Source organism: Ambystoma mexicanum, chromosome 6q, assembly GCF_040938575.1.
Source record: "Ambystoma mexicanum isolate Mex_15411 chromosome 6q, UKY_AmexF1_1, whole genome shotgun sequence".
In the NCBI taxonomy this organism is placed as follows: domain Eukaryota; kingdom Metazoa; phylum Chordata; class Amphibia; order Caudata; family Ambystomatidae; genus Ambystoma; species Ambystoma mexicanum.
The window spans coordinates 1,591,487,754-1,591,624,556 of record NC_090937.1 but is presented as its reverse complement, the minus strand read 5'-3'; the positions used below and the strand labels follow the sequence as shown (position 1 = coordinate 1,591,624,556).

Sequence of the window (136,803 nt, the reverse complement as noted above, 5' to 3'; positions counted from 1 at the left end):
GGCCCACCATGCCCACAACACCGGCCCTGATTGGCGCTCTCCTTAACACAGCTGGGCCTACTGACCCGCGCTTCTGGCGCCCCCCCACTGCCTGCCTGCCTGCCTGGTGAATATCGTAGCGTTTAATTACGTTAAAGTGTTCCAGGCTCTGTGTGCCTACAAACTTCATGGCATCCCCCTCCCTAGTTCCCCCGCCTCCCACCCCGCCCACTGCAACTGATTGGTTGTTTACCCTGGTCTTAACTGACCTCCCAGGGCAGCCCCTGCAGCTAAGGGCCCAGAGGCAAAGGGTGGCTCCAACAATGGCGGCTCCAAGACATGTCTGCAGGTGTCCACAGGGGAAGCCAGCAGCCAACAGACACCAACAAAAACTGTAAGTGTGGCATGGGTGGGGTGTAGAGCAATCACTCTACTCCAGAAAGCCCCTGCCACTCTACCTTACCCTCCATAACGTAGACTGCCATAGACTTACACCATGCATACTTAGAGAGATTTGTGACCAGCAGCATCAATCTATTCATGGCTGAACTGTAACTGTTGCATTGCATTACACACTAACTTACTTGCCAATGTTAACTAGTGCCACACCTTGAGAGAACTGTGAAGATTGCCCTACGTGACATCTAGATAGGATTGTGAATGTTAGCATGTGCCAGACTTAGATTGAATTAGATGGAATGCTCATCTTTAGCCTGCTTCACATCTAGATGGGTATTTTGAGGATTAGCAAGTGCCACACTCGGATGGAATAGTGAATGATAGCGGGCATCACACCTAGACATAACTGCAAGGACAGCAATGCTGATTAACTGATCCACTAACAATTTCACCCCTCTGCATACACCTCTCAAACTCTAACCAAACACAACCACAAGCCTACAAAACAACAATCCGCACAAACTTCACTACACTGCAATAACAAAACAAACCACACATAGACTTGCACAACTGCACATGAGGACTACCGACCGTAAAACACCCAAGCCCAGTCAACAGACCCACCGGGCTGAGGCTACCAACAGCACATCACTGCTCTCTTGTTGTTTTCCAGCTCATTCCCACTAACTCGCCCCCCCTTCCCTTTTTCAAAGCTCCAGGGGACCACTCCGGTGGTGATAGTGCGCGGTACAAATATCCTTTAACATTAACATTAACACTAACGTTACATTGAAAGAGGCCCAGCAGTAGACTTTCTTAGTTACAATTACAGGTGGTTGAATGAGTTCATACATAGGTAGTTACAACATTGGCATACAATACAATATCAGGTAGGTTTTATGCTACTAACATCCGGCCACATAAGGCGAGATGTAGGTATGGGAGCAGGTACAAGTGTACAGAATCATACAAATAGCCTTCCGCAAAGCTAGGTTATGTGAGAGTCAATCCTAATGTGAGTGGGTAAGAGGTTCCAATGTAATATGGCCATAGTGGGGAAACTGGTACCGCCTACCCGAACTCTCCGGGTCTTGGGAATGGAAATCCTGTTGGCATAGGCCATTCTAATGGGCCCGGATGAGGTTGGCTTAGCTATTCTTTGGACCAAGTAGTGGGGGGGGGGAAATCATGGACGCATTTAGGTGTAAGGGCGAGGGTTTTAAGGACAATTCTCTCTTAAAACAGGAAGCCAATGAACCTGCCTCCTCACCTATTCTAGGCCGAATGAGTGCAGACTTCTGCTGACTTCGGTCGAGTGATAATTGGACATAAAACGCTATATAAACAGCAAATTATGATAGTATGTTATTAGTATTTATACTGGTGCCATTTGCTTTGTTTCCAGGTGCTCAGGGCACTCTGAAATAGGGCGTTCTCCCCCTTATCATATTGCTGGAAAAAAACATTCACCCAATACATTTGCACTATACGGGGCTAAAATTGTGAATATGGCCAACTCTCCACTAACAGTTTATAATTTTCCAACAAAATGTACGCGGATGACACATAAAATCAGACCACAGTCACAGCCTGAAAAGATGTTTTGAGGCTCTAACAAGATATTCACGCATAAACCATCTAAGAATTAACCTTAAAAATGAACCATAAAATGATGTACTTTGGACCTACGAGGCTCAAACACCACATGTGTTAGCAGATTGAAGGAGCATACATAGAACAAGTGGGTACATGTATAATCAGGGGGTACTAGTCTGTGACAGACGTGGTATGATATTTTATTTGTATCGTGCTCGTACACAAGTGTTTCAAGCGCGACAAGGCAAGGGAGGGGAACAGGCGAGAACAAAAAAACGATTTTACTAGGTCCAGTGACATTGACAACGTGCGGGGAAGGGGAAAAGTGCGTTGAAGGGGGAGAGTGGAAAGTGCGGAGCAGAAGAGAACAGATAAATAATAAATAGATACAAATAAATAGATAATAGAGGCAGTAAACAGTAGTAGTGCAGCCAGCAAGTGGCAAGTGCTGTGTTAATGGCAGCAGAACTGGGTAAGTGTGATAGGTGCAGAAAAAGAAGAAGAAAATGGGCGGGGAGACTGTATGGGTACAGATAAAGTCCCCAAGTGCAAGAGGTGGCCAAGAGGCAGTGCAGGAGGGTGGCAGAGTGAGCAGGTACCTGGGCCCATGGGAACAGAGTGTGGCCTGTGCCAAAAGAGAGAAGATCAGCAGGGGAGAAGGAGAAGGGGAGCAAAGGCAGAAGCAAGGAGGAAGGTCTTGTGGTGCTTCCGGAACCGGAGGTGTTTCTCCTCAATTTTTAGAGTGGCAGTGAAGGCTGTTCCAGAGGGAGGCCCCAGCCGAAGATAGAGATCTACCCCCAGCTCGTTTCTTTAAAAAACGACTAACCTTGAGGGAGTTAGAGGGAGAGGATAGAAGAGCTTGAGAGGGGAGGGATTTGCAGAGGGACAGCTGAAGGTATTTTGGTCCCTGGCCCCAGAAAGCCTTATGGACAATGCAGAAGGTTTTGAATTTAATCCTTCCATCCACTGGGGGTCAATGGAGAGATTTCAGAGCTGGAGAGATACGATCCCAGGGCTTGAGGCCAAGGACAAGCCTTGCAGTCTTGTTCTGGATTATTTGCAGAAGGCGGAGAGTAGAGGCAGGTAGATTAAGAAAGAGGCTGTTACAATAGTCCAACCTAGAGAGAACTAGAGCTTGGAACACAGTGAGTATCTGGGGGAAGGAGAGGAAAGGTAGAGTACCTCTAAGGAGGTGCAGTAGGAAGTTTGACCTTTTAGTGACCTCAGAGATGTGGGCGGAGAAGGAAAGTGTGGAGTCAAAGATGACCCTGAAGTTCTTAGCCTCGCAGGTGGGGGTAGGAGGAGGGCCAAGAGAGGCCGGCCAGAGAGTGAGGGGAAAGGATGGTAAAGGTGAGCCAATGAGGAGGATCTCAGTCTTGCTGGCATTCAGACAAAGATCATTGGCGGCACACCAATCTTGAATGGCAGTTAGGCAATCAGAGATGAGAGAGGGAGAGGAGGTGGCAGAGGGTAGCCTGAAAATGAGTTGAGCGTCATCAGTGTAGCACTGGAAATTTGAGCAGAAAATGGCAATGCAGTGGGTGAGAGTTGCCAGGTATTGGTTAAAAAGCCAGGGCGAGAGGTTAGACCCCCGGGGAACACTACAGGTAGAGAGGAAGATAGATGATGGGTAGGAAGGACCCCAGTGGGACCTGGAAGGGTCGATCAGAGAGGAAAGAAGTCAGCCAGGCCAGCGCCTGATCAGTGATACCCAGGTTATCACAGAGACGGTTGAGCAGGATGGTATGGTTGACCGCATCGAAGGCAGAAGAGAGATCGAGTAGGATGAGGACAGAGGGAATGTTAGCATCTAGGTTGGAGAGAAGATCTTCACGGATGTTCAGGAGAGCAATTTCCATGCTTCTCGCCGCTCTGAAACCAGACTGGTGGTCATGGAGACAGCCAACAGAGTCAGCATGAAGGTTAAGCTGAGAGATGGCCTGCTTTTCCAGGAGTTTGCCCAGAAACGGAGTAATGGAGATTGGGTGATAGTTAGCCGGACAGGAAGGATCAGCTGTGGGTTTCTTGAGAATAGGATGCACAATGGAGTGCTTCAGAGGGGAGGGGAAGGATCCTAAGGCAAAGGAATGGTTGCAAAAAATGGCAAGGGCCGGAACGAGGGTGTCAATGTGGTCCTTGATGGTTTTAGAGGAACAGAGATGGACCTGTTCTGATGAGGTTTTCATGCAGCAGACCTGTCTAGCAACCTCATTTTGGGAGAAAAGAGGAAAGGAAGAGAAGGAGGGTGGGGGAGTGGTTAAAGGGGGGTAGACTGAGGCAGAATAGGAGGGAGGAGAGGGTGGACAGGAAGTCCTGGGATTTGAGATAAAGTGAGAGGTAAGGGAATTTCAGAGAGCCTGGGATACAAGAGGAGGGGAAGAGACGTGTCCCTTATTAAAAGATTCAGTAGGAAATCGGCCAGAAGAATTAATGAAAGTGTACAGACAAAGCCTCGTATCTGCCATAGAGTAGGGCCTTCAGGCGGTCCTTGAACCACAGCAGATGGCTGCCAACTGGGGGAGAATCTGAGAACCTTAATGAGTGGCTACAGGCAATGGAAAAACCCAAGAACCTTAAGGGGCGGCTATGCCCTCTTAGGGAACTGAAGAGGATTAAGGGATGGTGGCTGTGCCCTGTGGAAGATGTTGAGAATCTTAATGGATCACTGCACAATGTGTGCGAGCTTGAGAACTTTTGCCAAGTTGTGTAATTATCAAAAGAAAACACAAGGATTGAAAATGTTTCCTGTACAATAGACGATGGCATGTTTAAGACAGCAAATTGCCAGGGCCTCTCAGTCACTACTATAGCCATCAGTTTCCCAACCAAATGCACCACAAAACCACTCTGCTCCACCTTTCAGTGTCTGACATGCACCAGGCAACAAATCATTCTCATCATCTAACTGGTGTATTGACTATTGGTAGATTGTATTCCAGAGTCGTCTGCAATGAGGCGACTGTTCATTTCATATAAGTCAACAGTTCAACATGAGACACTGCCAGGCTGCTCCTGTGGTTAGAGACAATAGTCCAGATCGCACCAACAACTCTCTTAGACTGCACACTTGTGAGGGGTGCAGCATTTTAATTTAACAGCACGTTACACAAGTGCTGCTGACCAGATGTGCCTTTTGCATGTACCAGTACTTTAATGTGACATAATTCCTTCCCGCAGGTGGAGAGTCCAATAAATAGGCTTCAAGCATCTCTACGGTCTGTTCCTGGTGATGATCTATCTGTCTTCAAGATGCACGAGTCACTGAAGAGAGTGTCCCACATGCTGCACCTATTCTGCTCACAAAGCTTTTACGAGTGGTCCACGATATACTTGGCAATGATGGTGCTACTCTTGAGCTTAGCATTCCCGGTGTCTACAGCAGCATGTGGGCCAGTTGCTGTGCGTCCTGCTGCCTGCATTCTTTCCCCAATATTATTATTATTATTATTTTATTATTATTATTATTAGGGTATTTATTTAGCACTTTACAATCATAGGGGGAAGAATAAGATTAGGGAGAATAGAAACAATGGAGTTGGGATCTAACTACAGGAGAGAAAGAACAATAGTCAGAAATGGAGCCACAAGTTACCTGGAGAGGAAACAATGGGGATTAGATCAACGAGTCTCGGGTAAGGTGAAGAGTGGACAATGTAGGGACCTAGATGTTAAAGAGGAGCCATTCCTTGAAGAGGAGGGTCTTGAGTTCCTTCCTGAACTGTAGAAGCGAGGGGGAAGAGTCAGTTGTTGATGTGGAGGAGCTTCCAGAGTCTTGGGGCATTAACAGAGAAGGCCTGTTGTAAAGACTGGAGGCGGGTATCTGTACTTCTGCCCTTTATTTGGTTAGGGTAGAGGCACAGAGCACCCCAGCCAAGATTCTCTATATGGTAGCTTGGATGAGCAATCGAGGCTTGAGCTCTCAGTAGGTGATGTAGGTTGGTTCTTAATTACAGTGTGTCGACAAGCCCCACAAAGGAATCTCCACACAGTATGTTAGGTGATAATACAGCTTCTTTATATAAAATAAAGCTCAGATAAATATATGCACTTAAATAATACACTTTGTACTCAGACAATTTTATTCAAATAATGGCAAAAATATATATACTCTATGTGGTACCACACAATACTTAAATTCATTAATAATGCACCAACTGCTGTCAGTTTTTAAAAAGTATAGCAATCGTAAGCAAGGAGTAACTACATCGAGCAAGGAAGAAAGGTAGGTTTGTTTCATAACATTGGCAGGATACTTTCTTAAGACTTAAATAGTGATACTGTGTGAGGATCCCCCACCTGGGCAACCTGAAAAAGAAAAGTCATGGGGTGCTTTATCTTGTCTATTGCAGCCCAGTGAAAATAAGTACAATAACACTCTGCTTTTCTTTTTCTACGTTCCACTACCTCAAAGTACCTGAGGTGCCACAGGAGAACAAGATTCAAGACCACTCTGGACACCTTGATGATTCCTGAGGCTGGAAGACGCTCTTCCTCGTCACAATACCTTTGGTGCCTTGGCAGACGAAGAAGTGGAGGTTCTTGGTTTCACTTTACGGGACCCCCTTGAGGATGGACCCCCTTTGCAAGAAGGAGTTGCTGGGATGCCGAGGCCAAGAGAAAAAGAGGAACCAGAGTAGTGTCGTAAATTCAGCACTTTCGGTTTTCGTGGTGTTCTCCGTTGGCAGCCCGTTACTCCGGCTGTGGATGTTCCGCAAAGGTGAAACTTGCGGTGGACTCTGAAGGCCTGGCTGAAGAGGACAAGACCATTGGGGACCTTGGATGCCTTTCAGGGACGAAGGGTGCAGTGGCAGAAGTAGGTGTCGGGCTTCAGGATTTTGCTGTTTACCAACCTTTGGATCTTTGGTGCTTGCAGCACAGATTTCTGGATGGCTTCTGATGACCTGGACTTGACCACTGGACTGGACTATGAACCCTCACCAAGCCTGGACCATCGCCATGTCTTCTTCAGATTTTGGTGGCGGGAAACCCACCGGCAGATCTTCCTCTGCACACAGCAAACTGGAATCTTTGTTGGTGGGAAAAAGTAGTCAGATGTCATGTCAGGGATGTCCCTTGAAACATTCTTTGATCAGATGGAATCTTTGCAGCTCCAGATGTCAAGCAGCACTATGCCAGGGTATCCCCTCTTCTGGGTGATACGTAGCAATTGTGGCTTCAAGCAGTCATGAACACTCCTCTGGATCTGGGCATCAAAATATTTTGGATTGAGATGTCCACGCACTTCTCTTCTGGACTCACGAAGACCCCTTCTCCGGATGGCAAGCACACAGGACTGTCTTCCCTGTACTTCTGATGAAGAGGAGTAGGTGCACGATAGTCCCTCATAGATCGAGAAGAGGCTGCCTTATTAGGTTCTCTCTTGATTCTGTCCTTGGGTCTGCTCAGCAGTCTTCGGATTCTTTGAAGACATGCAGCTGCAGACTCCTTTCTCCAACTGGACACAGGATTCAAGCTTCAGGTTTCAGCTTCAGAACAAATTGGTGAGTGACGAGTCCTTAGTTATACACATTTGTCACCCATTCCCTCAGGCCGAGCCAGGATCAGTCAGCCAATCATTCACAAGTGCACTCATGCAGGCAGGTAGCCAATGAGTCTCACAGGCATTCAGGCCATTCACCCAAACCAGACTACCATAATACATAATGTGGATTTGAGTAAGCACACTGCCTTTCAGAACACTACACTGCATTCACTCCGGTTTCAGTCAGGGCTTGCGCAGGCATCGTGTCACACAAACAAGAACCAGACACCCACAACACAGAATGTGAGTTGACATCAGACTCCATTCATACAGGTCCCAGCCCAAGGGCGTACCCACAACACACAGCCCCTGGGAAGGCTCTAGTCAGTTTGACAGAAGGTAGCCCCAGAGTCGTATATGGTCTTTCCACCCAGCAGCCAGTCAGGAAAAAAGGACAGATTCAGGGCTTCCCAGGACTTTGGGAAACAAGGTGTTTAGGCAATACTAACCAAGAGGCTACAGTGGCCATCTTGCCTTTGTCCAGGAATCTACTGATTTGTATGGCAGGGCCTGAGTGTCCCAAAAATGGAGGAGACTCAGAGCCACTGTCAAGTTAGCATGTAGCTGCCACCAGCCCATACCCTGCTCTATGAGCAACACATAGGTGCCCCAAAACGCACATAAGGGGTACACTGGTGAATCCCCACCGAGGGGTGCCATAAGGGTATCCCCTGCGTGTTGTTCACCAAAATGAAAACTGAAAACCTGCACTGCCAGAGGTCCAGGCTGGACCCTCATGGCAGATAACATACAGAAAACATGCACAGAGAAATGGTAGGACAACGACTAGAAGGCCCTGTTCTTCCAAAAGACTTTTCAAGCATCACACCCATCTAATGGTTTTTTCCTTCCTGCACCTGCCGAGTTCAAGTCTGCACATATCTTTACTTCTGATGGATCGTAGGCCTCCGGAGATGCTGAGTTTCTCAGTGATGTAGCTTGGCGAACTCAGGATGACAGCCTTGCAGATGATACGGCTTGCAGCAGGAGCCAGTGCAGTTTGAGGAGGGTTAGGGTGATGTGGTCAAATTAGCTGAGTCCTATGACGAGTCATGCTGCAACATGAAGGACACATCTCAGGGGAGCCAGGGTAGTTTCTAGGTATACAGTATACCATATTTCAAGGAGTTCTGTAATCAGATAATTCTTAATGAGATTAAATTCTGAAAAATTCTGAAATGAAGCATCATTTTTAAATATTACTTTTTTAATCAACAAAAAAATAAAACAATTAAGATTCAGAGCTCGACGCATTTCGGGCAAAGCCCTTCCTCAGGAGCAAGTATCTCTTGCGATAGGTATTTCTTCACTTTCTATGTGATATCGAAAGGATAAGTACAAACATTCAAGTCAATAAATCTGGTCTATTATACATTTGTCATGTTTAAACAATATTAGTAGAGCACACTCATTGTCGAGGATTGCCCCCTTTAATCATCTGGTTGAAATGTTAGAAGAAAGTTCAATCTGTTCTGGTCTTATAAACGGTGATATTCTTGAACATTCAGAACTGTGCCTGGTAAGAATAGTCAAAAGGTGACTGCTGTACATGGCTAAAGTGCAACAGCAGCGTGTAAAAAATCTATAATGAAAAACCCAGTTAACTACCTGGTCTCCTAGTGCAGACTAACTCTCTATTTCCGAGTGTGACAGTTAAAGTTATATGTGAAGGTGATGAGGATCAATTAGTTCCTTCAAAGTAAAAGAACTGGAATAGTGGACGGGCCACTAATGTCGTAATATTTACCTGTGTAGTCTTTGTACTGGTAATTGGATGCAGAAAAGTCGAGGTCGTCTTATCAGGTTAGCATCTATAAAGTTAAGTGTTAGGAAGTTGTGAGGCGGACTGCTTCAATGTGTATCCCAGAAAGTGATAAAAACAAACGGTGTTCAGTCTTAACCTGCCATAGTCGCAATTGTGTTCACTCGCAGAACATGAGTGTTCCAAAATGGCCGCTTCTTGTTATCTGTCACGGGCGCGTGACGTCAGAGCGCCATCACGTCACTGTAACATGGGTAAACATACGATCTAAACGTACAGTCAGTCATTCTATTGTGGTTGGGGTATCTACTCGAAATAATGAAACCGTTCAATGCGTAACAGTGTTGAATCAATGTGATAGCCTAATAGGAATTGTCTAAAAAGAATCTATGGAATAAAATATATAGGTACAAATGATAGATAATAGGTATAAGTGGTAAAAAAGTTATGTGCTTGGTATTCACCCAGATGTTAAAACAAGGCATATCCAAGGCAATGGGCCTCATTACGGGTCCGGTAGTAATCCTGCCGGTGCTACCGGTGGGTTGCCGCCGCACCCGTGAATATTTACTGGCGCCTGACTTCCTGGTGCCACCGGGAGATTACAACCCCACCAGCCTGGGAAGTCAGGCGCCGGTAAAATGTAAGTCCTCAATGCAAATTGCGGCACCGTAATTAGCACCAAGGTCCCTTTGCAGGTCCCTACTTTAACGGCTGGTCTACACCAGCCGTTAAGGTCGGGTCCCGCAAAGGGACCTCGTAATTAGGTGCTAATAGGTTAACGGCGCTGCAGCCTTTTACGGCGCTGCTAATCCATTACCGTCTGGGTCGTAATGAGGCCCACTGACTCAAGGTTTTTGGTTAAAAAGTAAAACTACATTTATTTTTAGACCATTTGTACCAAAACACTTCCCTTCTATTAAATTAAAAGCACACGTAAAATACACTACACACAACCAATTCCCCTTGTGCAGAACAATTCAATGTAAGTACCTTTGGTTTTGACAGACCGGTGTTATAAACAAAAGATGTTACCGGGGGTACATATGCGATCACTTTTTGACAGTAATGACAGTTCGGTCTTACTAAAGATAAGCGTACCTGCGGGAATAAATGTTACTGGAGTTAGAACACACTTAGCACATGAATTAACACAAGAGGGTTGGGGTCAAAAATCATAGGCAATACTTTTGTCAGGGCAGATAGAATCAGGAGGCACTTTCTAACACTAAGATAAAAGTCAATAGGCCTGCGCCAGTGTCAATGGGACATGGGTCCTGTTGTCGAGGATCAGAAGGTTAGCTCGGTTCAAGATTCGAGGTTGCCAGGAGTACTTGGATATTGTCAAAAAGATAAGCAAAAGTTATAAGAGGGAAGGAAGACACGGGCAAGCCTTGGTTGAGGAGAAAAGGGTTCATCCCTATTCCTCGGATCGAACACAGTACCTTATTTGGTTGAAGCAAGCTGGTGCCACAGCAGTTGTTCCTGGTAGTTCCTGCAGACTCACGGTTCCTGGAGCTTCAGTCCAGGTGACAAGAAGGCGGACGTCTGGAGCGATCTGCACTAACCAGGGATGAAGCCAGCAGCAGCGATACAACAGCGAATAAAAGATGTACTCCTTTAAATCAGGTGAGGCTCTTCAGATGGCTATCCAGACCACTACATCAGGGTGCAGTGATTTCGACCAAGAAGAGGAGCCTCTGGCTGATGAAGGTGAGCTGGTTGATCCTACCAGGCTCAAGGGAAGAAGACTCCGGACTGGATCTTCTCTTGTTGTTGAAGGGTAGATAGCTCAAGACTGCAGCAGGGCTTCACCGGGACTCGGTAGTTGCAGCAGCCATCTTCTTCTCCACTTCTCTTCAGTTCCTTGCCGTTCCAGTGGCAACTCTGACTTCCAGCCCAAGAGTCCTGCCTTTAAAGCGAAAATCCCCCATTCTCACAGCCTGGCTGTCAATCACACAGCAGGGGGTTGTCCAGCCCGTACACCCCCTCCAGCCAATGGACACAAAGTGCGACTTGGGTCTCCAAGGAGACCCTGTGCAGGGGGTGACTACACCCCTCCCTCACATTCAGCCCACCTAGACACCCAGGCGCTAAAAGGAGGGCTTCTTCAGAGAAGCCCGCCAAAAGACAGTGAACAAAGAAGGCAAACCTGGTTTGCCGCGCAAAGTAAAACACAAGAAAGAAATGTCAACTAAACCCGACCGGAGCCAAATTAAAAAGTATTTGGTCAAGCGGGTATATGTTCGAGGATAATATAATAGCCTAAAACAGTACCACGTTTATATAGTATAATCGCGGTAGATAAGTTATGGTACATACCACTGCCACCAGCCAAGTCTAAATGTTAAGAGAGCAAAACTAAGCTCAAAGAGGCACAGACAAAAATGAGTAGGAATTAACCCCTTCCAATAATCCATGTAAGATGGGGTGTATTGGGTCTGCTGTTTAAATTACTATATAAAGTTAATGGCAACTTTACCTGTTTCTGGGGAACAGTAGTCAGCCCCAGAAAAATGGAGTCATTGGGAAGTCTAAGAGACAACCCTGTGTTACTGTACTGAAGGTGCTGTGTAACACACACAACAAGTTGGGCTCATGGAGTGCTGTGCTCCAGAGCCCAAGATCACACAACAAGTAGAAATACACATGGCAAAACACATGTAAGAGGGGGAAAAAGATTCACACTCTTACCAAATGGAAAAAATAAATTCCAGAAATCCAGCAAAGCTGCTGGGGGACTCACTAGGTAAGGGAAATTAGCCATGGAATGAGAATTCTCCCTAACACAATTAATTGATGCAGTGTATTTCTGGTATGGTAAACCCAGCTAAAAGGAGGGCAAAGTTTGAGGGTTTGTTTGTTTGTTTTATTCACTTATAATGCGCAACAGACCCGAAGGTAGCTGGGCGCAGCAGTACAGAAAATGCGAAGCTTAAGTTACAGGGTAGGGTTATGGGTTGCATACAGAGTACAAAATACAAAATACAATATATCACAGTTAGGCATCAATTGCAATTTACACACAAAATACACGCAAAATGAGTACAAAGTACACTAAGGACAGTATATACACAGGCACTAGATGGACGTTAGTTCATCGGCCAGGTGGGCAGAGTGAGGAGGTCCATAAGATCAAGGAGAACAGGATAGTGATGTGTATGTGCTAGGGTTGCGTGAGGATAAGTGGGAGCTAATGGGTTAATCATTGGCAGACCTCAGCAGATTAATGTCAGATTAGGGTCACAGTGACCACTTCTTTCACACCCTTACAATTGCTGATGAGGCATGGGACCATGGGGTCAAGGAAATCTGTAAGCAGGAAATGTGTATTGTCTTGACAATTATCAGTGCTTAATTTGTAAAGAAACAAGTGCCGAGGCCAATTCTTAGGAGGGCTTTTGTGCTGTGCCATCACTACTAAAATCCTCCCAGCCCCCTCGGCAACAGTCCTGAATTGATTGTGATTTGTTTGACTTGGAATTTTGTGAGCATATGACAATATGTTATCTATTTGTGATAGTCTGAGTGTGAACCAGGGTACCCATTAGCTCCTCCCACACGGATAAAAGGCGGAACATGGAGACACACTGAGCAAGTTGAAACATGAGAAGGAGCAGATCTTCCGGGGTGAAGGTGAACCCACTGGAGCCGGACGACCAATCGAGGGATCAGAGCGAAGGGTAGGGAAACCCTGAAGATTCCTGCAGGAGATCATTGCCTCAGGGAAACTGGGAACGATACACAGATAAAGCCAAATCCCAGGCAAGAAGAAGCCTGCATTGGGTGTGTTTCAAGGATACAAGAGACCCTCATGGCTGGACGGCATAGTTGGGGAGCCAAGGCCAAGCCTATCGTATTAACCTTGACTCGTGAATCAAAGCCTCAGAGACAAGAAAGGAATGCACACAACCGGTGAGTTCGCGAAACACATGAAAGATTGGTTTGTGTCAGGGAAAGATTGAAGCCGCAACAGTGTATCTCACGATTGAAGATTGAGCGTGTGCTGAAGAAACGCAAAAGAAAGCAAATTAACTTTATCATTACTGATAACTGTGAAGCAAGTGATACAGAGTAGCGGAGTGGTCCGGCGAAAGGAAATAGCCCACTCGAAAGGCTCCACAAAATATTTGATGTCTTGTTATAAAGCGACGAAGTGAATGAACTCTGGAATGCAGAATGGTCAAGATTAATCCTGTCGAAAGGGGAAGTTAAAAGGTGATTGCTTTAGGAGAAACATGTCTTTGAACTTTTCTGATTGTGTTATGGAACTACCAAAGACCAAGAGACACTGGGTCAAATAACATACGTCAGAGCTGAAGTGGAAGTCGAAGTGGTCTTGCGGCAGTCTATGGAAAAGGCCTTACACATTCAAAAGTTTTCAACATCACTGAAAGGTCCGAGCCCGACTGAGAGAGAATGGAAACAGGAAATAAGTTAGGGGAAGGGAACCCCTAACGAATGTGAATGAAGCTTGGGGGAAGGAAACCCCTGTAAGTACTGTGATTGCGTGGTCTGAGCCTGGCTGAGGGAGATCTATGTTGAATCAGGTACTTTATGTTGAGCGGTCCAAGCCAGACTGAGGGAGACCTATGTGAAATGTTGATGTCTTGAGAGGTCGGAGCCCGACAGAACGAGACATACTTGAACTTTTGATGAACTGTGAAAGATGCATGGCGAACTGGAAATAAGTGACTTTAACGTGGAAGGCCAAGTGGGCCTCGACCTACGTTTTGAATGTACTTTTTTACATATACTGAGCCAGAGCATGTCACCCTTTCTATGGCGGCCGCCTTACTCCGTAATGTCCAACGTGGGGAGGAGAGCTGACTCAGCCACCTTGATCCTTTATGTTATAGCCATGGCTTTCCTTTGCATACACATTCCCCTTTTATCAGTTCAGTATAAGAGACAGGGCAGGCATTCGGTTTTGTTAGTAGAGGCCATTTTGTTTTAACATAGACTGACTAGGACTGTGTTTTCTTTATTATTTGATGGTAGAGACTACTCTCATCATAGCTATAGGGCAAAGTAGGAGTTGTTCCAAACCCCAAGAATTTAATATAGGTTTTGAAACTTGTAGCTCTTGTGTCAGTGTCATACTTGTGATACCATGCCTCCCTTACAGTGGCAAATCCTTGGGCAGAGGCTACAGGGGCTTCTCTTCATCCTTCTATCTCTGCTTCACTCACTGTGTCCTTCCCCTATGACTTATAAAGCACTCTTGTTTCCCAAAGCTAGAACTGCACTCAATAAATACCTTAAGAATAATAATAATAATATTATTGAAGATTACTGGGATTCGCAATTGAGAGCCGAATAAAGGAGGGACACCTAAAAGCTACTGGTGCAAAAGGAGGAAGATATAAGAGCATGGGTAAGACTAGGAAAGTAGCAATGCACGTGGCAGCAGTGCACACCAACTTTTCTGACTGCTAGGCACCTATTTAGCCCTTGCCTCTTATACTGGCCTTCAGGTGCTGGGGAATCGGGCATAGTAACTACCTGGGGTTGTCATTGCTCCCAGTAACGGATGACCGGCCTAGCGTCAGTATGTTGCAAGAGAGAACATGCAAATAAAGGTGCAGGATGAGGGTCGGGAGATTGAAAATGAGGGATCGCAAATGTGATTGAAATACATTCAGGTAGGGAGAAAGACAAAAGCCTCACTTCCCGGAAGTGAAAGTGAGAGACGGGTGCCTTCAGAATGAAATGACCTCAGTGGGAGCAAAACTCATTTCCATTAGAGATAGGGATGCCAGTGAAACGTCCACACATGCCGAGTGAGGCAGAAACTGAATGAAAACAAGCATTGCCAAAGCCAATAGTTTTGACATTTGTTAATTGCATTTTACATTTATGTCAACCACGAGTGCCCAGCGCATAATAGGCAATACTATTGTGGGGAAGAAGCAGTTAGGGTATACAGCAAGTTTTCTCTTTCAATCTGACAGCATGAGTTGTGAAACAAGAAAAGGACTACAAAATGACAATGCCTATAGCAGTGACAACTCCCACTTGCAACTTCTTCAGCACCGGCGTCCCCCGGTAATATAGCCAGCACTAAAGCACAAGAATATACATCATACATATACACAAACACACAATACATATCCACCTAAGCTTCTTATACCCATACTTACCCATGCCAACTCGACAGCTTGCAAATGAAGGAACACGATGTTCACGATGTAGGAAAGAGGATGTGCAGATATATATGTATATATGTCGAATTTTGTCGCACTTAGGTGGGGAAAATAACCTTGCATTTTTTAAAGTCTCTGATGCTAATCCTTGAAGAGAACTGTATATGAAAAACAAGGTACATCCTGACCAACTGAACTTGTGTTTTCTTTTAAGCTTAAGAGGGGACTGAGCTTGGGGACGGGAACCCTGAGTGGCCTATCAAAGTGGAATCTTGACTGTTTTGTGTTACTGAAGGAACTGAAGCTTGGGGAAGGGAACACCAATGCATTAAAGACACTGGGCCTCATTACGAGAACGGAGGCAGCCATGGAGCTATTAGCGCCATGGCTGCCTTTGTTCTGGGCTCCATTACCGTTTCCTGCAATGGGGACTTAGCGGGTTACTCCGAGATAGGAGGACCCGGTAAGTCCTCCATTCAGGAACCCATCCCCATTCCGATTTGAGCCCCCACAGGGACCCGTAAGGGGACCCGTAAGGTACGTTTGGACAGTAACGGGACCCTTAAGGTACGTTTGGTCAGACTAAACGTACCTTACAGGTCCCGTTAGGGGACCAGGGCGCAAATAACGGGCTTGCCATTCGCGAGCCCGTTATTTGCGCCCTCCCCATTTCCATTGAGCCCTATGGGGGCTCAAATGGGAATGGGGAATGGCATTTTCAATGGGGACTTACCGGTCCCGCAAAGGTCGGACTACACCGGTAAGTCCACATTGAACTACACCGGTGCCGGACTCGTTATTGGTGGCAGTCATGGCGCAAATAGTGCCACGACTACCACCAATCTCGGATGAGGCCATTTGTCAAAGAATGAGGGCAAGCATAGGTTTAGACACAGATGGACTTTTATTTTGGACTTCTAGACTTCGACGGCCCTCAGAAACATCAGTTAAGGGAATCATCCCTTTAGATAGATAGATAAGTTGGCTTTATAAATACGTAGTGCGTGCTCAACTGGATGCCCATCCACTCTACTGCCATAACGCAGTATAGAGCCATTAACCTGGGTGAATTTACTGGCCTGAGACTCAATATGCATACGCCACTCAAGGCCTTTTGAAAATGTCACACCCAAGTATGAAAAAGAGCTAACCCATTGCATGACATGTCCTTCGGCCATCTCTTTAGTGTTAGGGCCAGATAGGCATTACATCAACCCAGAAACTTAAACAAATAAAGTTTTATTTTGAGTCTGTGCTTCTCATGATACCATGCCAGTTTCACACTATGCAGCATCATTTGACACAGTGTTATTGATTGGACAGACCCCATGTGTTTTTCTGCTGAATTCAGATCTATAGTCTATGGCCAAGGAGCTGAGTTTTTACAAGCTAAGTTCCTTCGCTACTCTCCTGGACGTGATCTACGCTCTTCCTCTACCAACATTGTCACTGTTCCTAGCTTTAACCGCGAGAGGGTTGGCGGCAGGGCTTTTTCCATTGCCGCTGCAAAACTCTGGAATAGTCTGCCTCCATCACTTAGAAGTACCCCTAACCATCTGGGGTTCAGAAGAGCTCTTAAGATCTTATTCTGGCTTCCTTGTTTCTTATGTACTGGTTGTTTCCTCTGTAAGCCGCTTTCCCTCGCCAGCGCCATGATGCCCTTGGGCGAACGTACGCTATACAAATTCAATCAACATAACATAACATATAGTCCGTTTTCTGTTCAGACAAATGGTTCAGAAATCGTAACTAATAGTTTCATTATTGTAACTAATAATTTATTTCCGTTTTTTCACTTTGAATATATAAATGTAAAGTTGCTTTCATTCTGTATATTTTAGATGAATTGCGTGTGTGTGACGTGACCTTTTATCAACAGAAACCATACATTTTGAGAAAAGCATCCTGTTGAATAAAGGATCATTTTATTATGCAGCCTAATGGAACATGCAGGGGTCTTGGTGGAACATAATCCTCTGCAACATTACGGGTCCATGAAATTGCATTTACTTGTGACCAGGCACTCAATTGCAGGGTGGTCTTACAGCTTTGATTAATAAAAAATAGAAAAACAAGATCTGTGGATATGATTTTCCTTGGCAACATGCTTGTATTTAAATGTATTTCTTGTAGTTTAGAAACAGGGCCTATTGTCTTTTTTAAAGATGGATGCTCTGCTCATATTCATGATGTAAGTAGCATATTAATGGGTCTGGAAAGCCGGCTTTACAAACAGCTTAACTGGTACTTGTTTCTGCATCATTTGTACATGTTCACTCATTTAAAGTTCACGATAGATTGATTGTGAAGTGTAAAAGTAAAATATTCTATATGAGATAGTTTTACTTGTAATAGCAATCAAACAATCTGTTCGTCTGTCCGTAGATACAATTATGCCGCAGTTTCGAGTACACATTCTAAAGTTGAACATAACTTTGCATTCAATCCTTGTTCTTATCTTATAGGCCACTACCTTTGCCAAAACACATCTTAGATTTGCCTAGGCATAGGATAAAACATGTACTGTTACATTAGCTTCAATCTAATACAATCTAATCTGTGTTAGATTATGAGGGAGACCCTTCCCCCATTCATTTCTGTGTACTAGTACTACCTCCCTTAAGAACAGGGATGCAGGGGAATCATGTCCCCCCTTTGTTTACCTTAAGTGAATTGTACGCATAGCAATGTTTACCAGGAAGGCTGGTTGCAGGGATACCTGCGTTTTTGCATTCTTATCTGCAATCCTGTGCACTTTAACCCTATTTTTACCCCATGGTAGACAGTTTGTTCTTTTTTTATTTTATATTTTGTTTAAGCAATCCCTTTACATTTTATTCCTTCTGAAATAACACAACACATATAATTTCCATCTACACATAAATATCACTTATAGTACCACCCTAATACATTTATTTTCATATCTATCCAATTACAATTCAATTCATGACTATACCAACAGTAATACATAATCTCACCACAATTCCTTCCTAGTGATCAGATATAGTCAATTGGAAAATAATTGTATGCTCTATATATCTATATACTCAAACCAAACCACATCCATGAGTATTTATTTCCACAAACTCAGCCATAGTCTCCCAGCCTAATACATTGCATTTACTGTTGGGAAAATAATTTAAAAAACCACACACTCTGCAGTTCTTCACATTGTACCACAAGATGAAACAAGCTCTCCAAGTGATGACCATTATTGAAAACCTAACATGTTCACTTCTCACACACTATTTTCTTCCAGGCGCCCGTGATTTCAAATGTATTTATCGGATCATATTGCCTCCACAAATGTGTTTATCTTTTCCCTGCACCGGGGAAGATTTCGGTATATTTGGAGGTAGACATGATTCCACAGACTGACATTTAGATAAAGCTACCAGCAAATCAGCAATATTTAAGCTGAATGGCAGAGGAACTAAAACACAGCCTTGCTTTCAGGTAGGGCTTTCCTGCTCCAAATACCATTACTCTTCCAAAAGGGCGGATTGCAAATCTGAATCTCGTTACTAATTGTCTGGTGGTAGACTCCGAGAAAAAGCAGGTAGCCTTGCATCTGACCATAAGATGTAATTGTTGCAATACACGAGATTTGTCATCCAATTCAATTCAGAACCTTTCCTAATGTCCTGAAGTATTGCCATGAGGCTGGTACAGACCTTTTTTCTAAGTCTGTCTCTGGTTTTAAGAACAAGGAGGGACAATGATCCAAGGACTAGGGACGTTATTCTCAGATACAACACTTAATGAGCCGAATGATCAAGCTCTTGAGAGAGCAACATATAGTTGCCTGTGCCCGAATGCAGGTTTCGGGAGGTATAGGCAGATTCTGTCAAATGTCTGCCACTGTGACTTATTAATGCTAAAAGGTCTAGGAAAGTGTCTTCTTTTGAATTTGAAAGAAATCATTTGTATCAGATGTATCAGATGGAGTGAGAGGTATGCACGGTATAAGAATTGTATCTAAATGTAATCCATCGGTTAAACTGGCCTGTTTGATGTGTCTTTGGTGACGCGCAATTATCAACCTCGTTCCGTTGCAGAGTCCCTGTGATGGCAGAGGATTTTTTTTAGGATTTTTCTTTCTGAAGTTGCACATTTTTATCTTAGTATACATTTAGTTTAAAATTCAACACACTCATTCTATTCACAGAATTCATCAAAGTGTAACACCCCTGCAATCCCTAATCCTGAAGTGCACATATAGGCTTATGTGTAATGTGAGATAAGCACAATAGAAGCATTTAAAGCAGACAACAATTTCAATTAATGAACCGCAGAAACCCAAAAGGTAAACGATTATATATTATATAATTTGAAGGTTGCTTTACTGAAATGAAGATATTGCCAAAATAAAAATACCAAATACCAACATTTTAAATAAAACATCCTTTTTCTTACAGGGGAAATCAATCAAAATCAAATACAACAACAAATGGTTATTAAGGATATAGAAATTGAGAAACCACTAAGTTGAGTACAACTAGATCGAATAGTAAGTATAATGTAAGAATATGGCCTCGGGGCTCCAGCAAAGTGCCACATCAGGGTCGCCGAGCCACTCGATCCCAATCCTACTATCTGTTCCTCTCCTCCGGATCCCATGGCATGGAGCGGATGGCCGGTGTTGGGGGCCCGCCCTGGATCACCGGGCGGGCCTCTGCATGTGTCGAGAGCACCCACACAGACCAGCAGTGCTGCGCTCACGCAGCAAACAAAGGATCAGGGATCAGCCTGTTCATCCCCGGGCACCGGAGCCATCCCCGTGGCTGGGGTCATCCAGCTCACGGCAGCCCCGGCTCTGGGGGCACCCAGGCCGGGGTTGCCTCATTCAGCCATGGTCGCATGGCCAGACCAGTTGGAGGGCGGCGTTGCTGCTTGCAGGGGTGCCATCCTCGTGCAGGGCCCCGTCCGTGGGCCTACTGCATGCGGTGCTGCATCAGCAGGGTGCACCAAGGAACAACACCAGAGTCAGGTTTGCATCGACTGACGAGCCGGAAATGGCCCGTCCCTTTTATTTGTTTGGTCACATGGTTCCCACATGTGACCAGGACAACAACACTGGGAGATACCATGTCTCCCAACAGGGGTGACATGCAACACTCCTCCTTTTTTATAACAACAAAATAAATGGAACGCCACAGCATAATACACAAACTAACACTACAAACCATAAATCCCACACACCCACACCCTTTATTAACCTGGGTGAGTGGGTCCCATAACCCTGAACGGCACTAATGAGGGCTCCTGGAACCACATAATGCATTCCACCTATGCAGACATACACTTCTTTACATTGCCCACTGACAGGGCCATTTTAAGTAAGTCCAAGTCTGCCGGCTCCCAGCCTTCATGGCAATGTCTACGGTGTCCATCTTGAGCACCCATGGAGTAGCAGGAAACCAGTTTGCATCCTCACCAATGTTCATTTAGGACAGTCAGACCACAGTCAAAAAGGCCGGCAAAGTCTCACCTGGGAGGCCCAGGGGCCACATCGGCAGAGTCCACAATCTGGGGGGGGGCAACTGTGATGGAGTTCTGGCACCATGGCGGTAGGCCACTCATTACACTTCCTCTCCCTCATGGGGGCGGGTAACGGGAAGACACCGGTGGCAAGGTGCCTGAGCTGCAGGCCTAGGAGAACGCACAAAACACCAACAAGAGCTGCCACACATCCCTTTCCATTCTCAATGCACTGTGGGCTGCTGGCAAGATGACAGAGGTTCAGTGCTATTAACCTGGCCTTCTTTCTTGTTGCGTGAGGCCACAGGGCATTCTGCCTTCCTTCTTCAGGGTACACACTGCTTGCCTGCCCACATGTTCATTTGGATGCCTCACCACCCCACTTGATGTTGGCCTCGCTTTCTCATGATGGCAGATGGAGGAGGTGCTGCAGGCATTCATGTTCCCATTACCCTCACCCACCATGATAATACGGGCTGGGTATCTGCAGTACTACTGTGAGGCAGGGTAATCCTCGTGCCCCCTTTCTTTGTTGCTTGGGGGGCTGCATCCCACTATTGTCCAATGTGTTTTTTTTTCCACCGCCACGGGCCGGGATTGCCTAGGCCATGCCCCCTTCTCTTCACGGCAGAGGCACCGTGTCACACAGCTTATTGCAGCGACCGCCGCCTCCTTTGATTCTTTGTGTGGCAGATGGGCACACACGGCACACACACCTTTCTCCCCCACTATGGCCCGCCGTGGGCCACAGTGACCCTGTTCTTCCTCCATTTTATTGTTTTCTGTTAACTGGATTTTTATCTTCCCCCTGCTCCGGTCCGGAGCACACTTCTTTTCACCACCAGGCCTGGGATCATAGTGGGGGGGCTCCGGCAGTTATCTCTCTGCTCCAGCTGGAGCACTGTAGCCACGCTCCCGACTGGAGCACTTCTCATGTCACCGCCGGGCCCAGGATATCTTGAGGGCTCAGGCGGTGGCACCACTCGGGACAGTGTTGCCACTTGTAGTTGCAGGCCCTCACCTCCTTCACCCCGGAACGCAGCAACGGGCCTTTGACCATGCGGTAGAGAGCCGTTCAGGATCTTCTTTGTCCTTCCCGCCACGGGGCTGGAGCACCGCTCTCTATGATGCAGCTCCTTGAAGTTGGCAGGCATGCAGGGTGGGGGCTGAGCACCGGCTCCCCATATCGCGGCCGAATCCGCTTATGGATCGGGGCCGCTTCAGCTGTTCGGCGGCTCCCCATTTGCATGTGCGTCCACTGCCCTCTCCTCAGAGCAGGCTCCCCTTCATAGGCTGAGTAGTGTGGGTTCCTCTTCGCTCAGATTCCCTAACCCTGGTGCCAAAATACTGCAGTAATAAACAGACAGAGTTTTTAGTTGATGGAAAAATTATGGCCGTAGGCTTATTTTATTTTCTACAAAACAATAGTACCAATAATATCATGACAAGTAATAAATGACGCCACTCGTTTTTGGGCCCATCGTATACCGGATGTGTAGATGCCCCTCCCACTTCTTGGCTCTTCTTTGTCCTTCCCGCCACGGGGCTGGAGCACCACTCTATATTATGCAGCTCCTTGAAGTTGGCGGGCATGCAGGGTGGGGGCTCAGCACCGCCTCCCCATATCGCGGCCGACTCTGCTCATGGATCGGGGGCGCTTCAGCTGTTCGGCGGCTCCCCATTTGCATGTGCGTCCACTGCCCGCTCCTCGGAGCAGGCTCCCCTTCACAGGACGGGCCTCTTGGTATTGTGGGCCTCCGCTCCCTTTCCCTCGCGCCCGACACCGCGCACCATCATGTGGTCACCAGGCAGCCCACGCCAACAGGACACGGGCCCTGGGCCACCCACATCTCCGCGCAGAGACAGGCCTCCAACCGCCCGCATGACACCCGCGGGTCCAGGCGATATTCGTCGCCATTGTTGGGGGCCCGCCCCGGATCACCGGGCGGGCCTCTGCATGAGTCAGGAGCACCCGACATGGACCAGCAGTGCTGCGCTCATGCAGCAAACAAAGGAGCAGGGATCACCCTGCTCGCCAGGGGCCACCGGAGCCATCCAAATGGCTGGGGTCACCCAGCTCACGGCAGCCCCGGTTCTGGGGACATCCAGGCCGGGATTCAGCCATGGTCACATGGCTATACCAGTTGGAGGGTGGCATTGCCGTTTGCAGGGGCGCCGTCCTTGTGCAGGGTCCTGTCCTTGGGCCTACTGCACGCGGTGCTGCACCAGCAGGCTGCACCAAGGAACGACATGGGAGTCAGGTTCGCATCGACTGACGAGCCAGAATTGGCCCGTCCCTTTTATTTGCTTGGTCACATGTTCCCCCCTGTGACCAGGACAACAACACTGGGAGATACCATGTCTCCCAACAGGGGTGACATGCAACAGCGGTGGGCATAAAGGACCAAAGCAGGCACACGGGTCCGTCCCACCACCAGCCCACCAACCCAGCCTCAGGTGTTAGAAGAGTGGGACGTGGAAGCTGGGCAGTGTGTGCAATGTGGTCCGGGTCGTTGTGTGACGGGTCTCGGTGCCGCCGGTAGCGCGAAATGCTGAGTGTCAAAGCAGCTGGTATCATGGGTGGGGCCTCCCGGTGGCCAGCAGGGAGCCGCAAGGGTCCACGCAACTCCGCAGTCGTGCCCGCACAACCCCACCGGAGCACCTCGGGTCGGGTCAGCAAGGGGGGGCAAGTTTCAGCGTCGGCTGTTCATGAAGCCGTGAAGATTGAAAGCCCTTCGGTGTCCTCCAGGGCCAGGGTTCAGCAGACCAGGGAAGGCCGCGAGGGCCGGCGCCCCCTTCTCTCCCAATGCGGGTGCAGTAGTCAGGTGTTCAGCTATGCGGGCATCCCAGGGACCGCACAGCGGACAGGTGACTGCTTCCAGCTTCCGCAGCCCAGATGTGTTTCAGCCCAGAGCAAGCTGTGGAAACGCCACCTTTACAGGATAGTTTTCTGCATAGTGCGGAGCTCTAAGGCTAAGCAGCCATTTTCTCTGGCTGCTCAGGAGCGCCCCGATGTGATCAGTACTTTACAATGATCTCCTCTCCTCCTTAGTCTAAGACTTGCTGGACATTACCAGGGAGTGCATTGGGTAGACTTGGTGGAAACCCTACAGGTCCACTAACGTCGGTCTCCCAGAACACTATGCCAATAGCGGTTTCCTTTTAAACTAATCGTATTGCAAGCGTGTTCATGTACCGCCATCATGGCCTGCAGCACTCTTCTCATGTCTTCACATTATGTAGTCCGCTCATTGTACCTCCTTTCCTTGGTTGTCCATGAATTGATCGAATAAGAAATGTCTGAGGGAGAAAATGACTTTCGTTTTTTTTTCTCCCACTGACATTTATGGCAACCCAAATCCGCCCCCCCCAACCACTTACTTACCTTTTGGCTGCACACTTTGCTGTGTGCTACCTCCGACGCCTCCATCCCTCTGCAGCGCCAGTTCCCTTCACTTAGGTGCAAGGTCCTTTTAAAAAAAAAAAACGTTATTATTTAGGTCACGGAGGATATTCCTGCATTCCCGGAGGCGAGGCGGCGGACATCCCCGCGACCCCCATTGCCCTTGTTCACTATAATCACACCGTGTGGTATATTTGTTTGACATTTTTGGCTATGTGTAATTTTCATACAGCTAAAATTCGAAGAAATCTACCATTAATTTTTTTATTATTTATTTTCAGTGTTTTTTATAGATTCCCTTTTTATCATTGCTGATGCATTTTCTCACTTATTATGTTTCTTTGTCAATCCAATATTTTCCTTTTCAGATTTCTTTGCCATTTTATGTACAGGTTTGGCACAACGGGTTAATACAGTGAATAGAGCTTTAAAGCTTCTCCATGGTTTTGTGCACTGAATGTTCTTCACATCCCTCTTCCTCCTCCCAGCATTCATTAGACCCAGCCTTCAAAAATGAAAATTGCATTTTTATATGACCCGCCCCTTTACATCCAGGGTATTAATTTATTTTTTTATTGCTTTTTTTTCTTAATGCCATACCGGAATTCGGTTTCTAAGCGCAGATCCGGGATCCGAACCTCTGTGTGGTCTTGCTTTGAAGACCAGCACGTTGCCCCTGTGCTATCTCCAAGTCCTCCTGTACAGTATTATCAGACCATCAGAGTGGGAGAGGTGGATTTCTATCTGTTGCGCGTGTGCTCTGGGCCAGGCGCGTTGCGCAGTAATAAATCCACGGACACGGAGTGTTGGCAGTATGCTTGCAACTTTATTCAACGCCCAACATGAACTACTTGTCTCCTCGCCCTCCCACGTCACTTCCCTTTCCTTTGCCCTCCCTTTCCCTCCCGCCCCTGTTGTCCTGGGAATGTCAACATGACATCTCCCCCCTTTTTAAACAGTTACCAAACTCTTCGCAACAGGCGGCGGTCTGGTGAGCCTCTAGTCCATTTCCTCGATCCATCGACAAGGTCTGTTCCGGGCTCGCTGCGGTCCTGCCGGTCCTGGTCTCGGTGATGCTCCACCTTCGGCATCTCCTTGCTCTCCGTCTAGCTCAGATTCGTCCGGGTCCCACAGGTCGCCTGCGCATGGGTCATCGGACTCATATTCCTGGGGAACTTACACCCTTCCACTCAGACGTCTCATCTTGGTTGGTGGAAGTTCTTTGAAGTGAGACGAATTACGAGTGACAGATCTGGCGGGCCCTTGTGCCGTTATCATTGACCCTTTCCTTTGTGTGATGAGAAGGGGCTCTTCTCTGAAGGCTGCTGTGTGTTTGTGTGTCATCGGTTGATGAACTGCTACCACATCACCTACTTCGATTTGGGATTGTTGCGCTCGCCGTCGGCTATCTGCGTACTCTTTCATCCGGGCCTTGGCTGCCCCATCTCGCTCATGGACCTCCAGGTCTAGCGCTGTTCGTGGGCTGAGCACTTCGGCTTGGGGAATGCGTGTTTGAGTGTTTCGCCCGAACATGAGTTTGGCAGGGGTCTTTCCCGTTGTACTATGAGGCGTTCCTCGGTAGTCCCTCAACAGTTGATTCAGAACCTGCTCATATGGCTGTTCTGTTAGACGAGCAACTTGCAGGGCTCGCTTGAGATTGGCCATAAACCGTTCAATCATTCCATTGGCTTGGGGCCACAAAGGAGTAATCTTCCTGTGATGAAACCCTAGATACGCCGCAAATTGGGCGAATTGATGTCTCCAGAATGGGGCCCCATTGTCAGTCTTGAGCACTTTAGGGACTCCATACGCCGAGAACATGTGGTCCAGTGCTGGGATCACGTGATGGGCAGCCGTGGAAGAGATCAGCCGCACGTCGGGATAGCGTGAGTATTCGTCCATCACGGCTAACACATATTTACCCCCTTCAATGGGTCCAAAGAAGTCAGCTGTGACTGCTTCCCAAATGTTCTGCGGAAGCTCTGACATGCGTAGCGGTTCTGGGTGTCGGTTTGGTGTGATGAGGCAGCATGTCGGACACACCTTGAGGGCGGCCTCTACCCGGGCGTCCATGTTCGGAAACCATACCTTTTGGCGGAGCATGCGCTTGGTTGAGACTATGCCTCTGTGAGTCTCATGTGCTAATTTGATGACTTTCGCTCTCATGGTTTCAGTGATCACTAGTTTGCAGTCTTTGAGTAGTAGATGATCGTCTGACACTGCCAGCTCTTCCTTCACTAGCAGGAACCGCTCTACGTCTTCCCATACTTGGCCTCCCGCCGCTTTCCCTCTTTCTCTGGCTGTTCGCCACTGTCCACACTCTAGTCCTTCACAGATGATGCGGCAGGCCGGGTCATTTTCCGTTTCTCTGGCGAGTTCCTCTGAGTTGACACCCTCCGGTGTGGTCCGATGGACTAGATACCTTAAATATTGGTCCGCCACTGATGGGTCTGGTGTGCTCTCTCCCTTTGGTCTTCTCGGTAGGAAGTCGGCCGGGTTGTCGCCTTTTCCCGGCCTGTGGATAATGTCGAATGCGTAGTCTTGAATTCTTAGCCCCCATCGGGCAATCCGCGGAGACATTTTGGCTTGCGGGTTGCCATACAGAAATAGTAGAGCCTGATGGTCTGTGACGACTTGGAATGGTTTCCCGTACAGAAACAGATAGAAATGCTTGCACGCCCATACAACGGCTAGTCCCTCCTTCTCTGCTTGGGAGTACGCCTGCTCGGTGGTGGACAGGCTGCGGCTGGCATAGGCCACTATGTGCTTCTGCGAGGGGTCTCGTGGATCGAATTGTGCAAGGATGGCTCTCAGCCCTACGGGGCTAGCGTCAACTGTTAATTCCGTCTTCCTGTAGGGGTCGTAATACGCCATGTTCTCTGCCTTCGCGACCCTCTCTCTTATTGTTTGACAGTCACTGGACCACTCAAACTTTTCATCCTGATGGGTTAGTTTCCGTAACGGCTCGCTGACTGAAGCAGTCCCGGATATATTGGTTGCAGTAACTGGCGACGCCCAGAAAGGACCGCAGCTCGGACACGTTGGTTGGGGCCGAGGTATCGTTCAGGGCTGACACTTTGTCTGGGTCTGGTGTCATCCCCGATTCCGAGAAGACATGGCCAAGAATTTTAGGGTTTTCTTCCGGAACTCGCATTTGTCGTTATTCAATGTGAGATTGGTATCATGTAGGGCCTTGCACACTTTCATGAGGGTCTCATCGTGTTTGTTCACATCGGTTCTGAAGACTAAAATGTCATCTGAATAGTTGAGACAGTTCGGGATGTGTTTGATTATGTTGTGGACTTCTGCTTGGAATGTTTCTGCTGCCGAGGACACCCCGAAGCTTAGTCTTTTGTACCTGAAAAGGCCGACATGAGTGACGAAAGTGGTTATGTTGCAGCTCTCGGGATGCAGTACCAGCTGGTGGTACCCCTTTTGTAAATCCAGTTTGGAGAAGACTTTTACCCCGTTCAGTAGATGAATCATGTCAGTGATTCGGGGTGCAGGGTATCTCTCCCTTTTGATGGCTTGATTCGGCGTTGCATGTCGACACATAGTCTAAAGGCTTCGGAGCCCTTCTTCGGGACTGGGACGATTGGAGAGACCCAAGTGGTGGGTCCAGTAGCCTTCTCAATAATGTCCTGTTCCAGCAGCTTTTGTAGCTCATCCTCCACCTTCTTTTGAATGTTGACGGCGATTCCGCGGTATGGCTGGGCTACCGGGCGTATGGAGCTGTCCACGTGGAGTTTGATTTGCCTGTTCCTAAATCTTCCGATTCCTTTAAATATCTTAGGGTATAAGTTATTTATCATTTCCACTGGGTCTATGTACTTGTGGACCATTATGTTGTAGAGTATGTGTATTAGGCCCATGTCTGTGGCTGCTTTGAAACTCAGAACACAGCCGCTGTCTGTCTCGGTGGCCAGAACATGTATTGTAAACCTCATTTTCTGCCCCTTTTGTCAACAGAGCCCACTGAATTGTCCAAGGCATTTCAAAGGGGTCTTGGCTCCATAAGCGTATATGTCGACCGTAGGCGGCTGGAGTTTGGGTATCTGGATTAGTTCTGAGTATATCTTTTCACTCACCACATTGTCACTGGCACCGGTGTCTATGAGGAACTCCGTTGGTCGTTCTTGTAGCTTGATTATGAGTGTCGGGCTGTGAGCAGTCGCCGTGGGGTTCCCCAGGGCGTAGACGTATGCCTTCTTTTTTTGGTAACTCCCTGATGAGCTGGGATCTGACTAGGTAGAGGACTGTTCTACCAGGTAGCGTATGTGCCGTCTTGATCTCCGTACAGGTCGCGCATGCATCACAAATCTCCTTCTCTCTCTCCTTCTCTGTCGGTCTTCTCCAGAGTCTCTGTCCTTTTGTTCACCTGGGGGCTGATTCTGGGCATTGGAGGTGCTTGGGGCTGGGTTGATGTTGGACGGCCCCCCATATCGACTTCTGGTGCGAGATGTGTTGTCTCTAGGTCGCTCTCTCCCTCGGAATAGCCTAAACACCCCCTTGAAGTGTCCTTCTTCGCCACAAGACGTGCAGCGTTGTCCAACGGTGGGGCACGTTCCTTCATGGGGATATTCGAATCCGCACTTGTAACAGAAGAGTTCTTCTGATCTCTTTTCTTGCTGCAGTCTATTTAGGTTCTCTCCGGCAGTGGTATTTCCAAAGCTTTCTACTTGAGAGTCGATAGCCCTTTCGACCCTGGCCAGCGCTAGGATTTCTTTGAGTGTGCAGGATTTCTGGAGCAGTTTCCTGCGGAACACATGAGACTCGCACCCAGATATGATTTATGACCTGAGGGCCTCGGTATTTGAGTAGTTTGCGAAATCGCATTGTTTCAGTTTAGTGCGTAATCGCATCACATAGGCACCCATGGTCTCCCCTTTTGCCTGTTTCTTGCTGTGGAACAGGTGGCTATCGTAGTCAACGTTGGTGTGCGGTGAGAAATAGGCTGCCAGCGCATCTTTGAGATCTTGTATTGAGTCTTTGGAATCTTGGGGCATCTCATCAATGATGTCGCGGGTGGCAGATCCTACAGCCAATTTGAAGAGGCACACTTGTCTCGCGTCTGCGACTGGTCCCGTGGCTCCCATGTAGAGATCAAAGTCCCTGATCCATTTGGTCCATCTGGGGCCCATGTTGCTCGTGTAGGTCACGTCAAATGCACCCAGCATTTGGGCTGCTAGTGTGTCTGGTAATTGATATGGCACGTGATCGGGCGTTGGGGCGGCTGGCGCTGGGAGCCCATTTCCCTGAGCTTGTGCTCCTTGCCCGACTTCCTGGCCTGACATGCTGTTGGGGCTATGTCTGTTTCCGGGGTACAAGTTTCCGGCTATCCTCCTTCACGGGTGCTGGATGGCCACCTGGTAGGGCACGAGCACCAATGCGTTTGTCGTTCCCCTTTCAGGGTGTTTACAGCACCACCTGTTGTGATTTTGTGTCCTTTTGGTGTGTGTGCACCCACTCTGCCCTGCCCTTCCCTTTGTCCTGTGTGGGTCTGGGGTGCCACCTGGGATCACTGCTGCTTCTCCCCATAGTGCTGGTGCACAGGTTTCCTCCCTCAGCGGGTCTGGGGCGGCATCTGCGTTTCCTTTGTGAAACACGTGTCCTGTGGGTGGGCCGTACCTTATTTTGGCCTCCCATCGTGGGCGGGGCTCTCGTGGCTTCTCTGCGGGCATTCGCGTCGCAGTCTAATGACCACCACGGCCCGGGCGAGGTGTGGATCGCGGGCCAGGCTCCCTGCTCCTGATCACCGCTGCGGCCCGGGCGAGGTGTAGAGCGCGGGCAGGGCTCCCTGCTCCCCCGCGTGGTTCACTCGCCTCGACCTGAGGCTGTGCAGCGGATTTTGGCATCGGGCGTACGCGCCTTCGAGCGCTCTGCCTCCTTTTGTGGGTTTGGTGGTGGGCAGGTTGCGTCTCTCTCACCAAGAGAGGTGCGCTGCCCCGCATCCCATCCTCGTCGCCATTGTTGCGTGGGCGCTCTGGGCCAGGCGCGTTGCGCAGTAATAAATACGCGGACACGGAGCGTTGGCAGTATGCTTGCAACTTTATTCAACGCCCAACACAAACTGACTTGTTTCTCCGCCCTCCCACATCACTTCCCTTCGCCCTCCCTGACCCTCCCGCCCCCGTTGTCCTGGGAACGTCAACATGACACTATCTCTAGTCTTGGGGCTTTGCGACTAAGGAATGAGACGAGGAAGACTAAGCCGAGGACTAATGACGAATACCAGGAAGTAATCATGTATTTACATATGCTATACTGTGCAGTGTTAGTGACCAAGGATTTGCAATAGTTGTTTTGACATGCTAGTTTGCTGTGGTTTTATCACATGTTAAAATGTGATATTTGTTTTTGCATTGTATTACGACGGATGTTTGAACGCTTATGTTGCTGTGCCTTACAAGTTGGGTAGTGTGGGTTTCACATTGTTTCCCCCTCCACCCCTCCCCCCCCGCTCGTTTTTGCTCACAGAATGAATGTGTCACGATCACTACTTCGTATTTCATGCTGGTCTAAGTCCAGTTCATGACACTTGCGGCATCATGGCTTCTACATGCGAGGGTAAATAAATCAACTACGGCACATGCTTTGCTTGAATTGTGGTTCATGAGTAGCCCCACTTTTATATAGCAACCATATATGTTTTTTTTTCGGTTGGGCTAGCAGTTGACGTGGTGATACGAGAGATTATTGCGCGTGGGGATTAATCCCAGTATGGTTATAGTTTACTGGTTGTTGCTAGGATACTGCGGTGAAGTCCCCGAGATAGGGTTGGGTGTGGATTTAGGAACCAGGTGCAGTCACCATCTCTGTGATGCTGGACCAGGGTGGGCCCACTGGCTACCCTTACAGAGCCACAACAAACGAGTAAGGGCTTGTCACCCGAGGCCCTAAAATACTTTCCTTTTAAGAAACTGTTAGAGAAAAGCAAGGCACCAAAGGGAATAACATGCCAATGCGAAACCTCCTAGGACACACTGCGGACCCGGTGAACGGGATAGCGGAAAGTTAACCAGCAAGATCTGCTCAGAGATCCACAGCGCCATCCAGCGAAGGAGCAGAGCTCCACTGACATACCTAGTAATTGTAACACGCTTAATACCGAGAGGTTTCTAATCGCAGACACGGGGATCGAACCTGTGTTGCTCTGTGCTGTTTTGCTTCCAAGGAGAGCATGTTGCCCTTGAGCTATCCTCCCGAGTCAAATTCAGCCTGTTAAAGCACAGGAGAGTGATGCGCAGCTGTGGCCTGGCACGCAGCAAATCCCTCCCACAAATGACTGGTTTGTAAAGGGGACTGCTGCAAGGCTGGGCCCGCAGTTACAGTGGGGAAAGGGCCAAGACAGGAAGGAAACAGCCCACGCGCAGGGAACCACCAATCCCCAATTTTGAACCAAAATTGAAGCAAATCGAAATTAAACGCTCTCTGTGGGCAAGCGAAGATATATATAAAAGGGAGGGAAGAATAGAGTAGTATGTGTTTTTGGATTAAAGAGTGAACGGCAGGAGAAACCTGCAGCAGGAGAGGAGAAGATCAGGAGGAGCCAAGGTGGTGGTTATGAGAAGAGGGGAGGGGGAGGGGTGGGCAGGAGGAACTAGATAGTGGAAAACCAGAGACAACTGTGAGAGGAGGAAAGAAAGAAACAATGTGCAGAAGGGTGACAAGAGGGAAAAGGAATGGTGGAATGTTGGAGATTGGAGGCGAGAAGGCGAGGAAGGTGACAAACGGTGGAGGAATAGGACAACATTGAGGAGAAAAAGACTAAGGAATGCCAGAATTGGAGAGAAAAAGGAAAGCGTAAAGACACAGAAGGGCATGTTAAGCTGCAAAGGAGTCAACGTAAAAGCAACATGAGTGGAAACCATCAAACTAAAAAGGGGAGCCTTTATTAGGAGGAAGACTGACAAAGAGGTGCAAGGTAAGTCAGTGACTGGGAAGGAGGAGAACGTTACCGGGAGCTCCTCCATAGATCAGAGCATGTGGTGGGCCATTGAGAAAGAGAGGTAGGGTTGGTTGGAAAGAGAATGAGGACACGAGCGAAGGGAGGTGCATAGGGTGGGCCATGAAAAAGGAAATTGAAACTCACTGGGTGGCTTCCCCTTCGTCCTAGGACTTTGGACTTTTGCAGGTGGCCTGCTGCACGTGCTAGCACCAACCCTAAAAAGAAATCCCATCCCGGGCCGGAAGTACTTGGAGGTCTCCCTACTGTACTCAAGCCACAATACATCGAGAAAGAAAGCAGGAAGATCAAGAAAGACCTATCGTTCGAATTCGGTCTCTGGAGGATAGCTCAGGGGCAATGTGCTCGCCTGGGAAGCAAGACGACATGGAGTACCACAGGTTTGATCCCCGGGTCTGCGCTTAGAAACCTCTGGGTATTAAGCGTGTTATAAATAACCTATCATATCATATTGTGTAATTGAGCATCAAGAGGTAAAATCCTATTTTAATTATTTCTGTCCTTGCTCCATAACTTGAAAATTCCTAATAAACCACTTTGACCCATACTTTGCGACATGGCGCTGCCATTTTGCCACGGTCTGGAGGAGCATGGATTTCCCGTTTGGCAGGAACCTGTGTGATCGTATTCTTGCAGCTTGTATTCTTGAAAGCATGCATGTGGTTCACATACCATCTTTGCTCTTTTCATTGGTACTTTGAAGTATCTCTATTCCCAGCTGGAGGTGGCGCTCATGAGTTCAATGTGAATGCTTCCTTGTTTATTTGTGGTTATCTTCTGTCCTGTGAATCCATTCATTCCTGTTCATTTTTGTGGATGCCTGTTCTTTTGTTGGTTGGGCGTTGCTGAAGATGTGCAGTGTTCTTTTGCAGTAGCTGTGATGTGCTCAATTGTGGATGGTCTGCAGCATTTATTTCATTTGCTCTGAGCAGTTGGTGAAGTCGAATTTTTCTATTTTGCATGCACGTTGCAGGCATGTTTTTTTGATTTTGTCTGGTGTAGCTTGCAGGCTATGTTGCTACTTTGTTTGTCGTTTTCAGTAGTATTTGCTTCATTTTGTTTTTTTCAACCCTGTACCACCTACTTTACCTGTTGCATTATTCTACTGCTTCTATTGTATATAGACTTCCATTGTAGCACTCTTTGCATAGTGTGTAGAATCACTCTTCTTGTATACATTTGATACATTTATGCACATGTTGTATATTGCATCTACTGTAACCAAGCTAAAAGTATACTTGTAACCTATGTGCAGGCGCCCAGATACCTTTGGGTCGGGTGCGCCATACAAATAAATAAACAAACAATAAAGGGAGGTGTGCGGTAGCCTGCTTGTGAATGCAGAGTGAACTTATGGAATGTTGGCGTGTGGTGGTCAGCTGTGGGATTGAGTGTTCCCAGAATCATGGAGATGTGTTATGCAGTGGTGGCCTAGGATTACCTGCCCTATCCTTATGCTTGTAACAACCAAAAGGCCTTCCTTTTGTACATCTTTTGAAATCCCCCCTGGTTTTTTCACGCCTTCTAAACCTACCTGAAAGGCAGATTACGCCACAGATTTAGACCATCAAAATTACAGCAGTGAAAATACATTTGTCCCATGAGCAAAACAAAAAAGAGACGAGCTCCAAGAGCTCCAAGAGCTGGAAGGTTTAGAATTAATCCGAACCCTTACATTGCTTTGGGCAACCCTCCAGACAATCGTTCTTCACCTGGTAAGTCAGGGGAAAGACCATAATCAGGCTTGGTCCCACCCCAAAACGGGCAGTCCAGCCCGAACTGCTAGGTCACATCCCTTCTGCGTGAGACCACAAGCATCCTCAAACATGTTTTGGCCTTGTTGGGCCTCATCAGTGAACAGTAGCTTGCGTCTCAAGGCCCAGCAGGCACAAGACCCACGTCTGGGCATACCCATCCCACTCGGGTGACTGCAGCAAAACAAACTAGGTGTTGGCTAGAAGGTTTAGAATCAATCTTAACCTCTGACATTGCTATGGATACCCTCCAGACCATCGTTCTTCACCTGCCAAGCCATTGAAAAAGGGTAAAGACCATAATCAGTCCTGGTCCGACCCCAAAGGAGGCAGTCCAGCAAGAACTGCTTGGTCACATCCCCTCTGCACGAGACCACAAGCATCCACAAAGATGTTTTGGCCTCATCAGTGAGTAGCAGCTTGGATCTCTAGGCTCCTGAGCAGCCAGCCACAATAAGTGAAAATGCAGATAGACATATGAAAAAAATATTGCCGATATAAAATGAATTAATCTATTAAAGCTCACTTAACACCAAAGACCAGTCTCCAAGTGCGGGATTGGGAATCAAAACTGTTACTACGTGGTTTATTTTTCTTCTATAGCGCTTCACATAAAGCGCTTTACAACTATTGAGATGGTAAATAGGTAGAAATTCTGACATAATTTAACAAAGAAAGAAAAGAGAGCAGAAGAATACCACGTAGAGAGAAATTTATTGATAATCCACAAAACGGAAGAAAATTTAAAATTTCAGGACAAAGTCGAAAACAACCCAACCCCTAAATAACAAGGACGTTCGGGAGGAAGGCATGGCCTTAAAATAATTCAGTCAGTGTCCTCAGGAGGCGCTTGTTGAGCAGCGAAGTACGATGACCGCTTGAACGTAAGCTTCGGCTCTGACAAAATCCTTTATATAAATAAATCCTGTTTCGTGTCTGCGTTTTGGATAAACTGTGTGACCAACAGTAGCTGCTGAATCGTGGCTCACGGCGGCAAGATATTGTGATACAGCGGCCTGGTGTGGCGAGCGGAGATGAAGCAGACACTGGCTGACATGTCCAGCGCGGTACGGCTGTTTGCCTACTGTGGACCGGGGATCTTGCGGCCTGCAGGACGAGGAGGCCGCTAGTGCGTGCAACCGTGCTGAGATCTTTCATACCGAGGCCCCATGCTGAGATCTTTCATACCGAGGCCAGTGCTGAGATCTTTCATACCGAGGCCCGGGAAAACAGGGGCTGGACCTCAGTGTACACCGCCAGTGTTGGCGTCCCTCATATCGAGACATGCGAGCGAAGGGCAGCTTCCACGAGGGACAGCCGTGGAGGGCCTAAAGGTAGGCGGTGGTGTGAGCCTACACAGGATGTGGGGCTACCTGGAACAGTGCTGTGGCTCCACAGGCACTCCCAACCTGCTGGCTGCCCAAGTCTATTGATACATGGACTGTGACAAGTCTACCTGGGGAGATCGAATTGTATTTCAATGCGCTGGCCTGGACCTGGCGGACACCTTGTTGGCAGTGACCGGTGACCATTGGTAGTCATCCACAGCATGACGATGGCGGACTGGTCCTGCGCAGGGTGTAGCTGGGGGATGCAGTGGGCAACCCCATCTGATTGAGGCAGTGGCATGGAGTATTGGAGATATCCGTCTGCAGCACTGAGGGGGTGCGGACACAGAGCCCATTGTACTGCATATCTTGGGAAACATTGTTTGGCTTTGGGGCTATTGCTCCGGTGCCCAACCTCAGTATCATACCACTGTTGGTCAGAGTGGACATAGTCTATGGAGCAGGCTACTGTGAGGGGGATAAGACTACATCCTACAACCCAGCTGGTGGCCACAGGTGCTGGCTAGAGGAACATCATGACTAAAGGAGCCAACAAGAAACAGGGCCTGATGTACACATTATCGACTGCTAGGCCGACAACTTCCGATCAAAGGGGAGGCCCCAGTGACAATGCGGATGCAGCCCAAGAGGACCAGCTGCTGCTGGCGATGCAAAGTGGATTCATGGCCGTCAATGTTAAATTGGATGACAGTGTGGCAACCATTGGGTCCCTAAAACCTAAACTTGAGAAGGAGAGCGGCCGAATTAATAAGGCCGAAACCAGGATCAGCGAAGTTGAGGACAAGGTGGGCCAGCATGATTGCGTCATTGCAACATTGAAGGCGGAACTTGCCAAGATTCAAGGGAATTGTGATGTTCTTGAATCACAATCGAGGCATAATCTGTGCATAGAAGTACCCGAAACAGCATGCAAGGGACCCATGGAACCATTTCTTGAAGATCTACTGAAAGCTCTGTTTGGCGCAGATCAGTTCTCTGCTCAATTCCTAGTTAAGCACGCCCATCACACTCTGGCACCAAGTCCTAGACCTGTGACCCCACGGCACACTATCATATCGAAAATACTCAACTATAGAGACAGGGATCAGGTCCTGACGCTGTCCAGAGAACGTGGGACACTTCGCTACGAATCCAATAATATTCACATCTACCCTGATTTTGCAGCTGAGTCCAGACCCTGAGGAGATCCTACGACCCAGTGAAGAGACTGCTGAGGGCGAGACATGCTCACTACACACTGCTGTTCCTTGCAAAATTACATGGAGGAAGAACACATTTTTTTGGTACAGAAGCCATAGCTTACGTGGAGGCCTAGATCACGCTCCCGATGTCAGAGCGTGGGAAAGATCAGAATCTGGCTCAGAGGGAGGACACCGGCCGGAATGACATGGAGGGCTAATTGGGGGCCTCTGCGTTGGTCCTGTTGGATGCAGGCACGAGACACTGTTTGAAGTCAGGGTGCAGGACCACCAAGCTGGACTATGTGGGCTGTGACTGCTCGAAACGTACCCCAGAAGTTTTCCCTGATTGTATGGGGACACATCACCAAGTTCGGGAGGATGGTGAGGGGGGGAGGGGAAGAATGTTTATATGGACTATTGGGGGATGGGAGGGGCTGTTAAGAGGGTTTCAAGAGCAAACAACAAAGGGTGGGTAATTGGACATGGTGTATACGACGCCCCAATTGGTATACAGAGAAATATGCATAATTATTGTTACTGTGTGCGGATAAATGGCAGGTGAAATAATAGGACTGATATCATCGAATGTCCGTGGCCTCAATAACCCAATTGAAGCTAGAAAGGTCATAGCATATTTGGAGCGCCATTCTCCTACAATAGCAATGTTTCAGGAGAAACACGCACTGGGGCCGCTCCATGACAAGTTTGAACACAAATGGGGGAGACAGAGGTGGTATACATTCTACTCATCCCAAGCCCGGGGAGTGCTTATACTAGTGCATTTATCATTAGGTTTCCAGGCAAAGAGGTACAAGTGGACCCAGAGGGCCGGTATGTTATAGTGAGGGAGGCCATATCGGATGAAAGAGTTATACTGGTTAATACATATGGCCCAAATATTGATGACCCAGTATTTTATAGTCGGGTCGCTGAGATTTTCGCGAGGATAACGAACGCCCCCACGATCTCGGGTGGTGATTTTAACACAATCTTGGATCGCCACAGGGACCGGTCAAGCACTACACAATGCGGACTATCTTCTGCAACTAAAACAATTAAGCAGATAGTGGGACAACTGGGGTTAGTTGATGTCTGGAGGGACGAGCACCTGAGGGCAATCGAATATACGTAGTATTCTACGGTCCATGACGCTATGTCACAGATTGATTTCTGGCTACTCTCAGCAATCCGGGCACCACATCTGCGTGGTAGCAGAATTCTACCCTGCACGCTTTCGGACCAGTCACCAGTAGTGATGTCATTGGAACTTGATGTAGTGGTGGAGGATTTATGGGAGAAGATCAATCAGTTCTTTGAGACGAATGAAGACTCGGTTTCGAGGTATGCTCGGGTATGGGAAATCTTCAAGGTTTGGCTGCAGGGTACAATAATTTTGGTAATGTCTGGTGCACTAAAGGACATCAGGCATGCCCTGATGGAGGTGGAATGCAATCTCCATAAATTAGAGAACGAATATGTTCTGACGGCTGATAAAGCGCTCCTGGGAGTAATCAAAGACAACTTACTAAAATGCAGTGATTTGGCGGATTGGGAGGTACATTATATGGTGAAACCTGCTCAGGCACGCCGCTACAGGGAGTAAGATCTACCTGGGCGTCTCTAAGCGGGAATTGTTAGGGGCGAGAGAGGGGTGATGCCCATTACTGTAATTGAAGGGCTATCGGGTGGGTTTATGATGTCCACTGAGGCGATCAATAATGAGTTTTTACAATTCTGTGAGAAGCTGTATGCAAAGGCTGACGTCTGTACAGAGGAAGACGTAGACAGGTACTTGGAAGGGATTGCCCCCCCGGGTCTTCTAGCGGAGGCCCGTGATACAATAGATGCTCCTCTTACTGTGGAAGAAATTGCGGAGGCCATCATCTCACTATCCTCTGGTAAGGCTCCCGGGCCCGATGGGCTGGGGATTGAATTGTATAAGACATATACAGAGACAATTACTCCACGACTGCTTAGGGTTTGGGAGGAGTCAATGGTTGCTGGGCAGCTCCCGCCCATGCTTACTGAGGCAGTTATATCAGTATTGCCGAAATCAGGTAGGCCGCCTGATGAAGTCACTTTCTACCACCCTTTGTCACTAATTAACACTGATGCCAGATATTCACTAAAGTGTTGGTGAATAGGCTCCTTCCGTACATGACCTTCCTTGTTCACCCAGACCAGTCAGGCTTTATACCTACTTGGTCCACAGCCCTTAACTTATGACGCCTTTTTGGTATAATGTCACAAATGAATCCACAGGCTCAGGCGGTAGCAGCGTCACTCAATGCTGAAAAAGCGTTCGACTCCGTTTCTTGGAAATTATCTATTTGATGTAATCAAGCACTTTGGCATAGGGAATTGTTTTGCCGGGTTTGTGAGATTGCTCTATAATAACCCAACAGCCAGGGTCCGAACTAACGAGGCTTTATCCCAGACAACGCAGAAGGCACTTGGGACACGGCAGGGCGTCCCTTTTCACCATTATTGTTCACTCTTACGATCGAGCCACTGGCGCGACTGATGAGGGAGCATCACACACCCAGGGGGATTAACATAGCAGGCCCGCCACAGATTATTTCCCTCTATGCGGGTGATACACTGTTATATATACACACGTAACCATGAAGTGAACCTAGGGCCGATCATGGAGGAAGTGGCTAAATTCACACATTACTCTGGATATAAGGTCAACACACAATACGAGTTGTTCCCACTCACTAAAGGTACCAATATACCGGCTGACTTTGTGGGACTCAGATGGGCTCCAACTAGCTTTAAATACCTAAGAGTGTTGGATCTCCCGCACACAACGAACACTATATGAAAACAATCACGAGGCATATCTTAACACTTTGACAGTGAAATTAGAGCTATGGGCTAGCTTCCAGATTTCCCTATATGGGAGAATGTTGTTACTGAAAATGGTAGTGGTGCCCAAAGTTTTATATTATTTTGCATCAGTACCGATTGTACCGATTTGGCTGGAGAGTATGTTCTTTGTTAAATTACGCTCGATGGCAAAACAATTTGGATGGGGGTGCAGTACAGCTCGTATGAGCTAGGAGGGGCTAGCTGAGCCCTATGAACAAGGGGGCTCTGGATTTTGAATTATTTTACCTGGCCACCCAAGCACTATTTGCAGGACATTGTTATCTACCTGACCCCGGCCCAGTGCATCGGAACGATATGGCGCAGCCTTGACAGACCTCAGAGTGGTCGTTCTGGATGAACAATACACTGGCCCTCATTACAAGTCAGGCGGTGGACCATGGTGCTATTAGCACCATGGTCCATGCCGGATTCCGCCATGGTGGATGGCGGAATTATCGCCCCATTCCAAGGTGAATGGGGCGGTAATTCCCCATTCACCATTTGCCCTTCCCCATTCCCATTTTTGCCCCATAGGGCATAATGGGGATGGGGAAGGCGCTAATTATGGCACCGTAAATTACGGTGCCGTAATAAGCACCAAGGTCGCTTAGTGCCTTGGACTTTAACGCCTGCAAAAAGTAGGCGTTAAAGTGTGAATCAGGCATTAAGGGTTAACGACGCCGACGGCGCCGTTAAACCCTTAACGCCTGACTTGTAATGAGGGCCACAGACTCTTGCACATTTGACCCAGTGCGTACAACGGTGAATGCATGGGTTTGATTGTTTAAACGATTGGGAATAACTAATCTGTCTAAAAACAAGATTAGCTGTTGGTGCTGTCCGGGCGTACCTCCTGCCTATGACCTTGACATACAATGATACTGGGTGACTTATTCCCGGAGGGAAGATTCTTTATGAAGGAGTAATTCACTGCACAGCTGGGATGGAACCCTGTTAAAAAGTTACAATATTTTCTTATCAGGGAAGGGGTGCGCCAGAGATGGCCATCGTTGCCCCAGGAACCAGAATCATGCGAATGTATAGATGTGATAGCGCTGGGGGACATGGCGAGGTTTTAAGTCTCGATGTTGTATAAAACTGTGCCGGCTACTCAGGCGACACAAAATACAGCAAAGCTTGGGTGGGATAGTGATTTGAATATGACCATAGATGAAACTAAATGGCATAGATATTGTCTGTTGACAAAAGATATTGCATTCAATGCGCGATTACGTCTGATTGAATTTAAGATCTTGAACCATTTTCTCGAGTGGCATGTTTCTTCCCGAATGTAACAGACATATGCATGAAATGTGGATTGGGGGGTGGAGGGGAAGCAGACTTGATTAATATGTATTGGAACTGCCCCAAGGTAGTACACTTTTGGCATAAGGTAACCGAGATACTGCATGTTGTTACAGGGGTACCTCCCATACTCCTTCCTCTGAAATACCTGCTGGGTCGATATTGGGAATGTTTCCATCGAAATCCGTAGATTGTTTAATATATGCTGCATCGTCATACAAACAAACTGCTGCTGTCCTTTGATGTAGATCCTTAGATGACAAAAATATCATGGGCACTGCATACCCCTAGGTCCTTCACCTCGACAGAAAAGCTCACAGGACCAAACAGAGGAACTGCTGAAGCAACACAAATGGAAGGCATCCTCAGAGTCAATGGAAACGACCAACCAGCTCCATCCCACTGACTCAGCCACAGCCAATGTCAAAACCAGGCAGTTCTGTCCCTAACCGCCTTCCTGCACCATCACACACACACACATATATATATACACACACACACACACCTCCACCCCCCTCCCCAAAACACCAGGCAGCTGCGCTGTGCCGCTCCTCCCGTCTCTGCTCCTCCAAATGACAAATAGAGTTGGGGAAGGCGGTGGCCTCGCCAGAGAGCACGTGCAGTGCACCAGCAGGAGAGACCTCAGACCGAAGAAGGTTAAGTGCCTCTGTGTCCAGGACCAAAGGCAGGGATTACTGCACAGATGCCACACATGCCATATTCGCTGAGTCAAGAATGCCGAGAACGGAGCTCAGTGTTCAGAGGAAAGGACCTCAGGGCGTGATGCTTCCAAGACAAACGTGTTACTCATGAGCTATCCTCCCGGCCTAGCTGATGCATTACAGACAATTGGGTTACCTCTGTATGGATACATTAACAACTTGACATTCTGTTTACTAACGTCCATTGGATATAAGATCACAATTTATTTTTTACTTTACAAAGTCTCTTGTTAAGACACAAAATACCACATATTTTATTGGTTACAATAAGTCCATAAATAAATTGGGTAACCTAAAGCAACTTTGCTCATCCTTTCAACCTTTGATTGACAAGCATTTTTCTTTCTATATGCCTTATGTTTTGATTTTGATTGTAAGAACCCCATTTATAAATGGGACATAAAAAGTATTATACTTGTGACACAGACACGACAGAGCAGAAGTCAGCAGTGTGAGGACACTAAGTCGTGAAAAGACTTACAAGTTAAGTTTAAGACCCTTTTTAAAATAACCTTACAGAAAGTACTGCCTTAAGATTTTCAGAACTATGAACACTTTCTGGTAGGAGCAACGGTTTATACTTCACTCACAGAATTCTTTGTGACACTCATACCGTTTTGCGTCTCATCCCATGTCGCTAATGTATCTTGACTTACCAAAGTTTCAAAGTTGGTAATCACTTGGTCTAGACTTGCAGTGTTCGATCTTAGTTTGTGTTTAGGTTAGTTTAGAAGAGACCATACAACCATCTTCATTTTGTTTCAGGTTTCATCAGCTGTAGGCTAACATTTCTAAGTAAGACTATTTCATGCACTGGAATTCATCCATAATTTCCTTTTTATTGTGCAACCATTCACATCAAACATAAAGGATTCCTAGCTGGATCTTACTGTATGTTAGCAAGCTTTCGTCAGATACACATTGCTAAGACAAAGTCATATTACAGGCAAGAGCGAAGAGATGTGTACTCACTCACATTTGTGTTACACATGATGCGGTGTACATTTTTCTTATCGGTAGCCTTACTTTCTTGTGTAACAGGCTAAAAATCACAATTGTTTAGATTCCATTATATCTTTCATTGTTAATGTTTTCAAGTGAGTGCGTTTTCGTATTTGTTCATTAGTTAGAATAGCTTGGCAAAACTCCTTGACCATCCTTTGCAAAGAAGTGTTGTTTTATGGGTTAGGTGTCTCCGTGTTTGGTACATACCTACCCGTGCAATAATGAACAACAATCAAAATGTACATACTTTTTTAGTGCAATATTTTCATAGGTCCGATAGTGGGGTAAAACGTCTTGAATGATCTTTCTGCAAGTTTCCATGTCTCCCCACTTGGGTGCCTTTTTTCTTCAGGAGATGCTCGTAATGAAAGTCTTCCTCATTCCGCATGCATTGTCTGGTGTTTTGTTAAGTTAGATAAACGTGTAAAACTCTTTGAACATTCTTTGCATGGATAAAGTCTCTCCCCTGTGTGTACTCTCCTATGTCTGATTAGATTTGTTTGCGCACTGAAAGCCCTTCCACATACACTGCAACTATTTGGCTTTTCCCCGGTGTGCATTCGCTGATGAATCATCAAATAGGCAGACCAGCGAAAACACTTTCCACATTCAATACATTTATAGGGCTTATCCGCTTTGTGCGTTTTGAGGTGACTGTTGAGGGTGCCTGACAGACGAAAGCGCTTACAACAAACAGCGCATTCGTACGGTTTTTCACCTGTGTGTATTCCTTCATGCTTGATTAGTTCTGTAGTCCTTTTGAAACATTTTCCACATTCATTACAAGTATATGGTTTTTCTCTGGAATGTGTAACTTGATGTTGCTTTAAGTATGTAGAATGGCTAAAACACTTTCCACACTGCTTACACGAGTATGGCTTTTCCTGTGTGTGGGTTTTCATGTGCTTTTTAAGGTTTGTTAATGAGATAAATGTCTTCCCACATTCATTGCATGTATCAAGTTTTTCACCTGTGTGCGTTCTTTGGTGAGCGAGCAGACCTGCTAACCAAGTATAACTCTTCCCACATACCTTACAATAATAGGGTTCATCAACAGAGTGTACTTTCTGGTGATGGCTTAATTGTGAGGGCAGGATAAAACTCTTGCCACATGTATAACAGCTATAAGGTTTAACCCTTGTGTGTACTACTCTGTGTTTGAAAAGCTCTCGAGAAAGGGCAAATCTCTCCCCACATTCTTTACATGTGAAAGGTTTCTCTCCTGTGTGTGTTCTCTGGTGTATGACAAGGGTGCTTGACTGGCTATACCTCTTTCCACAATCACTGCATGCAAAGGGTTTCACACCTGTATGGACTGAACTGTGCGATTTAAGGTGGTGTGATCTACGGAAACTCTTCCCACATTCATTACAAACATACGGCCTATCTCCATTGTGTATCCGCTGATGAGTAACAAGTGACTGAGACATGGTGAATTTGTCACCACACTCATTGCATGTATATGGTTTCTCTCCACTGTGTGATCTCTTGTGTGTAGCCAGGTTTGATGGCTGGTTAAAACACTTACCACATTCATTGCATGTGTAAGGATTTTCTCCAGTGTGTATTCGCCGATGGATAATAAGAACTGACCTTTGACTAAATTTCTTTCCACAATCCTTACAAGTGTATGGTTTCTCTCCAGTGTGTATTCGCTGGTGTGTATTAAGATGTGCATGTTGACTAAATCTCTTGCCACATTCAGTACATGTATATGGTTTCTCTCCAGTGTGTATTCTCTGATGTAAAGTAAGTTGTGTTCGCTGTTTGAAGCTATTCCCGCATTCACTGCATGTATATGGTCTCCGTTCTGTATGCGTTAGCTGGTGCACTTGAAAATGTGCTTTCTGGCTGAAGGTTTTTTCACATATGTTACAGGAAAATGGTTTTTCACCTGTATGGATTCTCAGGTGCAGTTTAAGGCTTGATGACACACTGAAACACTTGCCACATTCCTCACACGAATAGGGTTTCTCTCCAGTGTGGGCTCGCTGGTGAATAATAAGCAAGGAAGTGCTGCAGAACCCCTTTCCACAGTCACGGCAAATGAAGGATTTCTTTATGGGTCCCCTCTTTTGTTTGCAAGTTTCTTTTGATTGGCGGCACTCTTGCTCACGATGAACAGGTTCTTCAACTCTGTTGCTTATTGGATGAATACGATGCCTCTTTTTTGTCTTTGACACTCTTTTTGGAGATACTTTATGGACTTCTTGTTTTTCAGAACATCCCTCATAATTACTCTTCCGATACATGTTCCTGGGTGACATATCTGTTTGGTAAAAGTAATGATATATGTTAAAGCATTATCTCATATTACATAGTAGAGCATTTCCAAATGGTTTTAAAAACATTTAATTTATCACCATAAACACCATTTTAGGTTTCATTTGATCAATGGTGACAAGTTGTCTCATCTGAAGACCAGGCTGTTGTCAGTATCCTTAGTAAACCGAGACAATGTTCGCAACACCATTGGAATACCAGCCCACCTATGCTTCCACTACACTCTCCATGGAGCAGTTTTAATGAGGCATGAACTCTGTTTAAACAGAGATCGCCTTTCAAAGACCATCTCAACTTCCTTTGTTTGGGAGCCTTTACGCTCTGATAGCCTTCCAGCACCTACCATTCCAGAACCCCATACAGTACGGGTACACATATAGCACTGAAGAGTAACACATCACAAGCCCATGTATACATTTTCTATTCCACATAGGTCACAAAACCTTGGAGGTGGTGAAGGGAATGCATTGGACGTCCTACACAGAGTCTTTTCTTTATATCCCCGTACTAGGGAAGAGGAACACATGAAATTCTTATTACACAATCTTGTTGTGAGATCACTACACACCTGTTATAAGACACTTTTTACAGATTAGTTGGGGCATAACAATGTTTGACACTAAAGCCAGCACTTATGTAAAAGGAGGAATACCTGGAAAAGAAACCAGTTGCCATGGAAACACTTAATCATGTAACCAGCTTTTTCAGATTCCTTTATTTTAAAGCAGTTTCCTTTGTCAATTCATATTTATTAGTTTATAATAACATTTACAGTTTCATGTTTATTTAGTACACTGCTGCAGTTTAACAAAGGAGAGTAGAAAACAACCCTGCATTAGACCACAAAGCTGTCTGTGAAAAGATTGCGAAAAAACTTCAATCGCTGTTTTTAATAAAAAACAAGCTTCACATTGATAGATCTTTACGTATAGTACTGATTTAAGATGTAGTCGAAATAAACAAAACAGGAAGATTTCTTGCAGCAGAGACACCAAGGAACATAATACGCTGAAGGTGCGAGGACTATGTAGTAAAAGGAATACAATACCCTTAACTCATATGTCACGTTGGAGTTCTGTGACATTATTAAATCATTCAGCCTGCAACCTTGTGTCTCTATAGGACAAAGGAACTCCTCAGTAACTTACAATATACTTATGTACATTTGAGAGTACTCAATCCCATGTATTAGAATATTGACATTAGACAAGGTTTACATATGGCTGAATGCCAAATTCATCCAAGCTGAAATTCGGTTACATTATCAAAATGTTGCCAATTTATAGACCACAGAAGAATAATGGCATAGGTAAAAATCTTATTTCAAGTTGCAAGCTATTAGCCAGGCACAATACATCACTTGCCCTATGCACACAATTTCTTACAAGAGTCAATTATCACTCGCCAATGACTAGTGGCAAGGGCAAATTGTGAGCACTGATAAAGGTCAATCCGGTCAGGATTTAAACCATGCTGCATGTTTCACAAAGATGCCTGTGGAATGTATTTAAGGTTCCTAATTCCTGATCGGTTATTGGAATTATAAGCAGGCACGTGGTTTAAAATTGTTGCAAACTATTTAGCTCCGGCTTGTAGATTAGAAGAGCCTGGGCAGGTTGACATCAATAACAGGGATGGAAATAAGGATTGTATTAGCAGGAGCTCCAAGCAGCTCCTGGATATCCAACATCACCCAATAAGCAGAAGCTACCTCTGGGAACCAGCAGCGATTATAGAGCAAATAGATCCGCCACATGAGAGGAAAACTGAGTTTTTTCAATTGTATTCAACCAATTATGCTGTACATTGCTTCTGCATATGCCCTAATGCTCATTCATACACATTGCTAAATGCACAGGGTTACTGTTTTATGGATTTATTTGTATGGCACCAGTTGGCCTGGGGAGCCAAATAAAGCTCCTGGTAGATGTTGGTGCTCTCATTGCATTTCCAGGCTCTCATTGCATTTCCTTCGCACAGATGGAAACAGGTTTTGCAGTAGGGTAAGGGTGCTGGGCAAAGAAGATTACACTCAGTCATACAGATAAGGGGGTGCATCCGCCAGTGTTACTCCCTAAAACTAGGCGAATACTCCCAAAACACAAATGGGAAACAAACACATATAACCTCTTGTTTCTTTCACACACACAGCTCAATGGATATGTTTTTACCAGCAGTGCACATAGTACCACAGGAAGACATTAATATGATATGATATGGTATTTGTAACGCGCCTATACACAGGTGTTTCAAGGCGCGACGAGGCAGGGAGGAGAGGAACAAGGGGAGACAGACAACGATCCTACTAGGCCAGGTGTCATTCAGATCGCGCAAGTGCAGGGGTGGGGGAGGGGGAAAAGTGCAAGGGGAAGGGGAGGGGGGGAAGTGCAGTACAAGGTAAGTGGCGTAAAGTAATAAATAAATAGGGCCAGCTGGTGGCAAGTGCAAGGTAAGTGCAGAACAAGTGCTGGGGAAGGGGGGGGCTGTAGGGATACAGAGACAGTCCCGCAGTGCAGAGGGGTTCCAGGGCATCCGTGCAAGTGGAGAGTGGCTGGGCCCAGGGCAGAGGCCGTTTAGAGAGGTCCAGTTGCAGGATCAGTGCAGTTTCAGTGAAGAATATTAGCTGTTTAGCAGGGGAGAGGGAGAGAGAAAGCAGAAGCAAAGAGGAAGGTTTTGAGGTGCTTCCGGAACCGGAGATGGTTCTCCTCGAGTTTCAGGGAGGCAGGAAGGCTGTTCCAGAGGGAGGCCCCTGCCGCGGAGAGAGATCTACCCCCAGCTCGTTGCTTCGAGAAGCGGCTGACCCTGAGGGAGTTGGAGGCGGATGAGCGAAGGGCTCGGGAAGGAAGATATTTGGGAAGAGAGAGTTGAAGGTATTTAGGACCCAGGCCCCAGAAGGCCTTGTGGACAATGCACAGGGTTTTGAACTTTATCCTCGCAGCCACTGGGAGCCAGTGTAGAGATTTCAGTCCTGGAGAGATACGATCCCTGGGCTTGAGGCCAAGGACAAGTCTCGCAGTTCTGTTCTGGATGAGTTGCAGAGGGCGGAGAGTGGAGGCAGGCAGATTAAGATAGAGGCTGTTACAGTAATCCAGCTTCGAGAGAACCAGGGCTCGGGAGACAGTGAGCTTCTGGGGGAAGGAGAGGAAGGGAAGAATACCTCTGAGGAGGTGCAGCTGGTAGTGTGACCTCTTGGCGACGTCAGAAATATGAGGAGAGAAGGAGAGTGTGGAGTCGAAGATGACCCCAAGGTTTTTTGCCTTGCAGGTAGGAGCAGGGAGGGGGCCAAGGGAGGCAGGCCAGAGAGCTGCAGGGAAGGAGGGAGTGGGAGTACCGATGAGTAGAATCTCAGTCTTACTGGCATTAAGGCAGAGGTCATTGGCGGCACACCATTCTTGGATAGCAGACAGACAGTCAGAGATGAGGGAAGGAGAGGGGGAGGCTGAGGGTAGCCTGAAAATGAGCTGGGTATCGTCCGCATAGCACTGGAAATTAGGGCAGAGAGCGGCGATGCGGTGGGCAAGGAGTGCCAGATACTGGTTGAACAGCCAGGGAGAGAGATTAGATCCCTGGGGGACACCACAGGTGGAGAAAAAGATGTCGGAGAGGAAGGACCCCAGTTGGACCTGGGAGGGTCGATTTGAAAGGAAAGAGGTCAGCCACGCCAGAGCCTGACCAGTGATACCCAGGTTTTCCCGGAGACGGTTGAGCAGGATGGCATGGTTGACAGTGTCAAAGGCAGAGGAGAGATCGAGCAGAATGAGAACACACGGAGTGTTGGAGTCGAGGTTCAAGAGCAGGTCTTCACGGATGTTCAGGAGAGCAGTTTCCGTGCTTCTGGAAGCTTTGAAGCCAGATTGATGGTCATGAAGACTACCAACAGATTCAGCATGGAGGTTAAGCTGGGAGATGGCCAGTTTCTCCAGGAGCTTGCCCAGGAAGGGAGTGATGGAGATAGGGCGATAGTTAGCCGGGCAGGAGGGGTCGGAAGAGGGTTTCTTGAGAAGAGGGTGCACAAGGGAGTGCTTGAGGGGGGGAAGGGAAGACTCCAGAGGCGAAGGAGTGGTTGCAAAAGTCAGCCAGGGCAGGAGCCAGGGAGTCGATGTGGTCCTTGATAGTTTTGGAGGAACAAGGGTGAACCTGTTTAGACGAGACTTTCATTGATCGGACTTGTCTGGAAACCTCGTCAGCAGAGAAAGGTGGAAAGGCAGAGAAAGAGGGAGGGGGGGTGACTGCAGAAGGGCCAGAGGAAGAGCCGGGAAGGGAGGGAGGGAGGTGAAAGGCGGAGAGCGAGGACAGGATGTCCTGAGTTTTTGAGATGAAGTGAGAGGCCAGTGCAGTGCAGAGGGCCTGGGAGGGGACAGGAGAGGTAGAGACTGCAACAGGGTTGGCCAGCTCCTTGCAGATTTTAAAGAGTTCGGCGGAGTTGTTTGATGCCGCAGAGATGCGGGCTTGGATAAGGGCTCTCTTCTTGGTGAGAACGGAGAGCCGGTACTGCCTTTGGAGCAGGCGGCAGGCCAGTTTGTCAGAGGATGAACATGATGCACGCCATTTCCTCTCGGCAACCCTGCACTTGCGTTTTAGGGTGACGAGATCCGAGTCATACCAGGAGTTACATTTGGCTTTGGGCTTCAGGCGGATTCTCATGACGGGGGCAAGGATATCAAGAGTAACAGATATAGCAGAGTGGAGCATGGAGAGGGCTGTGTCAGGGTGGGAGTCAGCCGAAGGGGCAGGGGGGGGCGAGAAGGTAGCAGCGAAAGCCTCAACTGACACACGCTTCATGGGTCGGATGACCGAGAAGGTGGGTGGCAGTGAAGAGGGTGGCTTTGCCTGTGGGGTAGGGAGGGTGAGGTGGGAGGATAGGAGAAAGTGATCACTCCAGGAGAGAGGAGTGGAGAGAGGGACGGAGAGGGGAAGGTCAGAAGAGATCAGAGCATCAAGAGTGTGCCCAGCAGAGTGAGTAGGCCCAGACCAGTGGTCGAAGTGAGCGGGAGCGGTCGGGAGCGGTGCTCCTCTACTTTTTTAAATTTCCTTTTACAGCTCCTATACTTTTTTTTTAAAAAGAAACCATTCCGGAATGGTTTCATTTTAAAATAAAAGTGTAGGAAGAAGTTGAAACTTGCACTTTCAGTGCACTGCACTTAAACAGTAGTTTGCAAGTGTCTGGGTGTGTGTATTGTGTGTGGGAGTGGGCGTGGCAATGGGGTTTGTGGGGAGCGAGAGCAGGGCAGCAGGGTACATAGCTCCACTACTTCTTTTCGTACACTTCGACCACTGGCCCAGACGGGAGAAAAGAGAGTGAGAGAGAGTCGCAGAGGTCACGAAAGAGACCAGTGGGGGGACTGGAGGCATCAAGGTGGATGTTGAAGTCGCCAAGAAAGAGGAGTTGAGTGGTTGAGGACAGGAGTGAGGAGGAGAGGTCAGCCCACTCAGAGAGGAAGGAGGAAATTTGACCAGGTGGCCGATAGATAGTAGCCACGGTAAGGGAATGGCTAGGAGAGAGAGAGAGTCGGCAGACAAGACATTCAAAAGAGGAGTAGGTCTGCGTAGGAGTGACAGTGGCAGGAATCCACTCAGGGAAGATAAGGGCAACACCACCCCCTGCACGGTTAGGCCTGGGCATGGAGAGGATCTTGTAACCGTCAGGTAGGAGTGTGTCAAAGCTGGTGGCAGAGCTGGCTGTGAACCATGTCTCAGTGAGACAAAGGACGTCGAGGTCCAGTTCCTCAAGAAGGTGACAGATATCGGAGGAGTGCTTGATGGCAGAGCGAGTGTTTAGAGTGGCAATGTGGAGAAGGCTGCCATCCTTGAAGAACTTCCGGGGAGGGGTACAGATCAGAGGTACGCCCTGCGGAGGTATTGAAGAAGGAGGTGAAGAAGGAGCACGAGAGGGGGCAGGGAGGGAGGGTAGAGGCAAGGTAGCCAAGGATAGAGGAGGGGGGACAGCAGGAGAGGAGAGGAAGTTGATGAGGTGTGGGAAGCGTCTATCGAAGAGGTGAAGGTTGGCCTGAGGGCCTTGGACCAAGACGGTCCCATTAGCGTAGACATTAATGATGGCCTTAGAGGAGCGGAAGGGGGCCAAGAGGACATCCCAACGGGTGCCACCATTAATGGGAGAGGAGGAGAAAGGAGAGAGCACAGAGACCATATGAAGGGTCCATAGGTCAGGCGAAGGCACGAAAAAGAGGATGTCAGTGAGAGTTTCCTTAGAGCAGGCATTAGTGTAGGTGTCAGCGATAGGGAGGCCTGGGTTGGAGACCAGGATGTCCTTTTTAAACTTTTTCCTACCAGATTTAGTGAGGAGAGCAGGATAGTCAATGGAGAAGCAGTTAGAGAAGATAGGCGAGACAGAGAGCACCATGGAGTAGAAGGGAGGGGAGGGGGGGGGAGACAGATTAAACGAGAGCACGCAGACAGGAAGTGAGCGGCAAGCACAAGTTACCACAATTAGAGCAGACAAACAGTAAAGCGTATTAGGTACTGGGCCACCTAAGTTTGAGAATCCTGCGAGGGGAGAAAAGCACCCTAGTTTACCACAGTTCAGAGCATAAACAGTAAAGTGTATTAGGTACCGGGCCACCTAAGTTTGAGAATCCTGCGAGGGGAGAAAAGCACCCTAGTTTACCACAGTTCAGAGCATAAACAGTAAAGCGTATTAGGTACCGGGCCACCTAAGTTTGAGAATCCTGCGAGGGGAGAAAAGCACCCTAGTTTACCACAGTTCAGAGCAAAAACAGTAAAGCGTATTAGGTACCGGGCCACCTAAGTTTGAGAATCCTGCGAGGGGAGAAAAGCACCCTAGTTTACCACAGTTTAGAGCATAAACAGTAAAGTGTATTAGGTACCGGGCCACCTAAGTTTGAGAATCCTGCGAGGGGAGAAAAGCACCATAGTTTACCACAGTTCAGAGCATAAACAGTAAAGCGTATTAGGTACCGGGCCACCTAAGTTTGAGAATCCTGCGAGGGGAGAAAAGCACCCTAGTTTACCTCAACTGTGAATACAGTGAGGCAAGGCCCCATGCGGATGTAACCAGGCGTAGGAGGGGTGGGCCGGGGAACGGAGAACAGGTGGAACTGGCGCCTGGCGTCCCCTGCGGACACCTGCAGACACACAGGGAGCCGCACTGTAGGAGTCGCCCTTGGCCTGGGGCCCTTAGCCGTGGGGGCTGCCGGGCAGAGGGCTGCCAAGGAGGGGGAGGTTATAGGCAGAGGGAGAGGAAGGGGGGGTGTGGGCGGGCAGGGAGGCGGGGAGGGAGAGGAAGACCAGGAAGTGGGAGGGGGGAGCAGGAGCAGGCCAAACACCGCGCTAGGAGCGCGAAGAAACAAACTTTTTTAACAATAAAAATAAACACTCACGGAGGCCCAGGCAGGGCTTCCCAGGCCTGCTGTTCCCCTCAGGCCACCGGCGACCGCTCTCCACGCTCAGCTATTATTAAGGCCTGATCAGAAGAAGTAAACATGTATCTTTTAATGTCTATGAATAACTAGGTGCGAAGAAATTATTATTACAAAAACATTTCTGTTTCCCAGTTAAAAAATGTTTTCTCGCATAGGAAATACTCCCACTGGGAATTGGATTTACATTTGTACTGTCTAAATAATCATTTGACTCCCAACTTTAAAAAATAAGAAGTAAAATCCCCTCACTTCAAAATCTTACAAATTTACATCAAGTAAATTGTGTTTCAAAGCACCCAAACGGCAACTGTGAGGGAACATGGGAATGAAAGCCAGAGAAAGAGGGAGGCGGTCCTACTAGACCTTGTGAGCATTCAGAGCCTGCAAGTGCAGAGAGATTAGGGATGATGGAGGGGGTAAGTGCTGGGAGTACCATATAGGGAAGTGCTAGGGAGTATGTTGCAAGCAGCTGTTAAGTGCCTGGTCCTCTACCAATACAATAAGTGCAGTCCTTTGAGATAGCGGAGTCCAGTGGGTGCCCAAAGGCAAGTGCTGGGAGTGAGGGAGGCTGAAGGCTATTGGGGGAGGGGTGGTTGGACCCAGAAGGACCCTGGTAACCAATCGCAGTGACTGTGGGCTTTAGCAAGGGAGGGAGAGGGGAAAGGAGGAGGTGGAAAGGAAAGTCTTGAGGAGCTTCCGGAATTCAAGGAGATCTGGCTCACGAATGAGAGGAAGGGGGAGGGTGTTCCAGAGGAGCGAGTCAGCCGAGGAAAGAGATCATCCCCAGCACGCTGTTGAGAGAAGTGCTTCACATGCAGAGAGATGGCGCTGGAGGAACATAAAGATCTAGAGGGAGAGTATTTGGTGAGATTCAGTTGTAGATGGATTATACAGAGAGATTTGAATTTGATCCTTGCAGCAACTGGTAGCCAGTGGAGAGATTTTAGGGCTGGAGAGGTGTAGTCTCTGGGCTTAAAGCCAAGGATAAGTCTTGCAGCCCTATTCTGGATAAACTGGACGGGACGTAGAGAGGAAGAGGGTAGATTAAGGAAGAGGCTGTTGCAGTAGTCCAACCTAGAGACAACCAGAGTTCTAGAGACATTGAGCTTCCGGAGAAAGTGAGGAAAGGAAGGATTCCTATGGAGGAGGTGGAGTTGAAAGTGGGCCTTCTTTGCAAGGTCCTGGATGTGAGAGAGTAAAGAAATAGAGAAGTCGAAGATGACGCCAATGTTTCTGGCTTAAAATGAAGGAGAAGGGGGAAGAGCCCATAGATGGTGGCCAGGCCCAGAGGTAGAGCACGCATGCCGTACAGACAGACCTCCACGGAGCTCCGTCCGTGATCCTGAAACTAATGCTTTACTTTCGCTGAATTAAGGTCTACGACTCGACCTGAGGCCAGAATATCGTGGGGGAACCGATTGCCAACACCCGGCAACAATATTGGGCTGAATCGGAGTGCGGACGACGGAAAACGGGAAGCTCGAAGCCGAGCCCCCTGGGACTCCAAGATGGCGGCGCCCGCCGCGGAGTAGGACGAAGCCAGCCTCGGCCCCCTGGGCCATCTTGCGGACCGCTGCAGCTGGGGTGGCCGCTGCGGAAGAGCCTGTTCCCTGCCCCGCCGGTGGATACTCGACGGGGGGAGACCGGCGCCGGTGACTGCCGCGGAAGTCGGTCAGGAGGAGGACGCTGGAACTGGGAGCACTTAGCAGTCCCGGCGGCGTGAAGGTGAGACTGTTCACGCTCACAGCCTGCACTTGAGCGAGTTACGGGGAACAGTACAGAAGGCGGCGGGCCCCTCACTAATGCAAAAAGCGGGGCCGGGTCCCCCCTCACGACGCTCCCTAACGGGACCACCTGAAAACGCCTCATACGGTCCCCCAGCAGCCTGAGGGAGCAAAGCTCGGTCAGCCCTGGGGCCCATCACCGGCTCCTGCGAGGAGGACTGGCCTGGACCTGTGGGGCTGCGGTCGCCCTAGAGGCTGCCTGATACGCGAGAAGACTTGTGGGAGGCAGTCCCCAGCGGAACGAACCCACTCACGGCACTAAGGCCCGAGCGGGAGAAGGGCGACTACTACAGTGACTGGGAGCCCCTGGGAGCCTGACCCATAGGTGGTGGGACGACATCAGCCTGCCGGCAGCTCATCGGAGGCGCAGCCCGGGACCTGTTGGCACCACAGCGACTCCCAGAACAAGGCTCCCCACACAACCTGAGCCCACAGCCACTGGTCAAGATTTTGAAACCTAATTGTGCAGACACCAGCTGCCGGAAACAACCGAAAAACTAGGGTGGGATCCCTGGGCCTATAGCTCCCTCGTAGCCCACACAAAACTCTTGATACAGGGGTCGTCGACAGATCTGCACTCTGCAGGGGGCTGCACTTATAGACCTCAAACCAGGAGATGTTTCCCCCCAGGTCCAAGCCGAAACTAGTCACGATGGACTCCTTTACGACAGTCAGACCCCAAAGGCAGTCATCACAACAAGATCGAGAATTCCCTGACGATCCGCCTCAACAAGAGGAGGACCTCAAACACACGCAAGTCCTCCAAGGAATAGCTGCCCTCCGCACATCACTCGAGGGACGGCTTGAAGAGGTGAAGTCAGATATGCAGCTCATGCGGCAGGACGCCCGCAACCTAACGGAAAGAGTTACGGAGACTGAGGTTGCCCTGCAGGAAAACGTTGAGAACACCCGAGATCTACAGACGACGGTCAGAGATCTGGAGCAAAAGGTAGCCAGGCTAGAGGCCCGCTCTGAGGACGCAGAAGGTCGGGCGCGCCGCAATAACATTCGCATACCGGGGGTTCCCGAAGATCTAGAAGGCCCAGACCCGACGACCTTCATTGAAACGCTCCTACAGCAAGAAATAGGGGTGGCAAACCTCTCCCAGGGATTCTCCGTCGAAAGGGCCCACAGGTCTCTCCAGAAACGTCCCCCACCTGGATCTCACCCACGTCCAATCATAGCAAAGATTTTGAATTTTAGAGACCGCGAAACCATACTGCGGTTCTCTAGAGAAGGCAGGGAGATAAAAAGAAACGGTTCCATAATAGTTATATACCCGGACTACACCCCTGCAGTACAACGAGCCAGAAACTCTTACATTCCAATAAAAGCCCGGTTGAGGAAGCTCAACTTGAAATATATGCTCTTATACCCATCACGTCTCAAGATTCTATATAAAGGGAAAGCGACGTTCCTAGAGACCCCAGCCGCAGCTAACATGTGGCTTGAGCATAACAATCTGGCGGACGACAAGGAAGAATCATTGAACTCAGACCGGGGATGACCACCCACCCCCGGTGAAGCAAGCAATGGGCAATCCCCACAGAAAACAAAAGGAAATGAACACGAACCGTAGACGAACGAACCATTATGTAGGTCCTACTACTAGTCTCGCCACACCGGACGCGAGATCGGAGGAGCATACAAGCGGCGGACAAGCAACCCACCCCACCAGAAAAGGTGTAAGCAGTTTGCTCACACACAACCTGATCCGGAAGGCCAGGAGTGGCCTGGAAGGCTCAGGAGCCCCTGAGCGCTGCAAGTTATAAGCAGCTGCTAGGGTCAGTTTGGAAAGTTTTGTTTAGTTTTTCCCCATTCAACACAATGGGATCTACACAAGTTCGAAAATCTCCAACCAACGAAAGATCTGGGCCCGGAACGAGAGGACAGGTGGGGAGAAGACCAAGACAGGACGGAAGGACAAACGAGGCCAACAGGGGTTGGACAACTGTGAGTGTTACTCAATTACCATATCATGGCGGCTAAAACAAACATTAAGATATTGACCTGGAATGTGAGGGGTCTGGGTTCATACCTACGCCGGAATAGAGTCAAGTCCTATTTGAACAGAAAGAGAGTACAGATAGCGTTATTGCAAGAGACACACTGCACGGCTGAATCCCTAGAGAGGCTAAGTGAACACTGGAGAGGCCAGGGGGTCGGAACTTCGTACTCTAGGTATGCAAGAGGGGTATACACTTGGATTCACCCACAACTCCCTTTCCAGATAACTAAGACCGAGTCAGACCCAGAGGGAAGGTTTGTAATACTATGGGGCAGACTAGAACAAACAGATATTTGCATAGTGAACTCCTTCCTCCCCAATACCAACATCCCATCGTACCTAAACTCCATGTACGCTAAGATTGCGCCATATCGGCATGAAATCCTTTTTTGGGGGGGAGACTTCAACTGTGTCCACGACCCGATACTCGATAGGTCCCTCCCGCACCCAAAAGGGCCCTCAGCGGCTACAACGGCTCTCTCCCTATTAGTCGATAGGTTACACTTGGCAGATACCTGGAGAGAGTGTCACCCTGACGCTCGAGGGTACTCATAATTCTCCGCTCCGCACGGTCTACACACCAGATTGGACTACGTTTTCATAAGCAATGAGCATATGCCACAAATAGAAGAAGCCCATTATCTGGGCAGAACCATTTCTGACCACTCGCCACTCCTGGTGGGCTGGAATCACACTGGCCCCAGACCTCCTATTCCAATGTGGAGAATGCCGATAGATGCCCTGGGAGACCCAACATTTAGAGAAGACCTGCACGAATTCATAGAATCCTTCATAGAAAGAAACACCGGAAGCGTAGACCGCTTAAGCACGATGTGGGACGCCCTAAAAGTAGTGACGAGGGGGGGAAATAATAGCAAAGGCAGGGGGCATTAAAAGACAACTCAGGGGCGAGCTGACCCATTGGGAGCAACAAATAGAACAATTGGAAGCAGCCCCGGTTGCCACAGAACAAAGGGAAGACAACCTCAAAGTACTTAGAACTAACTCTACCTTAGCTTGGAATAGGCTCGCCAAATTTGATTATGCCACCAAAACTAATAGAACACACACAGAGGCGGACAAACCAGGCAGAATGCTAGCCTGGCTCTGCAAGAAAGAGCACCCCAGGCACACTATCACCGGGGTACAAACCGAGGAAGGGGGGCTAGCACAGACACAGCAAGCCATAAACGATACCTTTAAGGGCTTCTATGAACGCCTTTACTCTCATAGCGACCAGATCCCCATAGAAAAAATCATGGACACCCTTGAAGAGATAGGACTCCCCAAGATGCCCCCAGAGCAATCGGAGGCCCTAGATGCAGACATCACAACTGAGGATATCACAGAAGCCATTAGATCGCTAGCCACTTGCAAGACGCCTGGGAGCGATGGTCTGCCCACAGAGTTTTATAAGGCGTACGAGCCGACCCTAACGCCCCTGCTACACGAGGTTTTTCAAGAAGCACACGAGACAGGGATATTACCTGATAGCATGAGAGAGACCCTCATGATCCCGATAATTAAGCCCAATAAACCCCCTGACAGGTGTGACTCGTACCGTCCGATAGCAATGCTCAACTACGACGCGAAAATCCTGACAACGGTGTTAGCAAATAGACTGGCTAGAGTTATAGGGCAAGTAGTACACGAAGACCAATGCGGCTTTATACCAGCCCGAAACACAACCATGAACTTGCGCAGAGTGCAGCATGTCATTGCTCAAACTGAAGCTTGCACAGAAGCATATGCACTACTGTCCCTGGACGCCATTAAGGCGTTCGATTCGATCTTTTGGGAGTGGCTATTGGCGGTTCTGGAGGGGTTCGGCTTCGGCCCGAGGTTCATTAGGTGGATCAAGATATTATACACGAAACCTAGAGCCAGAGTAAAAACTGGGAGGCACGTATCGGAGGTCTGGAACATATGCAGAGGAACCAGACAGGGTTGTCCCCTCTCTCCCATGCTCTACGTACTAGGCCTGGAACCCATTGCTATCTACTTTCGAAAGCAGTTTTTTGATGCTGGGATCCGGCTGGGAGACACTGACCACATTATCTCTCTCTACGCGGACGATGTTCTATTATTTGTCAAGGACCAATACTACAATGTGCCTACGTTGCTAGATGTCCTAGACAATTTCGCGAAGGTTTCCGGAATAAAATTCAGCAGAGCCAAATCCTGTCTCTTCCCACTGGCAAACCTTAAGGGAAAGGAAACATCGGAGCTTCCTTCGGTGGGAATACGGTGGGAACACACCTCGTTCAAATACTTAGGCATACACATAATGCATTCCCCCGAACAAATGCATGAGCGCAACACTAAGGCTGCTCTCCCGACCTTGAGGAAATCTATGGCTTTCTGGGCGAAACTCCCCCGATCCATGATGGGCAGGGCCTCCATAACTAAAATGATTGTCCTTCCTAGATTCTTGTATGGATTTCAGAACGTACACTTTTACATCAAAGCGCCCTTCTTTCGCCTACTGGAAAGTATGCTTAGAGACTTCTTGTGGGGGAAGGGAAGACGTAAGATAGCGCTTACCACGTTGTCGTTACCGTATACTCAGGGGGGAATCCAACTCCCAAATTTTGAAAAATACTATCTGGCCGCGCAGCTTAGCTTTGTCACCAAATGGTTAGCGGACGATGCCACATCGGAGACACCTCTCCTGCAGCCACTGGTCTCCCCGTTGTACATGAAAGAACTTCCCTGGGCCCCCACCCACCTGATAAGTAATGCCCCCCTAATGGTCACCCTTGGACGCAAAATCTGGCGTAGGACCGAATCCCTCGCCCATGTCAAACACCAATACTCCCCGAACATCCCGCTTATCTCGGACTTATGCAAATCCCCCGCGGACCTACTACAACTCAGACTCTGGGAACAGAAAGGGATATACTCATGGGGGGACCTATACACGGAAGGGGAGTTCAAAGAATTTGAAACGTTTCAAGAACAAAATGAGGTCCACACAGGCCAGTTTCTGTGGTATCAAAAGTTAAGATCCACGACACGTGCCAGATGGTCGACATGGCCAGAGGAACCAGACACAAACCCCCTGATCACGCTACTGTACGAGCTGGGAGAGGGAGGGAGACCAGTGTCTCAGATCTATAGCCACCTAAATGACACTCCCAACCCACGCAGTGCTGGACTCAAATCCAAATGGGAAGCTGACATAGGCCGAGAATTAACGGACGGGGAATGGGAAAGGGCTCTGACATTTCCTAAAACAGTATCTAGAAACCATAGGTTTAGACAAATACAATTGAACCTTCTGCATCGGACATACCTAACCCCATCCAGGCTGGCCAGACTCCATAAAACTCAGAGCTCCAAATGCACCTGGTGCGAAATGGACAATGCGGACCTGCTTCACGCATTCTGGCGCTGTGCCAGGACACAATCCCTGTGGTCTTCAATACAGCAGACAAGTGAAAATCTGGGGCTGACCAGATACGAATGGACTCCTGCGGAGTGCCTACTCGGCACATACCCCAGACCAGCAAAGCTAAAGCATCTAGTTAGACTAATGGACATTATGTGTATTCTGGCTAAGAGGACAATTGCAATGTCCTGGAAGAAACCGTCGGGACCACAACAGAAAATCTGGCACAGAGAACTGAAACGATGGGTGCAGGCAGAAACGAGAGCCTGGGAGGAGAGCGTGGCTAGATCCACAGATGCCACGAGTATGACTTTAGACGCCTGGAAGGGACTCACAGACCCCTTGTTCTACCCCTCCGACGATAAGCCCCCATGAACCACCGCAGACCTACAGTAGGAAGTCCCATGGATAGAACTGGAGTCCTCGAGGCAGCCCAATCACTACCTCATGTGAACCCTGCCAAGGGAAGTTTCCCCCCCCCCCTGAAGGTCCTAATCCCCCCCCTGTGCCCCCACTCGGCACCGGCCTCTCAAGAAACAAACGTTTGGAGATAGTTAAAGTTTCATGTTAAGTTGTAAACGTTAATAATATGAGACGCTATGTGATTTATTGTTTGATGGCAGTAATGGTAATTTTCCTATGTTTGTAATAAATAACAAATGCCAATAAATAGATTTGAAAATAAAAAAAATAAAAAATAAAAATAAAAAAAAATAGATGGTGGCCAGAGTGAAGGGAAGAAACTATCATTCGTGCTTCTCAGTCCTCCTACCTTGCCAGATGGCATGCATTGTTGCTTGCTTAAGAGTAATTAGTGAAGCTTAGCTAAAATATGACATTTGAGTGATTGTACTTTGAGGAGATTGGCATGTGCCCTTACATCTTAAGAGAATAAATACTGAAGAGGGCAGCATGCCAGCTATCAATGCAGTAGGCGACTGGCATAGAATCAGAATTCCTAGAAGGACAAAGACGAGGGAGGGTTGATGTTTTGGTGTCATGCTGCTTTCTTTCAGCATATTTTATCAGAGGCCCAATATAAAACCATTCAGTTTATGGAGGAAGAATGCTGCAGTGGTAGCGGCCCAGATCTAGGAGCCAAATGCCACTCTCAACAGGCCGAAGAAGCCGACGGCCGACTTCCAAAGGCTACCCTCTGAAATGCTGCTCTCTCCCTCTCCCCCCCAACCTCCCAGCTACTTCCTGGGATGTGCCCCCTGCATCCCGATTCCCGCCCTGCAGCCCCCTTCCACCCGACCTCCCTCGCAATCCCTGAACAGCACTTACCTGTCTCCCATCTGCCCGTGTGTTCATAGTGTGCAACATAGGGGGAAATAAGTTACACTATTGTGCGTCAGTCTTTTTCAAGGACACCTTTGCGAATCTCATTTCCCTTTAGTCGTCTACAGGCTGCAGATGAGCTGCACACCACAGTACTGGCGAGGTGAATTTAGGAAGATTTCATATTCAATACTTCAGGCTCAAGTTATGTTTTGTGCATGCAGAATATTAATATAGACCCATAAAAAGCGAGTAGCATTTTCAAATAAAAGTTATAGCGGGCGGAAACAAATGTTAAGTTGCAAGCTACTGTACAGCCATGAAAAGTCACTTTACACCGAACATTATACACATACATACCGCACACCATTTCTTACCAACAGTCAGTCATCACTACAATGTGGCACCCAGGTTATATATATTTCTTTCGTTTTTTAGGTATTAGGACTAGGGTCTCCAATACTGGCATAATTTCAATGAGGAACCAGCCTTAACATAAACTATTAGGAAGTTTTTTCAGAATCACTAGAGTTCTGAGAAGCCAGCCTCAATGAACCTTCAAAGGTTTGAAACAAAAGTCTTCACATTATCCTGATAATGAAGAAAGGCAATAAGGTTGAGACGTAGGGTGTTAGGCAGAATTATATGCAGTACCCTTTGGGAACACCACACACAATTAATACTACAAGTGACAGTACAATTTCACCTTTGGTACAAGCCTGTACTACACAGTTAAAGTGTTTGCAGTAGCAGAGCAGCCAGACTTATAAGAGTAAGTGAGCAGTATCAAATAGTTACAGAAAAGGACAGCAATTACTATGATTCAGGCAAACACTGACTCAAGGTTTCTAAGTAAAAGAATATATATTTATTTACTCAACAGTTGTATAACATTTCACTATTCTAAGCAAGCTAAAAAATCACAATCATAAATACACCACACCACTTCCCTTAAATTCCAGACAAGTTAAGCTCACAAAATGAAGTGGGAGCAAAATGGCACTCCAGCAATTTAAAAGGGAGGGAAGTTAACAGAAATGAATCCACACCAACAGGAAAGTACTCAGGGCAAGCGAACAAGAGAGACTACAATGATAAAATCAAATAGAAAAGGCTTAGGGCCAAAGTTAATGATTCAAAAGTCTTTTGCTCAAGATAATACAGTTCAGGGTAGTTTGCGGTAAAGCTCGTGGCGCGGTTTCCGGACGGGGTTGGTTGGTAGAAAAGTTAGTTCAAAGAGAAGAGAAGGACAAGCCCTTGGATTGCAAAACGATTTCAAACAATTTCACCGCGGCTGAACGAAACACACAACCGGATTTGCACAGTACATTAAAACTGAGAGGGAGCTGTAGCTGAGGCAGACGTTCCTGGTAGTTCCTGCAGGCTCACTGTTCCTGAAGCAACTGTCGGACTGATCAGAAGTAGGAAGACTGGAGGGTCCTGCACCACCCAGGGAAGAAGCCAGCAGCAGAGCAAAGCAACAAATAGGTGTGCTCCTTAAAACCCAAGCAGGGTCCGACCTTCCTGGCTATCTGGTCCACTGTAGCTCTGTACAGCAAATTCGACCAGAGGAGGGGTCCGGGATTGCAGTTTGGGTGAACTGGTTGTTCCCACCAGCTCAAGGGAAGAAGTTTCCTGGAGGATATTCTATGTCGTCGGATTCTGGAGATTTGGACCTGCAGCAGGGCTTCACTGGGCGGTTCAGTCGTTGTAGTGGTCCTCTTCTTCCAGTTCCTCATTGGTTCTTTCGTTCCAGTGGCAACTCTGCTCTTGCAATCCCAGAGACCTGCTTTTTATGCAGTTTTCCCCCATTCATAAAGCCTGGCTGTCAATCACATAGCAGGGTGGTTGGCCTGGGAAGGCCAGTCCCCCTAGCCAATCAAACAGGAGTGTGACTTGGGTTACAAAGGGAACCCATGGCAGGGGTCCGAAGACCCCTCCCTCACATCCTGCCTACCTAGACTTTCAGGTGCCTTAAGGAGGGGTTCTGTGCAGAAACCCGCGAAAAGACACCGAACAAAGGAATCATCTTCGGTTTGGCACACAGAGAAAAACACGAGAAAGACTAACAAAAATAAATGGCGAATAAACCTAGCCGGATCCAAAATAAAATGTATTTGGTGAAGCGGGTTTATGTTTGAGGCTAATCGCGGTAGAAAAGTTAGGGTAGATACCACTGCCACCAGCCAAGTCTTGATGTAAAGGGAGCAAAACAAGGCAGAGACAAAAAGGGATGGGAATTAACCCTTTCCAGGACTCCATGTAAGATGTGGTGTACTGTGTCTGTGGTTTAAAGTGACTAAAGTAAAGTTAATGGCAACTTTACCTTTTCTGGGGGACAGTAGTCAGCCCCAGAAAATGGAGTCGGTGGGAAGTCTCAAAGACAACCCTGTGTCACTGCACTGAAGGTGCTGTGTAACACACATGGAAAATATGGTGCCCTGGAGTAGGTGAGGCTCCAGTGTCCAAGATCACACAAAAAGTAGAAACACACTTAGCAAAACACAAGTAAGAGTGGGAAAAAAGGCTCACACTCTTACCAGGTGAAAAAAATAATTCCTAGAAATCCAGCCAAGCTGCTGAGGGACTCAGTAGGTAAGGGAAATCAACCATTTATGAGAATTCTCCCTAACACTGGGGGACAGGGGGGAGTCAGGAGTTTGGTGTTAAGTGCAATTAACAACACAAGAGACTAGCAAGCACTAGAATTCGCAAACAGAGTTATATATAAATAAATTCAACTTACGAACACACTACCATTAAGACTAACATACTACAAAGGTAAGTAAAACAGAAATATGTTCATATACAGCTCACAATTAAGTAACGCAATGGACACACATCACACTTTAGTATGCACACAGTTCAAATTACAATACTGTAACAGTGCTAAATCATCGGGAAAAGATGTTAGAACAATATCACCTAGACAATATAAAACAAATACAGCAATACCAACACCCAAGGCTATTGCTTGGCTAGGGTTGAATTCAAAGCTTGATGTTCAATCATGTTCCAGGTAGTAAACAGATACTTGGAGGTGTGGGAGGGGGCGATTTAGCAGTAGTAGTCCTAGAGTTAGCACAGAAATGTGTAACAAGTGTTTAGTTAAGTTTACTGCAAAAGGAATGAGGCAGCTACCAATCCTAATGTTCCAGAGGGATCCCAGACAGAGTGCCCGGACCCAGGTTTCCCAAGCAAAAACTGTGACCAGGTTGCTGCAGGAGCGGCCTTTATACACAGACATGAAAGAGGAACTGAAGGACTTTACATTGGTAAACGCACAGGCAACATATACTTCGATCAAACAAAATAACCATCATTGGTATGATATGGGCATTGGGGATAAACGCTCATACCAATTGTTGCATCACTGAATGCCCAGGAGTCGTGGGCAGCAGTCTGTGAAACAACTTTGACAGCAGTGATTCAATGATTTGGATGATATGGAAATTACATTGATTGAGCAAGTCGACTGACTGCAAGTTCACAAATCAGTGATGTCACTGCTGACATCACCACGTATCCACACATATACATGAAATACATATCCATCAATCCACAAACATACACTAGTGTATTGCATAGAGGCACAAAGCACATGCTTATGACCCACAGAGGTAGAGGATGGACACATATGCATATCATTATATTCATATAATTTGCAAAGCTGAAACCACAAGATACAAAGTATTCATATATTTAGTTTGCACATGCATGAATGCTACTAACATAGAGGCGCCATAAGGAACAATATTGAAGCTATAAGCCTATGAAGTGAACAGAGAAGGAGAGACAGGTTTTAGGGTAGATGGAAAGGCTGACATGAGCGCAGCAGCCAGAGGCAAGCAGAAACAAGGCACCCAGCCAAGGAAAAGTGGAGATGGGAAGATTCCATTTAACAAGACAATGAGCTACCCGCAGAAAATCAGACTAAAATACTCATAATTACAAGCAGGACAGTTTTATCTTGTACTCTCAATGCACGTGACCCAGCCAACAGGACAATGCCCATTCAACCGGGGAAGGCGAAGAAGACTGTTCCCATTGAACCAGAGGAGGAAAGATACAAGTATTGCCCACAAACTGCTAACTGAATGCACTCTCCTAGGTTTAGGAGATCAGAGATAGCAACATTAGGGAACATTTTGCACCTCCATGTTCATTCCCATTGCCTTGAGAAGGTACACTCAGTCTGGTAACCGTTCAGGGTCGCTATGATGCGAGGGCACATTCCTCACAATCCAGTTTCACCTTTCATTTGTTGCAAGGTTCAATGGTCTCTCTGCGACCCTGCAACATTGTAGATCGACACTAGTAGGGGTGATCCTAGGATTAGCCACAAGATATGGCTATCTGATAGTAGAAATAACCCTTATAGCTCCTATATGTAGCTCACCTAAACAGACCAAGTGCCTGATTGACCAATGTGAATGCCTGATAGGATCACACTGGGAGAAAACCGGGTGGCGCATGCTGAGAAGAGGAGAGCTCTGGAGGATACTTGTTGTCCTGGTGTGATCCATGTCATTTTTGTTTGCTAATAAAAGACATTAACTTTGCCCCATAGCTGAGTCTTCCATTCTTGTAGCGGGGAGTCTTTGATTGTCCCAAATGTTCTCTGATGATAATTGGGGTGACTGCTAGAGAGCCTCGGCCACATCTATACAAAGCGGTAGCAGAGGACAGTTTCTAGGATTTTTCAGCGAGAAACCATCTTGCTCCACCCTAAGCCCGAGGGGCTGTGTGGCGACCCGTGGAAACAGATGCCTAAAAACATGTTTGTCTTTAAAGAGAAGAGGTTGACAGGAGCCGCCTTTGGAGGAAGTTCTTGCCCACTTTCCGTGGGATGCCTATCAGACCTGATGGCAGAGTGGCAAGTTGTGGGAGAGTCAGTGTCTGAGAGACCTAAGTGGATCATGGAGTATAAGTATAGACTCAGCTACATGGCAAATGTGGGGGGGGGGAATGTCCATTTGATGTTTTTTGTTGAAGTTCTTGTTTGATGTAAGGATACCTGTTCCTTAAGCGGTCAGTTTGTGCGGTCAGCTTAGCTTGCAGATGAAAATAACATACATTATATATAGACGGTTTCCCTGTGAGTTAGGCAATTGAGCTTTGTTCATTGATGATTATTTAATGGTCTACCTGGGTATATTGGTTAGAGGAAGAACATACCTTATATCATGGAATGTGGTTTCCTGATTTAGCTCTCTGAAGTGCATTTCTATAAGGCGGCACTTTAGAAGAGAGACCACAAGATTTATTGGTTTTCCCTGTTAGGAGACAGGAAGACGACCATGTATATGTTATGTTGCGTCTGTCATTGTGGGACAGTTCATAAGCAGACCTTGGAAGATTGAGTATCGAAATGTCTTCCCTCCAGAAGGGCGATGTGTTGAGCACATCTGCATTTATGGTGGTGAGCCGGAGAAGCTATGAAAAGATTTGTTATATTGCATTGATTAAAATTGGATGTATTGAATTGCTGATCTGAGTTCAAGTAAGTACAGATAAAGTCCTCTTCAACATTTATGTAAGTCCCTCTCGCAGTATTAAGAGAAAATACGCAGGTATAGGGTGAAATGGACATGCGACACCGAGGGCAAGTTGGCAAAGCCATGGCTCACAGACGGAAGCTTTTCCAAATGTGTACAGCAACAAGTAACCATTTATTTGCAGATAGCTTATAAGGGGAGTAAACTAAACAAACGAGAGGGCCATAATAGAGTTAGAGAAAATGTTTCAGGACGAGGAAGGGGACTCGGTTCAGCGGCATTGGATGCTGAGCCAACGGGACACAGGGATTGAACAGCCCTCCCTCCCAGCTCCCCATCCTCCTCCTCAACAGCGGACGTAGACACAAAAACAGAAAGCAAAGGATTTTACCCCATGAAGGAATGAAAAGCAGCAGCAGTATACACCAATAACACTTACGCATCTCCCGTGTATAGCGTTGAAGGTGCCCCTAATGGCGCATAGCGAGCAAGTACAGTAGCGTAAGACAATATAGCAGTGAACGTAAGTCGCACAGTAAGATGCAAGCAAGGCTAAAGGAGAATGACTTGGGGAGAACAGGGCTTACTGAAGGCCAAGAATTGATAGTATCGAATTGATGATTAGGCAGACAAATATTACTCAAACTGGACAGGAAAAAGCATGTGAAACAAGGCACGTGGGGAAGGAATCATTGAGTAGTAAAGACGCGGAGGAAGGAGCTAAAGAATGGGCAGTGATAATGGAGGAAGTGCATAGGATTGAAAGGAAAGAAAAGAAGGATAGTGAAAATTGGGAATAGAAGGAGCGAGCAGAAGCATGAGAAAGAGGAAATTGAGACAAGAAAACAGAGGTAGACGACATAGCAAGGAGGAAAGCAGAAGACAAGCAGGAAAGGCAAATGCAAACGAAGAAAGAGAAAAGGAGGTTAGAAGTTGAGCAGCTCATTAAAGAACACTGGCGCAGGAAAAAGAGGAGCTGAGAAGCGACGAGAGAGACGAGAGCAGAGAAAGACGCTCTTCGAAAGCAGTAGAGATTAAAATGGACTTGGCACCTTTAGATGAGCATGGGGACAGTATACGAAGATGATCGGGGAAACTTTATAGGAGAAGAAGCAGCATGGCTGCCCCATGGGCAGACCGAAGTGCTGGGGAACCCTTGGTGAGGGGGGAATGCAGAATTACAGACCGAAGAAAGGGAAAGCAGCAGGAAGAAACAACATTAAGGGGACTTTGATGAAAACAGAGAAGGGGATAGTGACAGTAGTATGGGGACCAAGGGGTCAGGATGAGGATCCATAGGGGAGTGAGGACGATGAGGAGAGAAGACACTCTTGCCGCTCCAGGGAAGCAAGGCCAAAGACAATATGGGGAGGCAAAGAAAATATGGGTAGAGGAGAGGAGGACATCGAAGGACATCCCGAGGGTGGGCCGCGGAGTGCAGACGATATTGCTCTGTATGCGCAGAGGCTCAGGGCCCTGCAATGACGGAGATGGAAAGGACGTTCACCATTACTAAAGACATGGGGAGACAGGATGGAGGGACACCACTGAAACAGTTCCCATTATTGAAAAAGGGTGGCGAGCGACCTCTGTATATCCCCTGGCAGATAATGGACAAAGACAATTTAAGATGCAAGCTGCCCTTGTTAGCTGCTAGGATTGGCAAGTGGATTTATGAGATCAAAAGACTGACAGCAAGGACAACATTAGTGGTAGGGGACATGAAGAGTCTACTCTCAGCCATTCTTGGGGAGGTAGCAGACCATGTATGGAAGAGAGCAGGATATCCTGGAGTGACAGAACAAAAAACGGCACATGATGGCACACTGTTCAATAACTGTCAAGCAGCCATATGGAAAGCGCTAAGAGTGCAATACCCAGACACGTATAGGTGCGATTATAGCACACAAAATGCGTGAGGACGAAGACCCACTTCAATATATTCAACAAATTAAAAGATAAATGGTGCCTTGAGATGAGAGAACCATGGACCAAAACAGTGGGGTTATTTTATCACATTATGTCAGGTTAAACCTGAGCAACTGGAAAAGCAGCTTAAGAAGCTAGTGTGGGTGGAGAATAAGCGTGGTTAGAAAATTAGCTAAGCATAGTGCACTATTGTAGAGTAAAGAAAGAGAATGCGAGAAAGAAGCGGGAGGAGAGGAAACAGGAAGAAGCAAAGTTAATGTCGAATAAATTATCCAAATTTACAATGGAAGAGGCATTATTAACGAGCGGAGAAGAAATAGTCGCTCATGGGGGATAACAGAGACCAATGGGGGGGGGGGGGTCTGCCACAATGTTGGGTGTGCGGAAAAATTGCCCAGTTATTGCGAGTGTGCAGATACAGGGGCGGGATGCACCATAATGGGGGAATGCAGCAACAGCCCACATACCAGACAGAGCATGACTATTATGCTCAAGATCACACACTAGCGCAACAGGCACGTACCCAAAACATGCAAATGCAGCTGATCCAACCCATGACACACTCATTACAGACACAAGGTCAAATGCAGCTGTCACAACCAGCTCAGCAGGCACTAGTCCAACAGAAAATTATAACCATGACACATGCAGACTACACAATGTTGAATCCTTTGCAAAAACTGGGAGGGGCAACTGTTGTAGGAGGCAATTCACAGGGATGGGAATGTATTTATATCCACAAAAGGACAGCCCACCCATAGACCTGATGTGTTCAATACTATCTGTTATACACAATCCAGCTGAGGAACCAGCTATAGGGATGACAATAGGGGACACGACTTTTGCTTTTCTCGTGGATACGGGGTGACTAGTGCCCTGTATTAGTGAGGGAAGATATCCAATGTCAGGCATTGCCATGAATGCAGAGGGATTCTCAGGGCCACGGATGTGGTTCCTTTTACTGATGAATTACTACTTACTGTTGGGGAATATGAGGTAACCATGCCACGGTTATATTCTTGACAGACACCAGTGAATATAATGAGTAGAGACATGATGAGCCGACTTAACATGACCATTTTGTTGACAGACAAGGGGATAGTGCGTCAATGCCAGGGATTCATTACATGAATGTGAGGTAACTCATTCAAGCTTCTTATGGGCAGATGGTACCAACAGAGATTGAACTGTTGTCATATGGGGTGGAAGTATTGCTCAGAGATACAGGCTAGGCTGTTTTGCATACCCAATGAGTTCCTATTCAGACCAGAGATTCCCTCAGATAAGAAAAAGGAAAAAGCAATGCCAATCGAAATCGAGGTAGTTCTAATGAGAGACGAGAGAATAGTATTGCATTGGACTGACGATAAAGGACGATCATGAAGGACTGCAATTACAGTGGGGGAGGGGTGACACAGGTTGACTAACGTGACAGATGAGGAGTTATTCCAAGACGATTGATCAGATAGCGAGGTGGTGTGAAGTATTACACACTGGGTAGAAATACATTACAGGGAACTGCTGCAAAGAATGGCTGTGTTGCAAAAATCGCCACCACCATTTCTTGAGGAAGATTTAGGGTGGGTACCCAGTGTTTTATGAACCAATAGTCCCTATGACGTGGGACTGTTAAAGGGATAGGAGCGGTCAAGATAAAGCTTAAACCAGGGGCTATTTTACCAAGAGCCAAACAATATACCCTATCGAGGGAATCAGACAAGGGCATTTGTGAGACAATCGCCACATTAGTGAAGCAAGTAATTTTGGTACCTCCAGAATCGGAGTGTAACAATGCGGTGTACCAGTGAAAAAGGCGACAAGGTGAGCATGCCGTTTCATTCAGGATTTGCGCCCTTTGAACCAAATTGTAGAAGCAGAATTCCCATTTGTTTCAAATCTGGGACAACTCTGTGCAGCATCCCCATGGAAGCTACACAGTTCACTGTAACAGACTTGAAGAATGCCTTTTTTTCTATACCACTCCATGAAGAGTCACAGGACTTAGCCACATTTCTATATATAAATTAGGAGTGGAAACATAGAAGATTACTAGAGGGGTATTTTGAGTCACCTACCATCTTCAATTGGGTCTTTCAGATGGATCTAGGCATCATACAGATAGCGAGCACAGTCATACAATACGTGGATGACATTTTAATTTGTACTAAGTCAGAGGAACAGTGTTGAAATGACTTGGTATACTTGCTGACAGTCTATATATATATATATATATATATATATATATTACACGGCCACGCTAGTGGCCGTGTAATTATGATTAAGTTGCTGTTTCTGTAGGAAGAGCACTTTTTGGGTGGTTTATAACTCCGCTCCCCCTGGACGAATCCTCACCAAACTTTGAAAAAAAAAATATAGCCCACTCTGATATTTTTTGCGAAGTTTGGTGAGGTTTGGTCCAGGGGGGGTAAAGTTATAGGGTATAGGGGGGGTCCCAAAACTTCTTTTTTCCCTTAGACAGAATGGGGGAAAAACTTTGCGCACGGCTACAGATCAAACCGCTGGACGGATTTTCACCAAATTTGTGGCAGGAGCAGCGGTTTGGTCCCAAAAGCATGCTTTTGTAAATTTGGTGAAAATCCGCCCAGTAGTTTTTTTTTTAAATGATCAAAAAGTAGGTCTAAAAAAATGAGTGATATCGACACACTTCCCTGTTTGCTCCGCGGGCAGGACACCGATTGGGTAATCGGGCGCGTCAAGTCCGCGGACATGTGACACGTTCGCTCATTGGATGGTGAAGGGCGTCAAGTATGTCAGATTGTTCCGATGCACCCGCCATCTTTGATCCATGTTTTGTTGTCCGCGGACATCACTGCAAAAACATATTAAAAACCACAACATTGCACTTGTTAAACTTATCAAATACTGTCTGGACAGGAGAGGGTTGATGCGGATGGGACGGGAGGTGGCAGCAAGAAGCAAAAAAGTGGTGTTTTTTTGTCACAAAAGTCACACGGTATATTTGGAGGTGGGGTGAGCAACTGTCCCGTAATTTGCGGGATGGTCCCGCAATTCGCGCCTGTGTTGCGCAGTTTGCCGAGTGGCTCTGTGGGACGCGGGTTGACCTGACTTGCTCTGTTCGAGCATAATTTGTGACCTAACAGAGTTAGGAGTCACAATTAGTCATGCTAGGGGTTGTGGCAGAGCGGGGAGGGGGGTCATATACATACATTTCCCGTGAATGGGAATAACAGTGGCTGGCAAGTGGTAGCTAATCTGTAAATAAGAGTCCTATTGTATTGCATTGCAACTGCAGCTACTGACGGGAAAGGCTTGCAGGCCGGTCATGTCAGTAGCTTCGGGTGTAATGCATTCATTCTGCCAGGTGAATGACGCTGTGATGTCATCACCACCTTTTGTCCCGCAAAGGGATGTGACAAAGTTAGCCACCCTATTTGGAGGTATTCCTCAATATATTGTGCGTAAACTATTGGTGAAGGAGTAATGTGTCTGTGTTACAATGTATGTAAAATAATATTGGAGTCAGATTGGTGCCCCGTAGAGTTTGGCATCTGAGGCAACCACCTGCAGTGTTTGATGGAAACAGCGGCCATGCACGTGTATGTCAATACGAGTTCTCATGGGTGCGTTGAGCCGTGTTGTTGCAAAGTACGAATGTATTTAGATTCTGAGTGAAGGTCAGCAACTTTGATTTTTTAGTTGCGAGTTAAGGCAGCCCACGCACGGGACAGAAAGTAGAATGGTCAATTGTTTTTTTACCTTGAGTGAAAGGGATTTTTTCGTGAACAGTCATTGAGAGGAGGTTTGTAATAAAGAACATTTGATAAGGTTATGCATTCCAATAGTGTGTACGGAACATGTGAATTCAGTACATGAAGATTCTTTGATGCAAGCGGATTGAGCATTCCGGACTGATTTTCGCAAATACAATGGAGACGGTGAATATTATGTAAGTTTGCTTTTGACAACTGTATGCCGGAACGAGCTTTAACCTATTATTCTCTGAAAATTAATTTTGGCAATGTAACTCAAGTACTATTTTTCTGTGTAGTTGTCTTTTTTATGTGGTTATGGGAAGTGCATAATGTAGGCGTTTGTCGACTATAACTAGATTTACCCAGGTTCAACGCTAATATTTCTTTAAAATGTCATGTATGCCTATATGGAATTGTGTATCAGTTTCTAGGTTCTTTTTGTATTTTTTGAGATTGTTTGATGTGTGTGCTAATCGTTAGTTTAAACTCTATGCCGAATTAAGAAAATAATACATGTATTGCAATAAAGTAATAAAAGTCGGTATTGATACTTTTTTTCTGTTATATTTTCCAAATAGCTACATGCTGCCTTACTGCGATTGCGAAGGCATATGATTTAGTGACGTCTGGCCAGTTTACCTTAGGCCAATGCAGCAATGGTTAACAATAGCACAAGATGGACGCGCCCTGTTGCCAGATTTCGTACGTTTCTCAAAGAGGAAAAATGCGGTAAACTGATGTTGAAATGTTTGTAATAAATCAACGTATGTACAAAAATACATGGTCAATCCCTCGGGACAATAATATTTTGTAAGCATTGCACTTGTGAAACTTATGCAATAATGTTTGGGGAGGTGAGGGGTGATGATCATGGTTGGAATATTTCAGACGTAATTTCGAATGAGTTTACAAAGTTTATTGGAATTTTGTATACAGCTTATATGATGATTGATATGTGTATTATTTTGACAGTTTTGAAAAAATAAAACATGGGTGGATTTAAAGCAAATTTGCTTAAGGCTCATTGGCAAGGATCGAGAAGCATGGTTTTTTCAGTGCCTGAGGGAGTAGACTGTAGTCATGGGCAGTGGCCCAAATGTCGGGGTCATGGTATAAGGTCAAGATCCGGACAATGTGGCTACTGGCCATGACCACAAGGGACAAAACATAGTATTAAAGTGGTCATGTCCACCTGGGACTGGCTTTGTCGTAAAGTTTTTCACAATTAGGATAGATTTGAAAGGGAAGAAAAATGTGCTTATGTTAATATGGTTAGGAGATTTTTTTTTCTCTTTTGGAGGCTGTCATGGAAAGGGAAGATGAGCCCTGTATGGAACTGGTGCTTTCCCTTTTCATGGTGGCCATCTTGGAAAAGTATTTTATTCCTAAACCGGGACGCCGCATCCCAATATAGGACGAGAAATCCTATTTGTTAGTAGCACGGGTTACCGCTTTGGAAACAAAGGCTGGTAATGGCGTTCTTCACCCATTCTAGGGGCAGAAATGGGGGTTAATTGTCCAGAGACTTTGTTATCCACCCTTGCTTCGCTTGAGCTAATTACTAGGGCTACTGGGCCGTTATCCACCGTTCCAGTCCCTGGAACAGCACATGAATGCTACAATATTCACATCACTATAACAAAAAATGCAAATGGAAATGTTGAAAAATCATATTGCGTCTATGTATTTTACTGAGAAATACAAAGTCGATGGAGTCTATATGTTTTTTTTTACTTTTTAACTGTGAAAGGTGGTTCCTATAGGAACATTTATTTTGTTTTTGGATGGATTTGTTTTGGCAGGAGAGCTAAGAACGAAAGGTGGGGATGGAAATGAGGGAAGAGGCACCAAACACTAATATAGAGGGGCAGATGGAAAAGGGGGAAATGTTGTGCGTGTGTTATTTCTAAGGTAGGGGGTAGTAGGGTGGCCAGATTGCTAACCGCGGGACGGAGTCCCTAATTGCGGGACAAAGTGGCTGTGCGGGACGTAGGTTGTCCAGACTTGCGTCGGACAACCTGCCTCCAGCACAGCCACTCTGCAAACTGAAGTGGCCATCTGCTCAGCACGGCGCTGCTGCCTGCTGCTTTCTTTCTCTGGACACCTCTGCAGGCCTGGCTCCTTTTGAGGCTACAGGTCGAGCTGTAACGCTCAGACACCTGCCTTAATTCAAATGCTAATGCTTTGTTCCTGGGGTCGTGATGGTCATGTTTGCAGTTAAAAAACGTGACCATCACCTCCCCAGGACAAAGCATTTGTATTTAAATTAAGCCAGGAATTAAGAGCCATTAAAAAAAAAAATTCAAAAAGAGGCGGGCCAAACGTGAATGAAGTGACTTTATCACCGCCTTGTGGCTAAGTGTCCCGCGACAGACTATCAAAGAGTTGGCCAGCCTAGGGGGCAGTGTTTCTCATGCTGCTTGATTACAGCAGTGGTGGTGTCTCTTGGGGAGGAGGGATGGTTAGCTGATGTCATTTTAACATAAATAGCCGTTTTGCCAAAAGTATGTACTGTGTACTAGATTGTTAATGGATGAGTATGAATAAGTGTTGGAGCTGTGCAAGGAAAATGTTGAAGTTCCAAGTTCCTACATCAGTAGAAAATGTAGTTCCAAACTGTCCATGAAGCACAGATGTTATTGTGAAGTGCGTATGGGTTCTCGGACATGTCATCATGCTGTGCACAAGCATATGGTCATGTGGCATTCTCCGGAAGGTGTGCAATGAAGTCAGATGTTCGTAGACATTAAGTTGCGCTACTAAAAACCTATGAAATTCAGTTAAAAAAAACTTTGTTAAAGGGATGTTATGGTTCAAAGTAAAATCGAAAAACCCCTGAAATTCGCTAGTTATGGTAAGCTAAGCAACCATAACTCGCGCCACCACCGTGCATTGCTAAGACTAACACCCAGGACATCAAAGATGACATCCCAAATGTCACTGATGACATCACTGATGACATCACATGTCTGACTCGCTCTTTTTTCCTGTAGTGATATATCTTGGCCAGTAATAGTTAGGAAAAACAAATTCAAAAAGTACTATATTTTTGCACTTAAACTTCTAATATGTTCTTACAATAATTCACCTAGGGTGCACTTAGAGCTTATGAAACATATACATAAGAAAAAATACACACTTAAAAGACAGCAATACTTTCTGTGTATGAAGAGAATTAGTAAGGTTATCAACACTTTCTTATTGTTTTGCTATTTTTTTATTACTGTACTTTCTCTGGATATGGTCATATGTGTATTCAGATTACTTTCTTTAGGGTGCAGTCAGATCATGTGATATTTGTACATAGGGAAGTGGTAGGTTTGAAGCAGCGCAATCATTTCTGTGCATAAATATAATCAGTTAGGTTATGAACACCTTCTGATTCTACTGCTGCTTTATTTGCGTATTTCACTTTCCCTTTATATACTCATATTTGTTTGTATTGTTCTGTATTTGGGTTTTATATGTAATAATGAAATTATGTAGTAAGTGGGTTTTATTAGATACTTATTACATGTTGCACAGTACGCAAAACTCTAATAAGAAAGCATTTATCATTTCACTGTTCAACATGGTAAGATTATGAATATTGCACTTCCAGCATGTATGCTGCACACAATGCTAATGATTATACATGAGTACCTTACTGTACTGTAAAGAGCTTCATAATAGAATGCTATTTATATTGATGCATTGCTTAATGCACTACATAGCTCATGATATTTATTCCAATGATCCTTGACCTTTTTTAGTCAATATTATAATATGAATCCCTTGTACAGACTTTCATGAAAAGTAAATGAACATGTGATGTCATCAGTGATGTCATCAATGACATTTGTGATGTCATCTTTGATGTCCATGGTGTTAGACTTAGCAATGCACGGCGGTGACGCGAGTTATGGTTGCTTAGCTTACCATAACTAGCGAATTTCAGGGGTTTTTCGATTTTACTTTGAACCATAACTTCCCTTTAACAAAGTTTTTTTTTACTGACTATATATATATATATATATATATATATAGCAGCTGATATCACAAGAAGGGCTCAAGAAATTGCCTGAGGCGATCCAAAAATAGTGAGAGAAATGCAGCTGTTTTTGGTCCTTTGCAATTAAGACTTACGGCTTTTAGGTCTTTATTTTTTCTGCTATTTCCATCAGAATTTTTGGGCCTATTTTCCTGTATTTATCCACATTTTATTTTTTGTCATATAAAAAGATAATTTGCAACCAGTATTTTTCAGCATTTATTCTAATAAAAATATCTATTTGTTAAAGCGCACATGATGCCATATAGGAAAGAAATTGTAGCTCAATTTTTTCCATAACAAAATGGTTAATCCTGTGACTGCTGCTGCCTTAATATATATAATGTCAGCAATTTGAAGAAGTTTGATGCTATTTGTATACAGCTTATACACTCTCAATGCTGCCAATCAGCAATGGGATTGGCCTGCGATGTTTGAGTGGCATCAGGAAACCTGATAGAAAGACCAGTTTTTCTTTTTTTTTCAATTTTTTATAAATAAATACACAGAAAGCAGATTGATCAGCCTGTATTTATGTATAGAAATCAGTAAAAATTGAGAAAAGGAAGCCTTATTTGTAATTATTGCAACGCATGGGTGTTTGACAATAGCACATATACGAGACTCTTTTTGAGCGGGCTCACGGAAGCATAGAAAGGGAATGGCTATTTTTCATTGACATGTGAAATAAAGTATTCGAGGAGCTGAAGAAAGCAATATGCACAGATCCCAGACTATTACCACAAATTTGTATTTGTTCTCACACTCCAATGGAGTAGTGATGACTGGCACTCATGCAGAAGACTACCCTATGGCACAACCCATTGGCTTATTAGAGTGGACCTTTAGACCCAGTAAAGAGTGGACATTACCCTTGCGAACAAGCTCTGGCTGCTGCCGCATTCGCGGTAGAGAACTCAGTAAGTATTACTATGGTGTGTAGCACCACACTTTACGTGAAGCACGCATTCTTCACAATTCTCGAAAGACCCAAGAATATGCTGACCACACAGAGAGTTCTGGACATGAGGTAATTATCTCAAATACAGCAATCAAGGTAGTGAGGTGCAGAACTTTCCACCCGGCGATGTTTCTAGATAAACCAGTAAAGGAGGGAGACTATGTACATGACTGTATTACATACATGAACAGTATGACGGCCTTCCCAAAGTGGGGGAGAAGCCACTTGAGGGAGGAAAAGTGCTTTATATTGACAGTTCGACAATAGCCCAGACAACAGGGGAAAGACATACATGGATGGCAGTGGTAAGACTAAAAGCAGACGTTACAGCAGAAGTAATAGCAAGCCGGAGATTGTCTTCACATTTTCCGGCGCATGCAGCAGTACTAGTGGTTCTTATAATGGCATTAGAAGCACGCAGGGACCAGGAAATTACAGTGCATTCAGATTCGTCTGATGTGACGCCTACAGTACACTCTGGGCTGTCACAATGGCAGAGGAGGGGCTTCAGACATACTGACGGCACACTGGTGCATCATGCTTCCCCATTGGTCAGGCTCATAGACGTGCTTAAACTCCCATCAGCAAAGCGGCCATAAAGGGCCAGATCCACACGATGGAGACAAGGGGGGGCTGCAGTCTCCCGGGGCAACAAAGCAGCAGACGTGGAAACAAAGCATGCAGCATATTTTTCAGGCATATCAGACATTGATACCCCATCAAGCACACATATCCGGGTGCGCAATAGGATTATAAAGGAAGGCTATAATATGTTAATAGCCATGCAGATAATGGAGTTTCAGGGAAGGCTCCAAAAGAGGAGAAATAATTATCGGTGAGAAGGGGATGTTCAATATCCCCTACGGATGCTTTGTGGCAACAGGAAAGCACAGGCAAGCTGGTACTCTCAACAGTATGATTGCAGACTGCACTCACACAACTGCATTATCCTACTCACATGGGTAAAGAGGTACTTGCTGCTCACATTGGAGAAGATTGGTTCTGCCCGAATATGGTGGAGCACATAGCTGTGTTTATGGAAAACTGTTACCTGTAAAATATTTACTGCAGAACATACTTTACGTGTAGTGAGAAGAGTCATACCGTGCCCTATCGGGCTTTATCTCTACATCAACTATGTTGATATGTCACAGGTGTGACAGGGTTACCGCTGCATGATGGATCTAAACTGATCCTTGTTCACACCCGATGCCCTCAGGGCAGCAAAATTCCTTGTTAGAGATGTATTCCCATGATGGGGCGTGGGTGTGAGGTCCTGCGGTCAGACAATGGGCCTCATTTCATGAATGAGACTTTTGAGCACATCACAATCCTACTGGGGATACAGAACAAACTTTAAAAAAGGGATAGCTTCACTGCCTGCACCTAACACTGTACACTTTGCGCAATCAGCCCCATGAGTTGGCAACAGAATGGAGCATGCGACTACCCCTGGCTCCTCCCACTACGGCATTGACAGACGCAAATGCAACCTCTGATGTTTTTGGAAATTAAATGTATGAATATGTGGCTTCCTTGATGGCTAATGCGTCTTATTTCTCGCCAACTTCAGGCGGAGGGGGGAAGAGGCTGAAGAACAACGAGAAAGATATCATCCCAGCTGCAAGTGAAGGACTTCTCAAACAATCACTACATTATCAGGGGACACCGTCTGACTGTGCCACTTTGTAATGCAATGGTCCTAACCCAGATTTGAGGGGCCCCAAGTGGTAGAAAAAGCCACAGATCACACAATTAAACTGAGTGGGAAAAAGGTGTGGAAGTTCTTTGGAGACGTTAAGCCTTGCCACGATGAGACCTCATCCTGTCTAAGAGAAGACGATTTGATGCAAGAAGAAGACAAAGAAAAAGTACACACACAGATAACGTGGTCCAGAGACAGAGAGTTAAGGAAAAACAATACACACACCTAGAATAGGCACACATTCTTTTTCTTAAAATAGGTATTTTCTTAAAATAGGTATCCATTCAAGAAATTAAGGACGGTCTAAGCCATATGGTTTTCAATAAACCCAACTCATTCCAAGAATGTTTTATCCGGTTCGTGACATGGATGGATACCGAACGAACGATTCCCAAAAGGATATTTTATCATGCTTTTCTGTTATATGTTGCCCACATGTACCCACAGCCGACACGTAAAATGTGTCTATCATTACTCCGACTGGTGATTCGAGAATCATTATAGTGTGGGAGCGATTGCTCTTTGCAGCACTCGCCCAATACTATAGGCATAGAGCTTAGTTTAACACATACTAACATAATAAATAACACATTTCTCAGGCTTTCAGGTGAGTTGCGCAAACCTTTGGACCAACAGAAGGAACCACACAAGAATAACAACATGGGAAATGTGATAATGTTGTGTGACTTCTGCTGTCTCTACTACCGCTTTACACTCCTTGTTCTGCGAAGATTGTTTTTCTCCCAAGCACAAGCTTTGACCTCACTAACGTAAACCCAATCCATGCTCTTACAGAAGCCATATCTGGGCAAGCAATACGCACTGCTAAGGAAGTACAATATTAAGGCGCAATGAAGAAGTATATTTTAACAAGGTAGATTCCTATGCAAGTGATCAGCCCATATAACAAACATCATGTTGTATAGCCACATGGCCAAAGTGGGGAAACAAACGACGAAAGAGCAGTTAGGTCTGCTCTCTCATCCCCTAGGCCATGAGTGCATCCAGAACGTTTGTGGCAACTAAAATCCCAGCAACAAGAGCGCAATGCCTCATGCATTTATCACTCTGCACCACAAGAGGGCGATTTCAAGGGAGGCATACTATACTAAGGTGGATGTCAAGAAGACGCTCTCGTACAAAGATAACCACATAAAGACTCAGGCTATTTTGGAAGATTACTGGAATGCAGATACAAGTGTATATATTGCAGACAGGCCGCGTAAGGCAGAGATACAGACAGTGACACAGAAGGAGTTACAGTGTCCCAAGGCAGGACACAGACGAATAGGATGAATGCCAAGATGCTGGAAAAAACCGCAGGTGCTGGCATCTGGACGAGTATACACAACAGACGGATAGAAAGAAGGAGTGTTTAGGAACAAAGCACATGCTCTCCTAAAGGTTCCATGGGAAATATTACAGCAATAAAATGACAAGTGCCTCGAGGAATGGAAAGAGTGCCAAACTGCTCACATGGGGAGAAAAGAAAGCAGGGCCAATGCCCATCGTACCGCTCAAGGGAGCAGCTGTATGTTTCCAGAATGATGGCGATGTAGAGGTTGGAGAAAGTCATGGATGTACGTAAATTTCAAAGATTTTCAGGCATGAATGTCCAAACAGCAGTGCTCATGGACCATTATTGGGCCTGCAGGTCGAAGGCATAATTGCAGCTGCCACCCATTTGGGGAGGAATATGTTCATTTGTACATCTGAACACCCCAGCATTGGTAGTGCCCTGGAAAGACATTTTACAAATCGAAGGGTTCCCTAAAATGGATACGACCAAAAGAAAGAAGAGATCTGCTGGGTTGACAAGAGTGAAAAGAGTGAACTCTGCCTCATTGGATATGAAAAAGTAATTGGGTGCGATACCACCAGAGCACAGGCTGTTCAACAGAACTAAGATTTCTTTTTGCATTTATCGTTCCAGCAGTACAAGCAAGCACAAATGCTAAGTAGCACCATATTACGCATTGGGAGCTGATGCTCACAAGAAACTCAACCGTCAAGTGGTTCAACGGCATCAAGGAAGAGATGAGAGCAGTTAGGCTAATGGCCCCTCCAGAATAGATACGTTCTAGATCTCCTCACAGCCATGGAGGTAGGAGTTTGCGCCAAGATTGGGTCTTCATTCCTGCCAATGACAAAGACAATGTGACGCTGACAGATTCATCACCCGGCTCTCTAAACTGCACACGAAGATGGAGGCAGAAACAAAACTGTAGGAAAGGACAAAGGTTGGCTGTCTTATATATTCTCATAGATACCAAAATAGATGGCCAATGGACTGAAAGTACTGGCAGCAGCTTTGATATGAGTGTTGCTGACATTCTGTATCATCAGGATAGTCATCACGTAGTGTAGAAAGTCAACTATAAAGACTTTAGGGATGAAAGTATTGATAGACAGAGACTGAAGAAGATAAGCAAATAAAAACACGGAATGCACTGAAATCACAAATAACTCAGTGTCCTCTGTTCCCGACAGGAACTGTGTTGCAGTATCCATACAACACCCGTGATTATTGGGGAAAATGGGTTTGGTGCAACCCTGATGTAGCCTGGATGATCAAGCAAAATACTATGGACATCTCGGAGGGATAACAAAGGTTTGGCTCCTGAAATTGTTGATGAACAGAGAGTGGAGTAGGAAGTGTGGTCGACAGGTTGGCCAGAGGGGGGGATTGTAGACGGGGGCCAGATCTGACCCTCATGCCTATCACATGACTCAATACGAAGGCAGAGAAAAGACAGATGTGCCTCACTCTTAGGCCCATCGCTGCAATCATCGATGTATCGCAGGTATGAGAAGCCTTTCTCTCCGACAGCCGTAGCAAGTCCACTAACTGCAAGACCAGAAATCAATGAAGTCACTGCTGACATCACAACATAGCCGCACTTATACATGAAGTGCATATCCATCCATGAAGTTACACAAACATGCACTAGTGTTTTGCATATAGGCACAAAGCACATATTATGACCCACGTAGGTAAAGGACGGACACGCATACATATTTTATATTCACATTCTTCGACAAAGCTGAACCCACAAGATGCAAACTGACAGAGAAGCCATAAGAAACCATATGGAAGCTATAGGCCTATGAAGTGAACAGAGGAGGAAAGACAGGTTTTAGGGTAAATGGAAAGGCTGACATGATCGCTGCAGCCAGAGACAAGCAGAAACAAGGCAACCAGCCAAGGACAAGTGGAGACGGGAAGAGTACAGTCACCAAGAAAATGAGCCACCTGCAGAAAATCAGGCTAAAATCCTCATAATTACAAGCAGGACAGCTTTGTTTCCTGGTCTCAACACACATGACCCAGCCAAACAGGCAGTGCCCATTCAACAGTGTCAGACGAAGAGGTCTGTTCCCATCAAAGCAGAGGAGGAAAGATACAGGTATTGCCCACAAACTGCTAATTGAATGTACTCTCCCAGGCCTGGTTGATCAGAGACGTCAACATTAAAGAACACTTCCAACCTCCACGTTCATTCCCATTGCCTTGAGAAGGTACGCTCAGGCTGCTAACCGTCCAGGGTCCCAGGGATGGGAGGACACATTCTGCCCAATCCAGTTTCACCTTTCACATGCTGATATTTGTTGCAAGGGCCAATGGTCTCTCTGCGGCCCTGCAACATTGTAGATCGACACTACTAGGGCTGGTCCTAGGAAGAGCCACTAGCTTTGGCTATCCAATAGTCAAAATAACCCTTATAGCTCCTATATGTAGCTCACCCAAACTGACCAATGTGAATGTCTGATAGGTTTCTGGGAGGGAACCTGAACTTGTGACGTCACACAGAGATAAAACCGGGTGGCACATGGTTAGAAAACGAGAGCTCCGGCGGATACTTGTTTTCCTGGTGTGATCTCTGTCATTTCTGTTTTCTAATAAAAGACAGTGGCCCTCATTACGACCCTGGCGGAAAGTGACTGACCGGACCGCCACAGCGTAAATAGCGTTTCCGCCATTGCACGAAGGAGCAAAGTGCGGCCCATTCCGACCCATCGGGCACGAGCACCACGGCATGGCGGAAGTGCAAAGTCCGCGATGGCGGAAATGACCCCAAAACGGCCCACACCGCCGCCGTACGGCGCCCTAGGTGCAATACCGCCACCCATCACAGCGGACACCGCAGTGTGCGCCTACCGGAAAGTACAGTGACCGGAAATATACGGAAACGGAAGTTAAAACATGGGCCCGGAACGGGAAACATCCCGCCGTACACCTATAAAACCACTAAAACCACACAACCACTAAAATCACTACCCTGAAACACACCCCAACCCGTCATCCACCCTAGCGAAACCAGGAAAAATGGGAAAAGTAGCGAAGAAAGCGTGCGACCGCAAGCGGCAGGTCCACTTCTCCCGTGAGGAACTCACCGTGCTAACAGAGACCCTCCAGGAGAATGCTGCCGTCGTCTTCTGCACGCAAATGACCAGGACGGCACTTGCAAACAAGAAGGCCATATGGGCTCTGGTGGCACAGCGGGTAAGTGCGGTGGGGACCGCACCCCGCACCCCACAGCAATGCCGCAAGCGATGGGACGACCTGCGGATACGCGTCCGCAGCATACTCTCTGCCAACCGCAACATTGCCACAGCCACCGGGGGAGGTCCTGAATCACCCATCAAGTTGACCCCCTGGGAAGAAATCTGTGCCTCCACCATCGGAATGGAGAGCATAGAGGGAGTCGGAGGGATGGAGAAAGGAGTGCAGACATCCGAAGATACAGGTAGGTGGGCCAAATAAAACAATGCCAAATCCACAAAGTCCATCCATGTGAAGTACCATGCGTCCACATAGTGCAACAGAAACACATGTCCAGGAGAACGTCCACACACATCGGCCTGATAGCGCACGTTAAAACCCACAATAAATACATAAATAATTAAAAACCCCTAAAACACGCACTACACGTGCAGCAGGCACACCCTAACTGCAGGCTGCCAAACAACTGCACCCTCACTCCACACACAAATGAAAGCACCTCCAAGGCCCCGACCCAAATCACCCTCAGGTACCACCCCAATGCATGTGATACAATGCCATTCCAATTCCCACAGACCCATCAATAACCCTCGCCCTCCTTTACTCCACCACAGGGTCCGATCCAAACGACGAGCTTCAGGACACCCCTACCAGCACACCTGCAAAGAGGGCCAAGACCAACGGCCAAAGACCCTCCACCTCAGCTGCACGCATCAAGACACGGCAGCAGCACAAATCAGGTGGCAGCACAGAGGAGGGAACATCAACAGGCACCCCAGCAGCCAGCATGCCCACAACACCACCACCACAGGTCCCCCCAACGGATGCCACAGAAGGCACTGCCTCTGGTGGCAGCAGCACCATAGGTGACACCCCATTGATGGCAGCATGCTCCGACACAGAAGACGGGGATGTCGAAGTCAGATCCATCCATGACCTGTCCCAATCCCCCTGTCTGTCCCATCCCGTACAACATGAGGATACCACGCAGGGGCACCCACAAGACGACGACTGGCCATCCCCCACAAGCCCTGTGGCAAGGCAACATGAGGACAACAGCCCCTCTGTGACACCCCCGCAAATGGCCATGGCCCAGCAGAGGCAACAGTCCCTCGACCAGTTAATCGTGCAACAGCAGCAACTGGCCACGCTCCTCAAGGACCATGCCGATGAATGTGGGGGCACTAAGGCAGACATAGAAACATCAACTGAGACACTTAGGGCAGAAATGGAGAGAGGTACAGAGACACTAAGGGCACAAATGGAGAGTAGCACCGAGAGCCTGGGAGTCCAAATGGAGAGATGCACCGAGAGCCTGAGGGGGGAACTGCATGCGACGTCCAAGGACGTATGTGCCGAACTTGCCGCAGTGCGCCGTGTGCTCACTGAGCTCTCGCAAACCCTTAGGGACATGCATGGACGTGAGCAGGCAGAGACATCATCCGTTGCAAGTTCCGTCCAGGGCAGCCCCCAACGTAGATCTGGGAGGAACCTGCGCTCCACAGGCAGGGGTGCCCCTGATACCCGCAGAGGGGGCTTGCAATAGCGACTGCCCACTGACAATGAGCATCTTTGGACACTGGTGTTCGGGGGGAGGTAGGAGGGTGGAGGGGGTGTGTTGGGCTCACTTGGGTGGCGGGTCGATAGGGTGTACAACATGATATCACATATGCCATAAACAGTGCACGATCAACCAATGAGATGTGTGGACATTGATCTTTGTGTACTAGGCCATCATAGGCGTACAGTCCATATTGTGCATGTCCCAGACACACACAGTGCCACGAGTCCCGTGTCCATGTATCAGCCACCAGGCGTGAGTGCTAGAAGCATACATCAATGAGATGCTGACGAATGTCACGGCCCTCCGGTGCCTCGCAGACTCCATGAGGTGCTGCCACATCCCCACCCACATCATGACCATCATCAGGTGCTTGCAGTTCTGCGTCAGGGGGCATGGGCACATTTCTACGTACGCACATGTTGTGGAGCATGACACATGCCATCACCATCTTTGCAACCTTCTCATGGCGGTACAGGAGTGCCCCGCCAGACCTGCTGAGGCAGCGGAAACGACCCTTCAGTAGGCCGAATGCCTGTTCAATGACTACACGGGTTACGTGAGTGGGCATGGTTGTAGTCCTCCTCATGCTGGTCCCGTGGGTTCCGGACTGGTGTGAGGAGCCATCTCTTCAGTGGATATCCAGCATCACCTGTATGTGGACGAGAAACGTATGATGTGGAATGCCATTGCTACGTACGCACACCCCCCCCCCCTTCCTGCCAGGTCATTGCCGAATCACATAGCCCACATTATCATGCATGTAATGAGACTCACCGAGTAGCCAGGATCTGTTCCCTGCGTGTCGCTCCATGTAGCGTGGTATTGTAGAGTTCCTCAAGACCATAGAATCATGGGTTGATCCAGGGAATCGGGCACAACAATGTGTAATGATCCTGTTGGAGTCACACACCATTTGTACATTCAGAGAATGAAATTGTTTTCGGTTGCGGTACTGGGCCTCCATGGCATGTGGGACGACCAATTCCACATGGGTGCAGTCGATGGCACCAATGCAACCCGGTATGCCGGCAAGTGCATGGAATCCCACTTTTGTGTTGGTAATTTCCTGCTCCGAGCGTGGTAGAGAGATGTAGTCGTCTGCGTGCTGCAGGAGGGCATCGAGCACTTGCAATAGTGTCCGTGAGAACAGTGGCTGAGAAATGCCATGCAACTGTCCGACTGTGTGCTGGTAGGTGCCTGTGGCCAGGAAGTGGAGTACAGACACCACCTTCAGTAGGGGTGGGATGGCGGTTGGGCTATCTATCATGCTGACAAGGTCAGCCTGTGTCATGTCCACAATGGCGGCTATGGTGTCCCGGTCCAGACGGTAGAGGGTGTGGATCTGCTCATCAGTGAGGTTGAACGGATGTGCTCGGAGGCGTGGGATTGCGGGCTGCCTGCGTGGTGGTAGTGGCTGTGCTGGCGGCCCTTGCTGGCCCTGCCTTGGCCTCCTCCTCCTCCTGCGTCTCCTCCGTGCGGCCGGTTGTAGTTGGTGTTCGTCTTCTTCTTGGAGTTGGAGTACTTGCAGTGCTATCAGGTCCCCCAGGGCCAACATCGCGAGTGCATTTTGGTGTGGTTGTGGGAGGAGACTGGCTGTGCAATTTATGTGTTTTCAGGCTGTATGGCCTCCACCTGTGGTGATTAATTCCACCTGTGCAAACTGCTCTCCCCTTTGGCCGAGCACGTCCCGCGCACAACGCTGCAATTCGGGGAATGGCATCTTGCTATTGCAATCATGTATTTGTACCCGATGGCCGTGTAACATTGGTTGATATGTTCATTCTGCTGTGGTCCCATTGTTTCACATACTATCTGTGCAGTCGCGAACAGACTTGTGAAGGGTCAGTGGAACGTAGTACTCGAGTAACGGTGGGCCCTCATGCATCACTGTACCGAGTTGCAACGACGGGCGGGGCGTCCCATTTGTGGGTGAAGGCAGTTGCCATTTTCACACACAGCCGCACTCGATGGAATAATTAGTGATTTCAAACGGCCACAGATGCCTCTTCGACGTGATGTTGCAAATGAGGAATTCGAAGGGCGGCGCTTTCGGTTTTCAGCTAGCGGCGAGGAAATGCCCACAGGTCTGACTGCAAATATAACGTACTATTGTTCAATGTCCTTGAGACAGGGGCCATGGCGAGGATGCAATGATTGATATGAATAGTTTGGGATGCGCAATAGCGACGTGGGCGATGAGGCCGGACGTTCCCAAATACAAGTTACTTCACTACACTGGAATTACGGGCTGGGGCACTGTGGATTTTGCAGGCTGCATAACGCACAGACTCAATAGATATTTCTAATGTTATGTGAGTAAATATTCAGGCGTTTTGATCCCGGGATGAGGGAATGATGAATGGATGCATGGGCAGGTGATTTGATACAGAGTTTGCCATGTACAGGGCTTCTTGGGATCTATCCGCCTCCCCTACGCTATGTGATGCAGGGCTGCCATAGTGGGACCATCGTCTATCTGGCCTTGTTGAGCCCTCCCTGTCTCGACGCGCCCTCAGACACTTGTGTCCATGCACGTTAACATTCCCATCTGATGGATTCTGTTTTGACAGACGCATGCACAGGTACACTCGTTTGTGATGGTGTTTGCACCTCGATATAGATGGTTATGAGTCGCAAGTGGTTTTGGGGTGGTGATGATCCTTTGGAGTGGGCTAGCATGCATATGGCTGTGGATTTAGTGTGATCATTGAAGTGAGTTGTTCGAATGTAGTTCTGATGGCCATTCTGTTCTTTTTCTTTTCTTTTGGTTGACAGGTATCTCCTCCCCTTTTGCCACTGCCATCTGTATGCCACTCCTGCAGATGGGTTTTACTCCCGACACCTGCTGCTTCGTGTTAATCAGTGGAGCAACATTACGATCTTATGGGACGATCGCCAATGGGCCACATGCCCTTACGCAGTACTGGTGGCTCGGAGCAACATTTCGGCCTTTCAGCTGGACTAGTGCCTCCCCATTGGGACGGCCCTGCGGTTCTGTGCGCTTCCATGTTGCCTTTTCGTACGTGAATGTGGCTCTGTGTACCATGAGGGAACAGGGCGTCACACAAGTAGTGGCTGGTCATTTCTTGCGGATGCAGCCCACAATGGTGAAAAGTGTTTTGGAGTTCATGGCCTGATGGCTGTATGGGCTTGGTGATTTTGATGTGCATTAAATTTCTATTCTGATTTGGCCCGTGTAGCGTTCTTCTTTGCAAGTGATGTGGCATATGCCTATTTGGGGGGCGATGTATTGTGAGGAGATCTGCATTGGGTTCCAGCTTCGGAGTTTAGTTGCGTGGTACTGTACTGGGCGCGTTTGCCTACGAAGCCCGTGAGGTCAGGGATGGGGGCTGCCAATATGACAGTTTGAATGTTGTCATGCTCAGGGGCGGGGGATTGGGTTTTGTGTAACAGATGCCGGTCAGCCAGGTGGACTGGTGGAATGATGTGATTCTCGGAATATTGCTGGTCACAGGTGCCTGTGTTTGCGTGCGTTTCTTGGTGGGGGACTGTGGTCATGTCCATTGGGATGGCTTCTGTATTCGTGCCATCTGTGCCCTGCAGCTCCCATTGGCCCCTGTTGTGTTTCTTTTGTTCGTTGGCATGCATGGGTGACTTGTACTTTTCAATGGTTGCATTGTGACTTCATTGCACCTACGGGGAGTTGTACTTTGTGGCCAGGGAGCGGTGTACAGGCACTCAGTGGGGCCGTTTACGGTTGATTCGCGATGCCGTACTTCTCACCATGGCGGAATGGTACATTCCGCCATGCTTGATGGCGTTAGGTACATGTCCGCTAGGGTCGGAATTAGCGTACCCTTGCGCCATGGTGGTATTTACGGTTTGGCATGGCGCGCGCGCGCGTGCTTGGTGCAGTTAGCGTTGGCGTTCACTACGGTGTCGCTAAGGGCTTCGTACTTTGCGGTGACGGGTCATAGTCGCACCGAGCGCTATTCGATGGCGGTATTGCATTTCCGCCATCGTTTTCCGAATTCCGCAAGGGTCGTAATGAGGGCCAGTAACTTTGTCCCATGGCTGAGACCTACGTTCTTGTGGCGGGGAGTCTTTGATAGGTCCAAGTGTTCTCTGCTAATAATTGGGTGACTGCTAGAGAACCCTGGCCATATCTATACAACAGTGTCTGTCAATGACTTTCTATTAGCTAACAGAAAGTCATTTGCTTTCATTACAAGTTTTGTGGTGCATGAAAGTGGCAGTAGAAGTGGTATAATTCTGGGACCGCCACATTTCCCACACCGCAGAACTACAGGTTTGCCAGTGGGGGTCACTGATTTACCTCCAGCTATTAGCTAGAGGTAAATCAGGCCATCACCGGGAAAAACAGCAGGTATTTCTGACACTGGTATTATCTGTGCCAGAAATACCTGCAATCCGCCCATGGAGTCCCGGGACTCCATGGAATGGGGAATGACCACCGTTGGCGGCACCTGGAATATCTCAGAATTACAGGTATATCAGGTGCTGGTAACGGTAGTGCGTTTCCCTGTATCCTGCCAGCATTACGAGCAGGATACCGGACAACGTGTAATGAGGGTCATTGACTGACCCTTTACATGACAGTGAGCGACAGAGGTGCAGCGCTAGAATTCAAGAATCACACTGGGTGTTTGCCCCGGGCTGTACAAAGTACAGCACGATGGAGGGCCTGGGGGGTTAGGCGAAGGGTGGGGGTGGATATGGGGCGAAACACAGGGGAAGGGCAGCCAGGTGGCACCCCCTCAGCCCAAGCGGTGCCATGGCAGCAGCCAGCAACACAGGAAGAAGGTGAGATGGCAACCAGTGGGGGGGCCTGGGGGAAGGCGGGCCCCCCCACTGGAATAACAAAGGGTAGGGAGGTATAAAAAGGGATCAGCAAAGTGGAAGAAGCACATCCAGGAAAGAAGCTCACCTCGCTCGGGCAAGCTTCTTGGGTCCTGGAAAGGAGAAGAGCATCATTTCCTGCAGACAGCCAAACTTGCGTTAGCTGTGCAGGGGAGACGTCTTTCCCGGAGAAGGAACCGTCGGGAAGTGGAAACAGCCAAACTTGCGTTAGCTGTACAGGTTGAGATTTGTTTCCAGTGAAAGAATCGTCGGGACGAGGAGACGGCAATATACGAACACATCCACCTACTTGGTAGCCAGCCGAAGAAGTTTCCATCGGGTCGAGGCGGCGTGCGGAAGGAGGGCCCGCGGAAACGACAATCCGACCGGAAGGCATCCAGGGGGCTGCAGTGGTGTCTGGAGAGGCGCAGTGGTCTCACAGAGGAGGCGATACGCGGGACCAGGTCACGTAAGAGGCGGCTCTGATAAACAAACTCGAGCGGGATCCGGTTCAAGGAGGGAGGGGCCAACACAAGATGTGATGGGTGCCCACTCCAGGGACCAGGAGCGGCTCAAATTAATTGGCAAAGCCAACACGAGGACACAAAACCTTGAGGAGAGGCCGGGCCACAACTGAGGCTCACACAACGTTCGGAAGATCGTGGGGGAGCCACGAGGGTGAAAACAAAGTCGCACATAATGGCATGAGTTAAAGATACAGCAGCACTGTTAGTGTGGCAGCCTGAGCAAACATTTCTTAAAGGGGGAGCAGCTCTCTTACTGCCCAACGTTGTCTAAACCCAGGCCAGTCACAGAATCGATACAAGGAGACAAGCAAGGTATACGTTGGTAGTAAACAGGGGACACACAAGCCCACAAAATGGCAGATAGGAGAGCAATTAGGGCAAGGGAATTTAACGAATGGGCAAGGAAATCAGAAAAGGAATTTGGAGCCCAATGGGTACTGGACATCATGCAGAAGGAGGAGCGGGCAAAGGAAATGTCGCCTTTGCTCATTGAGGAAACCTCAAGGACAGAAGAGGGGGAGAGAAGAGCCCAGGAGAACACAAGATCAGACGGAGGCTCCGAAGAAGAGGAAACGAAAAGAATAAAACGGTACTGTAAAAAGTGGCAGCAAAATTGGAAGGGAAATTGTTAATATGTTACGCACCTGCATCTCTGGTACGGGTAAGTCGCCCAGAACCAGGGAAAGGATGGGGAGAAAGCACAAAAAGTACAGGGGGGCAATCGGGAGATTCCACCACCGAAATAGAAAGCAGTGAGGATGAAGAGAGGGACCACCTGAAAGCATGGGTAAAATGGAAGGGGGTGGTGTGTAAGGAGAGGCAAAAGGTCTCTGGGCTAGAGGGAGCGGGCAAAGGTGCAGGGGGGGTAGGGCCATTACCATTAGGTCAACAGGGGGAATCCAGTACCCAGCCCACAAGGGGCGCCACCGGTACCCAGTCCACAGGGGGCCCCGCCGGGACCCAGTCCACAAGGGGCCCCGCCGGGACCCAATCCACAGGGGGCTCCACCCAACACACCTTTGGCACCCGCAGGACCTACACCTAGGCCACAGGTCGAAGCAGGGAACACCCCTCAGGGGGTGGAAACACCCAGGGTGGGGGTGGCAGCCACAGGAGCCAGGGAAGGAATTCCAGTCATGACAAAATATGGCAGGCCAACGATGGGCAAGGTACCCAAGGAAGGTCTATGAAAACACTAGTATGGTATATTAATGACAAAGTCAAAGAAAATATTTGGAGAAAGGAGTTCATAGACATTTTTTCCCTACTAGAGTGCCAGAAAAGAGGGATGAATGTGTCGGTGGAGGACATGAAAGAGGATGAGAAAGGAATAAAATTGGGTATCGGCTTTCCAAATAATGTCAACCATTATACTACAAAAATACCCAGAGAATGGAGTGGCATTGGTGGCATATCAACAGAGGGTTCTGAAGGTGTACAAAGCATTTGGGGGGTATGCATGGAAGGAGTACGACCATGAGTTTAGGAAGGAAATGGATTGTTAGCCCGATATAGAGTGGGATGGGAAGAATTATAATTTGTACATATTTAATGTGTTGAAGGAGAAATGGGATCACAGTTCAGGAGGGCAACAGAGAAAACCATACTGGCAGAATAGTTATAGAAGTGATTACAGGTACAACAACAGGAGATACAACAACAACTATAGGAGGTCAGGGGAGTAGAATTTTCGGAGCAGACAGTATTGGGCGCAGCAAGGGTGGCAAAGTAGCATGCCGCCAGCGACGTAAGGAGGGGGCGGGGGATATACCTCGACACCACAGACCCCTCCCGCCCAGTGCTGGAAGTTCGAAAGGGGGTCGCATGCAGCTGGGAAAAAATTGCTAATTCAGCCACAAATGCAAAAAATGTAGCGGGGATCAAAGCTGCGCCAAATGCACAAGAGCAGCAACGGCTGGGAATAGAAACAGTGAGGGGAAGCCGAACTAACGGGTGGGGTGAAAATCGGGTTTCACCTGTGAAGCTGGAAAAAATGGAAAAATGGCTCCAGGCCTTTCCAGATCAGTAGGCAGCCACCTTGAATAGAGAAGGCTTCCAGGAGGGCTTCACAATTCCATTTTTAGGACAGGGATCACGGAATATACCGAAGAACTTGAAATCAGCCACTGAGAACAGGGGGATCGTGAGAGAAAAGATAAGGAAGGAAATAGAACTAGGTAGAGTCGGGGGGCCTTACAAAGCAATATCATTTCAGGACTAAATATGCTCAACTCTGGGTCTGGTACCAAAGAAAGAGAAAGGAGAATTCAGACTCATTCACCACCTCTCCTACCCCCTGGGAACGTCAGTGAATGACGGAATCCCGCAAATGGAAGCAACAGTGTCATACACAGATTTCCAAGAGGTAGAATTGGTCAGAAAGGCAGGCAAGGGGGCATGGATGGCAAAAGCAGTCATAAAATCTGCATTCCGCCTCTTACCAGTAAACAAAGAGTCACCAAGATGGCTGTGCATGCAATGGGAGGGCAATTTTTTCATTGACAAATGCCTCCCCATGGGATGCGCCATCTCATGCACATATTTGGAAAAAGTAAGCTCATTCCTGCAGTGGGCACTCACCAAAGAGATGGAGGAGGCCAGGGTGGTCCATTACCTGGACGACTTACTATTTGTAGGATCACAAGGGTCAGGGCTGTGCGAGGTTACCGTAAACAAATTTGTAGAACTGACAGGCGAATGGGGTTTCCCGCTAGCAGGGGAGAAAACAATGGGATCAATGCAGAAGATACAATTTTTGGGGATAGAAATCGACACAAAGGAGGGAGTATGTCGAATCCCAGAGGAAAAAGTGGCAGACCTTTTGAAAACAATTGCTGAGCTGAAGGGAAGGAACAAGGCCACAGTGAAGGAGTTACAAGAATTGGCTGGAAAGCTAAACTTTGCCGGAAGGGTAATACCGCAAGGAAGAATTTTTCAGAGGAGCTTAGAGCTGAGGACAAGAGGGGTCAGGATGGGTCATCACAGAGTTAGGATAGGGGGGGATATCAAGAAGGACATGGAATGGGGAGAATTTTTGAAGTCATTTAATGGATCGGTTATCTGGCGCTCGCCTATCAACCAGGAGGGAAGGAGAGTGCTGTTCACGGATGCAGCCGGAACGGTTCGGCTTTGGGGCAATGCTAGGCGTAGAGTGGTGTGCGGAGAAATGGCCAAGTGCATGGCAGGAGACAACTTGGACAAAGAATATCACGCTGCTGGAACTTTTTCCAATATGGGTGGCACTATGTGCATGGGAGGTTGAGCTGAACAGCAAGGAAGTGGCAGCTTGGTCCGACAACATGGCGGTGGTGCAGGTATTGAATAAGGGAAGTGCATCATGCCCACTGGTGTTGGAGCTAATGAGAGCCATCACGCTCGAATGTTTGAAAAACAATGTATGCATAAGAGCTAGGCACATATCTGGAGAAGCAAATGTGGTGGCTGACGCCTTGTCTCGTTTTCAGTGGGGCAGGTTCAGGGAGCCGAGGCCGGACACCAGAAAGGAAAAAACGCCCACACCAAAAAAAGCATGTGTTCCACTGAAGGCACTGGTGGAGAAGGAAAGGTTAGTCATGAGGTTGACTGGAAAAACCGGGAAAGATCACAGGAACCCGAACGAGTCATAGAAAACCTCGACAGGAACGCCCTAACTTACAAAACGGGTAAGCAATACGGAAAGCATTTGCAGAATGTATTGGTTGGAACAGGAGTACGGGATGTGGGGAAGGTTACAACAACAAAGATGTGTGAATTTTTGGAAGGGGCATTTACAAAAGGGAAAAGGATAAGCTGGGCGGCGGCACACTTAGCTGCTGTTGCATACGCCGCAAAAATAGCCGGGGTAACCGATCCAACAGACAGCGGGGCATGGCAAGGTTGGAAGGGAAAAAGCCGGATAGTAGGAGACCTCTTAATTTTGGGAAACTGGTGGTGCTGCTGAAGACGCTGCAGGTCACATGTTGCAGTGAGTATGAAACAGCACTCTTTAGGGCAGCTTTTGCGCTAGCATACTATGGGGCGTTCAGAATTGGGGAACTAGTAGCCCGGAATACAGTGGCAGGGGATGGGCCTGGCAAGAGGGGATGTTAGCATGGGTTCAAAAGGTATGACCCTACTTCTGAAGAAATCAAAGACTGACCAGGCGGGAAAGGGGAGAGCGATAGAGCTCAACTGCATCAGAGAAATGGACCACTGTCCCAGGTGCATCACTCAAGCATTCCTGGACATCCGACCAGATGTCGGAGGCCAACTTGTAATACACAGGGATGGCAATGCGCTTAGCAGGTACCAGTTCCAGGTGGTATTGAAAAAAACAGTAGCCAAGGCAGGGTGGGATCCGGCGGAATTTGGAACCCACTCCTTTAGGATAGGCGCAGCCACGTCAGCATGGGTGGGGGGCCTGGGAGCAAAGGGTGTCAAGAAAATTGGGGGGATGGAGGTCAAATTGCTTCAAAAGATATGTAAGGGAGGAACTGATATGAACCTCTTTCCCCCTACTCCCACAGATACGGGCCACTACAAGTCGGCATGGATCGTGGGGCACTCGGGCAAGCTTCTTGGGTACTGGAAAGGAGAAGAGAATCATTTTCCCACCCAACCCACCCTACAATTTTGAAGGAAAGAGACAAACCAAGGAGGATCTGGTACGCCGAGTACTACGTTTGGTACACGGTATAGGAAAGTCGTAGGCGGCACGTGTCCAGGAGCCGATGCCCGGGGGAAACAGACTTGCCAAAGCGAAGGATGGCATCTGCAACGCTGGACACGGTGTGCCCAAAAGCACACCTTTGTTATATAAGTTTTTGTTGGTGTAGTTTCTGTAGAAAAATAAATGCCGACGGCCAATAATTTGTCCACAACAAAACTGTCTGTACTCATTCCATACTAGGAGGTAGGAATCAAGAGCAGGGGGAGGCCCACACTACTCAGCCTATGCATTCTCGTATTTCTTTGTACTCTAGGGGTCGGGCATAAATCGCTCACACAGCGTTGGTAGACCTGGGGCCGGCACTGGTCAAGGTTGAGCTGGGGGTCGAAGTGAGCTGGAACGGTCGGGAGTGGCATTCCACACATTTTTTCACACTTTTCCGCTTTTAGCAGTTCCAGTTAAAATTACATTTGTTTCAACTCGATAGACTGTCAACCAGAATGGCCGCAACCCTTCAAAAACGTGTTGCACGTTGCTCCCGTCCTGCTGACTCTCTCCCCTGCCAGGGTCACAGCTCCACTACTTTTTTTGATACACTTTAACCACTGAGGTTGCGAGCCCTGGATAAACCAAAGGGAGGCTAAATGTATTGTGTAAAAGCCCTAGAAGCACCGAGTGCAGTCTGGTGAATGATGCGTTTTTACACGATAAGGAGGTCGGGCCTATTGGCTTTGTCAGTGCTTGTTTTTACTTGCAATTTCATTGAGGAAGACAGTCAAATGTATCAGAGTAAGAACAGTATTGATTAGACATGCACCCCTTTTTTCCCCACACAAGAAGCACAGTAGTAGTTGGTTTGAAATACACAGGCAGACAGGCGGGCTAGCACCAATTATTAATGCCGCATTAGGTGTTCATCCCAGAATGCATTTCTTCTTTCTGCATGTACATGCATTTCCTTAGGCATTCTAACGGGAATATTAGTGCGTCCATGTTTCCCCAGGTAGCATTCATGTAAATCTAGCTCCATTTTGAGTTAAGTACCACAGAGATGGTAAACCCACCAGGGAATCGGACTCGAGCCGCACACACGTGAGGCTCTGCAGGGCACTTTACTCAGGAGGAGGGATGTGGCCACCCTTCCCAGTGAAACAGTGTACACAAAAGATATATAGATATATGTATGTGTGTTCATTTAAAGGCGTTAGAACCAGGGCTCCCTCCTCGCGAAGATGGCGAGAGATTGATGCGAGGGTCACAGACTGCCACCACGGTCCCCACGATCGCCACTCCCCTATAATGCTGCTGCTGCTGCTGCTGCTGCTGAGAACACGCTGCAAAGAGCCCGCATTCTCTATGAGCCGGGCCTCGTTTCCAGGGAGCCAGATATGGACGTGCAGGGAATGTTACCCACCTGGGCAGGCGCCGGCTCCAGGGCGCGCTGAGAGATGCGCGCGTACACAGGTGGCTGGGGCTAGCGACGGCGGCCCCTCCCTGGTGGTGGTTCTGTGCGCAGTGTCCGTGATTTCCAGGCCTCCTGCTGCTGCTGCTGCCGCCTGCAGGCCCGGCGTATTAGTGCCCTGGTTACACCGTTTTATTGGTACAGCTGTAAAGGTCTCTTCTAGGCAGGGGCGGAGGCAGCCTCAACATTTTTTTGGGGGGCTGGATGACGGTTTTGAAAGCTGGTCATGAGTGGGGCCATTAATCGATTGTCACCCACGCCCCCCACTTCCCCCAGGGTGAGCACATTTTCAAGTCAAATAACCAGGACAGCCAACAACATAAAAGTCCTACCCCGAGCCCGCCCCATGACCCACACACCCCATTTAACCACCTCCACCCCTTTTAACTGACCCACCTCACACCCATCCCCCAATTCCAAAGTAGCTGGATATAAATTGTGAGGTTTTGTCTGTGGATGTAAACACTTTAAGAACAAAATAACTGCCTTTCTGGTTCTATGTCATGTTCCCGTATATTTATTTATTTCAGTTGTATAGCGCACATCAACCCAGAGCCGTCTAGGCGCTGTCGAAAACCAGTTACAGAAGCCCATTTTTTTGGTCCTTTCTTGTGTTGACTTTAAAATGCAGAAATATTATATACTGCCTCCCTCCTTCCCACCCTCTCCTGCTGATTCTCTCGTTAATCAGGAGGGTTTAAACCCCCCGAACCCTCCATTTCCTCGCCCACCATCGCCTTCCTGCCTCAACACACGCATACTCCCCACACATACAAACAGACACATACACACACACACACACATATAGGCAAAACTCACCTCTTACCCTGCGACGACTTCGCTGTGGCTCATTGAGCCTGTCAGATCCTGCGCGCACATGTGCGCGGCAGGGGCATGACAGTTCGATTTAGAAAGACCGCTCAGTGTGGTCTCAGAGTGGTCTTTCTAAATCGAACCTTTTTTGTACGTTTTTTAGAAAAAGTTCTTTTGACCTAATACAGTTTTTACAACAATGCTGCAGTGCCTGGTCCAGTGCCTGCTCGCCTGGTATTGGTCCCTTAGTCAATCTTATTGACCAATAAGGCGATCCGGCAGCCGAATGCTGTCCCGCCTCTAAGGCCCACGAAATAAGACCCCTGTCCGTTGACTGGCTGGACCAGGTGTCCTCTCATGCACCCCCCATTGTTACCCACAAGGCTGAGGAGAAACTGCACATGTTCTGGATGCCTGATACCAAGGGAGCGGCCATCATCACTTATCGGAAGGTTAGTTCTCTCAACCAACCTCGACAACCATCTTCCTCACACATGGACTGTCTCCTCTCACCCCACTTCACCCGGACTCGCACTGAAATAGCTTTGCCCAGCTGCGCATGTGCTTCACTTTGTCCATACAAAAATCGTCTTTTTTGTGCCCCTGCTGCCTCATGTGTTTCACCTTGTCCCTCCAAAATCGTTTTTGTTGTGCACTGCTGTAAAGACTGGAGGGAGGTTTTCTGTACTCCTGCTTCGATATGGCAGACTAGAAGCACAGAGCACCCCAGCCAAGATTCCCTAAGCGGTAGCAATGGATGAGCAATCAAGGCTTAGCTCTCAGGAGGTGATGCAGACTGGTTCTTAAGTACAGTGTAGTCCCCAATACCCCACAAATGAATGTCCACACACTATGTTAGTGATAACACAGTTCTTTATATAAATAAGGTTCAGAATATATACACGCACAATAACACACTTTGTGCTTTGGTAATACTAATATGGTAAATATATACAATTTCTATGTGGTACCACAGTTATCTCTTGATTCCATTAAAATGCACCAACTGCTAACAGTCTCAATGGCAAACAAATCAAATATTAAAGTGAATCAACAAAAGACATGGGAAGGAAGACAAGTTGGGTTAAACAATTGGCAGAATACTTTGTACCTGCCCAAGACACAGTTCTGTATGAGGATTCCCACACCTGAGCAACCTGAAAATAAAGTATATTAACAAGCCCAGTCCATATATTGTTAAAAAGAGACTTGTTTCCTTCAAAAAATGTTCTACAACCCCAATGTACCTGGTTTAGCAGAGTTCTTCGATGGTTCATCGACAGATCCTTCTTGAGTGAACTCCCTTTAAGGCAGGAGCCACAGATCATCGAGATTCCTCGAGAAAAAGGTGAACAATGTCATTGAGGCAGCAGGTTCGGCCTTGCGGTGCTCGTCGATGGTCGGTCGTGGAAGATGAGGCGTGCGGTACACCCCGATGACGAGAGTTTGTTGCTGCAAAGAGTACTGAATGAAGAACATACGGCTGGCTTTAGGATCTTCGTCGACGTCTTTGTGGACTTCAGGTGGCGGGAAACCCACCGGCGGATTCACCTTGGTTCGTCGGCGACCTTGAATTTCTCCAGCAGGACAAAAGCAGTCGATGGTGATGAGCAAGGGAATCCTTGATTTCAAAGTGTCTTAGGCAATGGAGCGTTGCGGCTCCGGTCCACAAGGTTACATCGGTCCTCCGAACCTTGGTCAACGGTGAAGGTCGTCGACAGTCTTGACGTCCTGGCACTTCACTTCAGATTCCTTGGCGGACCCCATCTCCGGTCGGCAGCCTTTCGAGGACTGACTTCCAGGGAGCCATGGTGAAGGTTAGCTGGTGCACAATGTTCCCTCGTAGCTCGGGAAGAGGTCTCCTAGCCAGGTTCTCTCTTGCATCAGTTCGCAAAGACACAACAGCTTTCGGATTGCGTCGAAGGAAAGCAGCAGCAATTATTCTTCTTCCGGCTCGGCTTCGAGGTTAAGCATCAATTTTTGACTTCAGCTTCTGAACAATTCTAGGCAGTGAGAGGTCCCCAGATATACTGTTCTGTCTCTCATTCTCACTGCTGAGCCAGGCTCAGGCAGCCAATCATTCAGAAGGGCATTCAGCAGACAGGCAGCCAATCGGTGCATTCAGGACATTATTCTCCATCCAGACACTCACAACAAGGAAGAATGTGTATTGAGACAAGTACCCAGCCATTCAGCACACCACACGGCATTCATACCAGTTTCGGCAGGGCTGTCTCATTCATTGTGTCACACACTAGAAACCAGACAAACCTAACATGGAATGTATATTGGTCACACACTCCATTCACCCTGTACCCCCAACATACAGTCATTGGGAAGGCTCCAGCCAGTCAGGCCTGGACTTCACCACAATACCTTATGTGAAACTTCTATCCAACAACCAGTCAGGGGAAGGGACCGAGTCAGGGCTTCCAAGGCCTTTGGGAAAACAAGGTAACAGGTAATAGAAAGCAAGAGGCCACAGGGGCCATCTTGTCTCCCATCAGGAATCAACTGATTCTAATGGCAGGGCCTGGGTATCCCAAAATGGAGGATACTCAGAACACCTGTCAGATTCAGCATGGATCTGCGACCAGCCCATACCCTGCTATATGGGCCACACACAGGTACCCAAAAACATACACTAGTCATACAGGGTTGTACCCCGACCCATGGGTGCCATAAGGGTATCCCAAGGGTCTGTGTTAAGGATTTAAATCGGGTGACACACACCAGACCAGGACCCTTGTCCCTAGCCTTGGAGGTAGCGCTCAATTGAGATGCCTTTCTCTTTGTAAATTAAATTTGAGATGGTACACAACCCGTCTCACACCCCCTTTTAGAAATACCCCGGCGTCACAATGGATCATGAACCAGGCCGGTTGATGGGAGCGCAATATTTATTTATTTTAAAATTCAAATAAATCACACAAATCTTAATATTGGGCAGCAATCACCAATGGGGTGTTAATTACGATGAAAACTACTGAAGTACACTTGGGTAACCTTCTACAAGAACATATCCAAAGCACAATTGAATAGAAGCACTTTTTCAATTAGGATAGATAGCACCCGAGTTAAGATTTCCCCCTGCAATATTCCCTCAACACACAATCTAATTCTGAGTGGATAGAAAGAAGCAGCAGGTAGTCTATGGCCTAAAATGATACTCAGAATTTTAACAAATAATTAATTATATGTGTAATTAAATAATGATGTAAATATGTTTTATGTCTTATATGTCTAAATATGTTTTAGTCTCAGGGATATCATATCATTAGCAAATATAAGGTAAGATATCACACAAGGCATACAGTTCCGAAAACAGGTTGCAATTGAAAACACAGTGCAGTCGAATCACACATGGAAAAGTTCAATTTTTTTCTAGTTTGCCGTTTTAAATGTCAAAAACGGTTTCTTTAAAAACGGGTGAAAAACACTGAATCGGAATGCAGTTCTGGGCTGGGGCATAGAGGCACATCACAGGGACAATATAGAAGTGAAAGGAGGGCTATAGCTGAAGAACTGGATGAGATTTGCAAGAGAAAAATAGGGTCGGTTGTGGTAAAATAAAGCAGTTAAAGGGAGGAAATCGGTTTGGAAAGAAAAAGGACAAGTTTTACTTAAACTATATTTTTACAGGCTAAATTGTTAAAGAAAGACACGGTACGATCCCAAGTTAATTTGCAACATAACCCTTTCAACCGCGTTCAGATCTATGTGGGAATTAATTTAATTATTCCAAATATTGCTAAGGAGTTACAAGATGAGGTGAGTGAAAGAATTGCACTAACACTATAAAAACAAGGACAGGGTGCACAGAGAATTCTTACAGTCTTAAACAAGTTACCAAGGCAAGGATAGGATTACTTAGAGAGTAGAACAAAGACACAGTATCAAGTTGGGGTAGACTATGTGTGGCTATGGGAAATACACACAATCCACACTTGAGTTTGGATTTGGACAGCCAACCGGGTTCTGGACTCAAAAGGTTCTGGCCAACGGATAGCGCGGACACTCCTAACAGCAAGCAGCTGGGCAATTCTGGTCACTGGATGGTGGCAAGGGTACAGCGGGCATGCAGGTAGTGGGCAAACAGCCGGTCTGGCCCCAGGATGCTTCCCAAAAGTACCACAGCTTTTCCCTTTGGTTATTGGGATTTTAGTGGGGTTTTCTGGATCAGTGGCCTTGCTGGGAGAGAGTCAGCAAAGCTTTGGCCTGGCTGGGATAGGATCAGCTATGCTTTGGCCTTGCAGTAGAGTCTAAAATCTTGCAACGGTTGATCTGGAATGGCAGGATACACATGTGCTGGAAATTCAGGAGAGAGTCTGTCTAGAGTCCTGTCAGCCACCCTTTATATAAAGCATGGTGAAATCACAGAATTATATGGTAGGGCAGGCTTAGCTGAGTACGCCCATAAACAGCTGGATTGGTCAGGGGTGATTGTTACCACCTTCTTGTTAACTGATTGGACTCTTAGAGACATGACATCAGTTTTATGATGTGGGTTTACTATGTACAGAACCTCCCACAGTTAATTTTGCCACAACCCAGATTTGACATAAATGGCACATTTTTACAGTTGTGGTATCTTAACAAATCACATGGACAGATTACATATTTTATGTAGAGCATGGCAGTCCAATTCTCACAGTTGTAGCAGCTTGTTTCATCCGTTAAACAATTTTTCGTCATTTTCTGTGAGAAATATTCGGCCTAAAATGTTATAACTCTATACATGTGTCTAGATTATTATTAGACATATCAGTATTGAATTTAACAATGGCATCATGTACACTTTCCTCAGAATGTCATTTCTGTTTCCAACATGGCAGGGAAAGCTACCACATCTTGAACTAAAAACCACAAAATTACATTTACACCTTTAACTTTTTACGTTTTTGCGAAGTCCTGTTCCAAAGATAAAAGTCTTAACATTTTATTAATAACATAGTCTTTGGAAAGGAATGGGGCGGGCCATTGTCCTTCACTTGGCCCATTTTTTTCTCAGCTACCACCAACTGTCATTTCATCCCAGGTTGGGAATGGGGGTTTTCCACTTTGATTGAATGTTTATTGCCACTTCTCCACTTCACAGGTTGGTGTCCCATAATTTATATTGTAAGAGGCCTCAACCCAGACAAAAGTCTGCCAAGGTAGCAATTATCACCCATGTGTGCCCTAGAATCTACTGTGAGGGGCCTTCTGTTGCTAGCAACCCCCAAGCAGAAACCTTTTTGGTGCTGATTTCCCCCATGTAGCCAATGCAATTTAAATCCTTATTTTATTTATTTTTGTTCTGAATCGGAGAAAGCCTGTTGAATAAAACCTCCCATATATGTTTCACAGACAGACCCCTTTACATTGCTAGATATGGGCAGGGCCTTATCCAACATACACTTTTAAACAGGTACTTTTCTTATGTGCAACAGTACATTTAAACATGTGGTGACTGCTGGCATTTTCCTTTCAAAGTCAGTTTTTCTCTTCCATCTGAATTCCCACATTGTTCTATAGCCATAGTTAGTTTCTTGTATGCAGCAGTTTGGTTCAAACGCAGATGCAGTGAAATTGACATAGGAGCAGAGAGCTGGAGTTTATTTGATCTTTTTGACATTGTGTGACTCAAAAGTCAAACATTTTCTGTGGCTGAAAATGAAGTTTCTTTTGATTTGTTTTTCAGATTTGGCTGGCTCAGCCTGTCATTCAGGGATCATGCTTTCTTCTGCTCAAGCACAATGTGGATATGGATGGGCATGGCAGGGTCTTTTTGATAAAAACAATGTGATGTGGAATAGTTGAAAATAGCGTCAGGGCCGCATCCTTTTCAGTGTAAAATATTTCCTTTTCAATTGGAACTTTTTGCAAACAGCAGAGCAGTGCTGCTTTGATTCACTTCTTTTGGGTGACCCAAGAACACACTGGCACCTTTCTTGGTGTGCCCCCTATTCCAATTCACCCAATAGGGGTTTGGCAAGATGGCACAGCCATCCTTTTGTCACTGCAAAATACAGTTTTGATGCAATGGTGCTCCAAGGAGCAAGCACAGCCATTTTGCTGTTGACTGCAAAAGTGCAGCTTGGTTATGAATGGGAATTCTGCTGAGTGGGTCAATATAGCCCACAATCCCGACTCCTCTGAGATTCCTTGTCAAGGGAGAGTAGGGCAAAGTGGGGTCCATCAGGTAGGCGTCCTTCTATCATCAGGGAGCGGTACGCCACGATCCTCGCGTTGTCTCTCATTGGATTATGGAGCAACACTCACAGCTTTCCATGAGGTCTTCCTTTGTTGTGTTGAGCGACACCCCCAGATATTTCTTCCATCTCTCCTTTACAGGTCCACGGGAAGGTCCTGCTTGGTCTATGAAGGGCGCAACCAGTATGAATCTATTGAAATAGATAAGAACTGGTTACTACATTTTCCCACTGACTGCCCTCCAGGAAGGTTGACAGCAGTGGGACACCCATGCATGACAGTATTCAGACAACAAAGCAAATGCTCACTCACAAGACACAGATAACTATGGACTTGGGTAGAAGTTTTGGGAATCCCTTTAGTCCTGACAATGAAGAAAAATACTCCCTGGTAAATAATTATACCTATAAATCTATCTGTTCCCTTCTGGTTCTTCTTTTTCTTGTTCTTATTCTCCAGATGTCTCCTCTATTTGGCTTTCTCTGGGATCCTCAATTTGCTGCAAAGTGTGCCTATCGTGACATCTCTTTAGCTGATTCATATGGACCAAGTTCTCTTCTGTCAGTTCTCCTTTGGGGATGCAGATTCTATAGGCAACAGATGAAATTTTATCTACAATTTCAAAAGGACCGCGCCAGCTTGGTATACATTTCTGCTTTTTGGTCTGGTTCCTTTGGAAATTGTACAAGTAGACCCTGTCTCCTGCTTGGTATTCCTTTTTGGTTGTTTTTAAGTCATATTGAGTCTTCATCCCTTCTGTAGATCTTTCCAGATTCCTCTGAACGTACACAAAAGCATGTTGAAGGTGTTTTCTTAGATTCTCAACATACTCATTGTTAGGGAGAATTCTCTGTTTAGGCTGAATTTCCTAAGCTAGTGAGTCCCCCAGCAGCTTTGCTGGATTTCTGGAGTTTGTTTTTTTCATCCTGCCAAGAGTGAGACTCTTTTTCTCCCACTCTTGGACATGATTGGTGGTATTTCTTTGAATGTTAATGTGTTCTATGGGCTATGGGGTCTTTTACTCCGTAGGGTCTCATGTGTTTTGCTATGTGTGTTACACAGCACCCTCCGTGCCGTAACACTGGGGTGTCCTAGGTGACCCCACCATAGACTCCATACCCTGGGACTGACTACTGTCTCCCAGGGCATGTAAAGTCACCATTGGCTTTACTAGACCTAAATTTACTAACAGAACCAGTACAAACCATCCTATTGTGGACGTACTGGTAGGGGCAATTCGATTACCCCTGGGTCTGTTGTTCGAGGGGGCACTGTCCCATCCCCCCTCAATGAGCTTTGACTGGTGGCAGTGGATACTACCTTTTATATTCGACCGCAAATATATTCCTATGGGATTTTCCCATTGGTCGAGGCTAATACTTCTTCTATGTAGCCTTGGTCATACCGCCGGTTTATTAATTAAAATGAATTCGCCGGTTGGTATTTTCTGCCAGAACTCGGTTTTTAAAATGGCGTACGTGTTCGCCTCTGTAACTCCAAACCAAAGGTTGAGCCCTTTGTTCCACTTTTGGCGGGCTTCTGCACAGAAGCCCTCCAGAGTGGTGCCATTCTGTCTGGGTACCACAGCGGGTGTGGGAGGGGGTTTAGGCACCCTGGACTGAGTTGCCTTGCCAACTCAAGTCGCACTCTGGTGTGATTAGCCCAAGTGGTGAGCCACCCCGCTCACCACTTAGCATGTTTGATTGACAGCTAGGCTGAATGAATGGGGGTTTTCTGCATAAAAGCAGGGCTTTGGGGACTGGAACTTCAGAAGTCGCCACAGGACCTAAGAATCCGACGAGGGAGAAGCCGAGCCGACCTGCAACGACGACACCTCCGGTGGAGCCCTGCTGAACCGACTCACCACTTCCCAACGACAGAGGAGATCTGCCTGCCGTAGAGTCTTCTTCCCTTTGACTGGTGGGAACAACCAGTCCCTTGCTTTTTCTTCGCTTCCAGGACGTCTAGTGGTCGAATTGTCCGTGCTGAGCACCCCGGCAACCGGATAGCCACTAACCACTGTACCGCGACCAAAAGGTGGTGCCTTGTGACTGAGCACTCCGCGGTTGGTCTGTTCCCTGGTGGTGCAACGATCTTCAACTTTCCTCTACGATGAGATCATCTCTTCTTCTGGCAAAGCCCCGACTTGCATCCACCACCAGGAACAACTGCCCCCGCCGGAGCTGTCTCTCCACTTTCAAAGTACCGTGTCCGCCTGGCTTCCCTTGTGACGGTTAGCGTGAGGTGTCTTAAATCCTCACCTTTCCACTGGGTCGCCTCCAGACCTTCTTAACTTTTGTTCTAAAACTGGTCCAACCTTTCTGTGACATTTTGCTACAAAGACTTGAAGTGCATTTCCACTGTGATATTTTTGGGACATACCGCCTTGCCTCTCTCCGAGTGGGCCTGGCCTCTGAACTTTGTGATCTACAGTAGACCCTGCCTTGCTTGCCTTGCATTTGCTTCGTAAAAGTTTTGGTACTGAGTTGGTTTCATACCCTGCCTTTTTCTCTCCCTTTCTAACGAATACTAGAGTGCCATCTAGGTTAAGCACTCACCTCTGTCTGAAAATAAGTGGTGTCTTTGAACCTACACTTGTCAAAATATTGTTATGGGATTGATATATACTTATAGTAACTGTGATTTGCCATATTAGTGCCAGTGTGTTTTTCATAGATGTGTTTTTAAATAAATAATTATATATCTTTACACCCAAGCTCTGATCCGTGTCTGCTTGTTCTACTGTGTAAATTACCCTATCTTGTATACTCCATATACTGCCTAACATGTCTTGAGAGAAGTCTGACTGCTCAGCCACAGCTACCAGGTAAATCTGGGTGGTGCAGACTGCTACCAATTGGGTTTACTGCTAACTCCTGTAGTCTTAAACTTTTTGCAGTGGTCCCAGAGGGAACTGCACAGGTTTCTGCCTAACACTGGTGTACAGCGGTGGGATTTGTATCGAGTATACAGTTTAGAGTGCTTTTCAACACTTTAGGATAACTAACCACAAAGTTTAGCACTAAAAAGCAACTTTCTAAAAACATGTCTACTATGGAAGTTTACAGTCAAGAGTCCTTGTCAGGTGAAAATACTGAGAGGTTGAGAGCTCTCTGTAGACAAGAGAATCTTTCTGTAAAAGGCAAGAAAATAGAACTGATCGCAAGATTGCTGGAAAACCAAAGTGTGGGTACTGGTTCAGAGGAACCGACTTCTCCAGCAAATGTAGATAACGGTAATGGTGTTGATCTAAATCAAAGTTCTGATGATAGTGATGAAGAGGCTGAAGAGGAAGCAGAGGCTAATGAAACTGTCTCCCCTACCCCTCTGTCTGCCTTACCAGCTGTACCTACTGGGCCTATAGCAGGTACCACACTAAGTCCTCAAGTCCTTGAACTAGAAAAAATGAAAATAGACTTGGAATTCAGAAGGATTACTGCTCAAACTGAACAGAAACACCAAGAAATGCAACACATTCTTAGGCTCAGAGAAATGGAGCTCAAGCATGAGTTAGAAATGAAAAAGTTGTCTGTTGAAACTACTTCTGTCTCTGGCTCCTCTAGAAGTTCCAGTCCCAAAAGACCCTGGATGCAAAGGAATTAATTGGTATGTATGAACCAAAGTTGGATGTGTTGGATTGGCTGAGTTTGTTTGAGTATAATCATGGACTCCAGAACATCACAGGTAATGAGCTACTTACCTGGTTGTTCTCTAGGCTCCCCCCTGTTGCAACTGATGCGGTAATGGAGTTGGGGGGGGGGGGGATAGGAAAGAGTATGAAAGTGTGAAACTAGCTCTGATAGCTAGATTTGGGAAGACCCCTTCCCAGTATCTTAAGAGGTTTAGATCCCTCAAAAAGCATGATGGTACCCCTTGGGCTACCTGGGTGAGTGAAGGGTTGAAAAACGTAGAGGGATGGATTAAGGGTTACAAGGTGAACACTTATGAGGGTATGAAGAATCTTTTTATGATGGAGTCAATTTATGATGCCTGTTCTCCTGAACTCAGACAACACTTGGCTGATTCAAAGAAATTGGATTCCAGGAAGCTAGCTAAGGCTGCTGACTTGTGGTTTGCCAACAGGGCTACTCATAAGGATTCTGGGGCAACTCAGAAAAAGGATAAGGGAAAACAGCCTAAAAAAGACTCAAAAGAGAATTCTAATAACTTAAATTCCAAAGAGGGCCCCAAACAAAACCATAAGGGTAAGCCACAAGGAAAACCACAGCAGAATAGCGTACCTTCCGGTGCCAAACCAGAGGGAGATCAGAACAAGCCGCCATTCCAGAAAGCATTTGGTAAATGCTTTGTTTGTGGCTCTACTGACCATGTGATAGAGATCCCAGATGCAAGGGTAAACCTTCAGGGGTCCAGCTTGTCTCCTTAGCCTTCGCTCCAGAGGAGGAAGTCCAAATGGCAAGTGGAAACTTTCTACTGCTTGCTGATGAACCCATTGGAGTCTCAGCCAGCGTTTCTTTAGTGTCTTTGGGTTTGTGGGAACAACAGAATTTAGATGTCTATAATTCTATCCCAGATAATACTAAAGAGTATTATAAGGACAGTGTCCAGGTGACTGGTCAGGAGACTCCTGCCATTAGGGACACTGGGGCCAGCATAACTGTGGTGGATAAATCTTTTTTTCAGGCTGAGGATGTTGCTAAGGCACCCAAACGCCTCACCAAGTTAGCTGTGCAGATGCTTCCCCAATTACCAGTTCTCATACAGTGTAATGACATGACTGTGAAGATACCTGTCAGCATACAAAGTGAGATACCAGGACGAGTTCTGTTGGGTAACGACTTAAAAACTCTTGGAGTTGTGTCTCATACCCCCAGACCTCCTAGTAAACGGTTACAGGAGCTACCCAGACCTGCAAGGGAGAGAACCATGAGAGGTACTCCCAAGGAGATGATGAAGAAGGATATCACTCCCGCTCCACTGGATTTGTCAGCTGCTGCCTCAAGGAAATCAGAAGCGAAAGGGAAACCTAAAACTTCTAAACCGAAACCAGCAGCCAGCACTTCAGTGCAGCCAACAAGGACTTCCCCTCGGTTGTCCAAAGTTACACCAGTAACTCCCCCTCCAGCTGAGGCTGAGAGGGTGGTACAACCATGTGTGGTAGAATTAGACTCTGAGGAAGAGCTAATGGAAGGCCAGGAACTCATTGGAGATCTGGATCCTGTTGACCATCCTGAGCTGCAGTCTTTACTGGCAGAAGGTGGACCCAACAGGGCAGACTTCAGTAAGGGACAGAGAGAATGCCCAACTCTGGAAGGTCTTTGCCACCAGGCAGAAGCTCAGGCTGAAGGGCAAGAGCCTGGGAAATACAGGTTGCACTGGGAAGATGGCCTCTTCTACAGTGAACCGACAGAGTCTGAACCTGGAGACTACAAACGACTTGTAGTACCCCAAGAGAACAGACAACAGTTCTTGCAGTTAGCCCACAAGATTCCTTTGGCTGGTCACTTGAGTTTCAAGAAGACTAAGGAAAGGCTCTCTCTCTACTTTTATTGGCCAAAGATGGGGGCCGAAGTAGAAAAACACTGCAGGAGCTGCCACACCTGCCACACCTCTGGTATGGTTGGCTTCAAGAATGTGGCACCTTTCGTGCCTCTCCCCGTTGTGGGAGTCCCATTTGAGAGAGTAGGGATTGACATTGTTGGTCCCCTTGATCCTCCAACTTACTCAGGCAACAGGTTTATACTTGTTGTAGTAGACCATGCTACTAGGTATCCTGAGGCCATTCCTATGAGGACTGTTACAGCTCAGGCTGTGTCTAAGGTCCTCCTTGGTATTTTTACCAGGGTTGGGTTTCCTAAGGAAGTAATCTCTGACAGGAGGTCAAACTTTATGTCCCACTACATGAAAGCCATGTGGAAAACCTGTGGAGTTACTTACAAGTTCTCAACAGCTTATCACCCACAAACCAATGGGTTGGTCGAAAGGTTCAACCGAACCATGAAGAGCATGATAGGTGCTTTAGAGGACCCCCTTAAACGAAAGTGGGATCGTCTACTGCCATGCCTTCTCTTTGCTTATAGAGAAGTCCCTCAGGAGGGAGTAGGTTATTCTCCCTTTGAGCTTCTCTATGGTCATCCCGTCAGAGGTCCATTGGCCCTGATTAAGGAGGGGTTGGAGAGTGCTCCTTCTCCCAAGCCAGTCAGAGTGACTGACTACGTGATAGGTCTCCGGAGGAGAATGTCACACATGATGGCAGAAGCAAGTGATAACTTGAAAGCTGGACAAGCATTGGTCAAGCACTGGCATGATCAAAAGGCTAACATGGTTGAGTTCACTCAAGACCAGCTAGTTCTCGTTATGATCCCAACAAGGCAGAGGGCCTTGCAAGACAAATGGATGGGACCCTTCAGAGTTGTGGGTAAACTTGGAGAGGCCAACTATCTGGTGGACTTGGGCAATCCCAAGGAGGCTCCAACAGTCCTCCACACCAACAGACTCAAAGCGTATGTCTCAAGACCTGATGTAGGAGCATTGCTTCTAGCATCATCAGAGGAAGAAGACGAGAGTGAAGCTCTTCCGGATCTCCTCAGAGGCTTACCTTTAGACGAAAAGATTGAAGGAGTAAATCTCTCTTCAAATCTGACACCTGAGCAACAAGAAGAGTGCAAATCTATGTTGAATCAGTTTGCCTCTCTGTTCTCACTTTCACCAGGCTTGACCCCTTGGGGCCAGCATGACATACTCACTGGTGACTGTCTGCCCGTCAAAAGCAGAGGATACAGAATGTCAGAAAATGTAAGAACCAACATCAAAGGTGAGGTCAGCAAGATGCTTGATCTCTGGGTAATAGAGCCCTCTACTGGTCCATGGTCTAGCCCAGTTGTGTTAGTACCAAAGGCAGGGTCTAAGGAACTTAGATTCTGTGTGGACTATAGAGCTCTTAATGCAGTCACCAAGACTGATGCCCACCCTTTGCCAAGAACAGATGAGTTGGTGGATAGACTTGGTTCAGCCAAGTTCCTCAGCACATTTGACTTGACGTCAGGCTATTGGCAAATAGCCCTGACAGACCATGCCAAGGAGAAAACGAAATTTTCTACCCCAGCTGGCTTATACCAGTTTAAGGTAATGCCTTTTGGGTTGAAACATGCACCTGCTACATTTCAACGGATGGTAAACCAGGTTCTGAATGGGATGGAGGACTTCTGCATGGCATACTTGGATGACATAGCAGTGTTCAGCAATTCCTGGGAAGAACATGTAGACCACCTAAGATATGTTTTGCAGGATATTGGACAAGCCAATCTGACCCTAAAGGCGAGTAAATGCCAAATTGGACAGAGTAAGGTAGTCTATCTTGGACATGAGGTAGGAGATGGAGAAATAAGGCCTTTGCTCAGTAAGATTGAAGCTGTGCAAAATTGGACAACACCTACTACTCAGACCCAGGTGAGAGCCTTCTTAGGTCTCACCGGGTATTATAGGAATTTCATTGAGAACTATGGGACCATAGCCTCTCCTCTGAATGTCATCTCCTCTCCAAAATTCCCTAAGAAGGTTAGATGGAATGAGGAGTGCAATCAGGCCTTTGAAAACCTGAAAAAGGCTCTTTGCCAAGCCCCAGTACTCAGAGCTCCTGATTACCACCAAACTTTCATTGTGCAGACAGATGCTTCAAATGTAGGAATAGGTGCAGTACTCAGTCAACTAGATGGGAAAGGTAGGGAGCACCCCGTTTGCTTCATCAGCCGCAAGCTGAAGGATCCTGAAACAAGGTGGGCAACAATCGAAAGAGAGTGCTTTGCTATTGTGTGGGCTCTGAAGAAGTTTAGGCCATACTTATATGGTTCTACTTTTGTCATTCAGACTGACCACCAACCCTTGAGATGGTTAATGCAAATGAAAGGGGAAAACCCAAAACTACTGAGATGGTCAATCTGCCTGCAAGGGTTTGATTTCACCATTGAGCACAGGTCAGGGTGTCACCACCAAAATGCTGATGGTCTCTCTAGGATGTATGTCATCGACTAGAGGTATGAGATTCATCCAGGAGTGGATTAAATCCTCCTGTCCCTTAGTCTGGCGGGCCGAGTGTTAGGGAGAATTCTCTGTTTAGGCTGAATTTCCTAACCTAGTGAGTCCCTCAGCAGCTTTGCTGGATTTCTGGAGTTTGTTTTTTTCATCCTGCCAAGAGTGAGACTCTTTTTCTCCCACTCTTGGACATGATTGGTGGTAATTCTTTGAATGTTAATGTGTTCTATGGGCTATGGGGTCTTTTACTCCGTAGGGTCTCATGTGTTTTGCTATGTGTGTTACACAGCACCCTCCGTGCCGTAACACTGGGGTGTCCTAGGTGACGTCCACCATAGACACCATACCCTGGGACTGACTACTGTCTCCCAGGGCATGTAAAGTCACCATTGGCTTTACTAGACCTACATTTACTAACAGAACCAGTACAAACCATCCTATTGTGGACGTACTGGTAGGGGCAATTCGATTACCCCTGGGTCTGTTGTTCGAGGGGGCACTGTCCCGTCCCCCCTCGTCGAGTTTTGGCTGGTGGCAGTGGATACTACTTTTTATATTCGACCGCGAATATATTGCTATGGGATTTTCCCATTGGTCAAGGCTAATACCTTTTCTATGTAGCCTCGGTCATACCGCCGGTTTATCAATTAAAATGAATTCACCGGTCGGTATTTTCTGCCAGAACTCGGTTTTTAAAATGGCGTATGTGTTCGCCTCTGTAACTCCAAACCAAAGGTTGAGACCTTTGTTCCACTTTTGGCGGGCTTCTGCACAGAAGCCCTCCAGAGTGGTGCCATTCTGTCTGGGTACCACAGGGGGCGTGGGAGGGGGTTTAGGCACCCTGGACTGAGTCGCCTTGCCAACTCAAGTCGCACTCTGGTGTGATTGGCCCAAGTGGTGAGCAGCCCCGCTCACCACTTAGCATGTTTGATTGACAGCTAGGCTGAATGAATGGGGGTTTCCTACATAAAAGCAGGGCTTTGGGGACTGGAACTTCAGAAGTCGCCACAGGACCTAAGAATCCGACGAGGGAGAAGCTGAACCGACCTGCAATGAGGACACCTCTGGTGGAGCCCTGCTGAACCGACTCACCACTTCCCAACGACAGAGGAGATCTCCCTGCCAGAGAGTCTTCTTCCCTTTGACTGGTGGGAACAACCAGTCCCTTGCTTTTTCTTCGCTTCCAGGACGTCGAGTGGTCGAATTCCCCGTGCTGGGCACCCCGGCAACCGGATAGCCACTAACCACTGTACCGCGACCAAAAGGTGGTGCCTTGTGACTGAGCACTCCGCGGCTGGTCTGTTCCCTGGTGGTGCAACGATCTTCAACTTTCCTCTACGACGAGATCATCTCTTCTTCTGGCAAAGCCCCGACTTGCATCCACCACCAGGAACAACTGCCCCCGCCGGAGCTGTCTCTCCACTTTCAAGGTACCGTGTCCGCCTGGCTTCCCTTGTGACGGTTAGCGTGAGGTGTCTTAAATCCTTACCTTTCCACTGGGTCGCCTCCAGACCTTCTTAACTTTTGTTCTAAAACTGGTCTAACCTTTCTGTGACATTTTGCTACAAAGGCTTGAACTGCATTTCCACTGTGATATTTTTGGGACATACCGCCTTGCCTCTCTCCGAGTGGGCCTGGCCTCTGAACTTTGTGATCTACAGTAGACCCTGCCTTGCTTGCCTTGCATTTGCTTCGTAAAAGTGTGGTACTGAGTTGGTTTCATACCCTGCCTTTTTCTCTCCCTTTCTAACGAATACTAGAGTGCCATCTAGTTTAAGCACTCACCTCTGTCTGCAAATAAGTGGTGTCTTTGAACCTAGACTTGTCGAAATATTGTTATGGGATTGATATATACTTATAGTAACTGTGATTGAAGTTTGCCATATTAGTGCCAGTGTGTTTTTCATAGATGTATTTTTAAATAAATAATTATATACCTTTACACCCAAGCTCTGATCCGTGTCTGCTTGTTCTACTGTGTAAATTGCCCTATCTTGTATACTCCATATACTGCCTAACTTTTCTTGAGAGAAGACTGACTGCTCAGCCACAGCTACCAGGTAAATCTGGGTGGTGCAGACCGCTACCAATTGGGTTTACTGCTAACTCCTGTAGTCTTAAACTTTTTGCAGTGGTGCCAGAGGGAACTGCACAGGTTTCTGCCTAACACTCATGAGTTGTGGATGCGCTTATCAGTGTCTTCTCTTGGGTTCTGTAGAGCAGATGCTGAGGTAGCACCATCCTTTGATCAGTCATTAGCTCAAATGGTATCTCCCACATCTTTGTCATCACTTCGCTGGTGAAGTGACTACCTCGGTCTGACTCAATCCTTTGGCGTAGGCCAAAACGCAGGAAGATGTGTTTGATCATCAGGGCAGCTGCTGTTTCTGCCATGTAATTTGGGGCCGGGAGAAATTCCACCCATTTTGTAAACAAGCATGTTACTGTTAACATGTACTTGTTCCCCCTAGAGGAGTGAATCACGGGCCTGAGGAAATCTACTTATAAATATGACCAAGGCAGTGTCATCCCCCTCTTCAGGAGGGGAGCTCGGTGTGTGAGTGATGTTGGCTGAAATTGTGCACACACAAGACACCCCTTCAAGTACTTGTCGAGGTCCTGCCCCATGTGTGGCCAATATGCAACCTCTCGTAAGATTTCTAAAGTAGTGTGAATCCCCTGAGGAACAGCTGTGGCCGCATCATGGGCGTGACTAAGCATCAGGCTTCGGAATGAGGTAGGTACCACTCACTGGTCACAGCCAGTGATGGATCTCCTTACCAACAAACCGTCTTGGATTCGGAACATTTTTGGACACTTCATCAGCACCATGAGGTCCTCTTTCCCAATGTAATCGGTATTCGTCGGAGGAAAGTTCTCCGGGTCCTCCATGTGTTGATAAAATTTCCCAATAATCGGATCCCCTTTTTGTGCCGTGATTAAATCAGCATCTGGGGTCTCCTTACTCCACTGGTGTCATGACCCGGCTTTCTAATGCATCATTCAAACATCCTGCCATGAATGCATGGAAACTGCCTTGGCGCATTTCAATACGTAGGTGCTCAGGAAACTATATTTCCCAGCGTCCTCGGGCTAAAGGGAGTCACGTGATCCACACGCAACGTGCATCCCATCATCCTCCATAGGTACTATATGTATGGCCGGAAAACGCTCTCCCAGTGCTCCTTAACTGAGTATTTTGTCCTGTTAAGTTGCACTTTGTATTACTACGTTATCCTGATATTCTGACCTTTGGACTGCTTTCTGGATTGCTTTGTATTCGTTACGTTCCTGTTTCCTGATGCTCAGTCCCTCCCCTTGATTGCACACCTGGTTGCCGAACCCTTTTGCCTGCCCACGACTCTGCTCATAGCCATCATCCCTGAACTGATAGCTTGCTCGGCTATGTGGTTTTAGATCTATTGTGATCCGACCCCATTGCTTGGAGTCGCTTATTTTTCATGGAACTTCGATTTCGCTTTTGACCACGTTTTCCTCCTTAGCTCGGCTCCCACTTTGTTTTCTACTGCTGAATAGCACACGTGCACTTCAACAACATCTTTTTGAACGCTCTGCTGTTACATTCCCTAGTGCACCCACAAACTTTCCTTTTCTTTACTCTTGACATCTGGACGCCCTGCTGATACACTTCATTGTCACCCAAGTACAACTCTTACAGGTGGATTTATTTGGACACTCTGCTGCTTCATGTGGATTTGTGTGGACACTATTATTGCCCCCACGTGCCGTTCAGGTTAGGGTTTTAGGATTATTTCACTTGGATTGTTGGGACTACAGCACTTGGAGCAACACTCTTGCACCTTGCTCCTCCCTTCCAGTCAAGTAGGTCCAACGCTTTTCTCACCATCACAGCAGGTAAGAGTTGGGTTGCTACGGGGAGTGCGGTTATCTTCCACTGTCTGGTGTTTTGATATTGAACTTGTGCATTTACCCTTCTTTTCCCCTTGCTCTGTTGCTGCTCCTGACTTTTCACCCAAACCCTTGGCCTGTCAGGTGTTTTTATCCCCTGCAGGCCGTGTTCTTGGGGGGAAGGTTTTTTTATGTCTATGGTCTATGGTCCTACAGTGTAACAGTCTGGGAACGAAGTGTACCTCGCAGGTTCACTGCTTCAATACTCCAGTAGTTCAGGACAACTGGGCAGTTGAGAGTTCATTGTGAGCATTTGTCTGGGACATAGTGATAGCAGTGACCTGGAATTCCCCCAACAGGGACTCGATCTCAAGGAGGTCCTCCTGCATGGCTCTGGTTTTGTCCTACTGGTCAGCTAGGTCATTTCTAGTTTTGTCTGGCCCCTCTATTCTGGAATGACCCTTGATCTTCTTCCAATAGATGGTCATCCCACTAGATGTGAACAGATCATCAATATTTTGGATTAGCATGCCATGTTTAAGCGGTTTGTTATTAGCACATAGCATACCTCTAGTTTTCCAATTAACAAGGTGCTCCACGAACCCGTTCGAGACATAATCTGAATCAGTGATATGACCAGTTGGTGGTGTTGGTGTTGGACGGCAGTGAGGAGGGCCTGGTGAACTGCCATCAACTCTGCCACCTGACTACTGCGGGAACTGATTTTCTACCCAGCGGAGGGTTGCGTGGCATCATTCACCCAGGCATTCCCAACGCCGGCCACCAGTTCCTTTTCCCCGTTATTGTCAACATGGTAGGAGCACCCGTCCACATAAACTGTGGTAATTCCCTCGCACTTGTCTTCTTCATAGACTTTGTGCGGGGAATTCAGGTACGCCTCCATGTTGTCCTGGGTTTTAAGACTTTGGTCCTCGAGACAGTTTTCTCTGGCACAATCATGCAAGTCAGCCGGACCTTACGCGAGGGGACTCTTTTTGTTTTGGCCATATCTGACCTCACACAGGAAAGCCTTGCATTGACATAGCCAGGAAGTAATTCTGGAATTACTCACATTTCCGGCCCAGATTCTGTTGTAAAGGAGGTTCCAGACATGACCTGCTCCTCTGCCCCTCATTTCGAGCTACCAGGAAGGTACTCGCCAAGGTACGTGACGTGTGAAGAGCAAATGAACCAGCAGAGAGTTGCACTGTGGCTCGGCCCAGTGTACATTAGAAGATCTGTACCTGTTGAAGCGCCCATAACCAGACAACCCTGGGCAGCACAATACCCTATCAGACAGCCATATCAGCCCATGATACGAAATGAGGAGAACCTACATACAGTCCACGAAGAAACCCCAAGAGCCTTAATGGAGGGCCTATGGAAATTACCATTGCCCGACCCATCTCGTGAGTAAGCAGATTCAACTATTGAAAATGAGATGTCAGAACAAGCTGTTATACAACTCGATATAATAAGCACAGGAAGGTGACGATACTGACAACAAGCAAATGTGTTACTAGACATGATGAAAACGACCGTCCTATCAAACGTGTGTAAATAGGCTTGGAACGCAAGATGCTAAGAATCCGATACTGCTTGCAAATGCTTAGTAGAAAATAGAGCGGCAAGCACCAACCATATATCTACCTCAATAAGGCACATTATACAAGTGCGACTCCATTTTGTAAAGCAGAAATGGGCCTAGGCTGCCAGAGGCCTGACAGGCCAAGTTTCACAACTCAGCCTGAACAGAGAGGAAGAGCGGAATCGAAACTCAACAGAGAACGGCTCATGCCTGGGAAATTGAGGTCACCCAGAGAAGAGGAGGAGAGCGTTGGTTCGCAAGAACCAAACTTCGGAGCATACCAGCTCGCCCGTGAAGGTCAAGATAAGAGAGGCCCAGGCAGGTGGCAGGGCCGAAGCAGAATTAAATGCAATAAAAGCTGGAAGCTGAAGCAAATTCATGGTGAACAGACACGTGACCAGCCAGGCGCTGAGAGGTACCATCGCTTGGTGTCATCCAGGACCCAGGATGCCATAACTTTTCCCGATAAGAGGCTACAGTTCCGAGGCCAAACCCAGCCAACTAATTGACACATAGCCCTAAAATACTGATTGATGGAAGGGAGGCAGGGTGAAACTTGGTACACCAGGCCCTTGGGTGTCCATTCTGTATGCTGCTAATTAAAATGTGGATTTATGTCTAGGGGTGTAACCTGCCCAATCACAATGGACCAAGTTATCTGGAGTCCTATAGATACCAATGAGATGTCATACTTATAGTGACGTCAATTACGTGTGATGTAGTGGATGGGCGTAGACGCCCACCCGATAAGAGTTATCCAATCCAAATGTCCTATTATCCTATACAGATATAGCACCTATGCTTAAGTTACCTTTCTTAACCAACTTGCATGACGAGTTTTGTAGAGTTAGACGTCAATGATGACAAGTATTGCCTATAAGAATTGTTGCTCAACTGAAGTTCGAGGAAGTCGGAGCGAGACAGGTGATCGCACTACAGCTGATTCCCATTTGTTTCCCTGTTTGATGTATGTATCATTAAACGGACTTCCCTTTGCCAAACTACTGAGTCCTCGTAATTGAGTCGTGTCGGAATAAGTGAATCCTGCACCCCCTGTGTTCACATGGTGCAGCTTTCTTGTCTTACAAGTTCTAGAGGGTGAGTGCTGACCAATGGGCCCGTCAGCGTATTCCTCTCCTCCAGAACACTTGGTAGCGTGAGGATGGTTCCGACCATCGATTATCGATTGATATAGTGTAAGACACCCTTAGACCGAAGGCACAAAGTAACTCTGGGCCTTCGGTAAGATCATGAGTCCTTTCACCATTCCGGCTGAGTAGACTGAGAAGCTTCCTGTGGACAATAATAGAGTAAAATTTCAAAAAATCTGCAGTGGGTCTGAAGGAACCCGCCTTTCCAAGCATAACCCTTCTCATTCCCACGGGCAGCGGGTCGGACGAAAACCTTAAAAGCAGGAAGAGGAAGGGGCGGTGATCCGGAGGACACCCGAGAGAAAAAGTAAGAGGATTCGCTTTGTTCCTGCACTTTTAAAGAGTGGTCAGAAGGAACGTGAACCCAAAGCTCACATTGGGGGAACAATTTAGGCTACAATGACGTTTAAAGACGTCATTAAGGAGGTTTGTTCAAATCCCATGACGGGGTATTAATTAGAAGCCAGGTATACGTATGACCAGCTGGTGTCTGTCTAGTCTGTCAAAAGTCTGTCATATGTGTTCTGTTGTATGTCAAATGTAAAATAATTGTATAGACGATTGTTTGAAATGCATTTTGCTTTACGCGATTCTTTAACTAAGAGGGAATCGCCACTGAATTGATGAGTTTTGAGTAAATTGCTGGTTTAAAATTTTGCAGGAAAAAGACTGTATTGGAGCTTGCGTATTTGGCGCTCACTCATACTATTGAAAGAGTGAAAGAACTGTATAATTATTGTTGGTGACGAAATTAAGAATGGAGGAAGTTACCCCGCTTGCGCATTTATGCAAGCAACTGCCCACGTATGCAACAAAGCTGAAGAAATGTAGCCAGGAGTGGGTTAAGGGCACCGCAAATAAGATGTTTATGCCGTGGTCCCAGAACGGGTCACTCTCTAAGGCTGTTTTACAGCACATGACCACCTTCCTACATGCCACATATACTGGAAAAAAGCTAGAGAAACGTCTTGCTGTGCTGGAACTGTGGAAACTGTTTGAAGAAACAAAGGTGGAAGAACCACCCGCAGATTGGATATTAAATGTATGTACAGAGGGGGGTGAGTCGCCTACCGCGCCACCTGCCCCACCTGAACCAGTGATCGAAGGGAGTAAGTCAGAGGGTCTTTACCCGCTAAGAGAACTTCAGGCAGCCACGGGGTACAGCAACCTGGCATATGAGTCGCCTACATGCAGTAGTGACGACATCAAAGAAAAAGAGCAGGAAAGTAATCTTGCCTCCATAGTCCCGAGGGACAAGGAGAGACGCGGAGATGAAGGAAAGGATCAGGCACAGAGTAGTGCATCTCTCTCTCAAGAGAGAGAGGGAAAGAAGCAGAAAGGAAGTTGCGAGTTATCATTCGCAAAGGAAGAGTGGATGGGAGGTCAGATATTGCTAAAACTTGATGGTAAAGGAAGTGATGACATAAGACAGAGGGAATGGTTTGATGAGGTGCAGAGAAAGGAAAAGGGGAGAGAGAAGGAAATAAGAGACGAGAGGTTAAGAAAGAAGGATAGGTTAAGGCGAAAACAACTGTATCATGAAGAGCAAGGAATACAGCTCAGTCGCACACAATACGCAGCCTATGAGAAGTGCAGGCAGAACATGCTAAAGCTAGAGGAAGAAAGGAGAGTGCAAGAAAGAAAAGTAAAGAAGCGAGAAGACGAGGAAAGTAGAAGGGCAAAAGAACGTAGAAATGAACAGATGAGGGAAGTAGATAAGGCTAAAGAAGAAGCAAAGAAGCGAAAGGAAATACATGAGGAAGCAGAGCGTAAGTGCAGACAGTGGGCACGAGATCTAGAATATTTGCAATGGGAAGTTAAAAGACCCAATCCTGTTGTAGAATGGGAAGACATAGAATTCTTTCCTGCAAGCGCTGCGGTACCAGGTACAAGCGGGACAACTATTGAAGATGACTTCGACACCAGAAGCATCGGGGAAACGATTGATAACATTTATGACGAGATGGGGCTGGAACTAATTAGCCAAGGGGGAAGGGAGGATGAGCACTTAGAGAGCACTCAGCTATATGACACTGAGTATGTCACTCGAAGTAGTGGGAGCAGGGGACTGTCGTTGGACAGGCTAGAGATTGGGCAGAACGAAGAAGATGCAAGAAGTTGTGTAAATTGGGAGTTTTCAGGATCTGACTCCGGTGGGGAAATGGAGGAAGTAGCACATAAAGAAGGGAGATGGTGCGAAAAACGGCTCCCAGGGACTGATGGTCAGATGTTAGCGGGTCCACAAGTAGGACACCGAAGTCCGCTGGACAGTCCAGCCAACATGAAGAAACACCCCACAGTCAGAAGGGGGTATATGCAGATAGATTAAGGGAATTGCCAGGAAGACGGCAAGGTGGGAACGCAACCCTGGTGATAGACCAGAGAACTATGGGAAAAGAGAAGGAGGACTGTGCATTCCAATTCCCGTTACTAGAAAAGTGGGGAGCAAGACCACAATATATTCCATGGCCACTCATGGACCGAGAGAACCTTAAAAATAAGCTTCCAATGCTGGCATCGGGAGCCGGAAAGTGGATACATGAGTTAGAGAAAATGGCGGGGGGTGTCACCCTAGCCATAGGGGACATTAAGGGTCTCCTAATCGCCATACTTGGTGAAAGAGCCGATGTATGGAAACGGGCAGGCTACCCTAGGGTAACCCTAACTAACACCTCCCATGATGGAGCGCCATTTAATAACTGTAGGGCAGCTGTGAGGAAAGTGCTGCGTACACTATATCCAGACACTTCTGATATGGGAGCTATAATGACACGAAAAATTAAGGATCCGTTGATTTATATCTAAAATTTTCAAGATGCGTGGGTACTCGAAACGCATGAGTCTTGGATGAAATCTATCCCTGTTTTCTACCATATATTATGCAGAACCGGTGCAAAAACAGCTCAAGAAATTAGTAGGAATAGAAGCTAAACCATGGGCCGAAATACAATTGCGCACTATTGTAGATTGCTACAGGAAAGAAATTGGAAAAAGGAGGCAACTCGTAAGGGAGAGGAGGCAAAGCTGGTGCAAAAGAAGCTCTCGAAGTATGCTCTCGAGGGAGCCATGCTCACCAGCCCAGCCAAAACAAGCGTACAGCAATTGACTAACCCACCGCAAAATAATCAGGGTAACACAGGATTTTACCAGAGGGGAAGAGGTTTTGGAGGTAGAGGATGGCAGAGCAATCAGGGAGGGTTTTGAGGTAACCAAGGAGGTTTTCAGAATGTTCAAGGTGGCTTTCAGAACGCACAAATGGGCGGTCCAGCTATGCCCGATGGACAAATGGCCTGACCACCGCCAGAGTTTTGGCTGTGTGGAGTGACAGGACACGTGGCACGCATGTGCAGAAGCCAAGGCATGTGGTAAAACAGCCAAGGGATGGGGACAGGCATGGTGAATCAATCTGCCGCCCCGCAGCAGGGCGGTGCACACAATTACGCAGTACAACCGCAGGTGCCAGGCGCACAGCAAGGTGCACAGCAAACGGTTCAGCCACCGAACATGGGGAATCTGCCACAGACACAACCCCAGCAGGCACCGCCGCAGATAGCTCAGGGCAATAATCCCGGAGGGGGAATTAACCATGGAAATGGGGGAAACCCACAAGTGTACAGTGGATCGAACTTATATATAAAATAGGACAGCTCACGGGAGACTCTGATGTGTTCTATCCTATCAGTGACACCAGACCGTGACAGGTAACCAAGGGTGAATGTCACCATAGGGGGAAAGAATATTCCTTCTTAGTTGACACGGGTGCAACTCGCTCGTGCATACGTGAGGGGAAGTATTCCCTGTCCGGCGTCACTGGAGCTCATAGCAGAGTTCCCTTTACAGACGCACTCCCAGTCTCAGTGGGAGAGTGCAAAATGAATGATATGATATGATATGATAGGTTATTTATAACGCGCTTAATACCCAGAGGTTTCTAAGCACGGACCCGGGGATCGAACCTGTGGTGCTCCTTGTCGTCTTGCTTCCAAGGGGAGCACGTTGCCCCTGAGCTATCCTCCCAAGACGCAATGTACCTCTATCATATTCACGCCAGACCCCAGTAAATATTCTGGGTCGGGACCTGATGACTAAATTAAACATGACCATCTCGTTTACCGAGAATGGTATAATGTGTTCCACCCCAGGAATGCATTATTCAAACATGTGCGAAATGATCAGAGCATACTCAGGACATGTAGCAATGAGGGCTACACCGTTAGAACCAGAGGTTTTCGCATATGGCGTGCGGGTGCTCATGGCGGGATTGGCAGGCCCCACAGACAAAACTATGAGAACCCCTGATGAGTTTCTGTTCAGACCAAGAATACCCATGCATGAAGAGGAGGGACAAGTATTTCCCTTGATGGTGCAATCTGCCGCAGTGCGAGGAAAAGTGATATTGGTCGAAGGGTATGACGATGAAGGCAGACAATGGTGTGCGATTATTGCCATTGAAGAAGGGTATCGAGTGACTGACATCACCGATGACGATATGTTCGAAGAACACCCTGACCTAGAAGAGACAAGGGTGGAGGTGAGTCTTATATTTTGGGTCAAAATGATTAAACGGGAGGTGCCACAGAGAATGATGTTGGCAGTGATACGCCTAGAATACTTTGATGACGACATGGCCCAAGTGCCTTCCACAGTATGGACTACTGGGCCTTATGACATAGGTCTCCTAAAGGGGGCAGGTGAAGTGAAGATTAAGCTGAAACCAGGAGCGATTTTGCCATGAGCATGACAATATCCCATGTCCAGAGAAGTGGATGAAGGGATCGCAAAGACAATTTCCGCCATGATGGAACAGGGCATCTTAGTGACGTCAGAATCACCTTACAACACAGTGATTTATCCTGTCAAGAAGTCAAAGGGAGGGTCTTGGCGTTTAATCCAAGATTTACGAGCATTAAACAACATAGTTGAAACCAAGTTCCCTCTAGTCCCTAGTCCATCCACAATATTATGCAATATACCAACTGAAGCAAAATATTTCACAGTGATCGATTTGAAAAATGCGTTCTTCTCGATTCCATTGCACCATGACTCACAAGATCTGATGTCATTTACTTTCAGACAAATGCGTCTGAAAAGCACGAGGTTGCCACAGGGGTACTGCGAGTCCCCATCAATCTTTAACAGAGTCCTGTAAATGGACCTAAGCAACATTGCGGTGGACAGTGTTGCCTTGCAGTATGTAGATGACTTTCTGATCTGCAGCGCCACTGAAGAGCAATGCAGGCACGACTCTGTGCAGGTGAGAAGGAATACAAGGTTGATAAGGAGAAATTACACTACTGTCAGCCAGAAGTGTTATACATAGGCCAACTGATCTCTCATGAAGGGAAACAGGTAACCCCAGAAAGGGCTGGAGCCATTATGAACACGGCCAAGCCGCGCACAATAAAACAGATGCAAAGCTTTTTAGGCCTGTGCAATTACGTCAGAGCATGGGTCTTTGACTACAGCTCATTAACCAAGCCCCTCCTTCAGGCCCTAAAAAAAGCCCAGGCTACAAGTGAAGATATCGAATGGACTGAGGCAATGGAAAAGGAGTTTACAGAACTCAAGGGGGCAATTTGTAAGGCCCAAGTCCTTGGGATACCTAATTATGCAGAGGAGTTCTACCTGTTCTCACATTCTGATGGTAATTTTATGACAGCATTGCTCGCGCAGCGAACCTCGCTGGGGTACAAGCCCCTAGCATATTACAGCAGGAGTCTGGACCCGGTCATGAAGGGCCACTTCCCATGCGAACAAAACCTAGCTGCTGCCGCATTCGCTATCGAAAAGGCATCATAGATTGTGATGGGATGCTCCATGACATTGTATGTTGAGCACTCACTGTTTGCCATACTAGAAAAGCCAAAGGGCACACTGACATCCCAGAGAGCATTCGCCTATGAAGTAATCCTCTCTAATCCATCTATCAAAATAGTGCGATGTAAAACTGTGAATCCGGCTACGTTCATAGCTGAGCCAGTCTCGGAGGGAGAACCTGTTCACGACTGTGCGAACTATGAGGAATTTTATGATGAGATCCCCAGGGTAAAAGAAAATGCCCTGTCAGGTGGAGAGATCGTCTTTATTGACGAGTCTTCGAGAATCGACCAAGAAAACGGACAAAGGTATACAGGCGTTGCAGTGGTAAAGCACCTAACAAATGGAGAGTTTAAAGTACTCATTAGTGCACAAATACCATCTCATTATTCGGCACAGGCTGCAGAACTATTGGCATTGATACTCGCCATTGAGAATCATGCAGACCAGGAAGTAACGGTGTACAGTGACTCCGCCTATGTGACGTTCACAGTGTACGCAGGCTTAGCGCGCTGGAAAAGGAGGGGCTACCTCCGAGCAGACGGCACACCAGTGCAACATGCAGCCTTATTGGACGGGTTGATAAAAGCACTAGAGCTCCAGTGGGCATAGTGGTCGTGAAATGCGCCGCTCATACCAAAGGGACGGATTTCGTATCACGCGGAAATCATGAAGCGGACACGGAAGCCAAGCTCATGGCATCCAAAACTGAAACAATCATGGACTTGGAGGTGGCACGTACCCATGAGCGAATTATGGTAGCGCGAGCCACACCTGAAGCCTATAGCAATGTGGGGCAGTCTCAGCTAATGGTGCTCCAGGGGGAGGCACCACAGGAGGAGAAGAATTTATGGAAGCATTGAGGGTGTTCATTAAACCCCTCTGATGGGCTTTGGAGGCAAGACAGCACTGGTAAACCAGTAATGCCTGTCCCCCTCCTAAAGGTAGCATTAGAACAACGACACTACCCCATCCACATGACAAAAGAAAATCTTGCTGCAACGCTCGCAGAAGACTGGTTAACACCGAATTTAGCAGAGCATGTTGCATTTTTCACGGTGAACTGCATTATCTGCCAGCAATTCACCGCTGGGCACACATTAAAAGTAGTGAGAGGAATCATTCCCAGACCAAATGGACCATTCCAACACTTACATATCGACTACGTCGACATGATTCAAGTGTGCAATGGGTACAGGTATTTAATTGTGGTGGTGTGTCCATTCTCTAGATGGATAGAAGCAGGTTCCTGTACACACCCAGACGCTGCCTGTGCTGCTAAGTTCCTGGTGAGGGAGTGTTCCCTAGATTGGGGGTGTGCGAGGTAATGAGATCAGATAATGGGGCCCACTTTGTAAATTCAGTGTTCGAACAGATTAGTTCATTGCTTGGTATAAAGCACAAGTTCTCGTCAGCGTATCATCCAGAGGGAAATGGGATATGTGAACGGATCAACGGCTTGCTTAAGGAGAGGATAGACAAGTTGAAGCTCACATTAAAGAAGGGATGGCTGCACTGCCTACCACTGGCATTGTATGCACTTCGGAACCAACCAGGCGCCGACCATCACCTTACGCCGCACAAGATAGTCACAGGCAGAAGGATGAAGACCCCTCTCACCCCCAGAGATAGAGCTAGTTGTGATGCCCAGCTGACTAGGGAAGTTCTGGGAACAGAGATGCAAAAGTACCTGAACTGTTTGACATCCAGTGCCTCTGTCATTTCAGACCAACTGCAACGACGGCGAAAAGGGGGTGGCGCAGCACAAAACACAACAGGAAGTGCTGAAGCAGACACCGAGCAAGGTGTACATGCGCCCCTCGTCTTCCCTGGTGACAGAGTTTTGGTGAAGAACTTTACCAGGAAAAGGTGGGACGAGCCAAGATTTAATGGCCCCTTCATTGTAGAGGAATGCGTGTTATTATACCCATCCCTCATAGGGAGAGAAGCCAGTGTCACAGACTTAATTTGAGATCCTGCAAACAAGCAGGTAATCTGGTACCTGCTGACTGTCATAACGGAAGCCTTCATCAAACTGCCGAACACAGCAAAGAGGACACAAATGCTCCCACTGCAGGCAGACGTTGAAGAACTCACCTTTGCATTATTTTTCCGCATAATTGAAAGTTGCCCAGGACTCGTTGGAAGAACAACTGATACCCATACGTTCATCAGGACCCAAGGCATATTGAACAATTAAACCAACTGTGACTAAGCTACACAACCTGGTGGTAGTCCAAGCAACCAGAAGGTGCAAAGACTGTGCGAATCAAAAGAAAAGCTATTGACCAAGACCCAGACAAAGCAGGACAAAGGTCCCTATCTCCCGAGGACACCTGGCTGGCTCACAATGTCCTGCTCAGACATTATCCGGAAATGGTGGAGATGCCTGCAGATGTTGACGTCGTCACCTTCCTCAGAGATCCGGCCAACACCCCACACATGGGCACACTCCTCCACGGTATAATGCTCCAGGTGGAGCTTTCCAACTTCCAGCGAGAGTTCTTAAGGAGACTCCAGTGAACTTTTCTGCCAAGAGAAAGATCAAGGAGACAAAGAGACAGTTCTTCAATTCTTCCGCCGAGGACAAATCGAGGACAAATCGAAAAGGTTATTTCTATTTTTTCTTTTATTTTTATTATCCTCTTTGTCATCCTTCCACCGTGGAGCAGACCAAGGAGAAAGATACTGTTCTTCAACGTGCCGCCAAGAGACCGAGCGAAAGGAGTGGACACAAGAACTTCACCATCCTGTATTCCTTTTTCTTCCTTTTTCTTATTTTTTCCCAATTTTTTCATATGTTCACTTTTATTTTTCATTTTGGTTTTGTTTTTACAACATTTTATTTTTGTGTGACTTTAGTAATTCCATCTTTTACATTCTTTCGCATGGAATAAGTTCCAGCATGTCCTCAGGACTGAAGCAAATTCGAGGCGTACATTGGGACATCACCTATTCTTGATATGGTTAAATGAATGAGATGTATCAAAGTTGCTAGCCTAATCTTTTTCCATAGCCTAGCAAACGAAACTGTGCTGCACACCCAGAGACTATCTTCATCACCCACAAGAGGGGGGACACTTGTAAAGCATTCGACACTTTAGTTATAACAAACATTTGAACTGTGAAATCGGAACAAACGAAGAATAAATAATTGACTATGGACTCGATCGACATGGGGGCCCAGAGCAGTAACATAGTTTTACCCCCAGCAGAAGGGCGCCCCCGCTTTCCTGGAAGAAAATGCTGCAAACTTTCACTCAGAACGATTATGTGCATATGTACAGTGATCATTATTGTTTTTCTATTATTAACAATCAGAACTGCTTTCTTTATTGGTGCACAAAGTGTCCCCCTATCAGTACACCCATTGGATAACGAACGTCAGGGGCCTACGAAAGCACCCAGACCCTATATAGTGATTCCAGTTCCAAGAAAAGCTAATGATGAAGCAAATTACTTAAAGTTGAATGTAATTAGCAGCGATACATATACACATGAGGTGATGAATGAGAGAAAAGACTGGAGACAGGGTCAGCACGGAATGAATGATAATGTAGCGCTGGCCACGGCACGCACCCACCCATACACAGAATGCACACAAACAAGGCCAAGTGTCAATGGCTACAAGGCCTCCAACGAAGGCAGCAGAGAAGGAGAGACTTCCTGCCGAACATTCAATTCTAGAGAATAGTGGAAATGACCAAGAAAAGCCAAGTGAAACACCAAAGAAGGAGAGAATAGCAAAATCCCTCAAAAGAATAGAAGTGGCCACAAAAGACCTCACAGAAAAGACACAAATGCTAATAGACTACTCGTTCCCATTCATAGCCAGAGCAAAGAAACTGCATGAGGAACTGAAAGGCAGAACTATAGAGACTATAGCAACAAGCACACCAGCCTGAAAGCAAGAAACAAGCACCAGACCTACGACACAGCCACGCATTGAAGAGCTGGGGAGCTAATGGCGGTTAGGGGAAGCTTATGACAACATACGAAGAGGAAGGAGAGAAAGAACAAACCCTTCTCCTACCACAGCCATGCTGTCGAGACAGCCAGCGCCACCGAGATACCCAGAGAGGAAGAGCAGCACAGATGCATTTAGAGATATAGTCATAGCAAACTACAGAAGAATGCTAAGAATCAAGAGAAGCCCACACGAAGATAACAATGAACTTAACGATTACCTGGACAGCACAGCCCATCTCGGAAACAACATATGGTACCAGCACATGAAGGAAATAGGACGAAGGCAGTCAGAAGGAGAATGCTTTGTCTGTGCACTCCTGCCATACAGTATGGGTAAATCCAAGATCTTTGTGGCTGTAGAAAGTGATGCCCAGACACCACACTGCATGTCACACATAGCAATGTGCAAGACCAGAGACCAGTTCATGGGAAGTGATGCCTCCCTGAAATGGGCAACAGAAGCAAAGGATCCGTATGAGGACAATTATGTTCAAGACATAAAAACAAGAAACAGAGCTCATACTAAGAACCATGTGATCAGATATGAGAACCCTGACGTAAAAGGGCAATGAATTAGATGGGAAGTGAATCAGAAGCTAATTGTCAGAGGAAAAACATCAGAAGAGGCCCGGAGTTGGAAGAACAGAGGCCAGATGCAGATTTGGGGAACGGTACTGTCACCAGACGGATGGGAAAAAGGAGTGGTGATCTGCAGAGCCTGGATGGTCACCGGACATTACGAACCTACCATCAACTTAGTGCGGAATGGATGCAAGCCATTATGGCCAAAACGCGCAAAATTACTCACATGGGTCGAAGACAGAGGGGGATCCCTGCAGATAGTACCGCTGGAGAACTCAAAATGATGCTTCAGAAACAATGGTACAAGGAAGATGGGAGAAAATCAGAACTGCGGACGAGTCTTTGACGCCCCTGGAATGATACATGGAACCGCAGTAATTATGGTCATTACTGGGCGTGTGGATCCAAGGCATACATAAGGCTGCCAAAAAACTGGGGAGGCATATGCACACTAGTGAACGTCCACGTTCCCGCACTAGTGATCCCTAAGAATGACCTGAAGTTGGACAGTTTCCCGAAAGCAGATGCTCATCTAAGAAGAAGGAGATCTGTAGAACTGGTATCCAGGATAAAGAGGGAAAACTACTTTTCTCCCAAATCAGAAGAGGCATTCCATGCAATCCCGTACGAGCACAGGCTATTCAGCCTTACCTCAACAGTATTCACAATATTACTCCTGCCCCACATCCAAATTGGAGTGAATGCTAAATGGTTGCAGATAACCAGATGGGAGTTATTACAGACCATCAATACCACAATAAAAGGATTATACGCGATCAAAGAAGACCTGAGAGCAATCAGAATGATGACCCTCCAAAACAGATATGTGCTTGACATGATCACAGTGATGGATGGAGGTGTTTGTGCAAAAATTGGAGAATCATGTTGCACATTTGTACCATCACATGATGAAGAAAATGGAACCCTAACAGAGGCCATAAGTATGTTGACAAGCCTGAAAAACCAGATGATCGATGAAAGTGATCAAGTGGACGATGACAGCTGGTTTGGAGACCTATTCTCGTGGGTCCCACAATGGATGGCAGACATATTCAAGTTTCTGGGAGCTCTCCTAGCAATGGTATTACTAGAAGTCTGTGTTATCAAGATATTCATTACACAGTGCCAGAAAGCTGCGAGGAAAGCCATAGGGATGAAAATAATGGTCGACGTTGAACAAGGATGGAAGCCTAGAAACTTGACTGATGAAGAAATAAGAGACTGTGTGAAGGCCAGCAAATTTGTGCCAGACGGAACAAAGGTCACATACCCGAAGAAACGAAGAAGGTATGAAGGAAAATGGATCTATTGCAGTCCAAACGGACAATGCCAGCTAATGACCTGGAACAAAGATACAAAGATGAACATGTCAAAACAGCAGGGAGTTTGAAAGGCATGATAAAAAATATGGACTCCAAAGGCACACATGTATACGCCGTCATGTACCAACCCGGAAGACGAGGAATAAAACACTGAAGAATCAAAAGAAATAGAGATGAAAATTGAAGCAGAAGTGGTTGATGAACCAGAGGGGGGAGTGTAAAGGAGGTTCCAGACATGACCTGCACCTCTGCCCCTCATTTCGAGCTACCAGGAAGGTACTCGCCAAGGGACGTGACGTGTGAAGAGCAAATGAACCAGCAGAGAGTTGCACTGGGACTCTGCCCAGTGTACATTAGAAGATATGTACCTGTAGAAGTTGTTGAAGCGCCCATAACCAGACAACCCTGGGCAGCACGGCAGAGCCTTAATGGAGGGCCAATGGAAATTACCATGGCCCGACCTAGCTCGTGAGTAAGCAGAGTCAATTATTGAAAATGAGACGTCAGAACAAGCTGTTATACAACTCGATATAATGAGCACAGGAAGGAGACGATACTGGCAACAAGGAAACGTGTTACTAGACATGATGAGAACGACAGTCCTATCAAACGTGTGTAAATAGGCTTGGAACGCAAAATGCTTAGATACCGATACTGCTTGCAAATGCTTAGTAGAAAATAGAGCGGCAAGCGTTAACCATATATCTACCTCAATAAGGCACATTATACAATTGTAAAGCAGAAATGGGCCTAGGCTGCCAGAGGCCTGACAGGCCAAGTTTCGCAACTCAGCCTGAACAGAGAGGAAGAGCTGAATCGAAACTCAACAGAGAATGGCTCATGCCTGGGAAATCGAGATCACCCATAGAAGGGGAGGAGAGCGTCGGCTTGCAAGAACCAAACTTTGGAGCATACCAGCTCGCCCATGAAGGTCAAGATAAGAGAGGCCCAGGCAGGTGGCAGGGCCGAAGCAGAATTAAATACAATAAAAGCTGGAAGCTGAAGCAAATTCATGGTGAACAGACACGTGACCAGCCAGGCGCAGAGAGGCACCATCGCCTGGTGTCATCCAAAACACAGGATGCCATAACTTTTCCCGATAAGAGGCTACAGTTCCGAGGCCAAACCCAGCCAACTAATTGACACATAGCCCTAAAATACTGATTGATGGAAGGGAGGCAGGTTGAAACTTGGTACACCAGGCCCTTGGGTGTCCATTCTGCATGCTGCTAATTAAAATGGGGATTTATGTCTAGGGGTGTAACCTGCCCAATCACAGTGGACCTAGTTATCTGGAGTCCTATAGATAGTAGAACCAATGAGACGTCGTACTTATAGTGACATCAATTAAGTGTGATGTAGTGGGATGGGCGTAGACGCCCACCCGATAAGAGTTATCCAATCCAAATGTCCTATTATCCTATACAGATATAGCACCCATACTTAAGTTACCTTTCTTAACCAATTAGATTGCATGACGAGTTTTGTAGAGTTAGACGTCAATGATGACAAGTATTGCCTATAAGAATTGTTGTTCAATTGAAGTTCGAGGAACAGGTGATCGCACTACAGCTGATTCCCATTTGTTTCCCTGTTTGATGTATGTATCATTAAACTGACTTCCCTTTGCCAAACTACTGAGTCCTCGTAATTGAGTCGTGTCAGAGTAAGTGAATCCTGCACCCCCTGTCCTCACATGGTGCAGCTATCTTGTCTTACAAGTTCTAGAGGGTGAGTGCTGACCAATGGGCCCGTCAGTGTATTCCTCTCCTCCAGAACACTGTCACTTTGGAGGTATTGCAAAAGCTGGTGTGGAGTCTCCACTATGATGTGTTCCCCCTGGATGAACGGGCGGTACATTTTCAATGCCCACACAATTGCCAGGAGTGCCTTCTCACAATAGTTGAATTTTCCTCCACAGAGGATAAAGTCTTACTTGCATAAGAGATGACTTTATTGACCTTGTCATGCTTTTACTTTAATACTGCTGTCAAGCAAGTATTCGAGAACCCTGTCTCCAAGAAGAACTCCTTGATTTTGACAGGGTAAGCCAGACAAGGCACTTGTGAGAGGCTTATTTTGAGCTGTTTTACAACCTCTGCTTGTTCTGGACCCCACTCCCACTTGACCTCCCCTTCAACAGATAGATTAGGGGTCTTGTGACCTCTGCGTAATCCTCAATGAACTTTCTACTGTAATTAGTCAGTCCAAGGAGGCTTCTTAGCTCACGCAGAGTTGTGGGGTCTTTCAGTTTCTGGAGTGCTTCCACTTTCTTCCCCTGGGGACAGAGACCTTAAGGAGTTATTTCATGTTCCAAGAAGTTGACACAGATTCTGCACCACTGTGCCTTTTGGAAGGACAGTTTTGCTCCGGCAACCCTCAACTGGGTCAGAACATAACGGATTTCCGCTATGTGTTCCTCCACAGTTGAGCTTTTAATCAGGACATCATCCACATAGGCCAGGTTACCCCTTTCACCCAAGTCAGGCATGGCCTTATGTAGGAAGATGTTGAATTTGTTGCTGGAGTTTATTTATCCAAAGGGAGTGCGGGTCCACGTGTACTGCTTCCCCACAAAAGTAAAGGCCCGCTTGTATTGGTTCTCCCTACTGACAGGCACGGTCCAGTACCCATTGATCAGGTCAATGGCAGTTTATACCTTTGACCCCTGGATCTGGGCTTGACCTTGGTCAATGTACGGGAGAGGCCATCGGGACATGTGGACCTGTTTATTTAGCTCCCTGAGGTCAGCACAGAGTCTCCACTGGCTGTTTGGTTTTAAAATCCCCAGCACCGGATTATTAAAGGTGCTGTGGACTGGACGAATGAACCCACGGGACTGAAGGTTTTTGATTATTTCCGTCAGGGACTCCATGGATGAGAGAGGCAAGCGATATTGCTTCACAAACACTGGAGTAATTCCAGGGTCTGTGGGAATTGTTGTAGTATGGATCATGGTGCGACCACAGTCGTACGAGTCCACAGCAAAGAGATCTTGAAAATCTAAGAACGCCTGTTTCATCTTTTGCTTTTGCTCCGGAATCTCACAGGCATCAGCTAGGTTGACTCTCTCTTCAACCGTTTGCCTGAAGCCTGGAAAGACTGCCGGTTTTGCTATCTCAGCTGCCTCCTCCAGCTGGGTGGAGTGGTCTCTGGTTAGAGTATTGACCTGGAAAGTGGGTTTCAGGTAGGAGAGACAGTCATTGTGGATCTGGACTATCACCTCATCCTGCCTGATGTCACAGGTCACCTTTTCCTCACCGTAAGGGCAGTAAGAGTACACCAGGAAATTCCCCCCTTGTCGGGTGGAGATCCTGTCTGGTGGTAAGTCATTGTCACTGTCATTGTCAAAACAGTCATTGGGGATTGGTCCTATCAGTTAATTTCCTAGATCCATGGAAAAATGTCAGTCATCAACCGCTATTCCAATGATGGTACCTGCGCCCAGAGTGACACTCCTGAGGTCGCTGTTATCCACCACTATTGGAATGGTGTTGCGGTCTACATTGACTAATGGTGTTGCATTTAACCCCAACCCCTGCTGTTGGAGATGGACATTGAGGTGTACATATGCGTCTGTAATGTGAAGTTTCTGTCCTCTTCTAATTTTTAATCCAAGTGGGATTTGTCGGGTCCGTCCTGGGATGGTGACCTCCTCTCCAATTTGAACTTCAACTGCATACGGCAGCAATTGGGCTTACCGAAATGCTTTTTCTGAATCATCAAAGTCCTTGGGATCGCCCCCTAGCCGGGACCAGGCTCTGTAAGTCATAAGGTCCAAATTAATGGCAAATCGATTGAGAATGTCACTGCCTAAGTAGAATGCAGAAGGGACATTTCGCACCACCCAACAATTATGTTCTATGCTTTTGTTTCCTATAGAAATTTTGAGCATACTCCTGCTAGGCAGGAGATGTTTGGAATTGGGAGTTTCCAGGCCCATTTCCCACTTATCGATCAACTTAAATGTGGGAATGGCTGGATCTTTTGGGAGCTGTCTGAACGTGGCTCCGCTTATGAAGCTCTTTCTGTTGTTCACGCACACTCGGGCGAGAACAGACTCCTTCCCCAGATTTAACTGAATAGGGACGAACCACTGTTCTCTAATTTTCTGAATATCAGTTAAACTTTGAGCTGGTTTCTCACAACTTTTGACTATAGAATTGGGATTTTCAGATGGCGAATCAGTATAAAATTTCAAAGTATTTCCTTCCATTGTGGAATGCCACTCAAAACTGGAAGGAAGGTTGATTTTCAGGAATGGAGAGGAGTTCCCATCACCAGTTTGTTGTCCTACAGCAATTACTGTCACGGCAGGAATTTGATTATTCTGGAAATGAAACGCAATATGATCCGATTTTTGTTCAACCATGTGGAATGTACCATTTAAACTAACATGGTTGACACTCTGTTTTAATTTTATTGGCAGGTTAGTCTGAGTCCAGAGGACCTTGTTCACACAGTCTATTAGGATGGACAACCTGCACAGGATGTCATTCCCTAGTAGACAGGGTGTGCCCTCAGGAGTCACGACTATGACCGGGTGTTTCACCTTGTGTCGCCCTATTTTATTTCCAAATCCACTCTCCCCTGAACAGGAATTTAATTCCTGTTGAAGTTCTGGAGTTGTCCAGGAAGAGGGGTGAGCGGGATCTGGTATCTCTCCCCCTTCCTGAATTTAACTGCTCAAACACCCTTTTTGACAGAAGAGTGGCTTGGGACCCAGTGTCCACCAGTGCTGAAATTGGACATTGCCCTTGCACTTGAACGGGGGCATACAATCTCCCCTCTAATAGGGCAAAGGTAATGTTCATTTCGGGCAAGCTCGGTGGTCAATTTCTTTATTTTAGACTCTGACACTGTGGCATTTTGGACTATTTTCTGTGTCAGAGTCTGGGAATCTGTAATAAAAATTTGGCATCCTGAAATATTGGAGATTTTGGAATCACCAGTTTCCCTTGGCTCTGTGCTGCCCCCGCTTACCAGGTGGCAGTCACCACAACCAATTTGTGGGGAGTATCCCTCCATTACTATTTTTTCTCAGGATGACCATTCTGGGGTCCAGGGATGGGTAACTCTGAATCAGTCCCCACACCCATCCAGTCTTCATTTAGATTTCTGCAGACCCATTTTTCTTTGGGAAGAGTTCCCACGTCCCTGAAGGAGAAGATTGCTTTCCCAGAATCCTCTAATGATTCTTCCCATTCAAACTGGAGGACACTAACTTTCTCCACAAAATTAGCCGTTTTGAAGTCTTTATTTCTCCTACCTACCCTCTGGTCCCTGGGTTTCAGATTTTCGGAGCCAAGAGATTTTTGTTCCGGTTCCTGGGTTTCCAGGGGCTTTTCATGGGTGAGGAAGGAAGCTTCCTTGGGTGCTCTCGTCTTTTTTATCGGGTGTTTCGGGGGATTCTTTGTGTGTGTCGAGGTTTCAGTGTTGAGGTATCAGCGCTCCGTTGTTGTCACGAGGTAGGGTGTAAGATATAAGGATTTTTCTATTACATAGTTTGTTCTGGTGATGACTGTGTTAGGCATGGTGTTTTCTCTATTTGAGGCTGCTTCTGGTGGGATCTGTTGGTGGTGTGTGTCTGTGGCCCTTGTTGCACGATCTTGCTCTCTTTCTCGGGGCCCCTTTCTGGGTTGGGGTATTTTGGTTCCCGGTGCAGAGGCAGTAGGGTAAGTGGTCCTCTGTGATGCATTGTGCAAGCACAGCAATGATGTTTCTTTAGTCTTGATATGCTTGGATGCTCTCCGGCTTAATCTGTCCTTTCTCTCCATGGGTCGGGTGTGTTTTCTATGGGTGCACTGTCTGGGGAGTTGGGTGGTGGGGTTCAGTTGTTGGGTGGTATGGGATTCAGTTAAGGAAGTGATGGGTCTCAGGTGTTGGCGTAATGTAGGCTTGGTTCCACCTGTGTGGGTGATCAGTAGTGGCAGGCAGTGCTTAACGCTTCGATTGGGGCCCGGACCCTACTGAACACAGCTAGATTTGAGGGTCAATTGAAGCATAGAGTAAGACACTAAGCCCAGCTTGATTTGAGAGTCAATTGAATAATTGAGTCCGGGGCTCCAAACAGCTGGATTTGAGAGACGATCGAGTGGTTTAGTACAGTCCCAAACGCTGCTAGATTTGAGAGTCAATTGAAACAGTAGAGTACAATACTAAACACTGCTAGATTTGAGGGTCCTGTATAGTGGGAGAGAGGCCTACACCTAGCAGAGGAAATGAGTACAGTACTAAACACAGCTAGATTTGAGGGTTAACTGAAACAGTACAGTGCAATACTAAACACAGCTAGATTTGAGGGTCAACTGAAACAGTAGAGTACAATACTAAGCACAGCTAGATTTGAGAGTCCTATATAGTGGGAGAGAGGCATACGCCTAACAGAGCAGTTGAGTACAGTACTAAACACAGCTAGATTTGAGGGTCAATTGAAACAGTAGAGTACAATTCTAAACACAGCTAGATTTGAGGGTCAATTGAAACTGTAGAGTACTATACTAAACACAGCTAGATTTGAGAGTCCTATATAGTGGGAGAGAGGCATACGCCTAACAGAGCAGTTGAGTACAGTACTAAACACAGCTAGATTTGAGGGTCAATTGAAACAGTAGAGTACAATTCTACACACAGCTAGATTTGAGGGTCAATTGAAACTGTAGAGTACTATACTAAACACAGCTAGATTTGAGAGTCCTGTATAGTGGGAGAGAGTCCTACGCCTAACAGAGCAAATGAGTACAGTACTAAACACAGCTAGATTTAAGGGTCAATTGAGACAGTATGGTACAATACTAAGCACAGCTAGATTTGAGAGTCCTGTATAGTGGGAGAGAGGTCTACGCCTAACAGAGCAAATGAGTACAGTACTAAACACTGCTAGATTTGAGGGTCAATTGAAACAGTAGAGTACAATACTAACCACAGCTAGATTTGAGGGTCAATTGAAACAGTATAGTAGAATACTAAACACAGCTAGATTTGAGGGTCAATTGAAACAGTAGAGTACAATACTAAGAACAGCTAGATTTCAGAGTCCTGTATCGTGGGAGAGAGGCCTATGCCTAACAGAGCAAATGAGTACAGTACTAAACACAGCTTGATTTGAGAGTCAATTGAAACAGTAGAGTACAATACTAAGCACAGCTAGTAATGACAGTGTGGGTGCGAGGGAGACAGAGGAAGATAATGACAGTGTTTTAGATAGGTTTGTTAAGTGGCTAGAATTCCAGGGTAGAGTAATTGCTCAACTACCCACCTGGGCCACTCCTACCGTGCTGGTCCTAGTAGTTGCTGGTTGACGGCTGGCCACTGGCTTCCCCTGCGGACACCTGCTGACACTTTCTGGAGCCGCCTCTGTTGGAACCGCCCTTTGCCTTGGGACCCTTTGCCGCAGGGGCTGCACGGGCAGAGAGCTGCCCTGGGGAGGCTGGTAAAGAGGACCTATGAGACCAATCAGGGGCCAGGGACAGGCTAGAAGGTGGGAGATAGGGCTGGGAAGAGATGCACT

At 47.1% G+C, this 136,803-nt stretch overlaps 1 protein-coding gene across 1 annotated transcript; it reads right to left on the bottom strand.

Annotated features, from left to right (window-relative positions):
* Positions 1-41,700: 41,700 nt before the first annotated feature.
* On the bottom strand, positions 41,701-96,148 carry LOC138516871 (zinc finger protein 420-like). The gene is made up of 2 exons (XM_069632317.1): positions 95,947-96,148; positions 41,701-44,733 (listed from the first exon to the last, which is right to left on the bottom strand). The coding sequence occupies exon 2, from the start codon at positions 44,729-44,731 to the stop codon at positions 42,842-42,844; it is 1,890 nt and encodes a 629-aa protein (XP_069488418.1). The 5' UTR covers positions 44,732-44,733; positions 95,947-96,148; the 3' UTR covers positions 41,701-42,841.
* Between the last annotated feature and the right edge of the window lie 40,655 nt (positions 96,149-136,803).

Coding starts and splice junctions, on each gene's coding strand:
- LOC138516871 (XM_069632317.1), bottom strand. CDS start 44,731: ATGTCACCCAGGAACATGTATCGGAAGAGTAATTATGAGGGATGTTCT.